Below are 144179 nucleotides of genomic sequence, written 5' to 3' on the forward strand. Positions count from 1 at the left end.
GCTGCTTGATTGCCTAGGCATCTACTTCAAAGAGGCATTCATTTCAAAGATGGCTGTCTCATAATAAACACATTTCTGACTACTCATCACCCCTGTGTTCACAGCAGCATTATTTGCATTAACCAAGATCTGGCAACAACCCACCTGTAGATGAGTGGATAAAAAAGCTGTGGTGCATTTACAGAATGGAATACTGGGTGGCTGTCTGAAAGAAGGAAATCTTTTTTAAAAAATATTTATTTATTTATCTTTAGAGGGGAAGGAGAGGGGGAGAGAAACATCAATGTATGGTTGCCTCTTGTGCATCCCCTGCTGGGGACTGGCCTGCAGGGAACTGGCTTGTAACCCAGGCATGTGCCCTGACTGGGAATTGAACCAGGATCCTCTGGTTCGCAGACCTGTGCTCAACCCACTGAGCTACACCAGCCAGGGTTCTAGAAGAAGGAAATCTTAGTTTAGCTACAGGAAGGATGGAATCGGAGATTATTATAGTAAGTGAAATAAGCAAGTCAGTGAAAGACAAATGCCGTATTCATTCAGCTTCTTTATTTGACTGCCTTTTTTAAGTGCTACCCAAAAATGTGGTTGATTTCTATCGATATTTTACTCATGTTAACTTGAAGATTTGCAGATAAAGAACCACCACATAATATGCATCAAGTTCTCACAAGATTTGGTCTACAGTTGACTAATCCAGACCTGCTCTATGAAACATTCATTGCTGTGTCTTTTCTTAAAATTTTAAGAAATTGTTCTTCATACAGAAAATAGCTTCAAAATTAAGAATATTTTTAAGAACTTTTAAAAAACTTCATGCATAACAGGCCAAAAAACTTCATGATTTGCCAACTGATAATTGCAATCAATAAACCTATGATTAACTATAAAACTCTAGAGCAGCATTTGAGGTAATGAATAAAAACCATAGGACATTAGCACAATGAGGTTCAATTTTCAAGGAACAGTACAGCATACTGCGTGTGTATTACAGATTCTTAGAAACTATAATAGTGGACACAACTGTATCAATGATCATTTATCTTATGAGTGACAGTGACAGAAGTAACTGGGGGCTCCTTAATGTTTTCCAGAATTTGATAAATGTCTGAATTTACAATATTCATTTCCTCTGTAATTGTAAATATTGATATTTTAATTATATCCTTTATCGTTGTTTATAATATCCTGCTAAACCTGCTTGGCCTGCTCTTCTATTTGTTCCCGAAGGTCTTTCCCTTTATTGTTTAAGTTTAGTAGCTTGCCATGGACCCTGGTAGCTTCACTATATGACTTTTAAATGACGTTATCTTTAGCATGAGGGCTAACTGAATTTTTTTAAGAGGAGTTAAACCTTAGAATTTCTTCTTTTTTTCACATCTATTTTATTTATTTATTTTCAGAGAGAGGGGAAAGTAGAGCAAAAGAGAGGAAGAGAAACATCAATGTGTGGTTGCCTCTCACAGGGGAACCTGGCCTGCAACCAAGACCTGTGTCCTGACTGGAAATCAAACCTGTTACCCTTTGACTCACTGGCTAGCACTCACTCTACTGAGCCATACCAACCAGGGCTAAATCTTAGAATTTCAATAACAACAACAAACCTGTAAAGATAATATGATTCAGATCTTTTAAATTGTCCTTCTTAGATATTTAGGGTTTTCCAATATTAGAGCTGAGGGACATTCTTCAAGAAACAGAAATAAATACAAATTAAGGAGCTAAGACTATGCCTCTCTCCTACCACCAGAACTCAAACACATGCTTTATTAGGAGTATTTTCATATATGTGATTTTGATAACAATCTGTAGATATAACAATTTCTTTCGTCCAATAATTTCTGCTTTTCTGCATTAATATTAATACTATGAATAACATGGAGCCCTTGCTCAGTATTTGGCACTGTATTTAAGTTCTTTACATCTATGATGTCATTTCATCTGGCCTCAGAATAATCTTATGAGTAGTTTATTATCCTCAATTTTAAAATTGAGAAAATAAAGATCCAGCAGCGTATGATGATTATTTATGACAGAACACTTTCATTTCATTGAACTTCTGGTTATGCAGGGTTATTTTTACATTTTTTACCATTAGCAACAATGTGTTATACAGATAATCCCAGAAAATAGTCTACAAAGATAACTGCTTATCTTACATTATCAATAATGTTCAGATCTCATCATCTGTGCAAATTAACTAAAAACAAAACTCTTTAAACAAAGTTAGTGATCTTTAAAATGACCATAAAGTTTAATTTGTCAAAAATTGAATACTTGGTTAAGGAGAGAATCAGGAAGGTTTAAGGAGTGGAAGATTTGGGTGTTCTTCCCCCCCCTCCCAAGAAAAAAAAGAAAAGGGCTTTTGACCTTTCTATTGAAAAATTGAGTAGTTTCACTGAGATGATGTCTCCCTCCTTTCTACTCCTCCCATTCTAACTTTTGCTCTATTACTTTTTTTTAGTTTTTTAGTTTTGTTTTTTATTATTACCTCTCCTTTCCCCCCTCTTGTTTTCTTCTGATCCTTTTTACATTGTTTAGTTTTGTTTTTCTTACTTTCTCCCTCCTCTTGATTTTTTAATGGTATTGGGCAGGAGATAGGGAAAATGATGAAACATATCTATGTCCAGAATCTGAAGGATCAGAGTTGCCTCCCCCAGCAGAGGTCTTAATTCTTGGTTGCTAGCATTAAAGTATCAGCAGAGGGCTCTGTGCTATGACGGCTTAGCTAGAGGCGTATTTGTCTAAAACAATAAAAAACCTTGGAGGAGGGGCTACAATTCTGGAATGAGAATAAAGGCTGATTCTTTCTTTGCCTTTCATTTATTCAGTCAACAGATATGTTAAGAGGTACAAGGTGAATACACCACATATATCCTCATGATGACTATATCGTATTATTACTTAAGCAACTAGCTAATGTTTTTTTAGTGTGTGTGTGTGCTCACATGAGACATTAGATGTGTTGTTGTTAGCTTACTGTTATCTACATCTTTACATATATTCTCGAATGCTACATATCCATTGTGTTATTTCAGATACCTGCAAAAACAGTGCATATTAATAGAAAGTTGTTTTTTGTTCTTTGACTTATTTTGTCATAAACCTGCATTTTTCAAAACTGCATGCACATGAGATATGACAAGTCCAAACTGAGATGTGCTATAAAAATGCTAGTTTTCAAAGACAATAAAAATACATACCATAAAATAACTCATTTATATGTTTTTTAATTTAAAATATTTTATTGTTCAATAAGAGTTGTCTGTATTTTCTCCTCACCCCTCCCCCAACCCCCTTCCTCCCTTGCTTCCACTCTCCCACCTGGTTTTGTCCATGTGTCCTTTATTATAGTTCCTGAAAACACTTCTCTCCACAGTCCCCTCCCCCTCCCCTCTGGCTATTGTTAGATTGTTCCTAATTTCAATGACTCTGGTTATATATTTTTTTGCTTTTCTATTTTGTTGATTATGTTCCAGTTAAAGGGAAGATCATATGGTATTTATCCCTCACTGCCTGGCTTATTTCACTTAGTATAATGCTCTCCAGTTCCATCCATGCTGTTGCAAAGGGTAGAAGCTCCTTCTTTCTCTCTGCTGTATAGTATTCCATTGTGTGAATGTACCATAGTTTTTCTATCTACTCATTTTCTGATGGGCATTTAAGTTACTTTCAGCACTTGGCTATTGTAAATTCTGCTTCTATGAACAATAGGATGCATAGGTTCTTTTGGATTGGTGTTTCGAGGCTCTTAGTGTATAATCACAGCAGTGGAATTACTGAGTCAAAAAGCAGTGACATTTTTAGTTTTCTGAGGAAATTCCGTACTATTTTCCACAGAGGCTGCCCCAGTTTGCATTCCCACCAACAGTGCATTAGGGTTCCCTTCTCTCTGCATCCCCTCCAACACTTGTTTTTTGATTTGTTTATGTTGGCCATTCTGATCCATGTGAGGTTGTATCTCACTGTGGTTTTAACTTGCATCTATCTGATGGGTAGTGATGCTGAACATATTTTCATGTGTCTCTGGGCCCTCTGTGTTTCCTCCTTGGAAAGGTGTAATTTATATTTTTATATTGATATTTTAATATAATGTTTGGGATATAAATATTTTTGTGTGTATATATACATAATATGTATGTATAATATGCATAATATCCATAATATCATGGATATTATGTATATATTATACAGAATATATATATCATTTGTAATTACATATTTCACATATAACTGCATGTGTAAAATATGTCATAATAATTTCACCTGTGTCTCTTTAATTGTTCTTAACATGGTTACCAGAAAATTCAAAATGTATCTCACATTATACTTCTTTTTACAGCAGTGCTCTAAGAAAAGCTGTATTACCTTTTTTGTTTATTTGTTTCAAGATCTCTGTAGTAAAACACTATCCTCGAATCTATTTTTGAGTATGTAAAAATTCTTTTTTGCATAGAAAATTGGCAAATAAACATTAAGGTCTAAGCACGTCTGCATTTATGTATGTGCTCGAATGATACCGGTAGATTAGATGAGCACAATTGCCTTTATGGAAACGGTACTGCAATTATTCAAGTAGCAAGCTTACTGAAGTGAATGGGGATCTAAATCTCATTATACATTCTGCAGCTTGTCATTTAAGGACATGATATGTACAAGCCTATAGTTCCCCAGGGCCCATCTTCAGTTTTTCATCTAAGATAATCCAATTTACTCCAGACCCATTTAATTCATTTTTTGTTCTTTTTTGACAACTTTCAATGGCAATTTGCCAGACTCTGCTTACACTTGTTTTTCTTCAACTTGTTATTGAGCAAGAACAAATGATGTAAGAATACAAGTGAATAGAAATAATTTCCTGGCATCTCACTAGGTCCTCAAGGATGCAGAGTGGAAACCAGCCAAGTACTGAGGGCCACATCAGTATTCAAAGTCTCAGAGGTCTTCCTACAGATACATGAGGCAACCCCATAGCAACTTATTTCCAAGTTCTGTTCCTACTATATTTCTACTACTGAATTGGTTCCGCAATTCAGAAAAAAATGCTCACAGGCTCCCAGCAGATACAAAACCCTCTCTTACAGAAATATGGTAGAGGAAAAACTGCAATTACAGAATACACAAAAATCTGGGCTCAGTTTCCAAATTAGCCACATTTGTTCAGTGTAAGATTAGATTTTTTAGGGCATTGTAGCATTTGCAGATTGGCTCTTTTCACTAAGTTACATGCATTAAGTTCTCTTTTTGTAGCTTTATAGCTCATTTCCTTTTGTCACTGAATAACACTCATTTAATTGATATATCACAGTTTATCCATTCACTTATTGAGGGATATCTTGGTTTCTTCCTGTTTAGGGGAAGTTATGAATAAAACTGCTACAAAACATTCGCAAATAGTCTTTTCTGTGGATATACACTTCAACTTCTTTGACTAAATACCTAAGAGATCATTTTGAATCATAAGCTAAGAATATGTTTAGCTAAAGCTGCCAAACTGAATTCCAAAGTGGCTGTATCATTTTGAATTTCCACTAGGAAAGAGTGGGAGTCCTTGTCGCCCCACATCCTTGCCTGCATGTGGGACGTCTGAGCATCCACACACGTGCGCACCGGCCATCTCTATATCATAGTAGATTATGCTTATGTTTGGATCTTTTTAAACTTTTTAATTGGGTTGTTTGTTTTTGCATTGTTGAATATTAAGCACTGTTTTTATATTTTGGAAACAAGTTTTTTTAATCAAATATATGTTTTATATATATATTTCCATTCCGTGGCTTATCTTTTCATTTTCCTGTCAGTTATTCCCACAGCAAAAGTTTTTCATTTTAATAAAATCTACCTTAATTTTTTCATTAACCTTGCTTTTGGTGTTTTATCAAAAAACTCATTACTAAATCTTAGTTCACCTAGATTTTCATTTCTTCTTTTAGAAGTATTATAGTTTTTATTTTACATTTATGGCTATGATCCATTATTAATTGATTTTTATAATGGTTGCAATGTCTGTACCAAGAGTTTTTTTCTTTTTGACCTATAGATCATTAATTGTTCCATCACCACTGAAAAGAATATCTTTTGTCCAATGATTGCCTTTGCTCCCCATGTCAAAAATGGTTGATGTTATTGTTGTGTGTCTATTTCTGGACTCCTTATTCTGTTCCATTGTTATATGCGTCTATTCTTTCATCAACAGAATGCTGTCTTGATTACTGTAGCTTTATAGTAAACTTTCAAGTTGGTTAGTTTGGTACTGTTATTCTTCCATCTTTATTCTTCTTGAATGTTCTTTGTTATTTTGTTGTTTCTTTGTTTTATTTTTGTCTTTCCATAAAATTTCAAAATCTGTTTCTTCATATACACCAAATAGCTTACCAAGATTTTGATTGCAATTGTTTTCAATCTACTGATCTTTAGGGTGAGATTAACATTTTTACACTTTTGAGTCTCCCAAGCAATTTACATAGAATATGCCCATATGTCTTCAATGATTTAAATAATTTGTCTCTTTCATTCTATTTTTTTTACATATATATCTTGCACACGTACTACTTGTTTAAACCCAAATTACTTCATATTTTGGTGGCATTGTAAATGATATTTTGTTTTTAATTTAATTGTTCTATGTTTTTAATTTGATTTTTGGTAGATAGAAACCCAAATAACTTTAGTGTATTGACATTGTATCTAGTAACTTAATATAACTGCTTATTAGTTACTGAAATTTTTTGTTTATTCTTTGGCGTTTTCTCCATAGACATGTCACCTATGAACCAAGCCAGTTTAATTTTTCCTTCCCAAATGTTAACTTTTAATTTTTTTCTTGTTGTATTGTACTACATAGGTTGTTTAACATAATATTAGATAGGAATGGTGACACAGTTCATTCTAGCTCTATATCTGATATTATAAAGATAATATACAGGTTCTTATACTAAGTATGATGTTAGTTGTAAGTTATATGTAGGTATTCTTTTTTTAATTTGTATTTAGTTATTTTTCAAATACAGTTTTCTGTTTATTTCTCCCATCCCAGCCCACCCCTCCCCCATGCACCCCACCTCCCTCCCATTTCCACCCCCCCTTAGTTATCGTCCCTGTGTCCTTTATACTTATTCCTCTAATTCCCTCCCATTTTTCCCCTTAAATTACCTCCCCTCTCCCCTCTGGTCGCTGTCCCCTTGTTCTCTATTTCAGTGTATTTGTTTTTATTTTGCTTGCTTGTCTGTTATTTAGCTTCCTGTTAAAGGTGAGATCATACGGTATTTTTCTTTCAACCCCTGGCTTATTTCACTCAGCATAATGCTTTCCAGTTCCATCCATGTTGTTGCAAAGGGTAGTAGCTCCTTCTTTCTCTCTGCTGCATAGAATTCCATTGTGTATATGTACCACAATTTTTTGATCCATTCATTTACTGACGGGCACCTAGGTTGTTTCCAGCTCTTGGCTATTGTAAATTGTGCTGCTATGAACATTGTGGTGCATAGGTTCTTTGAAAATGATGTTTGGGGGTTCTTAGGATATAATCCTAGCAGTGGAATTGCTAGATCAAAAGGCAGGTCCATTTTTATTTTTCTGAGGAAATTCTATACTGTTTTCCATAATGGTTGTACCAGTCTGCAATCCCACCAACAGTGAACTAAGGTCCCCTTTTCCCCACAACCTCTCCAACATTTGTTGTTGGTTGCTTTATTTATGATAGCCATTTTGACTGGTGTAAAGTGGTATCTCATTGTGGTTTTAATTTGCATCTCTCTGATAGATAGCGATATTGAGCATTTCTTCATGTGTCTCTGGATCTTCTGTATGTCCTCCTTGGAGAAGTGTCTGTTCAAGTCCTTTTCCCATTTTTTAATTGGGCTGGTTGTCTTCTTAGAGTGGAGTCGTGTAAGTTCTTTGTATATTTTGGAGATTAAACCTTTGTCTGAGGTATCATTGGCAAATATGTTTTCCCATACAGTTGGTTGTCTTTTTAATTTAATACTGTTTTCTTTAGCCACGCAGAAGCTTTTTATTTTGATGAGATCCCATTTGTTTATTCTTTCCTTTATATTCCTTGCTCTAGGGGACATATCAGTAAAAATGTTGCTACTTGAAATATCTGAGATTTTACTGCCAATGTTCTCCTCTAGGACTTTAATGGTGTCACGGCTTATATTTAAGTCTTTTATACACCTTGAATTTATTTTGGTGTATGGTGTAAGTCGGTGCTCAAGTTTCATTTTTTTGAACATAGCTGTCCAGTTCTCCCAACACCGTTTGTTGAAGGGACTATCTTTACTCCATTTTATGTTACTGTCCCCTTTGTGGAATATTAATTGACTGTAGAGGGTTGGGTTGATTTCTGGGCTCTCTGTTCTGCTCCATTGGTCTATGTGCCTGTTTTTATGCCAGTACCAGGCTGTTTTGATAACAGTGGCCTTGTAATACAATTTGATATCAGGTATTGTGATTCCTCCTACTTTGTTCTTCTTTCTCAACATAGCAACTGCTATTCGGGGTTGTTTATGGTTCCATATAACTTTTTAAGTGTTTGTTCAATGTCTGTGAAATATGCCATTGGCACTTTAATAGGTATTGCATTGAATCTGTAAATTGCTTTGGGTAGTATGGACATTTTGATGATGTTAATTCTTCCAATCCATGAACAAGGTATATGTTTCCATTTGATTGTGTCTTTCTTGATTTCTTTCTTCAGGGCTGTGTAGTTTTCTGCATACAGGTCTTTTACCTCCTTAGTTAGGTTTATTCCCAGATATTTTATTTTTGTTTTTGCTATATTGAATGGGATTTTTTCCTTGATTTCTGCTTCTGCTGATTCATTGTTGGTATACAAAAATGCCTTTGATTTCTGGATATTGACTTTGTAACCCGCTGTTTTGCCAAACTCATTAATTAGTTCAAGCAGTTTTGGGGTAGAGTCTATAGGATTTTCCATGTACACTATCATGTCATCTGCAAACAATGACAGTTTTGTTTCCTCCTTTCCTATTTGGATGCCTTTTATTTCCTTTTCTTGCCTGATCACTGTGGCTAAAACTTCCAATAGTATATGAAGTGGTGAAAGCAGACATCCTTGTCTTGTTCCTTATCTTAGTGGAAAAGATTTTAGTTTTTGCCCATTGAGTATGATGTTGGCTGTAGGTGTCTCATATATGGTCTTTATTATATTGAGGAATGTTCCCTCTATTCCCACTTTGCTGAGTGTTTTTATCATAAATGGGTGTTGTACCTTATCAAAAGCTTTTTCCGCATCTATTGATATGATCATATGGCTTTTGTCTTTGCTTTTGTTTATGTGATGTATTACATTTACTGATTTGCAAATATTGAACCATCCTTGCCTCCCTGGTATAAATCCCACTTGGTCATGGTGTATGATCTTTTTGATATATTGTTGGATGCTATTTGCCAATATATTGTTGAGGATTTTAGCATCGATGTTCATCAGCAATGTTGGCCTGAAGTTTTCTTTCTTTGTTGTGTCTCTATCTGGTTTTGGAATTAGAATGATGCTGGCTTCATAAAAAGAATTTGGGAGTTTTCCATCCTTCTGTATTTTTTGGAATAGTCTGTGGAGAATAGGGGTTAGCTCTTCCTTAAATGCTTTGTAGAATTCTCCTGTGAAACCATCTGGTCCAGGGCTTTTGTGTGATGGGAGTTTTTTGATTACTGCTTCAATTTCTTTTGCTGCTATTGGTGTGTTCAGATTTTCTCCTTCTTTTTTATTGAGTTTTGGAAGATTATATTTTTTCTAGAAATGTGTCCATTTCCCCTAGGTTTTCAGATTTTTTGGCATACAGTTCTTCATAGTAATTACTTATAATCCCTTCTATTTCTGTGGTATCAGTTGTAATCTCTCCTCTTTCATTTCTGATTGTGTTTATTTGTGTCCTCTCTCTTCTTTTCTTGATGAGCCTACTTAAAGGCTTGTCTATTTAGTTTATCTTTTCAAAGAACCAACTCCTGGATTCACTGATCCTTAGAATTGTGCTTTTAGTTTCTATGTCATTTAATTCTGCTCTGATCTTGGTTGTTTCCTTCCTTATGCTTGCTCTGGGCTGTCTTTGTTGTTGTTCCTCGAGTTCTTGAAGGCATAGGGTAAGGTTGTTTGTTTGAAATGTTTCTATCTTCTTTAGGAAGGCCTGTATTGCTATCAACTTCCCTCTCAGGGCTGCCTTGGCTGTGTCCCATAAGTTTTGGGTTGTTGTGAGATCATTTTCATTTGTTTCCAGAAACCTTTTGATTTCTTCCCTAATTTCATTCTTGACCCATTCGTTGTTTAATAGCATACCATTACGTCTCCATGATTTGGGGTGCTTTGGGTTTTTTTCCTTTGGGGTTGGTTTCCAATTTCAGTCCCTTGTGGTCAGAGAAGATGCTTGGTATGATTTCAATTTTCTTGAATTTTTTGAGGCTCGTTTTGTGTCGTATCATGTCTATCTTTGAAAATGTTCCACGTGCATTTTAAAAGAGTGTGTACTTAGCTTCTTTGGGATGAAGGGCTCTATATATATCAGTTAAGTCCATTTCATCTAGGGTGTTGTTTAATGCCGCAGTATCTTTGTTGATATTTTGTTTGGAAGATCTGTCCATTTTTGACAGTGGGGTGTTAAAATCCCCTACTATAATTGTGTTGCTGTCAATATCTTTCTTGAAGTCCTCTAAGATTTTCTTGATATATTTGGGTGCCCCTATGTTTGGTGCATATATATTTATGATGTTAATGTCTTCTTGGTGGATTCTTCCCTTGAGTAATATGAAGTGACTGACCTTCTGGGTCTCTAATTATGGCCCTTTTTTTGAAGTCTGTTTTGTCTGATATGAGAATTGCTACCCCAGCTTTTTTTCTTGTCCATTTGCTTGGAAAATTTGTTTCCAGCCTTTCACTTTTAGTCTGTGATGGTCTTTTGTCCTGAGGTGGGTCTCTTGTAGGCAGCATATGTGTGAGTCATGCTTTCTTATCCATTCAGCTATTCTGTGTCTTTTGATTGGAGCATTTAATCTATTTATGTTTGAGGTTATTATTGATAGGTACTTATTCATTGCCATTTTTGTACCTGTGTTTCTCTCTGTCTCCCTCTTTTCCTTTCTTTCCTTAAAGCAGTCCTCGTAGTATTTCTTGCAGAGCTGGTTTGGTGGAGGCATATTCTTTTAACCTTCTTTTGTCTTGGAAACTCTTTATTTGGCCTTCTATCTTGATTGAGAGCCTTGCTGGGTAAAGTGGGCTTGGTTGTAGGCTTCTGGTTCTCATTACTTGGAATATTTCTTGCCATTCTCTTCTTGCTTGAAGTGTTTCCATTGAGAAGTCAGTAGCTAACCTTATTGGGGTTCCCTTGTAAGTTACTTATTTCTCCTCCCTTGCTGCCTTTAAGATTCTCTCTTTGTCTTGGAATTTTGCCATTTTAATGATAATGTGCCTTGAAGTGGGCCTCCTTGGGTTCCTCTTGATTGGGACTCTGTGATTCCTGGCTTTGTGTGACTTTTTCTCTCATCAGATTAGGGAAATTTTCTCTCATTACTCTTTCAAATAGGTTTTCTATCCCTTGTTCTTCTTCTTCTCCTTCTGGTATTCCTATTACTCGGATATTATTACATTTCATATGGTTTTGCATTTCTCTTAATCCCTACTCATTCTTTCTGAGCCTCTTTTCATTTTCTTGCTCTTTCTGTGAGATGCTTTCTACTTTGTCCTCCAACTCGCTAATCCGATCCACTGCCTCATCTATTTTACTTTTGAAACTTTCTACTGTGTTCTTCAATTCAGAATTGTATTCTTAAATTCCTCTTGTCCTTTGCTGATATTTTCTATTTCCTTTTTCATGCTGATGTAGTTTGAAGAGAGATCATTGAAGCTCCCCTGTAGTTTCTGGTAGCTCATTATGAGCTCTTTGAACTTCGTAATAACCAGTGCTTTGAATTCACTATCTGATAGTTGATTAGCCTCTATTTCATCTAACATCATTTCTGAAATCTCTGCTTTTTCTTTCGTTTGGGGATTGTTTCTTTGTCTTCCCATTGTTTGAGACTCTTCTCATTAGTCTCAGCTTCTAAAATTGATCTGCTCTGACTCCCTGGGTTTATGGTGTGAACTTCTGTGGTATAATACCTATGAATTTCAGTGGTGCAGACTCCTTCAGGTATCTTGATGTTCTCCGTCTCCACTTACTCCTGCGCTGGTCCTCGTGCTGGTCCCTGAGCTGGTTGTCTACCACTGCTGAGTGTCCCAGCTCCTGTAGCTGACTCCCCAGCACCGAGGCCCGTCGCTATGGCAGAGGCACAGGGGCTGCGAGTGTCCGGCTGCTGCTGTCTGGTGTTTCAGCATCGGTCACAATCTCTGGTCTTTTAATTTCATAAATGCTGGGTAACTGATGGTTTATTGCGCTGTTTCTCTATAGATCTGCCAGGATTTTCACCCACAAGTACAGGAGCTAGAATCCACTTGGTCCTACTCCGTCGCCATCTTCCCCCATATTTCTGAAGCCATCATTGTTTACACGTGCATTCCAGCCCGCTCTCCATCGCTGCCAGGTTACATCGACGTGTATGGTTCTTTGGTGGCCCTATGGCCACACCACTGTTGGGAAGGACTCATATTCGCAGCCATGATTACTTCTGGCTCAAGAACAGATCATCAGTTTATTGTCAAAGGATGTGGCAGAGCTAGATGGAAGAGATGAGAGGGCCAGGTGTGGGAACAGGGCACAGAGCTCCCAGGCAAGCTGCACGCTGAACCACTCACCCAAAACCTCCACGTGTTCACCAACTATATGTAGGTATACAAGTGTGAAAGTTTCCCTCTATTCCTAACTTGATGAAAGTTTTTTTTATCATGAATAGGTTTTGAATTTTTCAAATGTAGAATGTAATGTATAGATCTGTCAGAAAAATTTGTGTATATCTCCACATAATTTAGTTCAATGTTAACTCCACTATTCATGCGGTTGAACCATTTATATAGCAAATGTAAGACTAAAAAACAAATAAAGACCCTACAACAAAAATTACTTGAGAAATTTTTAATTTTTCTAACTACATTAATTCATGCTTTACTCAGCTACCCATTAATACAGACTATTTTAGCCTATTGGTTATTCTAATTATAGTTTATGGGTTCTAATGTAAATGTTTAACATTCCTAGCCTAACCTTCTGAGAAGTATGTTTGAATGAAGTTTTTTCACTTAAAAATATTTAAATTAATTTTATTTAACTACACTTAGTGGATTAGCATTGGTTAATAGCATTATATAAGTCTCAGGTATACAATTCTATAACATGTCATCTGTATATCCTGTTGTGTGCTTACCACCCAGTCTTGTTTCCTTCCAGCACCATACATTTGATGCCCTTCAACTTCATTTTTTCTTCACTCTCCTTCCCTTCTGGTAACCACCACACTGTTGTCTGTGTCCATGAGTTTGCTTGTTTTCTTTGCTCATTTGTTGCTTTCCATTTTATATCATATATGGTAGAATTATATGATTCTTGTCCTTTCCCATCTGAATTATTTTACTTAACATGACACTCTCAGGATCCAGTCATGCTATCACAGATGTCAGCATTTCATCATTCTTATGGCTGAGTAGTATTCCATTGTATATATGCACCACATCTGCTTTATCTAACTATCTATGAGAAGCCATTTAGGTTGTTTCCCTGTCTTGGCTATTGTGAATAATGCTTCAATTAACTTAGGGTATACATATCTTTACAAATAAGTGGTTTCAAATTTTGAGGGCTGATATCAAAAAGATGAATTCCTGAGTCATAAGGTAGCTTTATTCTTATTTTTTTAGAAAACTCCTATTATTCTCTATAGCTGCTGCACTGATTTATATTCCCACCAGGACTGTATGAACATTCTCTTTTCTCCACATCATCTCCAACACTTATTATTTCTTTTTTTATTGCTTTCCAAGTTTTGTCAGGACACCTAGCATAAGTTTATGGAAGAAGGAGCAGTAGGAAGACTAACTTAATATTCTTGTGTTTGAATATCTAGATCTTGTTCTATAGTTGCACCTCCCATACAACCCTTGAAAATGTTTTCATACACTCTGAAGAAAAATATCTGTAGGTGTCCAAATTAGATAAATAGATGATAGATAGATAGATGATAGAAAGATAGACAGATAGAAAGATAGACAGATAGATAGATTTATAGATATATCCTGTTTTGCCAAGTGTTATTTTACTCAGATCTCTTTACCTAGTTAACTCCTATTCATCCGGGCAGACCTGGCAAGAAAGATTTAAATATCTCATAGGCATTGCCATGTATTCCAAAACCATCCTGGTCTACCCTTCTAACTCTGACAGCCACCTCATTACTCCAACTTATGTTTGCACGTCTCTCTAATCTATTTCATGAGTTTGAAATATTTGCTTATACTTTCATTTTGAACTCATTTTCACCAAAGTAAAGGCTTCTTAATGACAACATTAAAAATTACTGTCACTAAATAGGTGCTTAATTTTTTGAAGCATAATACCTTTTCTATTCATTCATAATCACATCTTTGATAATTTCATTTGTCATGTTTCTACACTGAACCAGTATTACTTCTCTATAGTCTTCTATTGTTATATAAGTATTAAATGTTTAGATTTTTATGTAACTAGAATGAAAGCTCTTGAAGTCAGAAGTTCAACTCCTATATTGCCTTTTTCCCCAACATGAGCAATATTAAACACACAGATGTTCAGTAAATAATAATGAGAAAACTTTTAATTATTCTTGTATAAAATTGGTTTAATTTTTAATTTATTTTATTTTTAAAAAGGTTTATTCTTTTTTAAAATTAGATTTTACTTATTTTTTTAGAGAGGGGAAAGGAGAGAGAAAAAAAAAGGGACAGAAAGATCAATGTGTGGTTGCCTCTCACACATCCCCTACTAAGGACGTAGCCCACAACCCAGGCATACGTCCTACACTGGGAATCAAATCAGCAAGCCTTTGATTCATAGGCCAGCACTCGATCACTTAGATACACAAGCCAGAGCAGGTTTAATTTTTTTGAAAAATCACTTATTACATGGTAAAAATGAAAGTCAACTGTGTATGTAATCCATAACATGATCCAAACATAAATTTTTGTTTGTTCTAAATCCCATGGTTTAGTTTCCTCTCTGGTAGCAAGGTAAAGGAACAGGTTGATAAAAGGAGTTAAGCAGATATGGTAAATTAAAATATTATTTTTCTCTCACTACTTCCTTGTTAAAGAACTATATTCCACAGCCTTGCAATGTGACTTTGTAGTACTTCCTACAAGAGAAGGATATATTTCCCCACTGAATTTTTGTCAGACTCACACCTATCTGAGGTCAATCCTTCAACCTGATTAATAGAGATTTTATCCATTTTTACCAACTAGACATACATCAATTTAATCTTCCTGTTCCCCTCTCAAAGGCATGCTTGGGTGATTTTTTTCCTCCATCTTCTTGATTGTGTGTGTTGCTCTATGTTTGATCATTCTAAGCAATATACAAACACTAAAACTCACAACAATAATTTGAAAAATATCAAAAGACATTTAAAAGTTTTCAATTATCAATTTACAAAAAAAGAGCATTTAAATTCTTGGCTAAAACTATATGAAAAGGCAATTAATTCCTCTAGTAGGTAGAAATAACACATTAAGCCCACAGTTACACACCCCCAATCAGCGTGGCAAACATAAATGCATGTCAAGGGTTTATTATCAGGTGACAAAATAAGTCACAGCCTGAATGAACTTGTGGGAATGGAAACTGGTAAAATTATTTTGGAGATTACTTGCATAATTTGTAAAAGATCTATATATTTCTCTGATATGATGTGACAATGAGAATCTGTTTAAGGGCAGGAAGGGTGTAAAAGAAAATTAGATGTAGGGAATAAATAAAGTATAAAATATGAGAAAGGTCTTGTAAAAATTGGTACAGCGTCTCATGAATGAAAGAGCATGCATGATAAACTAAACTATGCTCAATGGATATCTATTCAAAACCAATCTCATTAGTTTTACATGCTATTTTAACTTCAGCTGTACTCTGGCTTTTCAGGACAACCTGACACAGTTAGGTTGCAGTTTTTGCACAAATGCAGCTTTTGCACAAATCCTCAATAGCAAAAGTTCACATTTGATTATATATACAAAGAATGACATCTTAAAACCTTCTAAGAAATTATATAAAGAGAATACATAAAAATTCAGTACTCCTTACTCTCACTGCAATGACAAATACACACAAAACTTCAAATTGCACAATAATTTATTTTCTGATTTGTAGAAAGAGAAAGGGAAATTGAGTTTGCACTGCTAGAATGTAAACATCTACTATTTTTAACAGTTTTAACCCTAACTCTTATAAGCATGCCTGACATTTAGCAGATTCTCCATCACTTGTTGGGTTAATCAACAGTCATAAGCAGATATATCCACTCCTCCCACACTGGTGCATTTTGCTCACCTATTTAAGATCTTATTCTCTCTACTCAGTACTTCACAAATAATAAACATAAATCCTAATGCTCGATGATCCCTTCCTTTCCGTGCCTTTGCTAAGTTACCAATTAATGGAGCTTAACAGATGCAGATGCTTTTCCTTCCTGTCCCTGGGCTGATGGATGTGACCTTCGTAACATACTAGAAACCTTTGGATGCAATGGGTAGAGTCAGCATTTTGTTTTCTGTCTTAAGCCCATTCTCTAACAAGAATGAAGTGAGACCTCAAGCCTGAACTGAGTGGGTCCCCATTCCCTTTTTTCTCCAAAGTGTATGAAGTCAGTGTGACAAGATTTCTGTAATAGCGTACTGATTTTGCACTTATTTCATCCTGAATTTGTTAGGAAGTATAACAACCTGCTAAACTCTTATCACCCTTTTCTCCATGGTTGTGATGACCCTACTCACTATCACTTCAGCCGGACTTGATCTCGCCATTCTCTCATTGTACTTCGAGACGCCTATGTGGGTGCCAGCACCTAGACCAGTGCCCTTAGACATTTAGTGGGTGTATATCAGACCAAACCTTATTTCACATCTGTAGGTGCAGTGTTTTGGTTCTTTGTCCTATCAGTTTCTCAAATCTTGGTCATGTCAATTACCAAGTCACTTTCCACTTCTCGCAAGCCTAACTCCCATACTGCTTTGTGGTTAGGCATCTGTATGCAAGGATGATAAATTGTGTAAATGTGTTAGCTAAAGTTTTCTTTTCAATTATCAAAGAGGAGCAACCCCAACAGATTTCTTCTTGTTAATTTAAATAGAACTTATGCCAATGAATATGTTTATGCCTTGATTTATAATTTTAATGTGCAGTATTTTTCCCTCTAATTACAAATATTACTATCTCTAGTATCTGAAGGAGAATTTACAGTAATAAAACGTTTTTATTGTGTAAAATATGTCAATATTAACAATATATTTATCTTTCCTTACTTTTTTCGTATATTTATTAAACATTTAAATATGATTTTGAAATTTCCTCACTGCATAAATCTGACAGTAATTAAACTTATCACATGATTGTTCAATATACATTAGTTACAAATTATGGAGTGATAGCAACGATGAAAATATAGTAATAATAATAGGCTTTAATATTAAATATTATATCTTAGGATCAACAAAAAGTGTTGTTGGGCATATTTTAATTTCTCTTACAATAGAGAGTAACACCATCCACCACTATGGATTGAGAATTAAATTTGGTACTTAGCAATTAAAATTTGCTAAGTGTTCAGCACATGTTATATATGATTATCAATATATACTATGCTGCTATATAATGACTAAGAGAAAATATTCAGCATAGTTTTATATTGAATTTGATAGCAAAAGAAGTGTAATGCAGTGGTAACTGTATTCTTTCGGGAATTACATTTTTTATCGTAGTTGATGAGAATATTTTCAGCTTCTTGTGAGTTTTCCTTGAAGCTGTCTGATCTAAACAGTTCTTTTCATCAGGGAAGACACTAATCAGGGCTTTACAATTGACATTTCAGAACAAGAGCTCATTCTGGCATGTCCTGTTGTGGACATTACCACCGGTCATGAACACAATGCCCATCACATCATGCTGTGGAGGAAAATAACATGACACATCATTTCCCATGTTGGATAGGTTAATACAGTTTGCCCTTTTTCTCAAAACCAAGGTCAGCATTTTCAGTTAATCACGACAGATTTTGCTGTAGTGATTGTTTTTCTTTAAATTAGAAAGCTGTAAGTAGTCTCTTTTGTACTGATTAGAGTTGCATAGCTTTTGGTTTTTGTATGAAAATTCAAGCTGGAAGGCTCATTGTATACATTCTTTTCATGTATTGATGTGCATTATAAATTATTCTGCCAGCATGTTATCTAATAAATTAAACTTTTTGCTGTTTAAATAGTACTTTCTATCTCAAGATTGAAAATTGTTTCTTAGGTAACTCAGGGGAAGTTGAAGAAAGTGTATGAAATAGTACACCCAATAGTTATGAATAATTACACTTCAAAAATACATAGATGATTTTTGAATTCCATTTTTGATTAAAAAAAGTTAAATGAGAATTCAACAGTTTATTTTGAATGGTTTTAGTTTTACTTCACTGGAACTAGATCTGTATATTAAGTAGGAGTGCATGGTGAATTTAGAAGAGATTCTTGTGTTCATATCCCAAGTATTTTTTAAGTAATCTTTTATTTTTTTTAACTTTTATTTACTTTATTTTTTTAATTTTTATTTATTTATTTTTTTGGCTTTTGAATTTTATGTATTTATTTTTATTGATTATGCCATTACATTTGTTCTATTACCCCCCATCCATTCCCCTCCACCCTGCACACCCCTCCCCCAGCATTCCCCCCCTTTAGTTCATGAACACGTGTCTCAAGTTCTTTAGATACTGTATTTCCCCTACTATTCTTACCCTCCACCTATCTATTTTCTATCTACTGTCTATGCTACTTATTTTCTGTACCTTCTCACCCCTTCTCCTTCTCCTACTCCCCTGTTGCTAATCCTCCACGTGATCTTCATTTCTATGGTTCACTCCTGATCTAGCTGTCCTCTTAATTTGCTTTTGTTTCAGGTGTGGTTGTTGATAACTGTGAGTTTGCTGTCCTTTCACTGTTCATCTTTTTTATCTTCTTTTTCTTAGGTAAGTCCCTTTAACATTTCATATAGTAAGGGCTTGGTGATGATGAACTCCTTGAACTTGATCTTATCTGAGAAGCACTTTATCTGTCCTTCCATTCTAAATGAAAACTTTGCTGGATAGAGTAATCTTGGTTGTAGGTCTTTGGTTTTCATGACTTGGAATGCCTCTTTCTAGCCCCTTCTTGCCTGTGAGGTCTCTTTTGAGAAATGCGCTGACAGTCTGATGGTAACTCCTTTGTAGGTGACTGTCCCCTTATCTCTTGCTGCTTCTAGGATTCTCTCCTTCATTTTAATCTTGGCTAATGTAATGATGATGTGCCTTGGTGTGTTCCTTCTTGGGTCCAAGTTCTTTGGGACTCTCTGAGCTTCCTGGATTTCCTGGAAGTCTATTTCCTTTGCCAGAACGGGGAAGTTCTCTTTTATTATTTGTTCAAATAAGGTTTCCACTTGTGACTGTTCCTCTTCCCCTTCTGGTACCCCTATAATTTGGGTGTTGGAATGTTTAAAGATGTCCTGGAGGTTCCTAAGGCTCTCCTCATTTTTTTGAATTCTTGTTTCTTCATTCTTTTCTGTTTGGTCATTTTTTCCTTCCTTCTGGTTTACTCCCTTGATTTGAGTCCCAGTTTCTTTTCCATTACTATTGGTTTCTTTTGCATTACCAGTCATTTCAATTAGTTTAGCCTTCATATGTTCCTCTAATTTGTGACTAAAATGAACCAGTTCTGTGAGCATCCTGATCACCAGTGTTTTGAATTGTGCATCTGAAAGTTTGGCTATTTCTTCATCACTTAGATTTATTGGCTCTGGGGCTCTGAGTTGTTCTTGAGCCATGTTTTTATCTGTTTGTGCCTGTTATGTTTGAGGAGAGGAGCCTTAGTTGTTTACCAGGACGGGGCCACCCAGGTTGCTGGTTTGTGACTCTGTATGTGGGGGCGGGGTCAGAGAGGGAACAATGGCGGTCCTCTCAGCTCGCTCAGTCAGTCCCACCTCACCCCTGCCTGTTTATCTGAGCGGAAATGTGAGAGCCCACTGCCCTGAGCCTTAAGGTCTCAATGCTCGCCTCTTCACTGGTTTATCTGCACGCGAATGCTTGACCGACTGCAGACAGCCAGCTGCGCCTCTTCCCTGTGTCCGTGCCTCTTCCCTGTATCTGCCTGTAGCTAGCCCACACCTGAGATCCGCACCTTTGGCTGCTTGCGCACCACCCAGTCGGGGATCTTTTTGGCCAACCCGCTCCGCTGCTGGTTTCGCCCCTCTCACTGGTTTAGCTGAGCATTTCGTTGTTTTCAGACTCTGATTGTCGATTTTCTGTGTGGTTTGGTTGCGTTTATTATTGTTAAAACTTTGTTGTTTTTATATTTGGTTGCGCGGGGACACCAGGTGTTTCTACCTAGGCCTCCATCTTGGCGGAAGTCCTCCAATCCCAAGTATTTGATGAGATTCTTGCTCTTATACATTCATTTAAATCATTGCAGACATGCAAATTCTTAGAAATTGTATATTTAGACAATTAGAGAGAGCTCTGAATTGGGAACTTAAATGCATTTTACCTTATATACTAATATACAGTAATCTAAATTTGTGGAACTGCATAGTTCACTACTCAAAAAGAGTTAAATATTTTTAGTTAATATCCACAGTGATAACAACTTATAAAACAAAGCATACATCTCTAAAAATAATTACATTTTATGATTAATTTAGACCGTGAGACAGCATGACATACTGCCACGGACTATGGGCTCTGATGTCACATGATCCACGTCAGAATTCTAATTTGCTGTTGAATGTTATATAACTTCCCCAGGAAGGAAGGTATAGATTCCATGTATCTAAAGTAATAGTAATAGCACCCAATCGGATGTGCTGTTGTGGGGACTAAGTGTGTTATAGGTAAAACACAAGGAAGAATGATAATATGCAATAAATACAAAATTATTCTTAATATAAAATTTTAATATGAAGAAAACTAGGGTAAATATTTGCAACAAATATGATAATATTTCATTATACTAATTTTCCATAAGTCTATGAAAATAACTAATTAAAATTGATTAATAGAAAAAAGACCTAAATTGATTATCTAAAAAGGAGCACATATTATTTATAGAAAAAGGTACTTCACTGGTAAGCAAGGAAATATATATTTAAAAAATAATAAATTAATATTTCACATTAGCATAAATATGGGGAAATATAAGAATATTGTGCCAGAAATTTATATGTAAAGGATATTTTTGCATAATGTTAGTAGAGGTATAAATTTATATAAGCATTTTAAAAATGAATTTGGCAATAATTATAATATCCATTAAAATGACATTATTTGGCCTGAAATTATATTTTCTAATTTTGCTTTTAGGTTACAAAATCTTTAGGCAAAATTATAGTATACCATGATCTGTTATATTAAATTTTTCAAAACAGTACAAAAGTAAGAAAGTAACTGTGAAATATGTTAACTTAATGTAACATATACAATGCTTATGGTAAACATTTAATTTAAAAAAGAATTAAATGTAGACTATTAATGTGATATAATAGCAATTATGTAAAGAAGCCAATAAAGTACACATAGATATAAGGTTGAAATAAATGCATCAAAACATAAAGGTTACTGTAAATAAAAAATAAAAATGTGTACATTATTTAAATTATTCTGAATGTTTTATGTTTTATATATTGAGAATGTATTATTCATAAAATGTAAACCAAACAGTTTTAGGAAGAAAAATAACTTGTAAACACTTAAAATATTGTCAAATTAAAAAATAATTGTCTGAGACTTCTGGCCACGATGGAGGCATAGGTGGAAATACTGTACCTCCTCACACAACCAAATTTAAGGACAACAAAGATTTAGAAACAAAAACACAACCAGAACAGACAGAAAATTGAAGTTTTCTGAAGTCCGACAGCAGTGAACCATTCTTCCAGAGCAGTAAGAGGGGCGAAGTCAGCAGCCTGTGGAGAGGGGTCCCAGCAGGAATAGGCGATGGTTAGCAGAACCCAGTGTGGGGAGGAAATAGACATGCAAGGCAGTTGGCTGACCACAGACACACATTTGTGCTCAAACAAACCAGGCAAAAAAAAGGGCAGTGAGACAGACTGCACAACCCAGGGCCCCAGCGACAGGAAATAAAGCCTAAAAGCACTGATTGAAAAAAACTTTGGGGGTGGGTTGAGATGCTGGGAGAGACTCCCAGCCTCACAGGAGAAGTTGTTGAAGAGACCCACAGGGTTCTATAAGGTACACAAGCCTGCACATCCTGGAACCAGCACCAGAAGGACCCAATTTTCCCTGTGGGAAGTGGCAGAGGGGACTGAAATCTGAGAGAGACCAGAACAAGTGCCATTGCTCCCTCTCAGATCCTGCCCCCACATACAGCTTCCCAACTCAGCCACATGGGTAGCCTTGTCCTGGTGAACATCTAAGGTTCTGCCACTCAGACATAACAGGCACAACCTGACCAAAACATTACGGCTCAAACAGAACAGATCAAAGCCCCAGAGCCAATACTTCTAAGCGACGAAGAGATAGCCAACCTAACAGATGCACAGTTCAAAACACTGGTGATCAGGATGCTCACAGAACTGGTTGATATTGGTCACAAATTAGATGAACAAATGAAGGGCTACACTAAGTGAAATGAAGAAAAATGCACAGGGAACCAATAGTGATGGAAAAGAAACTGGGACTCAAATCAATGGAGTGGACCAAAAGGAGGAAAGAAACAACCAAACAGAAAAGGATGAAGAAACAAGAATTCAAAACAATGAGGAGAGGCTTAGGAACCTGCAAGACATCCTTAAACATTCCAACATCCAAATTATAGAGGTAGCAGAAGGGGAAGAAGAACAGCAACAAGTGGAAAACTTATTTGAACAAATAATAAAGGAGAATTTCCCCAATCTGGCAAAGGAAATAGACTTCCAGGAAATCCAGGAAGCTCAGAGAGTCCCAAAGAACTTGGACCCAAAAAGGAACACACCAAGGCACATCATCATTATATTAGTTAGCCAAGATTAAAATGAAGAAGGCAATCCTAGAAGCAGCAAGAGATAAGGGGACAGTCACCTACAAAGGAGTTACCATCAGACTGTCAGCTGATTTCTCCAAAGAGACCTTACAGGCAAGAAGGGGCTGGAAAGAAGTATTCCAAGTCATGAAATGCAAGGACCTACATCCAAGATTGCTCCATCCAGTAAAGCTTTCATTTAGAATGGAAGGGCAGATAAAGTGCTTCTCAGATAAGGTCAAGTTCAAGGAGTTGATCATCACCAAGCCCTTATTATATAAAACGTTAAAGGGACTTACCTGAGAAAAAGATTAAAAATGTGAACAATGAAAAGACAGCAAACTCACAGTTATTACCACCCACACCTAAAACAAAAGCAAACTAAGTGGACAGCTAGCTCAGGAGCGGAACCATAGAAATGAAGATTTTATTGAGGTTTAACAACAGGGGAGTGGGAGGAGGAGAAGCAGGGAGAAGGTACTGAGAATAAGTAGCATAGATGGTGGGGAGAAAATAGAGAGCGGGAGGGCAAGTGTGGAAAGTGTGGAAAATAGACAGGGGGAGGGCAAGTGGGGAGGGCAAAAGCACTTATGACACATGGACATGAGCTAAAGGGGGGAAATGTGGGGGGAGTGGTGTGCAGGGTGGAGGGGAATGAAGGGGGAAATGGGACAACTGTAATAACATAATCAAGAAAATGTATTTTAAAAAGAATAATTATCTGACTTTGTTAGAATAACTAATAACATTGTAAGTTGCCAAAGTAAGGGTCTTTCATTCTTCCTTTTTTATACATCTTCATTTCCTAGTTTCTGGGAAGGTAAAAGTATCGCTTATGACCCCAGCAGATAATTTTGATTTGAGATTAAAGACTAAAAGTTAATTATAGGAATAGAAAGTTATTTGACATTTTTGGGGGAATGGGATATATGGATGCACCCCATGTATAACAGAACAGGGTGATTCAAATCTCGGTGTCATCAGGTATCTTGTCCTAATGAACATCTGTCACAACAATGCACAAAAATCTAGTTTGAGATGTTTTTTGATGCTACAGCCATAAACTGACAAGTTAAAAATTATACAGAAATTGAATGGCTTATTTCAGTATGGGTAGTTTATTGAAATTGCTAGATCACTCCTTGATTTACCAAATTCCTTTGTTTCTATGAAATAGAGAAATTAGCTGTCATGTCATTAGAAAATAAATTATCTAATGCTAAAACATGTGTTAAAAACAATGTAACATATGTAAAGAATGCTATGTTCTTATAGATCGTAACTGATATTATGTGATACAGTTGTTAGGATTCATTACTGCTTTAAATAAGTCTTCTATGGGGGAAAATCTGATTAGCAAACATTGATTAGTCTATATTTATTTAAACTCAACTGAATATGATTTTTTCCTATTTTTAAAAAACAGTGCAAATTGTTCTGTTCCTCGTGATTTAATCAATACAGAAACCATTGTGAAAGTTTAGGACCTTGAAATATGAACATGTAGATCTACCTTGCAAAACGTGTAGGTAGAAGACAATTGTTCCAGGTAGCTTGACATGGTATTTCAAGAATAAATTAGTCTTCTTCTAAATGGCCCCCACGCAGTTTCTGGCAAGAGAAAAATATAAACAATAATATCAAAATTCACTGATGTGGAATGAGGAAATGATATCTGAATTGCTGAAAAATCAAAATTAATTGGAAAATCATTTAAAGACAGCTTCTACAAAGCACATAAAATATGACATCCTTTTAAATTATGCTGTGATATAGGATAGTTTATCTGGTTCATAATTATTAGATTAAACAATCAATTTATGGAAAAGTAAGGGCCAGGTTCTGTGTTTTATTTATGTTTTCATATTGGATGGCTAACCCAGGGCCTATGATATACAAGGGACCATAATGTAAGTTTTATGAAGTTATAAATGGCTGAATGAATGACTGAATCAATGAGACTGAGGAGTTTATTTTGATTCAATAAAGTATCTCGCACATTAATTTCCCCCATAATATTATTTTTACATAAAGATAAGCTGTGGCCCCATATATTGACTTGTTGAGAAAATTAGATGGGGCTATATCTTAGTAAAAATTAATACTGGAAGAAGGTACATTCAAAAGAATTTCTGCTGAGTGAAATAAGCCAGGTGTTGAAAGACAAATACCATATGATCTCTCCTTTAACGGGAAGCTAAACAACAAAACAAACAAGCAAGGAAAATAAAAACAAAGACACTGAAATAGAGAACAGGGGGACAGTGACCAGAGGGAAGAGGGAAGGGAATTTCAGGGGAAAAATGGGAGGGATTTAGAGGAACTAGTATAAAGGACACATGAACAACAACTAAGGGGGGTGGAAATGGGAGGGAGGTGGGGAGCACAGGGGCTGGGAAGGGAGTAAAAGGCAGAAAACTATACTTGAAAATAATTAAATAAAAAAAGAATTTCTGGAACACTGGTTCTGTTTTTTAACACAACCGTTTTTTTCTATTAAAATCTTATATAAAAATTACTTAACTACAGTAACCCTTTAATAGAACATTTATTCAAAGAATCACTTGATTTATTCAAAATTGTCAACAAAGGCCATGGTGAAAAGAAAAGCAAAGTAAGGGCTTTTCGATTGCAGTGGAAAAGGAGGGAAGAGCTTGCTATTTTATGTAGGTTAAGAAAGGTCTCCTTGATAGGGTGATATCTGAACAGAGACCTGAAGACCAAGAAGAGACTCTTCCTAAAGACACCATGAGTAGGGCTTTTCAGACAGAAGGAACAGCAAGTACACGGTGTGGCCTGGAGTGTGGACGATGCGTGTGAGCACCCTGCCAGTAAACTAGGGTGACTGAGATGGGAGAAATGGGTCTGCACAGTAATGCCAGGTCAGTTATGGAAACTTCTAGGCCATTTTAGGGGTTGTGGACTTTTACTTGAAAGAAATAATAAGCCATTAAAATATTTCAGTCAAAGGATCTGAATTAATCTGATTTCCATACATTTCAAAAGAATCTACTAACTGTGATGTGGTGAGTAGAGGAAGCAAATGAAGAAAGAGTCTTTCCAATCCAGAAAATATATGATGGGGCTTGTTCTCATGTTAAGATTTTGGGAAGTACTCCGCAGTAGCCATAAACTTGGTATTAGGAACAGCCAATGAGATTTGTGCTTCTGTTAGAAGTAGGAGTCAGGGATAACCATTCCTGAGGTGCTTAGCCTGAGCAACTATCTTAAAAGATAAAATTGTTTTTTTTATTAAGTTGGGAAAGACTGACAGAGGAGCCTTGGCTTTTCGCCTCTTAATACCTTCAGTGTCTTTGCACTTTTGCTTCCTTGCTGCCCACCAGGCCCAATAACCTCATATTCCTTTGTCCAAAGGGCACTTGTTCTTGCAGGCTCAGTCCCTTCTCTGAGCAAGGACCATCTCTCTTCTTCCTCTTGTCCCACAGGGCTAGATTTATCAAGACTGGCCGAAGTGAGAGGTAACTAATCAGACAGAACTGGGGTTCTGACAGAGAGACCTCTGGAATTAGACTGGAAAAGGCTCAAAACTTTGGCCTTAGTTTACTACTGCTTAATATTCAGAAAATAACTAGCTCTTGTTTTCTTAATTTCCCAGTAGGGCTTAGTGATACTCTTTAGCTACCTGTTAATGTTGTAAAGATCAAATGAAAGGTTTCCAGCTCAGAGTGTTTAAAATTAAACAGACACAATTCTCTCTTTTTTCCCCAGAAATTATTATCCTTGGTAGAAGACTATCCACAAGAATAACTGCCTTTGGGTCAGGAAGCCGTTTCTCATTTCTAATCAGCTGTATCTGAGAGGTGCAGGGTGTGGTGGGTACCATGATCGACGTCTCTAGTGTAAATGTGGCAGGGGAGTTCTGCATTCATTACCATTTAGACAATAGAGGAATGTGTTTCAAAACATTTTTCTGTCTGCTCTAAACAGTCAGACTTCAATAAACCATCAGAACCATCACATGCTCTGTAGAGAAGGGAGGAACTTGAATGATACATCACTGAAAGTGAAAACAAGAAAAAACCCAAACTGTGGAATTTAGGGAATAAATTATAAGCCATATTGATTGTTAATAAACCTTTAATTCAAAAACTTTGTTGAATCCTACTTGTAGAGGTCATCATAATGCACTACCCACATGTTCTGCTGTGGGAAGCATAAACCCCTAGCTGCTGCCTCTCTGCCCAGAGTGCAATGTTTTTGCTGGGGATTCAGTCCTCGGTTGATTTTAGTCAATCATCAGGCATTGTGAGGGCCCTAGTTCAGGCCTCTTCTTTGGGAACCTGGAACTCCTTCACCAGGTCAGTGAGCTTGAGGACTTCCCATTAGCCTGGTCCAACCACTTCTGGAGCTGAGCTGCAGTCCAAGAGCCCTCCTACCCAATTCTTCCTCTTGTTCCAGTCCCTTCACAGGTGTCAGACACGCTTTAGGATCTGAGGCTCTCCCTGTCTTCTCTAACATCCTCCTCTGCCATCCCCCCAGTAAACCTCTTGCATATGTAATACCCGGTCAATTTTCTCCTTCTTGAAGAACCCAAGAACCCCACCATGCTTTTACGGGTGCCACTCCCCACTCCACTGTGCATTCACCAAATAGGGAGTTTCATTAGTGGGTGAGCTCTGGTATTTACTTCAAACAGGCTACATTAAAAAGATAGATACACTATTTTTATAGTTTAGTACCCAGTAATAGAAACAAAAAATTTTGACCCTCTGATGAGATGAGGTCATTTTGTTACTGTCAACCACATCAACTATACTTTGCTTGGTGGTTCTTAATTTCCAACTCTTTCTACACTAATATTTAAAACTAACAGATATCCTGCCGTGTCTGGAAGAAGTTTCCGAAACAGAAATGGGTAACAGTTTTTTATGTATTGGGAGTACTTTTCATTCAGATTTTCAAAGTCAGGTTCAAACTACCTGGACTGTATCCAATTGCACTGGAACTGGAAAATGTAAAACTCTAGTGGTTTATTTAATGTGATCACACATAGTAGATGGATAGTGGCCTGTTTAACTCTACCTGCATGCTTTTTCCCAGTTTCTATGAAAAAACTCAGTATATTTTTTAGCATTACTAGTATAGTCGGTTTTTACAAAACAGATAAAACAAAAACTCTTTAAAATTTAAAAATAGTTAATATAACCTTGAGAAAATAAATGCCCATTGAAATTCAGTGAATAGCCCTGGCTGGTGTAGCTCAGTGGATTGAGCATGGGCCTGTGAAGCAAGGGGTCGCTGGTTCAACGCCCAGTCAGGGCACATGCCTGGGTTACAGGCCAGGTCCCCAGTAGGGGACACATGAGAGGCAACCACACATTGATGTTTCTCTCCCACTCTTTTTCCTTCCCTTCCCCTCTCTCTAAAAATAAATAAATAAATAATAAAAAAAAGAATTCAGCTAATATTTAGAAATATTTTTATATTGAGAAAAGCTGAAAAAATAATAATGAGTGGAAAAGTTGATGGAGGCAACAGGAGAAAAGTGGCGTCCAGTCCAATGTATTTGTTGGCTTGCTGGCTGGCTTGTTTGTGGTGGCTTATGACACTAACAACCATTACCAAAGTAGTCATAGTTAGATTGCAATCAGTTTGAATAGGTGTTAAAACAAAAGCAAGATTTCCCAAATACTTTGTGATTATCACAAGTTGATTATTTCTATTGTTTACATTTTATTAGAAAAATTTTACTTTGTTTTTACCCTTTTTAGTCTCATTTTATTAGTTGGTGCTCTCTTCAATCTTGAGGACAATTTGGCTTCAATTTATTACTTTGTTAATATGTGTTTAAAATGACAGTATGTTTATGTGTGTGGTATTTCAATCATTTAGAAAGAAAATATCGTTCTAAAACAGTATGATTTGGGAAAATGTCCATGATGCATATGTTATTTCACATAGAGAACCACAGCTCCAAATATTGCTGTGACTTAATTGTTCATTTATTTTGCTTTTTTTAAGGGAGGTAACCACATTTCTTATTCTCATTCATATCTAACTGTGAAAAAAGTAAACACACATTCACACACACACACACACACACACACACACACAGTATAATTAAGCCAATCTAAATTCAAGTCTTACCCAGCTATTTATCAACAGCATGCCCTGAAGAAAAACTCTAGTACCCAAGCTTTTAGTTCTTTATTTTAAAGTAACTGCCTCATAGGACTGCAGGAATTGAATGAAATGTTAGATCAAGCACTGTCACTGTTTAAGCACATGCTGACAATGAATTTTCTTCGCTGACATGGCTCCATTTCCTAACTTTGTGCCTATCCCTAGCCAGGAATCTTTCAAAGAGCAGAACTGAAGCCTTCTGAAATAATTGAAAGTGATTTTCAACCTGACAGTGATTAAAAAGTGTTCCATAAAATTTTCTTGTGGAAAGTAAGATTATAGAGGATGATTATGTACAATTAGAATATTCAACTTGACAGTAATTTTTCTAAATTTCAAAAATACTATTTATGAAAATCCTTAGAACATATTTCTTCATTACTTTAATTGGTTTGAAGTTTCTTTAATAATGTTAAAACTCCCTGAAAGAAATAATTTGTGAGTTCTCAAACTGTTATTTTCCTTGAGATATTAAAAACATATTTATGTATGAGCTCATTTATTTCTAAAAGTTCTTGGTCTAACAATATGTTTTAAATTGCTTTAAATATGTATGATTTATCATACCTGCAGCCTGTGGAAATGGAAATCTGCCTTTGAGAGAAACCTCTGTGAACCTCCATCTTTATGATCTCTAAGTATTGCTGATCACAGCCCCGCTGCATTACCATTTCAAAATCTCGGCGATAAGTAGCTGGCAATATTCTTTGTCAGCCACAGGGCTATGGTTGCTGAATTTTATTTGCTAGAATTTTATGTAAAAATGTATGGCCTACACATCATTAAAATGTATTGCCTAGATCTATGCAACAGGTCCATAGTTTTATTTGTTCTGCTTTTTCTAATTTATTCCTTGAAATGTAAGATGATTTTTTTAAATTTCTCTGTCTCCAGTGTCCTTCCCCTCAATTTTTATTGTTGTTGTTATAATAGTTAAAATGTTTATGTCAATCTTGGATATTCTACCTTGCTTTGTTGCTATCGTATAAATGTACAAAGTATTCTCAAATGTCCCAAATCTATCTCTATTCCATGTTTTATTTTCATTACATTTCTAACTTGGTTACACATTATTTTTTTATTCTCACTTGTTTCACTAGTGATTTTTCTCTTTTACTTTATAATTGCTTGTTTGTATTTCCCAATTCAACTTATGTCATGTCAATCAATTTACATATTTCTATGTGTTATTTTTGTTTTCTGTTTTTTACACATTTGTTGTATTATTTGTTTAATTTTTAATTCATTCCATTTTATTCTTTTTAGTTAATGATGATAGCATTAAATCATGCCCATTTGTCTGATTAAATATATATTGTCCCATACTTAAAAAAACAAATTTGTACCATTATTTTATTGTAATTATGGTATAATTACAACTTTTCACTCTTTTGAACCACTATTTCAATGATTCTCTTAAATTATAGCTATTAATTCCTCTTGTGTGATAGCTACTTTAGCCCCTGACTTTCTGAAGTTTAAAACAAAGAACCAGATAATCAATCAAATGAGCAAGCAAGCAGGCAATATCTGTCCATATATCTACAGAAGTTACTGATTGTAATAAATGCTACAAAGTGAGTATATGGAACTTAGTTCAGAGACGCAGAATGGAGAATAACTGCAGAGGTCCCACATGTAGAGCATAGTCAGAGGATGCCTCCTTTAGATTACAATTATGCTTATATCTAAGATATAATAAAGGATAAATGAGGCAAACTGTAGGGGAAAGACTGATGTACGTGGCTCTGATAAGTTATGCCAAGGGTCTTGGTTGTGAATACTCCAGTGTCTTTGAAATGGCAACAGACAAGAGTGTAAATGTTTCAAGGCCTAATATTGCAGGGCTTTCTAGGAAATGAATAACTGAATTAATTGATATTAAGAAACAAACAAATCTCAAACTGCTATGTGGAGAATGGATTGCAGTGAACAAGGATGGGTGTAGAAAGAGTATTGATTTAATTTACAAGTTCAAGAGAAATAATCAAGATGGTATTCTCTAGCTCAGAGTTAGAAATAAATCCTGAAGGTAGAAACAACAGGTACACAGTAAGTATGTGTTTCTCTGAAATATTAAAACAAATAATAATTTAAATACCTTCCTGGACTACATATTTCTTCATTTGCTACCCTGTCTATGAACCAACCACTCTTGAGTTGGCTGCTTTAGAAATTATATTTTAGATAACTTACTGGGCCTAGAAGACGTTTATATTAAGGGATATATATATACATATATATATATATATATATATATATATATATATATATATAGTGTGTGTGTGTGTGTCACTCACATTTATTCAGAAAAATTGAAGGTGTGATATAATATAAATATATAGGTTAGAGCATTATTATCACTATAGAATCTGGGGTTTCATCAGTCAGAGTTTCTTAACTTCTAAAAATGAAAAGTGGCAGCAGTTACTATTACTGCTTAAAGTATCCCAAAAGTTACCACATGAAACAACAAAGTTAATATGTTCACTGTGTTTGTAGATTAAGAACCTCAAAGGGATGAGAAGGTTGAGTGTATGATGACAAAATGAAATTTGACTTTGTGTGGTGGGCACACATTGCAATGCACAAATGATGTATTATAGAATTGTATACTTGATATATATAATTTTATTAACCAGTGTCACCCCAATAAATTAAATTTTAAAAAGAATTGGAAGAAGGTCAAAATCACACTGTAAAAAGAACATGTGTGTTGGGAAATGTCACATTCATTTCTGGAAAGCACAATCTACTATGTCCTGGTTCAGTAGAAGTATGATTTGATTCCCATACTTTCTTTCAAAGAGCCAGTCATATCATTATTCCATCGAATCTATCACTTTAAATGTTATTTTAATTTTCATCTTGGTAGTTTAAAGAAAGCAGGTCATGGTTGAAAACTACACCATTTAAAGACCATTAAGAAACATGCATTTTTGCAGAATAGTAGAAAAAGCATTTCAGCTTATTAGCTTTTCCTATGATTAATCACAAAATGAATCGGCTTTACAGTAGGCAGTCAACATGGCTCAGTAAGCTAATCAATGAACTAAGGCTTGAGCATATGCTACACATTCTACTCCCCTAAGATATTTTAAGCTCACCAAAATAGATCAAAGCAGATGCACATCCAATATTTTTAATGCAACACTAAGATTCATAACAGAAATACAGTTTTGCAAACCTTTTGGGATTCTTACAATATATTCACATGTGTTCTTGAATGTGTATGTTCCTCTCTGTTCAACTAACCCATCAGGTCATATTGAACACTAGCTCTGTAATAACTGAGGAAATCTGTACTACAATGGCCTCTTCATAATTCTGTATTATTGGCAACAGTTAAGAAGGTGATAGGAAAATTGAATTAGGACTTCCATGTAGATTGATACCAATGTATTCTTCTTCTGCCATATGCTCAGTACCACAGAATATGAAGTAGAAGGGTTATGAGGTTCATATTCACCTAGACATGTGTGTCTGTCATTAATAATTTGTTGCAGGAATGTCACTGTGCTAAGTGTTTTCCTCCCTTTGTTTTATTTAATGCTTTATATAAGCCTACGATGCAGTGTCTTAAAGAATAGAGTGGTTTTTTATAAATTTATAAATACCAGAAATTTGGGGGTCTAAGGCTTATATGGGAATTTGGCAATGCTTTGATGATTCCAATTCTTTCCATACATTGAATTTTTTAAAATTTGTTTTAATCCTCACCCAAGGACATTCTTTTATTGCTTTTAGAGAGATGGGAAAAGAGAGAGGAAGGGAGAGAGAGAGAAATATCAATGCAAAAGACAATCATCAATTAGTTGCCTCCTGTTCACACCAGAACCAAACCTGCAACCCAGGTATTTGCCCTGACTGGGAAGTAAACAGGAACCCAGTAAACTGAGCCACACCAGCCAGGTGTCTACACATTGACTCTTGCACTTCCAGGTCTTGTATCTGAATTCCAGAAAGACAGGGAAGGCCCGAAGCTGACAGGTTTAAAGACCTATTGCCCATACCAGCCTAGTATATTTCTGAAGAAGGAAAAGAAAAGCTCCCTAGAAAAAACACCCACACACTTCCTTACATCTGAATACTGAGAATTGCATCACATGGTTTCCCTTAAGGTATAAGAAAGATCTGGAAGACAAGTATTTACATTCTCCTTCTGCTTCTAAGAAGAGAAAGGCCAGGGAGAAGAAAGGTTTTAATACATACAATCATCCATTTCCATGTCTGCTGAGCATACTAGAGTCAGTGCATTTATTGTCATCCAGATTTACAGTTGAGATAAATACAGCTTTTGAAGGAGATGAAGTAGATTTCTCAGTGCCATATGGAGCTGAGCAAAAAACTGGGCATCTGAATTCAGAGTCACATTTTCAACTCTATACAATGCTGCCTCCTGTTACAGCCCTAGATCAAAAAGTCATTATTTCAAGAAATCTCCCTTGCATAAGCATTTTCCTTCACATAAATATCAGAGGCATATATAAATAACTTTGGAGCATTTACAAGATGCTACGTGTTTTTATAGAAGTTATCTTTGTTAAACCCCTTGAAGTATATGTTAGTCCCAAATTTTAGATGAAAAAAAACACTGAGTCTTTTAAATTGAAGTAATTTATCTATGGCCACACAAAATGAGAGCTAAGATTTTATTCCAATTCTGCATAATTTAAAAACTGTTTCTTGTTTTTGCCATACAAGACTGGTAATTTTCCTATATATAATAAAGGGATTTCTCATCCCACCCTTTTATATCCAGTCTGCAAAGAAGATGGCAGAAGTAATTACCATTGATCCTTGATCAACCTGAGGGCTAGAGGTGCCAACCACTACACAGCCAAAATCTGTATCTAACTTGGACTTCCCCAAAATGCAACCTTTCTTGGTATCCATGAGGGATTTGTTCCAGGACCCTCATGTGTACCCAAATCTGCAGATGCTCAAGTCCTTTATATAAAACAGCATAGAAAAATATGTACAGTTTGCCCACCAAATCTGCAAATTTTAACCTCAGGTTGAGAGTACAGCATTTTAGGTCTGTGGTTGGTTGGATCTGCAGATGCAAAATTTGGGAATAGAGAGGGCCATCTGTACATTTACTGAAAAAAAATTGCATACTGCAAACTGTGCAGTTCAAACTCATGTTATCTGAAGGTCAACTGTAGATATAGATATAGATGATATAGATATAGGTATAGATATATATTTAATTGTGGTGAAAAAACACATAAGATATATTTTACCATCTTTCCCATTTTTACATGTATAGTTACATTGTGTTAAATATATTTATTTTATAGTGCAATAGATGTCTAAACATTTTTCATCTTGCAGCATTCAAAACTGTATAGCCATTAAGCAACTCCCCATTTTCTTCTTTTCTCGGCACTAATAATTTCCTTGGTACTAATATTTTCCTTTTTGTTTCTGTGAATGAGACTACACTCAGAACCTCATATAAGTGGAATCTACAGTGCTTGTCTTTTTAAGACTGACTTATTTTATTTAACACATTGTAATCTAGGTTTATCCGTGCTGTAGCATGTAACAGAATACTTTCTTTTTTATAGCTGAATAATAGTCGATTGTACGTATGAGGTCTGTCTGGAAAAAAGTTCAACCATAAAGAGAACAGCTGTTGTGACATAAATACAACTTGGCAGCCAAGGAGAGTGGACTGGAATGTGTATGTATGAACAATGACCACTTCAATGTGCTAGTCATTGGGGGGCAGTAGACAACCTTGAGTGAGCATGTGTACTGTGTGGCAATCACATCAAAAAATGAGTGAGCAAGTAGAACAACAGATCTGCATCAAATTTGGGGTTAAGCTTGAACATTCCTCCCTGGAGACTATTTGGATGATTCAGAAGACCGCAGCTATTGACAGCTGGTGATTGGGAGGTTCATCACAACAACATGCCCACTCATGCATTAAATCAGGTGCAGAGATTTTTGGTGAAACATCAAATCATGCAGGAGACTCACTGCACTAAAGCTCAGATTTGGCACCCTGTGACTTCTAGCTTTTTATAAAACTAAAACCACCTTTGAAAAGGAAGAGATTTCAGACCATTGATGAGATTCAGGAAAATATTATGGGAATGCTAATGGCAATTGGGAAAACTATGTGAGGTCCCAAGGGACCTATTTAGAAGAGGACTGAGGCATCACTATACTCTGTGCAATGTCTCTAGTGTCTTCTTTTATAAATGTCTATTTTTCATGTTACATGGATGGAAACTTTCTGGACAGACCTCATTGTATATACTGTGTTTTCTTTATCCGTTCATTTATCAATGATCATTGGGGTGGTTCCATCATGTAGCTATAAGAAATGTGGATGTGCAAATATACCTTTGAGCTCCTGCTTTCTAACTCTTGGATATATATATAGGATTGCCGGATCACTGCAGAAGTCATTTTAACTAATAAAATAATTTAAGGCATGTAGATTCCATTTGGAGATTGACCTTTTTTTATCCCCATGTCATTCCTATAGTCTCAAGCTAGGACAATTAAGCTGCAGCCTTTGACTTTCCAATTATGCAGATTAATATAAATAATCTTGTCTCTTCCATTTGTCAGACCCATAATATAATCTCCCATTTGAATCCCATTATGGACATGCACATTCTGGGGGCACTATCCTCCAACTTCAGTGACTACAAAATTACATTCACGGTAATACGTTAGGGCTTATGCTGTGTCTGTGGATCCTGGACTCATAGAGAAGCAGTTGTGTAGAGTTATCTAGAGAACAGGCCTTCAAGCTGGCACACCTGGGATCCATCCCCTTGTACCAGTCACTTCTTATGTGTTCTTGGGCAAGAATCTCAACTGCTCTGTAGCTCAACTTCTCTTTGTTTAAATTGGGGATAAAAATACTAGCTAATACTTTGGAATGCTGTGAGGATTAAGCCCGTTATTGTGACTAGAGCTCTAAGTACATAGCACTGCCATAATTATTTTTCTTAAATTTATTTTAGTGTTCATTGCCCTCTCATTTTTTTTTCATTTTCTGCACAGGTCCTCACAGAAAAAAAAACATAGTTCTTCTTTCCACATAGCTCAGTGTGTCACCTGAAACTTCTTTAGTATTAAAGTTATTTGTTGAAGGTGATTAAATTAGTAACGAGATAATTTGTGGAACATTTGTACCATAAATGTTCAATTGCCGACCAGTCAATACTATTAACGCCTTTCAAAGTTTCACCCTCAAGCGTGATTTAATTTTTGTAAATAATTCTGAGCACATGGTAAAAACTCAGTATTCACTATTTTACTCTAATTTAGAACAATTACTGAAGTCAGAAACTACCTCATATCCATTGCTGTAATCCTATCAAGAAAGAAAGAACTAGGAAGACCCATGTTACTTGGTGTAGATTCTCTTCCTTCACTAAATTCTCAGGAAAAACAATCTTGTTTTCTTCTTCTTTGTACTCTATTGTACAAAGAAATACTCTATTGTACATAGAGTACAAAGAAAAAGAAAAAAAGAATTATACTAACAGGTACTATGGCGATAATCATCATTTTTAAAAAATCTAATAAATTATCCTTTGGCTCTTAAAATAAACATATACCTAGAAATTTACTACATAAATGTGTCAAAGTTTTATGTGCCAGTATCAGAAAAAAATGGAGCAAGAGAAAGAGAAACTTCTTTGATGCAGAGATAAAACCTGCAGAGGCTTCCTGGCTTAGTCGTAGCTATTAACCCTGCAATGAGAGGTACGGAGCTCAGAGTTGCCAGGGGCTGCCTCCAGCTCTTGCTTTCTGGGTAAGCAGAAAGTAAATATGGGCTCACGAAGTGCATTAAATTTAATCAATCTGAATTTCCTGGTATTATCCTCAAACATTTTTCTGGGTATTTTTGTTTCCTTCCAGATCTTGCCACCCTTCTTCTTTCTGCTCTGTGTCCCAGAAAAACTGATCTGTATGGATTATATCAAAGGTCCCCTTGCTCTCTGCCTTCCAGGTAGAGTTTAACAGTGGGTGGCACTAGCAGAAGAGCAGAGGAAAGAAGGCAAGCAGTGCCACTGATGTATTTATTCCACAGGTTGCCTCCAGCAGTGTTGTAACAAGCTATGTGTCCTTCAACTGAAGGTCACAGTGCCTGCCAAATTTCCTTTGACCCACAGCTATTTTTTATTTTTATTTTTATTATTATTTTTTAAAATATTTTATTTATTTATCTTTAGAGGGGAAGGAAAGGAGAGAGGGAGAGAAACATCAATGTATGGTTGCCTTTTGTGCGTCCCCTGCTGGGAACTGGCCTGCAGGGGACTGGTCTGCAACCCAGGCATGTGCCCTGACTGGGAATCGAACCGCGATTGTCTGGTTCGCAGGCCCGTGCTCAACCACAGCTATTTTTTAAAAATTTTATTGTTGACACACTATTACAGATGCCCCCCATTTCCCACTCTTTGCTCCTCCCAGCCCCTGCCATCCTCCTTCTCAGCTCTCAGGCCGTTCTCTCACTTTGTTGTCTGTGCCCATGAGCTATATACCTATTCCTTGGCTAATCTCGTCCAGTCTCCCCCTGCCCCGCCCCCACCCTTTCCTCTCTGAAATCTATCAGTCTGTTCCACCTACCCAAGCCTTTGGTTCTATTTTTTATGCCTACCTCTAACCACTATCTCCTGATTCGCCCCTCTACTATTAGTTCCTACTTCTGGAATTTGTTTCAGCATTCTAAAAAATATTTGGAAGATTTTCTAACTCTTTCCCACACTTTTATAAAATGTCCTCCAATTAAACCCTTCTCAAACTACACAATTTGAATATTTAATTCTTCTCCTCCTGAGACCATGACTGAGAATCACCGAAAACACTTTATGGTGAGAATGTATTTTCTCACCTTCATTAGTCATCCAGGAGGAGACAAAGTCAGGAAAGATGGGAGGGATTAGTTGTGCTGTAGAAATGCTTCAAACACTTCATAGTATACCTTGAAACCAAAGCTGATATTATAAACACAGAATTTATAAACAAAGAAGCTTGAACTTGGGATGTGGTGTGTTGTGTAACTCACCCATGCTCTCTGGCCCACTGGTTTTTTTGTTTGTTTGTTTGTTTGTTAAGTGGAGTTACTTACTATTTGTCTCTCCTATGCCTTAGGCTGTGCTATTTGTCAACTGCGATCATTAACACAAAGTTCTTGTATAGTTAAACGACATGCTAACTATTAAAGGTAATGCTAAGTGAGTTTTCATTGTTTCAAAAATGTTCATTATTAAAGTAATCTAAAAAGTCAGAAGGAAGAATTGAATTCTTAGCACAGTAATTTGAAGGTTAAAAACTTTTAAGAATCAAAAATTAAAAACCTAAAACTTAGCATGAATATAAGAAAATTCATTGTATTAGTGTACTTGAGTCAGTATTCGGAGATCAGATTTATGGCAAATGTGGAGTGTATTATTTCAAAAGCTACTTGTTTCATAGTGCTATCTTAAAGAAGTTTTCCTATTTTAGAGTGTGAAATTCTTGATAAATTCCATTTTTGTGACTATTTGAAATGTAAATTTTAATAATTAAAGTGCACATCTTGAGATGCAGAAGAAAAACACGTGAGTAATATGCAAGGTGAATTAAATATTTATTTTAACGAAATTCTTCAGGAAGACCTGCTTGGATTTTAGCACTGTGAAAAATGTTGAAGGCAAGATTTTATACTGAAACAAAAAAGTTTAATGAGGTAGTGTACTTTAGGCTGTCCAAAGTGGGAAAATATTAAAATATTTTAATATTTGCACTGACTACTTTTTACTTTATGTGTAAATTTTAGCAGTAACAGCAATCTTCTCTCTGGTTTATTTTATTTTTTTTTAAATTTTATTGTTGTTCAGTTACAGTTGTCCCATCTTTTTCCCCACTGCTCTCCCCTACCCCACCCTGCACCTCCACAGTCAATCCCCCCACATTGTCCATGCCCATGAGTCCTCTATTCATGTTCTTTTTTCCCCTTTTATTTTTTTAAAATATATTTTATTGATTATGCCATTACAGTTGTTCTATTCCCCCCTTCATTCCCTTCCACCCTGCATACCCCCTCCCCCACCATTCCCTCCCTTTAGTTTATGTCTCATCCCCCCCCCCCTTTTAGAACATGTCTCAAGTTCTTTGGATTCTATATTTCCCCTACTATTCTTGCCCTCCCCCTGTCTATTTTCTACCTACCGTCTATGCTACTTATTTTCTGTACCTTCTCCCCTCTTCTCCTCCTCCCACTCCCCTGTTGCTAACCCTCCATGTGATCTTCATTTCTATGCTTCTGCTGCTGATATTCATGTTCTTTTGTTTGCTCCTTCCCCTTCTTTCTCCCACCATCCCCCTCACCCTCCCCTCTGCTCACTGTCAGTTCTCTATTTCCAATAGTTTAGTCTAAATAACAAAAATTATGAAGAAGAATGTATGTTCATTCTCAAAACAGATTTTCCATAACTGTTTTACAGATCCTCAAAAGTGAAATAGTGTTGATCAATATCTCTCTGAGAGGAGCTGAGACTGTATAAAATACAGTGGAGAACAATTACTCACTCACAGTATTTCACATAAAATTCTTGCTACCCAAGATACTTTCTTTTAAAATTAAAATTTTAAAAATTTAAAAAAATGTCCTTTAAAAATGTGGCATCCTCTTAAATACCACAGTTAAGTTATCTCAGTACAGGTGTTTGTGAACTTTTTCTTCGAAGTGCCAGATAATAAATATTTGGGCATGATTTCTGTTCCACCTGCTCAGTTCTACTGCTGGGATGGAGAAGCAGCCATGGACATATGCAAGTGAATGGGTGTGACTGTTGTCTGATAGCCATTGCGGGGGCCATCATTTGTCACCTCTCTTTCTAAAAAGTAAATACTTTTCCTGCCCTGCTTACTTTGCTTAGCATGCCATATTCTCAGGATCCATCCATGTCATTGCAAATGGCAGTATTTTATCTTTCCTTTTCTGTTTTTTTACATGGATGACAATGTCTTAATTCTACAGTCACAGTACATTGATACTGCCTGAGAACATAATTCCATTATTTTCTCCTTGAACTGTGTCCAGGCTCTGCCTTATTATGTTACAGCTTCCAAGTGTTAATGCTGAAAAATTTGATGTTGTCCTCTATTTTTGTCCTTTCCATGAAACCTTTTATTTTCTTCTCATGAAGTTTATAGACTCTTCCATGGTCTTCAGTGTAGACTTTTAATAATGATGTGCCTAGGCGTGAGAATATGTTCATCCACTGCACTGAGCTCTCCAGGGTCCTTGCAAATAAAAAGTCATCACACAGTTCTTGAAAATACTCTTTGATCATTTATTTGATGATTTTTCTCCTCTCTATTTTATCTTTCTGAAATTCCTATTATTTATGTGGTTAAATAGCATTCCATTGTATATATGTACCATATCTTCTTTATCCAATTGTCTATTAAAACAACTTTGATAAATTGTTTCTCTGTCTTAGATATCATGAATAATGATGCAGTGATCATAGGGGTGCAATGATCTTTGTGAATAAATGTTTTCCAAATATTTAGATGGATACCGACAGGAAGGTTTCTGGGTCTTTAATTTTTTGTGGAGCCTTCATAGTGTTTCCATAGTGGCTGTACCAGTTCCTATTCCCACCAGCAGTGAATGTGGGTTCCTTTTTCTCCACAAATCCAACACTTGTCATTGCCTGACTGGTTGATAACAGCCATTCCACCAGGTGTGAGGTGGTGTGATATCATCCATATGTGGGATATAAAACTAAAAGCAACAAGTTAATAAGTAAGAAAAGCAAACAAAACTCATAGACATAGACAAGAATATGGTGGTTACCAGAGGGGAGGCAGGTAAGATGTTGGCAAAGAGTAAAGAAGGTCAAGTTCATGGTGGTGGAAGATTTGACTTTAGGTGGTGAGCATAAAGTACCATATACAAATGATGTATCATAGCTTTGTACACTTGAAGCCTAAATATTCTTGTTAACCAATGTCTTATGATTAAGTTTAATTTTAAAAAGTCATTACTGTATTATAATTGATTGAAGAGGAGGGCTAATTTTTCAGAAACCCTTTAAGTACATGTTTAAAATGTTCCAGCTAAATGAAGTTTACATTGGAAGTAAGGAGATAGCAAAGATAATGCTCTTACTGAATAATGTAGTGTTTTTATGCTTTAAACACAATTGACTGGTTGTTTAGTTAGGTCTAAGCTACTCTTTCGTGAAGGAAACCTGTTCTAGTGTTGGGATATGAAGAATTACTCTGTCATTATTCAAGTTTCAAGTCATTGAAAGATAATGATCTCTACAAATAGAGGTATCTAAATTTAACTTCCAGTTACAGGTATATTAGCTTAGAGAATATGTGTAATATACTGAGCCTTGGTTTTTCCATCTCCTTTGCTTTGATGATAAAATTATTAACATATGCTGCATTTAAAGTTCCAGACACATTGTGGGTGCATTAGAAACATTAAATTCCCTTCCCCCTCCCCGTTTTCTTTAACTTTCTGTAAAAACAATATTGGATTTGAAGAAAGAATCACAATTGTTTAAGTACTGTGCTTTGGTGGCAGAGGAGAAAGAACTAAAAGGACGAGGCAGGAAATAACTTTTTTCTGAGTTTTTGGATTTTAATTTATTTTCAGTAACTTTGTTCAAATGAAATACAATATTTTTATAACCCAGGGTATTTTGGAATGGCCTGAGTGTTAATGCTAGCTAATAGTATTGCCTTTGTTGGCTCACCTGGGGAAGAGTATCTGGCAGTCCAGTTTAGGATAAAATCAGAGTTTGTTAGAATAATCTAGAAAGGCAGTCTTTGCAGTAAAAATCATGCATAAGCATTAACTATCTTTACCTAATTTTACAGAATTTAATTTATTTTTCAGAGTTCTCTAATAAACTGCAAATTTATTTTCATATTTAAATAATGTAAAATAACATTGATTAGAAATTTCATGCTAAGGTTATGATTACACACTCAAAGAATAAAGGAACATATCTGTATGAAATGATTAAAAAACCATTTCAAGAGAGTATAACCCTTTATTTCATAATAAGGTACTGAGTTTATTTTGCATTTAAAATCATGAAATTACGGAATACTTCGAAAATTTGAGCAACTCACAAAATTCCTCCAGATTGACAAGGCAGAAGCAAACCACAGAGGCCATTATAATCACAAGCCATTAAACTTTATTGTATGAACCCACTACATACACTAAATTGATGCAAACAACTGATGACAGTAATTTATGAAGACCCGACCTATTTCCATTTAGGTGAACCATGTCATAAAAGTGTGTTGATTAGCTGTTTCTGCTCAGCTGCACTGTATTAACACAGGCTCTTCTTATTTATTTATAGACACAAAGATTCAAGGTACATTTCATTGTCCAATAATAAAAAATAATGTATTTATTTTGCAACAAATATTGTAGAAATTGTTTGAGAATCAGAAATCAACTTCCAGAATTTGTCTGGTTCTATAACCTCCCATTTCTATTCAAAGTTCCCTTCCTTTCCTTTCTTTGTCCAAATGCATCCCCCCTCAGTTAGAAAGAATAAAAAGTTATTTGATAAGAAAGCCCCCTTTAGTAAGTAACATACTCATTTAAAAAATAATAACCTGGACAGAACTCTTGTGATTTTTACTTCAGGATATTATTCTTTTTCTTCCCCTCTAATGTGGGAAAGGCAAAGATCCATAGGAAAAAAATAAGCATTTGTTTCAAAATGCTCAAAGGAATAGCAGAAAAGTTAGTAATCACTCCAAATTTCTTTGTCATGTTCTAATGTCTATGTACACATAAATATGTACTATTGATACAGGACCGTGTCTCCCATCACACACTCCATGTCACTCAGTAAATGTTTTCTATTCATCACAGTTTCATGTATGTCACTTGTACTTTCTTATTCAGGGGTCTCTTTTCTTCTTCTCTGTTGACCTTCGATCACCAGAGTACTGACCTCCGTTCTCTCTCATCTCCTGTATTATAATAGTCTCTTAACTGGATTTTCTTACTACAAACATCACACATTAATAAGATGAAACTTATTACACATTAATAAGATGCAGCATTAAAAATGGCTCTATTGTTGCCCTGGCTGGTGTAGCTCCGTGGATTGAGCCCGGGCCTGCAAACCAGAGTATCGCGGTTTGATTCCCAGTCAGGGCACATGCCTCGGTTGCAGGCCAGTTTCCAAAGGGGGACACGCGAGAGCCAACCATGCATTGTTTCTCTCCCTCTCTCCTTCCCTTTCCCTCTAAAGACGGATGAATAAATCTTATTTAAAAAAATGGCTCTATTGTACTTAAGCATCTTCATGAACTCCTCAAAGTTATAGTTTTACCCTCCTGAAGTTCATATTCTTGCCTCAGTACCATAGGACTCAAACTATCTGTTTAGTATCATATTGGATCATCTCTACATGAATCTCGAACTTCAATTAAAATTAAATTTGTGATTGATCCCATGCTTCTGCTTCCTTATTCAAGGTATTCCCTTCGCAGCAAAGTGCGACATCTGTTAAGCTCACCTGTTGACATGTTGAATCTTAGGCTCCCATCTCTGAACAGGCGACCTCCGTGAACCTTTCCCAGCATTACCTCTCTCCCTTAAACTGTGTAACAAATCATCTCAAGGATTAGTCACTTTTTAAATGTCACTTTAAATTATGTCACTTTTAAAATGCAAACACAAAAGAGGCAGGACTGACCTTGCATCTACTAGAGCACTGTGGTCAACAGCGTTTGGTAACTCTAGTCGAAAAGATCTGTTTGTCTGTTTTGGTGTGTTTTAGTTTGCTTTTACAGACAAATAGCAAGGGTTTCTGTGACTTTAGAGTGGCCAGTCAGGGGCTTCCCTGCAGTGACAAACGATGAAGTCCAACAGACACATAATAGCAAATATGTCTGCACTTCAGATGGTGTAGCATTGAGGAGTGACAGGAACCTGATGATGTAAAGAGAAATAGCTTGATCAGAAATTATTTTCAAAATGATTTGGGTGGGACAAGTGCTAAATCATTAAACGTCTAAGAGATCACTGCAACTCCAGCACTGTGATGGTGAAATCGTCACAAATTTGGTATCCTGCTATAGGAAATTTTGCAAGTGAAAATAATCATTGGTATAGAACTTTGGTAATTTTATATGTGTGTATTTATTTATTATGTGATTATTAAATCTCCTCTTATATAATCAAAGTACATGATGCATCTTGTTACAACGTATGTCTTGGAATATAATTTTACAATTATGGGTCCCTTGATGTGAAAGTGCTATCAGCCATTTTTTGTGATGATCAATCATTGGCAAGCCTGCTGCTGCCCTCAGCAACGGCCTTGCTCATAAGCAAAACACAGCATATTTTATGACTATATATTGATTTCAGAATATGGGAACACATTAAATAAAAAGAAAACCTGCTGATTGTCCATTTATTTACACAAATTTACTGTGCTTTAACCTAGTAGTAATCAGTTTCTAATATACCTCAATATATCTGCCTTTAACTTAAAACCAATCTAATAAATTGTCTTATTCTTAAACTAAAACTTCATAGTTAAATAAATTTATTGAGGAATTGTTCCCTTTCCCTAACAAGTTTTCAGATAATCTTAAGTTTTTTTCCAGAAACTATTTGGTATTTTAGAAATTAATTTCGAATGAGCCTAAGTTTATCTATGCAACTGAAGATAAATAAGTATTATCATGCAACTGTAAATCCAAGAGAACAAAGTTGTAAGAATCATAACGTCCTTTCTCAGAACTTCTATGTCTTGGTCACTTAGAGAATGGTCTATATGAATTAACATTTTCTAAATGATTGTATATATTTTAGCAACAATTATCCTTCGCATTCTTGTACCTACTTTTTTAGATTAGTGTTAAAAACATTTAAAGCAACTAGGAAACACAAGTTCCGGAATCCAACAAATTAAAGCATAACTCACTGGAGAAAGAGAAGGATTTTTAAAAATTATTTCTCAAGATGGCAACCTTTGTTAAAGAAGAGAAGACCAGTGATTCTACTGCATTCCCTTTGAAAATAGGCTTTTCCTTATTTCTTATAAAAAGAGTCAAACTGTACTTCCATCTTTTTATTCTAATTTTTAGAAATAATATGTATATATTCAATTTCTGATCTACAAACTGCTCAAAATACCACTGACTTTGAGGCAAAGTTGTTTTGATGGTATATACAATGAATGTATATAGAAAAACATCTTTTATTTTTTATCACTTTTATTTCCACTTGTAACTATTGCCAACATTTAAAGCCAGGTCAATGGAACACCAGTGAGAAAATAAAAAATATTTACACTAAGCCCTTTTAAGTACTTTTCAAATGTAGTCATGCTTTTAGACAAACTTGAAAGCATCCCAGAATTAGCTTTGTCCCCATGATAATCAGCTGCCGATAGCTTAAAGTTACATTCCCTTTGAAAATGTAATATGGAAATAGATATAATACATTTTAGTGAAGTGTTAGATTCTTCATGGGTACTTCATTTTTCATTTATCCCAAAATTAATGCTCACCTTAAGAATATCTATTAATACTCAATGTTATAAAGTGAATGCATGGATGATTTGCAAATGAATATATTACATGGCCAAACTTTACTTTGGCTCTCCATTCAAAGAAAGCAGTGTCGGTGGATATTAGGACACTATTGTTCAACGTATGCGTAGGTTTCCAGAGGTTTACAAGCATAGTAAAAACTTCAGACATGGCTGGAGGGCACACAATGAAATACACTTAGATTTTTAAAATCTGTGCTTCAGAAACATATGTATAAGCATGCCAGACCCTCATTCATGTATTCACTACCCATGTAAACAGAGTATTGTATTAAAACTAGAGTGTTTGATGCACAGGCAATAGCTTCATCTCTGTAACATAAAATAGGCCTTTATCAAAAAAAAAATCATCCTGATAGTTGTTCTTGGCAATGGAAACAATTTTACATTTTGTGTCCAATATCACTCTGAAGATTTTCTAGAACATTAGGTGATAATGAACATATAGGTTTCTTAAAAACAATTGATATACCACAGTGGTTACAAGAATATAGTGATTTAAGCCTGTAGTTAACTCCCTCTTAACAAAGATACATCTTGGAAACTATGAAACAGGCTTTACACTGCTCCTTCTGCAACAATGTGAAGGCCCTCACACTGCTGTTCACTCAAGGTGCCCTGCACGGTACTTCACAGTTCCTTGGTGTGGCTTTGGGGCCTGCTATCTTTTCCTAGAGAAGAGGACATCATAACGATTTATGATGAAGTCGTAAAACTGACAAAGTCCAAACTTAGGAGGTAGAAAAGGCAACATATGGCAAATGCCTAAAATTCTTTCTAGAACATTTCTAGTCTGAAAAATGTTGAGAGTTCCTATTTAACTACCATACTCTCAATGTGAACTGTCACTCAGTTTCCTAGGAAATAATTCTTTAGCCATGAAGCACTACTGTTCCTCAGTTTTTGTTCACATAAGGAATGAGAGCATCTACTTTTGTAGCGCATCCACAAAAAATCAATTCTCTATTCATTTAATTTCAGTATTGGCAGAGCTAAATATTTCAGGGTTAGCTTCTTCATACTACATAAATGCAATGAAACAGAGAAGACAGTGGTTAAATATAACACTCTTATTATTTTTTAAACTTGTATTTTAAAAAGATGACATTAGTGGTTTCCATCCTAGTTCGTAAATCATCAAAAAACTACATAATCTTATTAACTAACCCATGTCACCCCAATAAATATAATTTTTAAAAAACTAAATGTAATCAGTTCTATTTAATATTGTGTCAGGAAACAGACTTGCTTAAAACACATCAAATTGGCCTCTCAACAATGTAAAAATTGGTGTTTTATTCTTTAATAAGAAATTTAAAATTATTAATTACTTTCTGGGAGTGAAAGATCTTCAAAATGAATCCCAGGATATCATGGCTTTAGGCTTTTAACTACCTGTATTCCAAACAAGGCATGTAAACAAAAAGTAAGAAAAAAATCAAATTATCAATATTTCCTAGGTAAGAATTTCTACATAAATATTAGACATTGGGTTAGGTGTGTGTGTATATATATATATATATATATATATATATATATATATATATATGTGTGTGTGTGTATGTGTATATATATACACATACACACACACAGCTATAAATACACACACATATTTATACACACACATATAGAGATTATATTTAAATAAAATATGTATTAAAATTATTCCACCTTTAAAATACAAGTCAAGAAATTTAGTTCAAAATCCTAATGTGATATAAGTAAAATAAATAAAATTCAAGTAAAAATATATAATGATAGTTATTAATTGGCTGAATTTTACAAGGAATCTCATAAATTTAAGTTAATATGCAAACTTCTACTTTACTTTCCCATGAAAGCTTTTAAATGGTTATATTATTCACATAATGTAGTCATTGGTTTAGTCATTGGTTTCTGTGGATTTTAAATTTAAACTTCATGCTACTGGAGTACAGTAGATTATATTGGATTTAGTCAAACTTCTTGTGATTTTTCTTGGTAAGTAGAACTTATAAGTAAAGATACCCAACCCAATAAACCAGATTGAACAGAGCAAAAGCTGTTGGGAAAAATATTCGTGAGTAGGAATCAATTTTGGCAATGCGTATGTGAATCCTCCCTTCCCGCCATGACCCTGTTTTGCAGTCCTCAAAGCAGCAGAAGAAGCTGGCACAGTCTTTGCCCTCCAAACACTGGTACCCGTAGTCATCTTCTCCTTGTGGCAGAGAGATGCTGTTCATTGGGATCAGAGTGGATCCAGGGTGGAGTCCAGGGGATATCTGAGTGAAACAGTCAATGAAAAAGATAAAACAGCATTAAAACAGAAAAAGATCAGTCTGTTGCCACAAGACTAGCTCCAAAAAAATTCAGTAAGAATAATCTTAGTTTCCCAAAATCAAAGTGGTATTCCAACCTAATGTGATTTTACTTTATAATTTACTTTGTATATTAACAGTATTATTTTACATTTCAAAGATCATGCAGAGAAAAACACCCCTCAAAAATGAAATGTGTTACATTTTTAGAATATGATCCATCAAAATATTAACCACAACTCTAATTCTAAAAGAAAATGAAATGCATATTTTTATATTTGCCATAAATGTTCATTTATTATTACGTCACATTATGTAACTTTTTCATTTAACTAATAATGACAAAAATAGCAAAGGTGACATTGACAATTCAGCAAGTCTTGAAAAGCTGAAAATGAATTTAAAAAATGGTATCATGGAAGTTGTAGTGGATAAGATCAAAGCACCACATTTGGGAGAAAGACTGGGCATGAATGAGTTAATAACTTAGGTTTCCAAACAATTGGAGTTCAAAATTTTGTCTTATTCTACCAATGTAGCTATCTTCAAAGCTAAAGTTATACTAGCACCTAATTTTTTTGATGGCTGTGATGAGTATATTTCATAACTTATATTAAATGATTGGTGCTTCCTCTTGCCCAGTAAAATAGCTACCATTATTCTCAAGATTATTTGGGACACATATCAATTTAACTTTTTATGATAACAGGTTCTGTATAATACTTAAATAATACAAATATTTTTTTTAATATGGGAAGGAGGTAGGGGAGAGTAAAGGTTAAAGGGAGCTAAATACATGGTGACAGATGATAATTAGACTTTGAGTGGTAGACACAGAATGCAATATACAAATAATGTGTCATAAAAATCTACACCTGAAACCAATATAATCTTATTAACTGATGTTATATCAATAGATTCAATTATTCACTTGGAGATAGATAGATGGATAATCTATATATATCCAGAAGGTATCCAGCCATGCAATTTCAAAAAGAGAAACATTTTATTGAAAAAGATACAAAACACAAGAAACCTTGTACCTAGGACAATGACGCCTCAGACCTCTACAAAGTTGGCACCTTCGAACCTCACACAGTTCTCCCATTGCCATCAGCTTCCCCCTTGTATTTTCCTTAATCTAATTGATGATCTGAAATCTCTTTCTTTTCAGAAGTGATTTTAGTTTTAGGAAAGACCAGAAGTTGCAGGATACCAAATCTGGGCTCTGTTGGAGTGATTTGATGTTTTGCCAAAAAACTCTGCATGAGAAGTGAAGCGTGAGTGGATATGTTGTCACGATGAGGCTGCCAATCACCAGTTGCCCATAGCTGTGGTCTTCTGAATCATCCAAATAGTTTATATAGAGGAACGTTTAAGCTTAACACAAAATTTGATGCAGATCTGTTGTTAATTCATTATTCAATTCAATCATTTTGAATGCAACAGCCACACAGTACACATGCTCTCTCAATGGCGTCTATCACCCCCACTAACTGGTACAGTGAAGTCGTCATTGTTCATGCATTTGCATTCCAGTGCACTCTCCTTGGTTGCCAGGTTACATCAATGCCTTGTAAACCACTCTTGATATAGTAACAATGGCTGGATTTTTTCTAGACAGATTATATATATGTATAAAATACATATATTTTATAACATTTTTATGATGTCTGGGTTTTTATTGCTTTTTTGTTACTTGTTTTAATACATAGTTTATAACCACTTTTGATATATCCTCTTTAAAAATCAAAATGAGCAACGACAACAGCAATAAATATTAGCTGTTGCCAGCTGAATATATAGGGGTGATGGACTATATATAGTCCCTGTATGTGCACATATAATATATATGTATATAATTATGTAGATATTCATACATACAATATGTACATATGTAAACAGCATACAAATATGTGTATATGTATATATGTGTGTTTACACATCTACATATATAATATATACACATATGTATACGTATATACACTTAATTAGGCAAGTTCAGAATTCTATGGAGCACTAAAGCAATCACTTTGGAGTCAGAAAGGTTTGGGCAGAAATTCTAGTTCTGCACAATAGAGCTGAATGACCTTGAACAGGAAATGCGACTGTCTGCCCTATGCTGTATAATCACAATAACGATACACAGATGTACTGGGTGCTTAAATGAGACAATGCACGTAAAGCACCAAGCAAAATATTTGAAACATAGGAAGTATTCAGCTGCCAACAGCTAATACTTATTGCCGTTGTCATAGCTTGTTTTGATTCCTAAAAAGGATGTATCGAAAGTGGCTATAAACTATGTGTTAAAACAAGTAACAAAAAAAGCAATAAAAACCCAGACATCATCAAAAATGTTATCAAAAATAATTAGTGAGCCCTTAAATTAAATGGCCCATACAATATGAATGAAGATGGCAGTTTATTAACTCTTATCCTTCAGTATTTCTGCATATTTCACAGTTAAGATGTGACTTTACAGCTTATTATAATTACTGGTTATGTCTAAAGAGCAAACACAATGCAGACATCATAAAAGTTGTTTTAACCTGATCTAAATTCTTTCTAATAATCATGTTTATTATTTTTAAATCTTAAATTTAAAATAAATATATCACCAAGCTATGAATTAATTATGGTATGGAAAACTAAAAATTAAAAATCAAGGATTCTTAATATTTAGATATATTTAACTCTATTTTATTTCAAAAGAGGAACACAGAATCCAAAACAGAAAATATTAAAAATTTGATATATGCAAAAAGAAGCAATCACATTTTGTGATATTTAAAAAAGTAAATGCATTACACATGTCATAGTATCCTTATTAGAAAGAAAATGTGCAGCCCAAAGATAAGGAGAAATGCCCTAAACCTAAATAAATTCATGAATCTACTCTCTTAGATGTTATGAAAAGCAGGGGCAGTAGATTATTAAATGTTAATGACAGATATTTTCAGGTTGGCACTAGGGGATACTTGACCAGACTCCTAAATTTTACTGGAACACTAAAATTCTGTGCAAAAATTAGACAAATTGGTATTCATTTTCTCGTCACTTGATACTCCACTAGCATAGTTAAAATGCTAGTCAGAGTGGAAGTGATTAAAATACAAGTTTGGCATTTGGCAATGTTAAAGCTATATGGTATAAAACAGATTCCATATATCACTCAGAACTACCATAGTGGAAACACAGCATGTCTGTCAGCAGATAACAATTGTCTGTAGTGGGAGGATAAAAAACTAAAGGGCACAGAAATGGAGAAAGACTGCAAGTGGGTCATTTAAGAAAACAGACTCATCTTTGTGGTCAAAATCAGGCAGAGTGCCAATGGCCACTGACCACTTTCCAGTCTCCTGCTGCCCCCTCCCAAAACATCAAAAATTCAGAAATTATTCTTTCACGAATGATGAATGTGAAAAATATACTTTATAAGTGCTGAGAAAAAAGTCAAAGACCTGACACAGTATCAATAAAAGAAAATATTTTGACTGACAAGATTTACCCAGAAACCACCAGAAGATTAATCTGAGAATATAAATATACTAAACCTTATTTATCTGAAGTAAAACTGTATTACCCACCTTGTAACTTTTCAAGTAAAGATCTTTTGCCCCTTCCCAAATAACAAGCACTGGAAAACTAAATCAGTTTAAGTGTTATACAAAAAACTGAATAGAATTTTCTTTTTCTTCAAGCGATAAAGCTTTTAGAACATACCATTTTTAGTACTTCAAAAAAACCACTAAGAATATAGCTGAACTTAATATTCTAAAAAAATTGATTATATTCTCCTTATTATATATGCATATGTATCTGGTTTTATATTAAATTATAAATTACATTTATTAATATATTTAAATATACAAGACATTTGAGGTGTTAAGAAACATTAATATCAATGAATATTAGGTAGTAAATAAAACATTTATGTACAAATTATATTTATATATGTGTTTATAAAATATAACTGCTATCATCACTAATTATATGCTATTAAATATTACTAATGTGATAGAAAACATTATTAGGTCGTGTTATTGATATTATGTAATACTGACTAATATTACTATTATTAAACTTCCCATTTCAAAAGTTGCACATGAAAATGCCAACCTAAGCATAGGTTTTCTCCACTCCACTTTTGCGAAGTCTGTCAGAAATTCAAATTAGAAAGTGCACATCATTGTTAAAAACATATAAAGCTGAGTCTTCATGATGATGAGGTACCCATCAGCATGTCAGAATTTCAGATGAATTTGTAAAAGACAAAGAACAGATGGGAATAGGCCAATGCATAAAAGAGACCACAGGAAACCACCCTTCAGAGGAGCCTCAGGAAGTAGGAACACGAGTGTGGGAGTCGTTCTTCCCATCAGAGCTTCCCACTCTAAGGTAGGAAGGAATAGAAATGATAACCAGAAGGGGAAACGAGACATTAAGTGTTTTAAATGTCCATCTACAGAGCAGCTGCACCTGTTTGAACTACTGCTCTTCAACTGGGCATGCAGAGAAGTAGTGGTTCCGACACTTTGGTGTTTGCTTCTGTAACATCTAAAAATAATAAATAAATAATTTCATGCTACCCTAGCAAGGATTAGGGCTCCTGTAATGTCCTAGTAATATCCTCGTCATTCTGGAGGGTGCATGTGTGTATGTTTGGAAGCAATCAGATGCCGTGTTTCCCAGACACATGTGAAAGTGAAAACTGACAGCTGCAAACTTAACAGTTACATTCAAATACACAGGTCTAGTGGAGAGAAATTGCTAGGAAATTTCAAGGTAAATCAACGATACAAAAGAAAAAAATAATGATGAACCACTAGAATGACTAATTCTAATAGTTCAAGAAATATAAGAGAAATTCATAATTAGATTACTCAGAAAGACTTGAGATACTTTGTCCATTTAAGTTAAAAAGGAGGGAAAACAAAAAAAAAGGACAGCTCTCAGAAATTCAAGTTACTGTAATTTAAAAATCTAGAGCTTTGTAAAACACCATCTTGAGGAAATTGACCAAAATATATATACAAAAATAAAATATCTCAATAAAATATATGATAGAAAGAAAATCTGGGATACATAGATAATTAACCTAAAATCCATATAAAAATAGTTTTGGAGGGGCTAATATAAACGAGTTGCAATAAAGGATAAAAAAATTCTCAGATAAAAAATAAAAATATTAAGCAACAAGGAAATGAATGAGGTCAATTAATTTTTACACTGTTGAGAAACAGATGATAATGAAAATTTCAAGTAAGAAAATAAAAGACTACATGAGATAAAGAAATAATAATTATATTGGCATTATAATTAATAATAATAATAAGTGTTCTTGATGATTTAAAGAGAGGTGAAGGCAGAGGGAGAAAGAGAGAAATGATGATTTGTTGTTCTACTTATTTATGCACTTATTAGTCGATTTTTGTATGTGCCCTGACCAGGGATCTAACTTACAATCTAAACACATCTGAAGGACTCTCTAACAAACTGAGGTTCTGGGTCAGGGCAGAGTTAGTCATGACAATGATTAACAAGTAGAGATTTAAGTGTGTTATTTAAAAATTTTACACTAACCAATCTAATAATTATGAATGGTAAGGTAAAACATTGAAGGAGAAAATAGGAAGAAGACAGGAGAAATTTATAGTTTTCTGTCCTTTATACCTAAGAGTTATAACTTCTTTGAAATATGCTACTATAAGAATTAGAAATATAATGGAAATAATCAGAGGAATTAAATAAAGACATGTTTAAAATGTGGTTACTTCTGAGAGTTGGGAACAAGGGTAAAGGGCAGAGAATTTTATTCTTAATTTGCACATTTTACGTTGTTTAATTTATTCATGGGTTTCAACCATGCGCATGTAGTACTTTTAATATTAGATTTTTTTAAAGGAGATTTTTACCCCTGATTGTTCTGGTTCTTTTCTTCTCTGATAATCTATGGTGGTTTCACTTCAAAGAGATATAGGAAGAAGTGTTATTTGGAAATCAAGATAGAAAAAGAGCTATTATAGGTAATATCCATACACCTGCAGAGCATTATATGAAGTTATCAAAACTGATATTAAATGTTACTTCATGTGTTGGAAATATCCCACTTCCACTGACCCTTTACAATTATTTAAATAACCTTCTTGCTGTATTTCACGTATCACTTAGATTAAAGTGCTGTATTTGGACTCCACGTAGATTAAAGGAAAATTATTTTTGATAACATTTTTGATGATGTCTGGGTTTTTATTGCTTTTTTGTTATTTATTTTAACATATAGTTTATAGCCACTTTTAATATATTCTTTTTAGGAATCAAAACAAACAATGACAACAGCAATAAGTATTAGCTGTTGACAGCTGAATATAAAAAGACCCTTCCTGCGAGCTTTGCCCAATACCATTCAGGAAAGAAGGTTCATAGTTCATGAAACTGTATATTTATACAGATTTTCATTATTTTAAAACTCTGAAGGAAGGAAGAATGTTTATTCATATAACTATGCACTGATCAAAACTAAGGTTTTTTTCCTGTGGGGTAGGAAATGGGGGCAAACACACACACAAAGCAAAACAACTGTCCCACATTTATCTCCACTCTAATAACCTAGGTCCAGCTCCCCATAATATATTATATCTTGAACTAGTGTGGCCTTTAAATTTACCTCCCTGCCTCTTTTGCCATTCAAGTCTGTGTTCTATGCTATTTCTAATTATCTTCCAGAAACATAGATACAAATATGCTATCTTACTTAGAAACATTCATGGCTTACCAGAGCTGGCAGGAAAAATAAATTTTCTTATTATGGTCCAGGAGACTTTCCACAACTTGACATAAACCACTTTTTTCCCATCAAACCAGCTCGTTTTCTTTTCTAAGATTCCCATTTTCTAGACCAGCACGAATACAACTGTCAGTCACAAAAGAAATGTTCTTTATCTGCATCACCCAAAATGGTAGCCACTACTCACTTGAAGTGTGACAAACACTATTAAGGTATTGAATTTCATATTTCGATTAATTTTGATTAATTTAAATCAACCTAGCCATATATGGCTAGTGGCTACTCTTTTGGGCAACGCAACTTGGGGCATACATCAGTCTACTTTTTATTTTTCATATGTGAGGTTCAAATTGGTTCAAATGGTTCCCTTTGTCCTAAATGTTCTTTCTTTTTTAATATATTTATTGATTATGCCATTACAGTTGTTCTATTTCCCCTTTTCATTCCCCTCCACCCTGCACATCCCCTTTAGTTTATGACCACATGTCTCAAGTTCTTTAGATTTTATATTTCCCATACTAATCTTACCCTCCCCCTATCTATTTTCTACCTACCATCTATACTACTTATTTTCTGTACCTTCTCCCCTCTTCTCCTTCTCCCACTCCCCTGTTGCTAACCTTCCATGTGATCTTCATTTCTATGGTTCTGCTCCTGATCTAGCTGTCCTCTTAGTTTGCTTTTGCTTTAGGTGTGGTTGTTAATAATTGTGAGTTTGCTGTCCTTTCACTGTTCATCTTTTTTATCTTCTTTTTCTTAGGTAAGTCCCTTTAACATTTCATATAATGAGGGCTTGGTGATGATGAACTCCTTGAATTTGATCTTATCTGAGAAGCACTTCACCTGTCTTTCCATTCTAAATGAAAGCTTTGCTGGATAGATCAATCTTGGATGTAGGCCTTTGGAGTTCATGACTTGGAATACTTCTTTCCAGCCCCTTCTTGCCTGTAAGGTCTCTTTTGAAAACTCTGCTGACAGTCTGATGGGAACTCCTTTGTAGGTAAAAGGAAAAAAATGACCAAACAGAAAAGGATGAAGAAACAAGAATTCAAAAAAATGAGGAGAGGCTTAGGAACTTTCAGGACATCTTTAAATGTTCCAACATCCGAATTATAGGGGTACCAGAGGGGAAGAGGAACAGACACGAGTGAAAAACTTATTTGAATCAATAATAAAGGAAAATTTCCCCAATCTGGCAAAGGAAATAGACTTCCAGGAAATCCAGGAAGCTCAGAGAGTCCCAAAGAAGTTGGACCCAAGAAGGAACACACCAAGGCACATCATAATTATATTAGCCAAGATTAAAATGAAGGAGAGAATTCTAGAAGCAGCAAGAGATAAGGGGACAGTCACCTAAATGTTCTTTCTAATTTGCTCTCCTGTGAACCACAACTCACTCTTCATTGAAGTACTTCAACAGTATCATACTTTCTCCGGAACCTTCTCTGTCAAGTTGCCATCGGGAGCATGTTTACGACTCTTCGAGTGAATCATTAGACTTGAATGGAAGGAAACCACTCCATTCCACTGCGGCTCTTCTCAGCACCGCACACTTGTTTGGTTGGTGTGCCACTGTGTTGGAGCATGAACTCCAGATATTCCAATATGAACATCTTCTTTAAAAGTATCTTTTACTTATAGACAGCGTAGAAAATACTTTGCTTTTGAAAAAGTATTTGAAATTAGTCATCTAATTGCTAATTGCCTTGTAGTTTCTGTGTTTACCTTGTACTTCTACATTGGACTGTTACTTGTATTGCACTTTATTATCTTGCATTTACATGCCTAATGTATTTTGCTATAACTAGACTTAAAGATCCCTAAAACAGAGAAGACATTCTATTGTTTTTCTCTACAAAGTATCTTGATCCTGGTTGATGAAATAAATCTCCATCACTTTACATTTTAATCAAATTGAGAGATTACTAATAAATTCTATGCTTAAATGTGAATATCAGAAGACTGGTGTGGGTAATACAGTTTCTTGATGTTTCTAATTGTCTATAGGCTGAATATTCTAGTTTTATATGAACTACTCTTCAGTTGATAGGTTTACTACTACTACACTTCTGTGACCTTCAGTTATTTTAAAAGTGTTTTTAATTATAATCCAACATAGTTAACTTCTTAATTTTTTAATAGATATTGACATAAACATACCTAAATCATATCCTTAATGAGCAGAAATAAAAACAAAAAATAATAGCAAGTGGACATCTCTATACTTCATAAGTGCTCTCATATTGATTTACTTGATTAGCAATAATATATGAATAAACGGGGAAGGAAGTCAGATTTGATTACTATCCCAGTTTTTCACTCAAAGTGTCATTTATTATTGAAAGAGATCATAAATTACATAACTAAATGGAAAGAAAAAAACTATAAACTTTAATTTTAGGGAATGGTTTTAAAGAAAATAGTGTTTATTCAGTAATACATTAAGTTTAACTTTTGAATTTGAAATTTAGCACCCTGAACTCTCATTTTATTTTCATTTCTTCTTTTCACCTTTAGTATTCTGTTTCCTGAGCTTATGGTAAATTTTAAATGCTCAACATGAAGATTTTTTTCTTAAATAAATATTCTAATACAGTGCCTAGAACATGTGTCCTTAATAAATACTTGGTAAATGAATAAATAAACATTATAATTTTAAAGTTTGCACTCCACTTTTTAGCTTTTTGAGAAAATGTCACATGCAGCGTGATTGAGAACGAGTGATCTGGAGTCAAAGTGATTTAGCTGCAGCCACTCATGGGTTGAGTATCCTTCGATGTTATAATATTAGTAACTACATTTATACTCTTAGAATGAAATTGCAAAATCCACATGCAGTTGTACACTGCCTGGCTTTCGTTCACAATTTTCATAAGCAAAATTTTCAAGGTAGTAACTGAACATAGCTGTGGAGGAGGAAATGATGAAGTGGAAAATCCAGAGATGCGCTTGGCTTAGATTAGAAGAAAATGGAAGAAAACCTGCATTTCTCTTTACCTAAAATTTAGTAAGTCAGCATTAAAATTGATGTCATTGCCTTTTGGTGGTTTTTCCTTTCAGGGGTTATAATATGTTTATGCATAAGTTAAAACAATGCGAACTTGAGAAATTCCCAGGTTAATTCTACAAGGTGAACTTCCAGTTCAAGGTGAATTGGAAGTTCTCAATGACAGTTCTCAATGTCAGTAGTGTGCTCTGCTTTCTTGGGATACTGTAGGAATCTGAAAGCAAATTCACAAAGATTTGTTTTCTGGAGTATAATATGAGAAGCAAAATATAATTTACAAGTATGGTGAATTTCATAACAAAACTAATCAAAATGGGGGAGAGAAAAAAGCATTGAACCCTAGAATTTACAAGGTTAGGAGATAATATAGAAAACTATGCCTCATTACATAATATCTAAGGTAGGCTCACAAGCTTGCCTCCCTTGCACAGCTATTTTATACAGTTTTCATTTATTTGGGTACTTTGGAACAAATCCACTTTGAAAACATTTTCCGGAGTCAGCATGAAACACTTTTTTAAATTAATGTTGGAAAATTGAATGTTTACTTTCTGAGTTCTCCGAGGAAAGGAAATATAGACAAAGGATTGCAAACTTGAGCCCTGGCACTAAAAAATATCCTGGTTTGAGTCTTAGATCCTTCAGTTCCTCGGGCTGTCCTTGTGCAAATCACTGAACTCGTACTCATATGCGCACAGACAAAACCACACATGCAAAATACTTAGAGGCAAGCCTGGGATTATCACCATTACATATTACTTTAAGGTTGTGTAATTACCATTATAACAAGAAATTATAGTCAGAAATCCAATCCTTGAATATCTTAGAATCAGTTCTAATATATCAACTCGATGTGATGTAAGACTGACACATGATTGGGAAGAGGGAGAAAAAGAGTATATTTAATACAGATACCAGGAAAGAACTGCACAGCTCTGACTTTCAGACACAGCTGAATACTAACATTAAAGAGGAATCTTTGTCTCTAACAGGTAAATTAATGTGTGGACCACCAGTTGCTTAAATTCCAGTTACTCACATAAACATAGAATATCTTTATAGAATGATCTCAAATAATGTTTTAGTTATAAGAACCCATGACTTGGGGAAAATTCACGGCATCCAAAACCAGTCTTGACAAAGGCAATCCAAGAGACTTTCCTAAGGGAAAATACAAATACATTTTCCTTGGTGGGCAATGCTAGGTACTCCAGTTTTATTTTCACTTTATTTATTTTTTTTGTCAGGGTACCTCAAGCACCCATGTTAGTGGATGTAAGTATAACACGAGTATTCAAACCAGTATCTCTAATAGAAAAGTTGCTATTTATAAGATAGATTTTTCACATACCGAGGCCTTGCTTTTTATCTTTCTGTCTCTAGCCGTCTTTACTTTTTTGTTGCTGGTAAAATAATGCAAAGTGCCGTATTCCATCAAGGCTGCGAAAACAAAGATGAAACACACAGAAACGAAGAGGTCCATGGCGGTCACGTAGGAAACCTTCGGTAACGACTTCCTGGCTATTGTACTCAGAGTAGTCATCGTCAGAACGGTAGTGATGCCTGGGCAGGGACGGAGACAAGGACAACGGAAGATGAGAAGGACCCAAAGAGACCATTTGTATTCCTTCATCAGATTTGGCAATATTGTAAGCAGAAATAAACAAAGGACACAAAAGGGTATGATTGCTGTAATTCACAGAAAAAATGCTGGTAACCATAGCTACATTACGTTCACTGTGTTCTCTGTGCTTCTGTGTTTTAATCATCCAAATTCTGAGGACTGCAAGGAGAGGAATGCCTGACCCCATCCCTCCTTTCCTCCACAGTGATAGACTATCCAGTGTTTAGCTGTCACGATGCTTCATGCAAACTTACCTTTGTTCCGCCCTGCACAGAGGTATTTATTTTATTTATTTGTTCTTAAAAGGGATACTTAGAGTAGTGCTGATACAGGGTGCAGCCAAGAGGGGAGCAAAAAAAAGATTTGGAATGGTGTCCAGAACTGAAGATGTATAGCGATATTGGAGAGACATATAAGATGTCCTCACCCCTTCCCCCACAGGTGTGAGTTGGGGGAAGGGACACATGGAGCAGGAACATGCAGGGCTGTTTTGTACAGCCACAACCTTGCAGCTAATCCATGGCACCGTCATTTAACATATCTATAGCCTTTGGCGGGTCACTTGGATATGTTAAATGGCTGTGGCCAGGCTTGGAGCCAGGGTGATGAAGTCAATTTCCCCCAAGATGTAACTAGGGGGCAGGTGCTCCAAGTTACAGCACCTACGTGGGAGCTTGAAGAAGATCGACTCTAGGACATGGGGCTATACCTGCCCAGACTAACGATGGCAGCCCTAACTTGTAATAATACAGAAATACTGGCAGGTGTAACTGATCGTGGGAGGAGTCGGAAATAGTGGTATAGAGGAATACTGGCATGGGGATTTAAATCCAGACACGGCAGCCATTGGGAGGAGAGCCATGCGGTTTTGGGCTAGTGAGGACCCCCTCTTGGGAAGGTGAAAGAGAGAGCCATGCAGCTTTGTCAGAATGGAGATCCCTGCAGCCAGGTGAAGAAAAAAGACACACTTTTGGTGGAGTGTGGACCCCTGCAGCTTTGGTAGAAGAGGCCCACAAGGCTTTGGGGTGCTCCCTTTGGCCACGCGGCCTGGAAAGCAGGAGAGACTTTGACTGGAAAAATGGGTACAAAGAAATCTTGCCAGTGGACCATGAGAAGGTGCCCCCATGACTTTGGATTAATTGGAGATCCTGCCTGGACAGCGACACAGCTGACAGTGCCAGTGGCCTGGAAAAACGAACGTGTGCTCTTTTCCTGATTTATGGTACCCAGAGTTAGGACAGGGGGAGAAGGGAGCAGTGTGTGTGTGTGTGTGTGTGTGTGTGTGTGTGTGTGTGTGTAGGTGTATACCCTAAAGGACTTTGATATTTTAATGAATATGTTAGGTCTGAATAGCATTAAATAAACATTTTGTTTCCTTTTCACAAATCTCTGGCATTGAGAGATATCTTTACAATTGGCGACTGGGCCCAGTAGGAGGGTCCGGAGGGTATTACTATACCAGCCTCTGGAGTCCGGGGGCCCCAGTGTATCTGTTCTGTAACAGTTTTTTTGGCATCCATGAGTGGGCCAAATATTTCACCCCCTGGACCTCTGCTCAGTAACACTGCCTTTAAGTCTTTCTTCCTTTATAATATTAGCATTATAAAGCTATATTTTCTCCTTTAAGCAATGCTTTACCTGTATCTTCCAAATATTTATATATTAAATACCTATTCAAATTTAGTTTGAAATATTTTCTGATTTCTCTTTTGAGCCAAGGGTTATTTAAAAGGCCATATTTCAATTTTGAAACACATGAAGATATTATAATCTTTATGATTTTAGTAACTTGTAATTTACTCTTATTTTTGTTAGAAAATATACCCTGGGAAATTTTAGTCTTTTAAATTTTATTGAGATATTAATCAAATTCACCAATATTTCTTTCATGGCTTTCCCTGATCAAACTTCAGCAATAATTCCCTATCACATTTGGAATAAAAACCCAAGTCCTCAAAAAGACCTACTAAAACTTACATAATTTAAGTATTGCCCACCTTTCCAATCTCGTTTTCTATCACCTGTCAGTCAACTCTAGCCACAGTTCTCTTCCTGCACTTTAAGCTCCGCCTGATAAGGAAGATCCCAGTTCAGAACCTCGTGGTTCTCCTGCGTGAGCAGTCTTTCTACCAGACACCCACCAGGTCAGCTGCCACACTTCTCCGTGTCTGCTACCTCCTCAGAGAGGTCTGGCCTGACTCCACGAGATAAAATAGCAAACACTATGTCTACCAACTCCCCTGCCATTCTGTAGCCATTTTTTGCTTTCTCTCTATACATTTATCACTCATCGACATTTTACTCAGTGCTTTTGTATTTGTTCATCACTTAAATTGCACCATAAATACATTGCCATAAACATAAAGGTTTTATAGATATTGTTCACTGTTAATATTAAAGCACCTAGAACATTGTTCCTCCCATAAAAAAGCATGTAATGAAACTTTATTAAAATATAGTGTTGATTAAATGAGTTCAGGGAATTTTATATATACATATATATGTATACTTAAAAATACTTTATATCCCAACTACATAGGACCCACAATTATAAGATATATTCTCCAAGTAGAATATTACTTATCTTTACAATTGATTTCCTAATACTAAAAACATTAATTCATGCAAAAATAAATCTACAATTGGCTATTCTTTTTATAACACTCTGGCATATGATTTTAGCCTTCATACGAACCTATTGGAAGAAATTTGTGTTCACTCAAATTCTCTTTGGAAAAAAATACTAGAATAACATTTAAAGACAAATATGTAATACTAAAGTCATGTTCAAAGTAGCATATACAGAATGTAACCAGTTATTTACCTTAACACAAAAAGTAATTTGAAATAATAGTTGTTTAAATAGGAAACAAAATTCAGGTATGAGCGCATCTTATCCACCAGCTATGTCTACATTTCTGCTTAGACTCCTGGAGGAGCTGCATTTAAAGTACAGAGCTGGGTGCCTCAGGTTTGATCTTGCCACTTTTATGTAATTTGCATTTCAGTTTTCAGTAATGTGATTCACTTCCTGCACTCTTCTTGGTAATGAATCGATTGATCAATGCATTGTCTTTGTATGTCAATACATGAATGTAAGTTATCATTTTTAAAACAAATATATAGTAATTAGAAACATTTTTATTATATGATGTGGATTATCGAAATAGATTACTACAGAAAGAGAACCAAAGTCTACTTTATCAACTATGAATTACAAATCACCTTCTAAATCAGTGCTATTCTATAAGAAACTCTCAAAATATTCACAGACTAAGCACACATTTTACAGATTACAGAAGCCTAAAGCTCCTTGTTCCTTTAGAACGGTTGACTGTTCATTAGCACTATTGTGAGAGCAAGGCACTTCACAGCCTTCTAACTACACACCAGTCAATAAATGTGGGCTATTAGGGGTTTAGCTAAAATGAAAAATAAATCTTGATGAAAAGTGATTGAAAATGTTGAAATTCAGTGATTTGGTATCACTGAATGTGTCACATATATCATGTGTCAATTTTTACTGTGTTTATGCTTTCTTTGGCCTTTATTAGTAGGAAAAAAAAGAAACCTTTTCTAAAATTTCAAGCTCTTTGCAATGCTTTTTTTGTTTGTTTTTCATATATGTATTTCAACACCATATTGAAAGAGTGTCTGTTATTTTTGCTTGATTTTTTAGTGTAGAGAAATATTTTAATATATTAAACTTTACACTTCTATCACACTAAAAATTGCAAAAGTCCCATGATACTGTAGCATGATATTATAAGTCATACCCAGTGAGGTTCTTGCAGGCACGGCATCTTTATTGATCCAAAAAGACACCCAGGAAAGAACAACCGTCAGAATACATGGAATGTAGGTCTGAATGGTGAAATACCCCATTCGTCTGCTCAGGTCAAAGAAAATAGTCATGATAACATAATCCCCTAAAAGAAAAAAAAAGGTTTATTTTGGCTTTAAAAATATGTGAAAGTATGCATTCCAACCCACAGATTTAAATGCCAAAGCTATATCACTATTTTTTTTGTTTCCTTCTTACCAGAGATTGTGTGGCAAATTTCAGTTGAGTTCCGCAACCCTACAAATGCAAACTGATACAATCTCCAATATTTAGGATCAGCCACTTCTACAGAAGGCTTTTTCCATTTATACTCAATTTCATTTTTAGGGTATCCATCTAGATAATAAATCAAAATAAAATATATATTTTAGCAAAATCAAAATCTTTTACTCTTGTAATATCAACATTATCTAAATACAAATTTTTAAATTCCTCCTCATATTTGTATTATAGTATATATCAAAAGTGGAAAATACTGCATAAAATTCCTCTGTATATTTTAAAAAATAATCATATAATCAAGATATAGAACCTTGCTAGCATCCTGGAACCCTCATGCATACTTCATTATTTTCTCTCCCAACTAGAGGAAACCACTAACCTGATTTCAGTGATAATTCTTCACTTGATTTTTATAATAGATTTTTATATGCATTTGTTAAAAATGTAGCTTAATTTAGTTTCATTGAACTCTGCTTGATGGATGCGCTAATGAATACATTATTTTGTATTTTCCTTCTTTTAATATATTTATGCAGTGAATTTTTATACATTAATTTGAGTCATGCAACCGTACTTATTTGTTTATTGTTTCTAATAGTTCTTTTGGTGGATTCTCTAGGGTTTTCTATATATCGAATCATGTCATCTGCAAAAAGTGACACTTTTAATTCTTCATTCCCAATTTGGATGCTTTTTATTGCTTTCTCTTGCCTGATTGCTCTGGCTAAAGCTTCCAGATCTATGTTCAATAAGAGTGGTAAAGTAGACATCCTAGTCTTGTTCCTGATTTTAAAGCAAAATATTTTAGTTTCTCACTATTATGTATAATGTTAGCTGAAGGTTTGTCATACACGGCTTTCTTATGTTGAGATAATTCTTTCTATACCCATTTTACTGAGTGCTTTATTTACTTGATAAGATTATCTTTATCATTTGTTTTATTAATATAGTGCATTACATTGATTGATTTGCCTGTGTTGACCCATCCTTGTGCCCCTAGAATGAACCCACTTGATTGTGATGAATTATTTGCTTAATTTTGTTGAGGCTAGTCATGTGACCCAACAACATACGGCCTATCCTTGAGAATGTTTGATGAGCATGTATAATTTGCTGTTCTGAGATGAAAGGCTCTGTAAATGTCAATTATGTCCATTTGATCTAATGTGTCATTTGGGGTTGCTATTTCTATATTGATTTTCTATTTGGATGATAGAGCTGTCAATGGAGTATTTAGGCCCCCAGCTGTGATTGTGTTTTTGCCCATTTTCCCTTTGGTACTATTAGTAGTTGCCTCATACATTTTGGTGCTCCGAGATTGGGTGCATATATATTGAAAAGCGTTATGTCTGCTTGATGTAGTATCACTTTTGTCATTAAAAAATGTCCATCTTTATCCCTTGTTACCTTTGTTATCTTAAAATCTATTTTGTCAAATATAAGCATGGCTACCCTTTCTTTTCTATGGATGTTATTTGATTTGAGAATTATTTTCTAACCTTTCTCTTTGAGTCTTTGTCTTTGCCACTTTGATATGTCTCCTAAAGGCAGCACATGGCTGGCTTTTGTTTTTTGTATCCAGTCTGCTGCTCTGTGCATCTCCATTTACATTTAAGTTGATTATTGATGGATGAGGATTTTCTGTAACCATTGTATCTTTTGTCATTTGGTAGCTCTCAGCCTCCATTGGTTCTTCTTTTTTGTCTTTGTGCTGTTGTTTTTGCTTGGTAGTATTGCACACTTTTTTCATTTCCTTTTTAAGTTATTTGTCTTAGTTTTGGAGTTTTTTGTGTGATTACATTTAGCTTTATGAAAAAGAAATTTTCATGTATACAGTAGTCATTTTTCTTTTAATGAATCTGATCCCCATCCTCTTTTGCAAATTCAGAAATGCAACCCCTCCTTTTAATGCTTTGGTTAATGAAGGATGTGAAGGATTCAAATCCCAATGACATTAAAGAAAAATAACAAAAAAACTCATCAGATTTGTGTGAAACTATAAAAGACCTTAAATATCCAAAGCACTACTGAGAAAAAAAAGAACAAAGCTGGTGGTTTCACATTAAATGACTTCAACTATACTACAGAGCAACAATTAAAAACACAGCATGGAACTGGCAGAAAAACAGTTATACAGACCAATGGAACAGAATTGAGAGCTCAGAAATGAAACCATGTATATACAGGCAAATAACTTTTGACCAAAATATCAAAAACAAGCAATGGAGAAATCAAAACCTCTTCAATAAACGGTGCTGGGAAAATTGGAAACCCACATGCATAAGAGTTAAACTAGGCTACTATTTATTCCCATGCACAAAAATTAATTCAAAATTGTTCAAAGACCTAAATATAAGATCTGAAACAATAAATTACGTCAAAGGAAATATAGGTAGTAGACTCAGGGACCTTGGTCTTAGAGACGATTTTATAAATTTTACCCCAAAAGCTAGTGAAGTAAAAGCAAAAATAAATGAATGGGACTGTATCAAACTAAAATGCTTCTGCACAGCAAGAGAAATTTCAATAAAACAAAGCAGCAACTGATCAAATTGGAGATGATATTTGCAACCAACAGCTCTGACACGAAGTTAATATGCAAAATATAAAAAGAACTTAAAGAACTCAATAACAAACAAATAAATAATATAATTGAAAATATGGAGAGGATCTGAACAGACATTTCTCCAAATAAGACAAAAATAGCCAACATATAACAAAGATGCTCAATATCACTAGTTATTAGGGAAATACAAATCTGCAATAAGATACCACTGGTTAGAATGGCTATTATCAAAAAGTCAAGTACTAGAGAAGTTGTGGAGAAAAGGGCACTCTCATTCACTGTTGGTGGCAATGTAAACTGGTGCAGGCACTATGGAAAACAGTATGGTGGTTCCTCAAAAATTCAAGAATAGGGTTACCATGTGACATAAAAATCCATCCTGGGTGTCTACCCTAAAACTTGAAAACATATATCTGTAAAGATATATGCACCCTTATGTTCATTACAGCATGATTCACAATGGCCAAGACATAGAAACAACCATAGTGTCTTCAGATAGATAACTAGATAAAGAAGATGTGGCATACACACACACACACACACACACACACACACACACACACACACACACACACACACAATGGGATATACTACTAGGCAATAAGAAAAGATGAAATACTGTCATTCACAATAACATGGATGGACCTTGAGAATATTATGCGAAGCAAAATAACTCAGTGCATAAAAGCTTGTGATTTCACTCATATATGGGACATAAAACTGAAACTCATAGACATAGACAACAGTATGGCGGTAACCAGGGAGAAGGGTGTGGGAGATAGTTGAGGGTAAAGGGAGACAAATATATGGTAACAGAAGATGATCCGATTTCTGCTGGTGGGCACACAATGAAGTAAAAAGATCAAGTAGCATAAAAAATCTTCCCTTGAAACCTATATAATGTTATTAACCAATGTCACCCCCCAAACTTTAGAAAAATAAAATTTTAAAAATAAAAATAGAAATACAAGAAAAATTAATATATTCATATCACCCATGCTGTAGCTATAATAAATGCTTACATTGTAAAAATGTACTAAACATTTCTATTTTATTATTGCACAGTTGTAATGATTTGTTTTCTATTAATAACCTTGCTGCTAGTAACATGATTGTACATCCATAACAAAACACAAATATAAACCGCTTTCTCTGAGATATAAAGGTTTTTCTAGACAGTATCCAGCATGTAATATTAAAAATAGGATATTTTTGAAGGAGACACAAGGAACATTGTACATAAAAAAATGATGCCTCAGTTCCTCTTCAAAGTAGGCACCTTGGGACCTTACGAAGTTCTCCCATCCCTGTCAGTTGCCCATCTTTGTTAATTGGAGCCCATACATGTCCAGCATTCTCAGGTGTTCTACTTACTGCAGGCCTTCCAGAATACAGATCACCTTTAACAGATGATCGGCCATCTTTGAAGCATCTGTGCCAGAATTTATTTGTGCTTCACTCATTGCATGGTCCCTGAAAACCTTCTGAATCGCCTAACTAGTTTCCGCAGAGGAATGTTCAAGCTTAATGCAAAATTCGATGTAGAATTATTGCTCTAGTAGTTCATGCATTTTGAATGTGAGAGCCACACAGTACACATGCTCACTCAAATAGCATGCACCACCTCCCACTGATTAGTACAGCAAAGTTGTCATTGTTCATGCAGATGCATTCCAGTCTACTCTCCTGAGCTGCCAGGTTACATTGATGTCATACAAACTATTCTCATTATATTAACAGTGGCTGGATTTTTTTTTCTAGACAGACCTCAAGTACCTACATAGAGACTAGTCGGATCATGGGTTAAATATAATTTCCACTTTATGAGACAATGCCAATCTATTTTCCATAAAAAATATATTACTCTATTCTTTCACTCGCCGGAGTGTGAAAGTATAAGTGCATCCACATTCTCATTAAATTGATATGGAAAAGTGTTCTTTATTTTTACTGATTTTTAGACTGTATTTTATTCCATGTTTTCCTATTATTAATGAAACCTAGCAAGTTTTAAATATTTTATTAGATTCTTAAGTTTCTTTGTAGAATTGCTTGTTCAATTTACCATTGCTTTTTTGAGATTTCCCTTTTTTATTTTTTGTCTGAATTCTTTACATATTCTGGATACTAACCTTTTGTTAGTTATTACCATTGAAAATGCCTTTGCCTATTTTTAGCTGTCTAGAATTCATTCTTTCACAAAGGATATGTTTTTATTTCTGCAACATTCTGGAAAATTCACAAGGACATTTTTGGACCAATAAATTGAATGAAAATTGGCTTGCAAATTCTTGTGAGGTCAGCTTATTACTAAGATCTCTCAATGAGTTATTTCACCATGGTATACTGATTGCAGAAGCAACTTTCTTTTTAGACTTCAGTGGTTGTGGAGGGGGATGGTAGAGGAAGCCTCATGTTACACTGTGCCCAGCCATTTGTAAACAAAACGTATGTGGAGATTTTATTCTATTAGATTTCCAATGTACAAGGCTGTCAAAATCAAAGTTCAAATTCATCTTGTTTGACAAATGTCATCAGGTCAAAATGGCTCCAGACTTTCTTATCTTTCTGGCCTCAATTTCTTACATGGATTTTTGTGGGCAACATTTTCTTTCTAGTAATTGCTAATACACTTTTCAAAAGATTTAAAAATATACAGCTTTAAGTTTGTTTCAACCAAAGGGTTGGTCTATCATATTAGAGAAACAGAATCCACTGTCAAGTTCATAATTTTCTGAACCAAATTCATGATTTGTACCAGGAACCCCTCATCGGCCATGCAATGAAAAAGCCATTACCTCTCGGCAGACCTGTTTAATGTTTTCTCTTCCCCTTTTTCATCTTCTCTCATAAGTACTTTAGAGCTTTACCTGCTGTCCCTATTTTTATTCCAGTTTATTATCCTATAGAGACAATACAGTGCAGTCATAGTGCACAGAAGTGTGGGCACAAAGAAAATCAGTGAGGCAGTTATGTAAATACTCTAAATCGCAGGCTAATAACTTTTAAAACAGGAGCTGTAGTGAAATCTCCCAAATATATTTGTTGTGAAATGTTAATGCAGAAAGCTTACTTCTCTCCTATAGCCATTATAGACTGCCTGGAAAGAAAACATGATTATGTTTATGCCGGTGGTGCCCAGCTGCATTAGGGATAAATCTTAATTCCCAATAACAGAAACCAAAATATCAGAAAAGTAATTTAGATATGGTAATACAGTCGAACACAATAATTGCTGTAATTTCCAATATGTGCATATCAACTATTCCTTGAGTGTTTTTTATGGACCAAGTCTTTGCTATGATTTCACTGTTATTAATTGAGAAGTTAATAACAAGATGATGAGTTAAAAAGGACATTTTAGTAAGACAAAAATTATGAAGGAAAGTCATGAAAATCATTACCCAAATCAAGAAGTTATTAAGGATTTCGTAAGTGAAGAAGTGCAATATAATATTTATAAATTCATACATTCTATTATAAACATATTCTAGAATATGCTATATTAAAATCAAAATTCAAAAGAAAGAAAATAGAATTATACAATTCACAGGTACAGGCAATAACAATTTTAAAGTTCATTTTATATGTTTATAACACTTGCTTAGTTACATATTATCTAGAACAGCTTTTTCATAAGAATATATGTGAGGATAAATATGTTAGTACATATTAAATAAAATTGACAATATAAAAAGATTCTAATTATTTTCTTGGCACAAAATATTAGATTTTATACATATTATTTAGCTCTAATCTATAATCATTTCTCTCTGTTTCATTCCTTCTTTTTCTAAAAATTTTTTATTGTTGACACTATTGCAGATGTTCCCATTTCCCCCCCCACCTTTGCCCACCTCCACCCAGCACCCCCGACCCCTCGGCACCACACTGCTATGTCTATGGTTTACCCATATGTGTTCTTTGGCTAATCCCTCCACTTTTTTCCATTGAGTGCCCCTTTCCTCCTCCCTTCAAACAGCTGTCTGTCTGTTCCATTTGACCTTGGCTCTGTTTCTATTTTATTCATCAGTTTATTGTGGTCATTAGATTCCACATACGAGATCAGATGGCATTTGTCATTCTTTCTTTTGAAGAAAGAATGATACATTCTTTTTTTCATTTCTTATTTTGAAGAAATAAGAAAACTTATTTCTACCTAGCATTTCCAACTCCTTAAAGACCTTGCAAATGTTTGCTATTCATGTAGTAAATACTCTTCAACAAGCCAATCTGTGAAACATCTTTTAAAATCCAGTGTAACACAGTTAATTCATGCCTGAGGAAGATTAATGAAATTTGAGTTATTTTTTTATTCATGGTAATGCAATTACATTTTAACACAAATCTTATTTTAAGTACTTCTTTATTTAAAGAAAATATAAGAAGGACACTTGGATAAAGCTAAAATTTACAAAGAATGATACAATAAAATATATATATTCACTAAGTATTTATTGTCATTTTCGATTTAAGTATAAGAAACAAATGCCATGGTAATTATTTTATCTAGGGGAGCTGAACATAATCAACACTTCTGAAGATTGCATGATTTAATTTTTAACATTTTAAAATAAACAGGTTCTAAGCCTAAAATTCTTGACTTTATCATGTATTTCATCACTTACAGCTTGAAAATTCCAGTGGGCAGGAGTGTTCATCCATAGGGAAGTTATGAAGCTGAAGATAACATTCTGCATTAATTGTCAACCTATTTAGATGGAAAAATGGATATTAAAAATGAGAAATAATTTTAAGCACTAACAGTATTTCTTTACCTTTCAAACATTGTTTTGGTCTACAATAATGGACTTTGATATGTTAGAAAATAATAATTCTAAACTCTCAAAGTTTTAAGTGGTCACATTATAACATTCATAAATAAGTCAGAAAGTCCTAATGTTTTGCTCTGTAGTGAACTAAACCATCTCTGTATACATTTACTATAATCTCTTCTTACACTTGAACATTTGTACTTCAGGAGACCAACACATGTATGTGGGCTCCTGTGGGCTTGCACGTACACACACACACACACACACATGATTAGCAGAGTGTGAACCATTAAGCATGGTAATTTTTATTTTAATTTATCATGATCATCTTTCTATTATGGGTTCTTCATAATAGGCAAGTATGTTCAAGGCAATAATTACATTTGAATTTTACATATCAATATTCATTTAATCCTTTATTAAGGATGTTTTACAACCTCACTGAAAATCAGTGTTACACTGAGAAGTGTTTCTAAAATGTTGCAAAATAGAAGATTTTAGTGTATGAGAGTGGCTCCGTGTTCCCTTGCAACCTTAAAAAATGGAAATGCACGAGTTGATCAAACATTAGTATGGGAATTAAGCTTGAACACTGACACATGTTCAAGAGCATTACCGTAGAGTGTACAGAACTCGCCCATCGTTCCAAATTCGAAGCAGACGGTTGGGAGTTGTTATCCAATGAGCATCAGATTTTCTTGAGTTTCTGAAGAAAGTGTCAGGAATCCAGATTTTTCCAACCATATTACTATTAAGCATAAGCACTTTCATGGTACTGTTGAATTTTAAACGACTGTCAAACCAGGTTTGGGCAAAAATTATGTCAATCGTGTATTCCTAAAAGATAAAAAGAAGAGTAATGACATAAAATAGTAAGGCCACTCTTTTAAATGTTTTCTTTAGACACTTGAATCTGTTATTTAAAAATCCTGTAAGTTGATAGCACTTAAAATCAACACTTAAAATCTAAAACTTTTAAAAAAATTGTTTCTGTAAGTCATGTAAAGATAATACAAGATTTTAAATAATTACCACTGCTAGTGTGACTTTGTATTTTTTGGAAATTTTACTCAAGAATTTATAATATGTATAACATAGTCATTAAGCACAAAAGCAAATTATCTTAATGTTAACAATTATATTACTATTTTGATAGTCACATGGTGCTTAAATCACAGAAAAAATTACCAAATAAAAAATTCAGCTGTAAATATTCACCAAGTTTTCTATTATGATTATTTAGATTACTATTTTCAAATGTTTTAAAGCAAATGCACGTGCACATACCCTATTCTTGGGCAGCTTCCCAATAGTTATCTTCCATGCCTCTCCTAACCTCCTACTTCTCAAGCCAAATGCCTTTTCCTTAGGGTAAATTATGCTTTATCTAAGCACCAGCTTCAATGCAGATGAATGATTAAACACTCAGAGTCTAATAGTGTAATCTGTGTTAATAACATGGTTTCTGGTTTTAATACTAAGTGCAGACAGAAAGAAGTCTCATTCTTTTGATGAGTAGACCATTCATAGATATGGTAGATCTCAGGAAGAGTATTTAATTAACATAATATGCCAGAATTTGGTATGTTGTGCCAGTACTTTGGTATGTAATAAAACAACAGAAACTGCTTAAAATAAAGGAAAAGGCATACTATGTGCCAGGATTTGGGCTAGGCAAAGATCTAACATTGGCTGATAGAGGGAATTTCATGCTATTGGTAGGTAATACTTAGCTGCAGTACTCCAAACCAATAGGGCATTAAAAGTGGGATTTGAGAACTAACGTGTCTAGGTATGGGATTTAGCAAGCATCTCTGAAACTCACTTAGCAACAACGGACAGGCTCTTCTTTAAAATGCCTGTTTATCTCAGTGCTAATCACTGTTGAAGGAGTTATGACTTCCAAAGGGTCAAACTCTCCCTTGGGGAAATGCGAAATATTTTTCTACTCAAAATTATTCCCTCAAATTAGGATCAAAAAGAGAAAGACATCTTGATAATCTGTCTTCCCAAATCCTTAACAGATGTTAATAATTCCATACTCTTTTAAATTGCTAATCCTTAACAAGTGTCTCACAGAGATAAGAAGGTCATGCAAGTTTGTTCCATTTTATACGTAATTGAAAAATCAAATTTTGTTCTCTCACTTGAATTAGTGTCATTCCAGAAAATGATCAAATTGTGTTCTTGTACTTCATGTTCTTATGTAGAGGTTATAATAACGTGCATAATAAATAAACAAGAGAAACATAAAAGAAACTTTCATTTACCCAGAACAAGTACAGAAGCTTCTAGGTAAATAACCTTATTTAAAGATAAGAAATAGTGCTTTATACATTTGAGATCCAATGTATAGTATGAGACTTACTTTGTCTCCTTGAAATTCAGATGAGAAAACATCATTAGTGAACAAAGATGAACTGAGTGAGCTTGATTTCTCCTTTTTTAAGATTTTTTTTGTTTATTTTTAGCGGAAAGGGGAGGGAGAAAGAGAGGAAGAGAAAGATCAATGTTCAGTTGCATCTTGTGTGCCCTTGCTGGGGACCTGGCCTATAACCTAGGCCTGTGTCCTGACTGAGAATTGAACTTGTGATGATTTGATTCCTAGGCAGGCACTCAATCCACTCAGCTGCACCAGCCAGGGCTTGATTTCTAACTCTATTAAATAAAACCATAATAAAGGAAGTTTATGTAGTGTAGTTTTCCTATTACACTGCCAACTTTCCAATTGTGCTGTGTGTCTCACATTTAACTAGCTAATTCAATGTTACTGCTTCTCAAGTAATAGAAGAAACTTCACATAAGATGCAGACCTGCCTAAATAATTATTGTAGGGGCATAATTTCATCATGAAATCTGGTTGATCATGGTCTCGTCTTTTCACCTGGACATTAATCTCTCCCTGAACTATCTATTCACATGGCCAAATATCATAGTGGGCCAAATAATGGTTAGCTACAAATCAAATCTAAAGGTTACAGGCATGTTGAGAAAAGGGACAGTGTAGTTTGCAGGGCAGGATGAAGAACCAAGGAAAAGTTGACATTTCAGTAGAGTAAAAGACAGTCTGGAGGAAAAAAATCCCCCCTCTCTCCAGGTATTCAGTCTTTTCTCTTAAAGCTATTATCTGATTGGATAATGTCCACCTACCTCATGAGAGGTCATTTGGTTTACCCCAAGTCTACTGATTTAAATTTTAATCATATGTACAAAATGCCTTTACAGCAACATATAGATTTGTGTTTAACAAATATCAGAGTACCATCGATTAGACAAGTTTACATATAAAATAAACCTTTGCAGAGCTGTAACAGTAGGAATGAACATTCATAGATTCAGAAAGACTTTGCAAAACTTATGCATGTTTCATTGCTAGACAAGTTTAAATGAATACTTGCTGTCTGAAGTAACATATACACCTAGTTCATGCTTCCTGTGTGAGTAGATAATCTTTTCACTTTGTCCTCTTTCTGCTCATTCTATCTCTTCATGAAGTTCGCTCCATATTTTTCAACTGAGTAAATGGAATATATTGTAAGTGATTTACCAGTAAGTTCTTGTCTATTTTTCATTCTTTAAACTCCAAACTTGATCTGAATGAACTCTCTCAAAGTTTAAACTTAGGGTGGATTTAGTTAGGTAGAGTTAAGTCAGTTGGATACAAGACCAATTTTGAGAATGGAGGAGCGACAAAAAACTCAGTTGTTAATTCTTTCCTGCCTTCACCATTCCACTGAATTTCATCCAACACAGATAACCAGTACCACCTAACTGCCAACACCACTGGGCCCCATTTAATTCACTTTTCACTGGACTCTCAAGTACACTGAAAATTAATTATTAATTATTCCTTCTTTATGAAAGAAGGAACAATAATTTCTCAGATTACACAGTATCATCTTCTCCTGGTTTTTCTCTTACCCTTTGACTTTTCTGAGTATGTCTGTTTTCTGCACCTCTTTCTTACATCTGTATTCTATATGCCCTCATTTTCACATGTGGTCCTTAGGTCTGTATTCTACTTCATCTGCATTTTCTTGTGGATCATTTCATATATTATTGAGGTTTTTAAATATATAAACAGTTTAATTTTAATTTTATTTTTCCATTACAATTTAGTTCCCTTATATCCCCTCCCTCCAGCAATCACCACACTGTTGTCCACGTCCACGAGTCCTTTTTCCTTTATGCTCAGTCCCTCCACCCCCTAAACTCACTGGCCCCAGCTTTCACCCTACTCTCCATCTATGAATCTGTCCCCATTTTCCTTGTCAGTTCAGTTTGTTCTTTAAATTCCACATATGAGTGAAATCATATGGTGTTTGTCTCTTCCTGATTGGCCTATTTCACTTAGGATATGTTCTCCTTTTGCCTGTCCTTCTTCTGCTCCTCATTTACATCTATGTCCAGTCATAACTTCTTCCTTGACCAGAGGCTTAAACTCTAAATTATTGCTGGACAGCTCTTCCTGAATGTTCCATTAGTCTTTGGGGCACAGGGCTGCATTTCCTATTTCAATTAATAACTCTACCACATGCAAAATCTTCTCATTTTTATACCTTGGTGTCAGTCTATGCACAACCAATGAAACTCTAAATTCTAAAGAATTCACTCATCTAGTATTTCTTAAATATACTACTGTCTTCTCCACCTCAACTGCTATTGTATTAGGTAAATCCTTCAAGACACAATGTTCAGAGTAATGCAACTGGTCTTCCTAATGCTGGCTTGGCCTCTTACATCCATCTTCTATACTCTTTGAAGAATGATCTATTAAAAATATAAGTCTGCCTATAACATGCTCCTGATGAAAAGCTCCCAGGCATTTAACTTATTCAAGGGGATGTAACTCATATAATACATAAACTTCCTATTATGGCTTACATAATAAGGCCCTTAAACACTATCTAAGTTTGATTCTTCATTGTGCATTTCTGTTCCAGTGTTATCAAGCTGCAGTTTTTTCCTCTATGACTCTGAGCATGCTCCTTCCTTTACAAGCAAGTCCTTTTCATTCTCTGTCTACTACCAGCTCAGTCCTTCTTGTTATCTTCTGAATTTCTTCAGGGTTCCACTCTTGATGGATCATATAAGGTTTTATTGCCTAGCATAGTTCCTACCAAATACAGCACATTGGAGTAAAAGGCTACACATTCTTAGATATGTGTAACTCCAGTTCCTAATACCTGACATATAGTAGCTGGACACTTTGTCTCAACTCATTCAGAATTAGCTATCAGAAGTGACACATTCATTATTGAGGTATATACTCAGAACATTTATGCCAGAGTTTTGTCTTTTAATTTTGATTACTCACCATATTTATGGGATCAACTGGTCCAATGCTGTTCACATAAACATCGGTTTCGATTACTGTTGGCCTCACTGCAAAACGCCAAACAAATAATGGTCAAAGATATGACCAGGGGTTGCACTCAACAGAACTTTGTTTCCAGATAACCTAAAGGAGTAACAATATTTACTTTTAGGGTGTCCAATCTGTAGCCCACGGGCCATATACAGCTCCGGATGGCTATGAATGTGGCCCAACACAAAACTATAAATTTACTTAAAACATTATGAGATTCTTTTTGTGATTACATGTAACAATGTATGTACTGTGTGGCCCAAGACAATTCTTCTTCTTCCAGTATGACACAGAAACACCCAAAGTTTGGACACCCCTGAATCCTCATTAGAAAATGAAGAAATGAAAGGTTACAAAATATGAACACATTTTCCATTTATAAATTGATTACACAATAACACTTCCGACTGAAAACATTTCATTACACAAGCTAAGAAATGTTTTAAAAGTACCTAAATCATGCATGAAAACTAAATAATTTAGTTAAGTAAAAATTACAGATAATTTGCTCTGCAATAGTCATAGGATGCTAGAATTTGAATGGAGTTTAGAGCCTATTATTTTTACTCCCCTTGTCTCTCCCTCGTTAACAGTATTCCTGTAGGTTGTTTATAGGTGGCTCCAAAGTAAGGTGGATTTTTACCTAATTCTCATGGAATATAAGGTATGGGCATCACTATGAATTGTATGTTTTGTACCTATCATTAGTGTTTCCCAGTAAGTCTTTGAAGGGTACATGCATCATTTTTATATTCTAACAAAATGTTAGCACAGGTCAGCATTTTAAATATTTATCAAATGATATGATTAACAAATGTCTACAGTCATGCCATATTTGTAATTAGGCTTTTAACTTTTGCCAGGTATTTTTAGTTCCTGTAATGAGAAAAAAAAAAAAAAAAAATTATTTGAAAATCAAAATAATGATAAATTATAATTAATAATTATAATAATAATAATTATAATGATAATTATACTCATAAGATTTGTTGCTTGTATGAAAAACATGTTTACATAGTTTCTTTTATTTCTCTTCCCCACCAAATAAGATATAAATGGTTTATTTATTGATTATTCAAATACTTGTTGAGAAATGTGTCTAAAAGTGTCACAAAGTAGATAAGAAGAAAGTCATTCCAAGACAAAAATCTATTATATGTATCACAGAGTTTTATAGAGATAATGCGAATGATATAAATCAGAAAAAAATAATTTGTAGGGTAAAAAGTCCTAAAGTAGTATGTTTTCAGAAATATTTACTTAGTTCTCTTGTGTAAGCTTTATCTGATTTCCCTTCCTGGCAAGATGTTTATCACTCTTGCAATTCAGATGCCAAGCTCTGCCTGGCAGGACACACCTCCTCCTCTAACACCCAGCTGGGGCTGCCTGTCTGAGTCTCTCTCAGTACCTTCCATTCTCTCAGGGCTCCCTGGCTAGCAGGCTCCTGTGGAAAATTCGAAGCATTTTTAAAAGCAATTCCTATATAATTTCATAATATTATTGTATCTTACCCTTTGCAACGAAGAAAAAACAACACTTAGAAATACACACATAACATTTAAATAATTTGCTTTTTTCAAAAAAAGGATTTATCACATGACATATATTTCTTAGCTAGAAAAATAAATGCTTCCTAGAAATAGTTTTGATGTGAAAATTTCAGGTTTTAGACCTATACATAACAATGTGATTTGATTTTTCTAGCCAATAATTAGATTTCTTAAATCAAAGTGGGTCATGTGATTTATATAAGGTTTATAAATTAACTTAGGCTGATAACTTCTGCATTGCTTTAACCACTTGCCATTTATTTTGACCAACTATGAGATGTAGCCAATAAATATAATATAATTAAGATAATTATAGCTAGATTACAGAATGGTTTGTAGGAAGGCCAACTTATAACTGGGCAGGGATCTAAGTATATTTATGACCACTTACATCCAAGTCAGTGCAACACACCAGTCATACCTAATTAGATATTTTCAGTTCACTTAATAAATCAACAAACACTATCTGTTCTTTAGTTCATGCTACTGAGGACAAAACACTTCTATGCCAAGAAGTTAATGATTCCGGAGGACATTTTTATAGGTAGGACATACCGTTGACATTTATAGCACAAAGTTTTAGAAGTAAGTGACCTATCCTGGTTTTCTTATGTCCACATTTAGGGCATGAGCCACCCAGAGGGGTTTCATGATCAGCCTAAATCATCTACAATGGGACCAGTGAAGACTCACATCAACCAGTCCAGTGTAGAATGTTGCAATAGAAAGAATACATTATGCTGAGTGAAATAAGCCAGGTGTTGAAAGACCAATACCATATGATCTCACCTTTAACAGGAAGCTAAACAACAAAACAGACAAGCAAGCAAAATAAAAACAAATACACTGAAATATAGAACAGGGGGACAGTGACCAGAGGGGAGAGGGGAGGGAATTTAAGGGGAAAAAATGGGACGGATTTAGAGGAACAAGTATAAAGGACACAGGGACAACAACTAAGGGGGGTGGAAATGGGCGGGAGGTGGGGTGCATGGGGGAGGGGTGGGCTGGGATGGGAGAAATAAACAGAAAACTGTACTTGAAAAATAACTAAATAATTTTTTTAAAAGAAAGAATATATTAAAATAAATATATGTACATATATTTGCAAAGTATAAGTATTTTTTCAATAAAACATAATTTTATTTTAATTTTTAATGTTAATTGGTGTTAGTATTATTATTTCCTAACACATGTGCAAAGGTCCAGGAACTAATACATTGAGGAAAATATTTTATGTAGTTACTATTGTTTCTCCTATGGTACCCACACAATGAGGTACTGAATGCACCTAAAAACAGTGGAAATCACAGCAAACAGGATTTGAAGTGACAGCATCCCCTTTTCAAAGAGTAACTTACAGACTCACATTGTATTTTTTATTTTATTGTTTTTCATTACCATTTAGTCCCCTGAGAACCCCCTAACCTCGCCAGCCCTGCAATTCCCTCACCGCTGTCCATGTCCATGAGTCCTTTTTCCACTTTGCTCAGTTCCTCCACATCCAACCTGCTCCACACACCTTAGTTGTCACCCTGCTCTCTATCTATGAGCAAACTATAAATATTTTAAAAGTTATTTTGTATCCCATTTAAAATTTGGGGCTGCTCATATTTCATCAGTTTCTTAAACTCCAGCCCCAAAACACAAGGAAAAAAAACTGAAGGTGAATTAAAATATTTCAGATTCATTTTGAAACTATAGCTAGTTTCCAAACTAACAGGGAAGCAGGAAAAAACTGTAATTGTTACTTAACAATGACTCATTACCCTTTTATTGATTCACAGCATGAACAATCCCTGTGCATGAAATCACTTCGCGTACAGGCTTCTTGGTAATTGAGTCAGTACTGTTTCTTAGTACTATGGCTTTCTCAGTCCAGATTTTGTTCAATGGCAGGATTTTAGTAATATTTAAAAAGAAACATCATTATTTTGATTCAGAGAATTATCACTCCAGCTTCATTAAACAATTTTTCAAGTGTGAGCACAAACTATGTTTAATTCATTAACACACACAGAAATCAATTATCTCTTTGAGATAGCAGGACAGTGATTGAGAAAACAGTGCACTACCTCAGCAGATTAATCCACGGAATTCGGGTAGAAGCGACACTGGATTATTTTTGCAAGGTGTTTTTTTTTTTTGGTGCTGTGATTCTAAGTACATTGTTTAAAGTATCTCCCCAGAGTATAAGTAGTAAATTTCCAGTGAGAGTATGTAAAAGGAATAGACATTTCTTTCAAGTAACTTAAAGAAAATGCAGAGAATAGAAAGAGGAAGAAAAAACAGAAAGAAGAACACAGTGAGATCAGTGAAGTTTCCTCATTCAGTTTCCAAATAGCTAAGGCAAAAAAGAAGAGCTTACAACTCTAGAGATGGGCAATCCATTAATTAAAAGAATATAAACTAAAATAAATATTTGAAATATTTTCTCCATAATTGTTTTTAACCGTGCTTTCTTGAATGCCCTATTCCAATGACTCAAATATATCTTTAGCAGAATATATAGAGTTGTGGTCACTTTTGAATATTCAAATTATATCAAGTCAATTATAAACTCTAATCTTAGACAATATGTTTAACAGTCTTTTCTTATTACCCCAGAAGAAACAGAAAAAGGAAAATTAACAGCCCCACTGATCCAGATATTATAGTTATAACACATAGACTTTGAGAGAACTATGACTAATGTGTTTCTTATTTTTCAACAGAATGCAGGGGTTCTCAACCCAATAATGTCATATGTGTGTCCCTATACATATTTCCAGGTCTTACTAAAAAGGAAATGTCAAGTAACACTCATCATCTCCCTTGCCAGGATATATAAGGACAAATAGACACTTGGAAACATGGATGAAAAGGTACACATAAAGAAATAGGTACAAACCTAAGGTACAAACCTTAGACTATCAGTTGAGAGACTTCGAATGGCTATGCCCTACAAGAAAGAAAATTTTTACCAAAAAAGTAATAATAATAAACCAGTTTAGGCCAAATGAAGGTGATCTTCCTTTTTCAACCTGACTACAAGAAGAAAAATAAATCATCTCTAGTGACAAATAAATCATGTAAATCTTCATTATTTTTAATATACTCTACTAGGATTCAATAAAAAAGTTAACAGATATTAAAAGAAACATTGGGAAATCACCTTAAGTCAAGATATAAAATAAAAATGTTTTTAAAAGTCACACAAAGATCTCATGTAGTCCTCAGACAAAGACTCTAAAATAACTACTGTTAATATATATAAGAAAATAGATATAAAGGTGGTAAATGATAAACCACTTGAAGCCAATTTAAATATCTGGTGCAAATATTACAAGAGAGAATTGTTAAACTAGAAAACAGGTCAGTAATAAAGAACAGATTGAAACACAAAGACAAATAATGGAAATTGAATGAAAGTGTGTGAGAAATACAGAACACAGGGAAAATGTCAACTGTATCTGTAATTGAAGTCACAGAGAAATTAACAATGAAAAATGACTGAGTAAATACCAGCCAAGAGTTTTTCAAAGACAATGAAAGTTTCTGATACACAGATTGAAGAAAACTTGTGAACACCCTAAAGATATACCACAAATGAAACAAAAATATTGGGACATTACATAAAATCAAAGAAAACTAAAGACAAAGAAAATATAAAAACAATCAGAGATAAATGGTATTTTACTTTTAAGATAGCATTATCATTTATGAATAGTGAATTTTCAACCAAAATAATAAAAAGAAGAAGAAAATCAAGTTATGCTTATAACTGGCGGAATGAAAATAACAGCCATGCTGAGTTTTCATATACATTAAACATATGATTCAAAAATGAATGCAATTCAAAAGCATTTTCATGTAAAAACTAAAATAATTTGTTGCTATGCAACCTGAACCAAAAGAAATACTGTTAAGAATATGTTTCTAAATTTTAAAAAAGCAGTATTAAAGAAAATAATACTAGATAAGGTGATTTCTTGGTAAGAGCTAACTGTTTTTAAACTTTAAAATATAATAATATTGTCTTTCCACATTTTAAAATCTAGAATAAAAATACATAATATAATAGCAAAAAAAGATTAGATTTTATGTAGTATGTGGCATGTGATGTCCTTGAACTGTGATAAAGTTACTGATTTATCATTAAACCTAAACAAGTAAAAATGCATACTGTAGCTACTAAAAATAAGAAATAGTTATATACTTAATAACACAAAGTTAAAACTATAATTATTATACAAAGCGAAAAGAATAATAAAGTTGTAAAATGTGTATAGAACAGATTACACAAGTTAGAAAAAGAGAAAACAAATGTAAAACCAGTAGATTTAAAATAATATGTAAAATAATTATCTTAATTATATTTGCAGCAATCACTTCATTTAAAATAAAAATATTGTAGATAATAATAATAATGGGGAAAATACAAAGCTACTATCCAACAGAAAGTTTATAGCAATCCTAAATCTGTACCTACCTAAAACAGTCACAATATATATTAAGCAAAAACTAACTGGACTTTCAAAAAATAGATAAATCAATGGTTGCATTAAATATTTTTAATATACCTCTCTCAGGAGATATATAGATTTTTGAGCAATAAGAATTGAACAATATTTTTAAAAAAAAACTAGAAACAAGTATATTCTCTAAGCAAAATGGAATTAAGCTAAGTATCAATGACAAAAATGTATCTAGAACAAAGCCTAACATTTCTTAATTAAGAATTATTCATTTATCTAGTTCAGGCATCCAGGATATTACAAAGACATAAATTGTGAAATGCTAAAGCAATGATTAGAAGACATTTATTTTATTCGTTTCTCAATATTTCTTAAAAAAATCTACAGAACAACAACAAGGGAAAAACAGAAGTGCACAAAAACTGTAGCCTTAGCATAATTTGAATATAAAGAGTGCAAAAATTTCAAAATTATTGTAAAATCAACAACAAACAGCAAATCCTAGCAATAAATCTCTCAGACTCTTCCTCATCTCTGTCCTGCAAGACTTTGTGCTGAGCAAAGCTGACTAAGGTAAACTGTCTGGAAGAGAGAAGATGGGGACTAGTTACCTAAGATAGATCTAAAAGGACAAAGACAGTAAGTGCTGTAAGTTTGAAAACATTCTAAAATGTCATCTGCAATCCACAACATACATGATGGGAAAGAGCAGTCTTTAACACAAACAGTTTGGGGCAGAGAAATATGTAAGAGACAGAGAGAGAGAGAGAGAGAGAGAGAGAGAGAAATGGGCTTTAGAAATTGAATGGTAAAGAGGTAAAAAAAGAAGGGCAATTTTATGCTCCTATAAGAAATGAGAACCAATAAATAAAAACCATACAATTCTTTGTTCAACACAACGCATATATGCAAGCCACCCACAAAAATAAATTTATTTAAATTATCTGAGATGTGCTATAATGACATACAGAGATGTCAATAAAGTAAGAATCTTGCAAAATACTCATAAGACCACAAAAGAAGTAAGAAAAAAAGAAAAGAAGATATCCATACAATAATGTTGGAGAAATAAGAAATAAGATACAATACCAACCAACTGTGGAAAACCCTCTCAAAAAATATGAAGCAGAAAACAAAACTGTCAGACAATACTTCAAACATTTAAATGTAGTCAAACAACCATTTGGGAATTAGAAAAATACCATTGAATCAGAAATTTGGAAACTACCATGTTTTTCGGACTATAAGATGCACAGTTTCCCCCAACTTGGGAGGAAATGGGGTGTGTGTCTTATAGTCCGCATGTAGGTTACCTGGCTCGCTGTGGAGGGGGAGAAGCCTATGTATTTATGTTCTTAAATATTTTACCACACTTTTTTGCTTCAATTTTTCTTCCTATTTTCCTCCTCTAAAATCTAGGTGCATCTTATGGTCCAGTGGGTAAAAAAAAAGCATCCTTCCCAAAGATACACACACCAAAAAAAAAGAATAAATGAATGAAATTAGGGAAGAAATGGGGAAAAAATTGTAAGATGACCAAGAATAAATACCCTAAAAATGAATAATAAGCAGAGGGGAAATCAAGAGATATAAATGAGATGAAGAGAGAATCCACAGAGAAAGTTTGGCAGATAGAAGGCAGGCAAATTATGCTTAGCCTTCTTAATTGAAACCCATGAAAAAGAAAAGCAAAACGATGGAAGAGAAACAATATCCAACACTATAATGCAAATAAATAAGTAAATATAAAAATAAATTTTTCCAGGATGAAAGAAAACTTGAAATTTTGTTTTTAAAAGGCATGTTAGTTACCCGGAAGAAAAGTCCCCCCAAATAAACAGCTCTAAGACATAGCCTAGTTAAAGTATTCAATTCAAACAAGAAGAAAATTCCAAAGGACTTACTGGGGGCAGGGGAAGATGAAATAATGATGAGGGCCAAAGAATTGGACGGGTGTCAAATTTCTCAAAAAGACACAAAAAGGTAGTCAACTTTGAAATAGCCTAATAAGAAAACAGTGAAAGAAGCCAGACCAAGGATTTTACATCCAGCCAATCTGTCTTTCAAGCAGCAAGTCAGTTAAAAAATGCTCTCAGCAGATGAAAACATTGTAAAAAGCCTACCAGCGTACAATGACAAAGAAAATATCCAGAAACAAGGACTAATGGTAAGCATATTAACACATATTGAGGGCATAGTAGATACTAAAATAACGATTGAGATAGGTTATGAAACCAATTTACAACTATTATTTGTCCTTGCAGAGCAGAAAATGCTCTAACTGAAAATAATCTAGTAAAGAAGAGAAAATACAGAAAAAAGTCCACTGTTAGTATGGACAGTAACTGTGAGCTAACAACTAACAACTTATCTTCAAAAGAGCAAAATATTTTTAAGAAAACACTCAGGTTATTAAGAAAGTTAAATATACAAAGGTAAACAAGTCAAAAACCATAAAACTTCTAAAATACTGAAATAAAAATTATCAATTAGTGTTCAAGGAACCCACACCTCATATAGAAATATAGCACTTGTAATTAAATATTGTGACAGAATTGAGAACAAAAACTTCTATCAGTCATTTCAATGGAGGGAATGACTTATTTATTAAAAGAAAAAGATATTTCATTTTGGATCACAAAGCAGGACCTAATGATATGCTTCACACAAGGGTAACAGCTAAAACAGTGATTCATGAAGGCAAAAATTAATGAGAAGTACAAGAAACTATCAGGCTAATGGAAACAACAAGAAAGTCTGGGTAACTATCTTGAATTCAGTAGAGTATAATGTTAAGTCAAAAAGCTTTAATTGTGACAAATTAAGTCTCTTTCTTAATGCTAATGTCACAAGCCATTATGAAGATACAACACAAAGTAGTTAACCAAATAACAACACAGCTATTTTTATGAGGCAAAATGTACAGAAAAGGAAAAGAAACATAAATAGTAACATGCCAAAAATTAAAAGTAAAAGAAAATCATTAAATCCCAGGCTCAAAAACTAGAAAAGGAACAAAAAATTAAAACAAAATAAAATACAAGGAGTGTTATAAAAATAAAGTGCAAACTTTGAAATAGTTAATAGGACAACTAGTAATTGGGAATCCTAGGTTTTGAGGGGATTTAACACACAAAAAACACACTATTCTTAATTTTGTTGATTAAAACAGGGGATAATAAAATAGGAGAAACAAAAGGGATATAAATATTGAAATAATAACTCATTTTTAAAAGTCCTAAGAGGCTCCTTTGAAGACTTCTTTGCAGATAACCTTGAAAACTTTGATGAAAAGGTTTTATTTTCCTAGGGAAATACAGATTACCAAATTTGCCCTACCAGAATAGAAAATATTAACAAACTGGTCTTTATAAGAAAGTAAAATGATTATTCCTAAAAAGGATAAGACCTGAGTGGTTTCACAATGAAATTCCACAGGGCCTCCAAAAGCCAGGTGTTGCTAATGCCCAGTAAATTGCTGGACCTTTGAGAATAAACTGAAACTCCCTTTCATGAAACGAACATAAAAATGATACCTAAAAATGATGAAGACAGTACTCAAAAATAAAATGCAACATGAATATTACTCAGGAATACCAATGTAAAATACTAAATAATATGTCAGCAAACAGAATCCAACACTTCATTAACTATATAATATATGATGACCAAGTGGGTTTATTCAGATATGTACATTGATTTAGTTCATAGTATACACTATATTAATATTTCTAAGGGTGAAAAACTTATAATTATTTTTAGAAATGCTGAAAAGGACTTTGATAAATTTCAATACCAATTCCTGATTAAAAAATAAAGTCAAGAAAATCAAAAGATAATTTCTTAATGTGAATATACATATAAAAAACACTAGTCATTTCTAAGGTCTGCAACAATGCAAAGTTACCCACTACCATCATTATTATTCATATATATTAGTGAGTGCTATTAGATGAGAAACATCAATGATTTGCACATGAATTGGCAAAGAAAAAATAAAATCATTTCTTTGCATATAGAATAATAGCATATATTGAAAACTCTGATATTCAATGCTTAAATTAACAATAAAAATCAGTAAGGTACTAGAAAGATAATAGGACATAAAATGAGCATTTATAAATTTATAACATTCATAAACAAAATATAATTAAGTTTTTATCTCAGATAATAGAAGCAAAGATTGATTTTTTTAAAATAAATAATGCTCAGTCAACCAAAAAGCCATTAGAAAAAGATAAAATCTAAGAAATTAGATTTATACTTCATACCATACAATAAACACATGGATCAGGGAATTAAATATAAAAAAAATAAAGCAATACAAGTACTAAAAGTAAACATGGACTGATTCCACTCTAAACCAGTAACATTCAAACCAGAGTGTATTGAAAATAATGTAACCACACTGAAATAAACAGGGATGAAAAGAACTTGCAATCGAAGTAACTTTGAGGATCAATATTTTGACTGCACACTGTAAAGCTAAAATCAAAAATAATTATACATTATTTTATTCAAGTTAAATTGTTATCATAGACATGTTAAAATTCTAAAACTATGTATTTATTATAATTGAACAAATAAGAAAATATTCTATAGATATTCTACAGAGTCAGATGTCTCCTTTTCTTTTTTCTTTTTTAAAAATTATAATTCAATTACAGCTGTCCCATTTTTCTCCCATTACTCTCCCCTGCCCTACCAACCCCCGATCTCCCACATTCAATCCCCCCCAGTTGTCTTTGTCCATGGGTTCTTTATTCATGTTCCTTGTTGACCCTTTAGGTATCTCACTGTTGGAAAAAGAAGTTAAAAATAAGGGGGAAAGCTAGACTGAACCCTGCAGTGTTTAGATTGGAATCAGAGATCTCAGTATAAATTCATAGTTTATAATACATAGATATAGAAATGTAGATGTCTGTGAATGTGTGTGTACCACATACATTTTCTACTTCTGCCCACTGAGAGAATCAAGAAGCAGGGCACCCTATATTAATGAATATACCTAGTGCCCAGATCACAGTTTCTAAATAGCTTTTTACAAAAAAAGAACCAGGCCACTTTGGAGAAATGGTTAATTGCATTGTGAGATTAAAATTAGTGTGGAATATCTTATGTGCTAGACAGAAAGGATATGCTAACAATATGATGGGAACATGTGAAAGAAAGTAGAGTAGAATGTTTTGTTTCTGTATTTCCACCATACACAAAAGTAAACTTAAGATGGATAAAACACTTAAATATAAGTCACAACACCATCAAAGTCCTAGAGGAGAACACACGCAGGGAGATTTGAGATATTCTGAGCAGTAATATTTTCATCAATATGTCCCCTAGATCAAGGAACATAAAGTATAGAATAAATGAATGGCACTTCATCAAAATAAAAAGCTTCTGCATGGCTAAAGAAAACATCATCAAAATGAGAAGGGGACCAATCGTATGGGAAAATATATTTGCTAATTATACCTCAGACAAGGGTTGGATCTCCACAATGTATAAAGAACTCACAGGCCTCTACTTCAAGAAGACAAAAAAAAAATTAAGAAATGGGCAAAGGATCTTAACAGACACCCCTCCAAGGAGGACATACAGAGGATCCAGAGACATATGAAAAGATGCTCAGCATCACTACTGATCAGAAAGATGCAAATTAAAACCACAATGAGATACCACTTCACACCAGTGAGAATGGCCATCATAACCAAATAAACAAGTGCTGGTGAAGTTGTGGAGAAAAGAGGACCCTGGTACACTGTTGGTGGGAATGCAGACTGGTGCAGCCACTTGGAAAACAGTATGAAATTTCCTCAGAAAACCAAAAATGGAACTGCCTTTAAACCAGCAATTCCACTGCTAGGAGTATATCCTTAGAATACTGAAACACCAAGTCAAAAGAACCTATGCACCCCATGTTCACAGCAGCACAATTTACCATAGCCAAGTGCTGGAAGCAACCTAAGTGCCTACTGGTAAATGAGTGGATCAAAAAACTGGTACGTTTATGCAATGGAATACTACACAGCAGAAAGAAAGAAGGAGCTCCTACTTTTTGGAAAGCAGGGTTGGAACTGGAAAGCATTATGCAAAGTGAAATAAGCCAGGCAGTAAAAGACAAATGCCATATAATCTCCCCTGTAAATGGAACCTAATCAACAAAACAAACAAGCAAGCAAAATAGAACTGGAGACATTGAAATAATGAAAAAACTGACAGTAAACAGAGGCGAGGGGAGAAGGGGATAATAGGAAAAAGGGAAGGGGTCATCAAGGAACATATATAAAGGACATATGGGCAAAGCCAAAGGCAGGTAGGAACAGGGTGGGAGGGAGGGATTCATGGGGCAGGAGGGAGTCATGGGGGAAAATGAAGACAACTGTACTTGAACAACAATAAAAAAAGAAAAAAATTAAAAATAATTTAAAATGCATTGATATTTGAATCAAAGCTCTAGATATGTAGAATTCAATCTGATAAAATATATTTAATACTATTTAACACTTCTTCAAAGGAAATACCAATAAAAATAAATATATACTTTGAGCAATATATGATGCTCATGAATTTGGTATGATAAAAATTCTATAGGTAAATATTTCAATTTCCCTATAATTGGCCATATATATAATGCAATCTCAATAAAATCTTTGCTGATTTATATTTTCTGTTTCGAAGATTCATGGAAAAGACTTAGAAGTTTATTATATTATAAAATGTGTATATAAATGCAAAGGACCAAAGATAACAATCTTAACAAAGAAGAACAAAGTGATATTACCTACTCTAAATATGCTATCCATGTTTATAATTCTACATTAATTAAAATAGTGTATCACTGGTTCAAAATTAGAATGCCTACTTACTTTTCGAATATTTACTCATGAAATATCTCTCAACTTCTCTGACAGTTTCATCAAAACTTTGCTGTCTCATCCTTCTTTGTAGCAGTTGTAAAATAATTACATCAGAAATGTTTATATGCCTATTTGTTCATCAGACTGTGAACCCCTCAAACTAGCGCCATTCCAGTCACTACCTGTTAAACCCAGCAGTCTGACAAACCATCAGCCACTCAAGGAATATGTAATCTGTAATTAAAATAACATCAGTAAATATGGTTTTCATAGTCCCCTGCATCTCAGAAAAAGTAAAACTTACCTCCTATATCGGGGCGAAGTTTATTGTCATAGCCTTGAAGCAATGAATTGAGAATTTGTGTTACATCTCCTTCATGAATCTTTGGTGCCAAAACCCAAGTTTTGTTGACTGTTAAATCCTCATCATCTTCATCATCTGCTTTATCAACAACACTAAATAATTCCAAAAATAAAAAAGGATGATAGAAATTTCAACCAAATTGTGTATTTCAAAAAACATAGTTTAAGATTATTATAATTTTGTTAGGGAATAGTAAGAGGGGGAAGAACATCTGAAATATTTTCATTGGAAGTATTTTATATCTAGTAACAGTAGTGACTTCACTGTATGAACCATCATACTAATAACAACACTCAAGAGTTTAGAATCTGTTACCAAAATATAGCACATAATATTAAAATAATAAAATGAATAGTGGTCACCCCCTCAATGGTAGCTAAAGGCGATGGAGATTACGCACTGAAAATGGCCCCAGATTTGTGCAGCGCGCAATCTGGACAACCACGGGTGGTCCACCACCGCAGAAAATAAACCCGCCACACTCAAAAATTAAAATAAAAATATAAATTAGTACAGAGGGAGTTGATTATCATAGTCAAATGTATAAAATGCATGTAAACAGAAGAAGATTTAAGGAAAGATGAGTGAAGAAAGAGTTGAAATAAAAGGAAATAAATATTAAACACATAATACTTATGTGTTATGCCTTTCTCCATTGAAGTTGGAAGAACCCAGGCATCTTATTCCAAAACATCACCAAAGACTGTCTTATTATCAAATCAACACTGTGTACCTCACCCTCCATATATATTTGGGGTCAGAGCTGAAGTAAAAAGAAATTAAGTATTGAACTATTGAACACATCTATGACTTTCTTCTTTTAAGGCACAAGAACTCAGACATCTTATTTTAAAGCATCACCAATGATTGTCTTATCATCAAATCAAGGATGTGACTCACCCTCCACATGTATTTGTTGGCATGACTTTCAAACTGTAGGACTAGAGTAGAATTTAAGGATCAGATAAGCCACTGTCTTTATGCTACAAAGGAAAAAACTGAAGACAGTAGGGAACTAACCAAGCACAACCCTGTTTATTAGCAAAACTGGGAATCAAGCTCTAACTCTCCAGTTAATATTTTCAACTACACCTGTGGGTTTACCAAACATAAAAATTCAGCTTACTTCTGAATCGTGATTAAAAATACAGTAATATAGAAATTCATCTGCAATTCATCAAAAGTAACAGACTATTCTTAATTGACAACAATCAACTTTATACCACACAAGAGATAGCAGACATACCCAAAATATCCAAATCAATAAAGTTATTGGTGAAAATGAAAAATGTGTTTTTTATTTTATGGAAAAAATATGGACTTTTTGACCAACCCAGTATTTACATATACTGTATTTTAAAGATTGGCTTCTCTCCAGTAATGAATACACAAGTTTACATTCTTTATTTAATCTTTCTACACTATCCACTCAGGTCTATTTTCTTTGGACCTAAACATCTTATCTAATTCATCTCCCATTTAGCATTTGACATATAGAATCACCTAAATTTAAGGCAAATATATAACAATGATTTTATATATGTATATACTGAAAAAATGATTACCAGAATGTTATATCCACCCTATTTATCCTTAATGAGTATAAATCAACATTATAAAACTTAACCTTTTCAGTATTTGCTACCTCATTTCATCTCCACAATAATTCTGTGGATAGGTATTATCAACAGATAATAGAGTGTATTTTATTTTCCATTCTCCTCTCCTGCCTGTCAGAAAATTATGCTTTTCATTCCACTCACTTCTAACTTAGACATATGACTTGAAATGCTCCTTCCTGAGAGGATTATACATCCCTGTCCCACTGAACTCTGCATGGCCCTGTGATTTGCTTTGACTAATGGAAAATATGGGATGCATGTCACTACCGAGATGAAGTTTTAATGTCAGTGCGTGGTTCATCCTGTAGCTTGAGACCTTCTGTCAGAAGACCAGCCATACTCCAACAGAAGCTGCTCCCTTACCTCACTTCCAGAGGGAACATAACATGGACAGACACATTACAACATGCAGTCTGAGCAAGAAATAAACAGCGTCGTAAGCCACTAAGATTTAAGGCTATTTTATTAGCACAGTGTACAATTTTTATTTCTATGTAAAATACTAGGGTGCACTTAGTAAACAGAATTTTAATGAAGAGCTCATTTATATTAATTGTTGTGCATATTTAACTTCAAAAAGTATATACTACTGGTACAGTTGTATGATTTCTTTTACATATTTGTATTTTTCTATAATAGTAACATCCTTGGATTCCAAAATCCACATGTTCATAGTGATTTATATTCCCTTTTTCCAGCTAGGTCAGAGGTAATGAAAATTGACCTCAGTGATATTACAAAGCTATCTTTCCTCATTGTTGGCAAAAACAGAGAAAATGTATCTTAAAGTAAACTTTTCCATATCTTCCTTCCAAGCTTTTAATATTATCTTCAAACTATTCATTAATTACCTTGAATATCATATTGGTATTATTTTAGTTATTAAAATTACTTCTCAGAATTTTAAAAATAGTTCATATTTTTAAATGAAATAGTTCATGTGGGAAAGACATATCCCACATCTCAATGTCTTTCATAGGCTGAAAGATTTTTGTAACATTTACTTATGTTGAGTGAGTGAATGTTTTTTGGGGGAAAAGAATTATGATTTTTCATAACACTATGAGAATGTCTAGACTCATGCTTAAGGACCCATTTTCAATAATTTGAATATACATACTTTCATCATTAGTGTTACTACATTAGACTCTTGAACGTGTGCCCTTACCGTTTATTTTAAAGACTGACGTTTTATCGTTATTCCCACCGAGTGCCTATAATGCACCATCAAGTGCCTCCCCTGTTTCGGGACCTTTGTGCTAAGTTCCTCCCACAGGCTCTATCATTTAATCCAAGTAATTCTTTCAAATAAATAGTAAAACTCCTATTTTATAGATAAAAATAACTTTACAGAATTCCCAGGACATACACTATTAAATCATATAGCCAGGATTTAAGACAATATTGATTTACTTTGAGGACTTGCTTTGCTCTTCCTTTTGAATTTTCCACACCTCATCTTATCTTTATTAAACAAAGAAGGGTGGTTGGATTTAGAGTTTTTCTAACTCATAAATACAGGCAAAAAGTCTGGTAAGTACTTTGAAATGCATTGGCACTGTGCAGGGGTAGGATACTTTGTCTCTACCTTGGAGTTCTGAGTGGTTAAAATAATAATCTCCAGGAATCACACACACTCTCCCCTTTGATGAGAAAGATTTTCTAATGTGCATGTTCAATATTCAATGTAATACTTTAATGCATTTATGGAGAAAATACTATGTACTACATATGTGCTAAGTGCTAAAATACAGAGATAAATAAAATTATATGATCTTATTTTCTCACAAAGAAGAAAACTAATCAAATGATACAAAAAACTGTCATAAAGATGTTTATCACAGTATTACCTATGGTAACCAGATTTCAAAGTCATAGTAATAGCTTGTTTAAGTAAACTATGATATATTCATATGATGCAATGGATACATGCATTCAGTTGATGATGATGAAGCATCAAATGTAAAATTATCTTCATAATTTACTGTTATATAAAATAATATACAACAGTTTAGTTTTACTAAAACTGATGCAAAAACTGACCTAAGATTCCAGGGAAAACAGAATAATAAATATACTAAGTGTGCTACAATAGCGGAGATATACAAAATTTATTTTTCTGTATATTCACAGTATACTATAACCTTTCTGTATCATTTGGTAATGTAAATGCACAACAATGACTTAATTTGACATTAATGTCTATTTTTCCCTTTATACCATGAGACAGTGCTCTGAAATGAATTTCTAATCATTAAAATAAATACATAAATAAATAAATAAAGCAAGCCTCTATAGAGAGAAGCAGAGTTTTATAACTTACCAAGCAATCGATAGCAGCAGTCCTGGAAGTTAGCAACTCGATCCTCCTGCCTGCGTGGGACAGGGCTGACTGCCAGCCCCGTCACCAGCTCTCTGGAGCAGCCCTGAGTTTGCACCAAACCCATAGCAAGTCACCCAATGCATGTAAGCAATTTTTTTATACACAGGGTAAACATTCATCAAGTTTTACCCAGGATGGCCTGGTTTACACCTGTTTTCCTGGAGCAAATATTAATGGCACCCTCCTTCACTGCTGGCAAAGTGACTTAATTTGGATGATAAATTATATAGATACCCTGAATATAGTTACTATAAAGGTAACAATGAATGTCCTGGTTCTGACATCTGGGGAAGACTCCTCTATTAATCTGCTCAGAGAAAGCAGATGAAACTCCAAAGCTGGTTCTTATCAGTTATCTGTAGTTCATGAAGAGGTAAACTGTGTTTATTAATACACATCAGGTTCTATAAGCAGAGTAGGTAAGTGACAAGTTCCAGAAAAGGAATATATACCTGTTACATTGTTTCTCTGCAGAACATACCCTGATGTCAAACCCTGTAAACACTAGCCTTCAAAGAGTATATACTTTGTATATATATAGTATATACTTACAGCTATTATACTATAGCTGATTTTAGACCTGGAAGTCAGAGAAACTAAAAGTAAAATAAGAAATTTAAGAAAAACACAAATTTTGTTATCTGCTTTTTGCCTTTATATTGTAGTTGCTGAATTCCTTTTTATGAAAACTTCCTTCTAGGGTTGCAACTCGGAATCTTTTTATTACTCATAAAACTTGGTAGGTGAGTAAAATAAGTGGAAAAAGCAACAGAGTTAAGAGAATAGGGGACCCATCAGTTAACACACAGAGGAACACCTGGAAATTGAGGAGGGAAAAGACAGCCAATCCAGGAAAAGTGAGAAGCAGTTCTCTGCAATGTGTTTCCAATCTGTTCAGTGCATACCTGTTCCAGGATGGTGATCACATTGCATCTCGACTGACTGCCTTATTTATTTACAGCCCTCTATAAGCTCCTTGAAGCCAGTCAATGTTTTATCATTGTCACCTAGACCAGAGTCTGACAAATAGCAGGTATACAATAAAAAAATAAGCCCTGAATAAGTGAATACATGAAAATAATATTGAAGCTCACCTTGCTGTTTACAGTTAAAATGATAGTAAATAAAAAATAAAAACTATTATTAGTAGCTTTAGTATGAGTCCCTTAGTAAGAAAATTAAATTATTGTAGCTTACTTAATATAATAGTTTTTAAAACACAGTTTACTGATGATGCTACTGTGTTTTAAAAACCACAGAGCGATGAAAGATGGTGAAGGGTTTAACCAAAGAACATGTATGAACAAGGCATGGACATAGACAATAATATGGGAATTAGCTGTGGGAGGGGTAAGGGTGGGGATTGCTAGAGGTGAGGAGAGGAAGAAAATGCAGCAACAATTGTAACAGCATAAAAAAACAAAATCAAAATACAAATACCATATGATGTCACCTATAATAGGAACCCAAAGAACAAAACAAACAAATGAGCAAAATAGCATCAGAGGCATAGAAACAAGGAACAGACAGGGACAGGGAGGGGTTGAGAGGGGGTAAGGGAGGAAAGACAGGGAAGGATCTCGTTAAGAATAAGTATAAATGACCCACAGACATGACAACAGAGTGAGGATTGACTATGGGGGGTGGGGCAGGGGAAAGGAAGGTGGCAAAATTGGGACAACTATAAAAGAACGACAATAAAAAGAATTGTTATTAAGGATAAGGTAGAAACAAATACACATTCTTTAGCCACCTACGCAGGGCATTAAGTTAGTTTGTAGAACATATATGTCTGAGCAAAACAAATGTAATCCAGCAAAAGAGCTACTTGGTGCTGGTCAATATGGTTATGTTATGGAACAAGTAATTCGTAACTCAAGACAGTTATTACATATTTTGGAAAGGTATTCTGATAATTAAATACATCTAGGATTACTGATACATGAATGATGCCCTTGTACGCAAGCAATTTACAAATTGTGCAGACATAAGTAATGGCTCTAGAACTGTGCCCAGAGATTTAAGTCTTTGGCCAGTGCCCTTGATTCTGGAAGACTTGAAGCTACTGGGAGAACCAAATCACATCCTGATCACTGTTAAAATATTTATATTAAACCCACAGTAAAGAGAAAACCACAGGCTCAAAATGGCATCATTGTGCTAAAGCCCATTTTATCAAACCTAGGTATAATCCCTGGACTAATGCTATTTCAACCTTTTCCTGAAATATAATCTTAATCAACCAGTCTGAATTTTCTAGTCAACACCAATGAGGCAATCTGCCAAGTGGCCCCTTATCATCCCCACAAGAAAGTAGAGGCAATCTACAGGATAAAACCTCTATGTTCTCCACGCCACAAAAAACATGCCTTGGTCTACAAATAAAACTCTCTTTTCTTTATACTTGTTCTTGCAAACCCTTCATCCTTTTCCCCTGAAATTCCCTCCCCTCTCCCCTCTGGTCACTGTCAGACTGTTCTCAACTTCAGTGTCTTTGATTATATTTTGCTTGTTTGTTTGTTTTGTTCATTAGGTTCCTGTTAAAAGTGAGATTATATGTGTTGGGCTAGGGTGGGAGGGAGGCAGAAAAAAGTACTTGAACAACAGTAAAAAAATACTCTTTTCTTGTGTTAATACTTCCCTAGTCCCACTCTTCTTTCTACAAAAATCTTCCATTTTGTACAGCCCTTCAGAGCAACTTTCTAGTTACTAGATGGGATGCTGCCCAATAGATAAATTGATTAATAGAGCCAATTACACCTTCAAAATTACTCCACTGTTTTTAATACCCATCATATTTTAATCATGAGCTTTCTGATCTGCTCAGTCAGCTACAAATTGGAACTCATGGTCCAGGTTAACTTTACTTCTATATATCTACTGCCTAGACCAATCTCGACTACTGTTGCTCATATATTTGTTACTTAATATATTTGTCTAAAAATAAAGAGAAGTGTTAAATCTTTATAGACACTGTACCTGGGAGGAAAGGATGGACAATTATTACTGTATCTGGGCTCATTAAAGTCCAGAAGTTCACCATTAATTGTAATTCTTTAGCCTTTAATAGTATGGTACAGTTTTAATGTCATATGTTAGATGACCAGAGTAAAGAATCTTTGAGAAGATATAGGTAATTGTTTTCAAAAGGCCTACCAAATTTTGAGTCCATGCCTTGGGTCACATAATAGCAGTGGTACCACTTTATCTCCCTATTATTCACTAACAGTGACTCAAACTTACCCCAAGAAAGCTGAGAAAATTCAAACTTTTCCCAGAGTTGCCTCCTGGGTATCTCCACTATAGCTTATGGAGAATTCTGAGTAGAAATTATGTCATTTTATTGTCTTGTTTACATCAATAAACATAACTTCTGGAGTTTATGTTCACTGGGAGCAGGGACCCTGAACCCTTTGTCCTGTGCATCTAGCAGATACACTGTCATATATGTTTTATATACATTGCACAGACACTATCAGGGCAAGCATTTCATACCACTATTTCTCCAGGTCTCAGATGTCTACATAACACCTAGTAGCCACTAAATGAATGCTGATGCTCAATAAATGTTTCCTGAATGAATCAATAGCTGTATTTCCTGAAACACAGGGCTTCAGCTGGAGAAACTATTTGAGTACTAATAGAATTAGGTTCTGGGGTATTTCAAAATAGGAAAATACCATGTATTGTCATTGGCATCCCACAGAGTGCAAGAACAGGCTTCTGCTTGAATAAGCCTGGTGACAAGGCATCCCTCATTTTGTCACAGACCATTTGCATTAGAAGAAAAACCCCTCTGGTCGCTGTCCCCTTGTTCTCTATTTCAGTGTCTTTGTTTTTTTTTCTGCTTGCTTGTTTGTTTTGTTGAGGGGAGAGGGAAGGGAATTTAAGGGGAAAAGGGGGAGGGATTTGGAGGAACAAATAGGAGGGACACAGGGACGAAAACTAAGGGGGTGGAAATGGGAGGGAGGTGGGGAGCACGGGGCGGGGGAGGCTGGGATGGGAGAAATAGACAAAAAACTGTACTTGAAAAATAACTAAATAAATTTTTCAAAAAAGAAGAAGAAAAACCCCTTCACATAGTTTTTGCTAATTGGCTCTGGTTCATCTCTTTCCCATGGACATAATAAATTCAACTATGGTTTTACGTAGCACCTTTAAAAGTAAATATCCATTTGATTCCTCAGTGAAACATAAATTCCAAAATTCTTGCTTTTAACACTTTATCTTATGGTGATCTTCAGAGATCAAGTATGCCAGTTTGTTAGTTTTTACCAAAATAAGTATTCTTGTACTATATATATTTCAGATCACGTGAAAGGTACACACTAGGTTTTTACACTTACTGTCCTTCTATCCGCTGCACTCCCCTCCCTCCCTTTCCCCTCTGTCTGTCCTCCCTTCCTTCCTGCTTCCTTCACCCATAGTCATGTTATTGGGTTTGGCTTACATTTGTGATCTCAGAGGTGTGGTGGTTTACAATGCACACTCTGGCCCTGGAACTAGAATCCACTGCTGGATTCGGCACTTACCAGCAAGATGATCTTTAGTAAATTCCTAAAAATCACGATGCTCCAGTCTCCCCAGTTGTAACATGGGTAGAGCAATAGTATTTAGGCTTTATCTCCCTTTGTATTTGCTTTGTGACATTACTAGGTATAACGTCTAGGCTGGACAGTTGATTTTAGAATTTAGGGGACATTTTGCCCATAGTCTTCTGGCAGCACTGCGAGACATCTCAATACTCTATCCTTCTTTTTTCTTGATTGAGATCTATTCCATCAGCTTCCCTATCCTTAAAACTTTAGATTCTTCTGTTTACCTTTGAAGTTCTAAAGGTATATGTCCTTATTTTAACTATAAGATGCTTTATTTTGATTACCATATAAATTAAGGTCTTTGCAGTGAGTTAAGCTCCAGGTATACAGTACTCATGTCTAAACCATTCAACACCATAAACCTAGCATTTGAAGGCATTCAATAAATGTTTGTTGTAAAAGAATAATCAATCTCAAATCCAAAAGATATTAATGCACAAGAATCCAATGACTTTGCTTTATTGTCCTTAAAACCATTGTAAAGAGGATAAATAATGTTAGAATCAATGTAATTCCACAGAGTATCTGCTATTATGTCTTTTTAGTTACAAGTTTCAGTACTACATTTTTCCCATAAATGTTTTTATCTTGATCTTGAAATAATATGGAAAGATACATATCATTTTTATTTTTCACAAATGGAAATTCTCTGCCTCAAAAACTTGCCTGGTAGAAAATGGTAGAGCTGAAACCAGAAGTTACATCTGATGATAAAATCTGGGATTCTCTACTGGTGCCATTCATACATGTGAATTATTCTCCTGAGGTCAATATATTCAGTTTGTGCTCACTTGTCCCCATTACCCTGCAGCAGTGATATATCATACATTGATAATATTCAGTAATGTGTTCAATTTTCCACCCTGTTATTTCTCCTCTCCTTTGGGACTACATCTTCATTGTTATTTTCTTAGCCACATTTCAACCATCTTAATATAAATATGTAATATTAAATTAGCCATTCATTGTTTGAATGAAATGTCAAACATTTTCTTTCATTGCTTAGTTAAAAGCCTGTGCCTCAAGGTAAATTATAACATTTTAATACAGGTATACCTAAAAGACTATATACACAAGGGATTTGTGAATTATAGCATTTGAATTACCTTTAAAATCATTTTCTCTCAGCTTTTTTGAATATTTAATTATCATATAACATCATATTTAGCTATTTTGCCCTCATGTTTGCATGGTAATCATTAGTATATATTAGAAAATTAAGCAAAAGCCTAAATGACTAAAACAAAAACCATTCATTCACAACTCCCTCAACAAAATATATTGCTGAAATTACTTGAAATTATATACTTTATGAAGCAAGTGTATTTGGATATTTTTATTTGGGCAATCGAATGTTGTATATTACCAATTCATAAAATTGTTTTAAAAATCAAATTATTTTTCTTGATCTCTTTCAAAATATACCTTCTTCGCCAAAATTTATTATAAATCACTTTTTGGAAAAGCTAAAATATCAAAACAATTTTCAACTCTTTTAGAACACTGATTAAAATTTATTTTTTCCCAACATTACAAATAAGTCAAATCAAGCTTAAGAGATTGTAAGTAACTTGTCAAGATGCCATAGAGGCTTGTGGAGAACAAAACACAGAAGCTATGACCTCGCATTAGTTACAACAATGAGATCAGTCTTCGTAGCCCAGCAATACAAAAATCAATATTCTGTCTCTCCTTTGTGCTCTTGATGGAAACTAATGAGGAAACAAGCTCTTGTCTCTGCTGAGATATCAGAAATAAGAGTTTCCAATTTGATGAATCTCAAAATAGATGACTTTGATGATTTACTTTAGAAACAAGCATAAGACAACACAATTCTTATAAACAACCATCTATGGTTTTGAAAAGGTTCCTCAAAAGAAGAAGAAGGGAAGAAATAGAAATATAGCTGATTTATATGTTTACATCCATCATTTCCACTAAATATTTTTTAAAGTTCACCAAAATACTGTAACTACCTTTAAAAAGTGAAGAAATACATTCTCATAATTGAGGACCTAAGAGTTCATTATAATGACAACATACAGTTTTATTGTTTAGGTCTTGATCCACTGTCTAGAATGAATAGTACAGATTGTCTATAGTACTATGATAAAAGGAATTACTTGTTGATTTGAACTGCACACCTCTTCTGTCTCACTTCTTCATACAAATGGTACAGAAAGTACATGGAATTTCCAGTTAGACCTTCCTTCTTGAAAACTACTAAGAAAAGTCACTGAAACAATTGTTGAGTTATTTGATGTTTCAGTTCCGATCTTGCACACATTGCATGTGAAGAGTTGAAGCAGTCATTGATGACCTACTACTGCCTTTAATTTCCATGATGAAGAAACCTTTCAGGGGTCAGGACTCTTGACACCCAAAGTCATCTTCAGACTGCCAGAACCCACCTCTGTCCACTGCAACAGATGACTTTTTAAATTCTGAGCAGCTTGAAGAGCTTTCTAGAACCAGTCGTGACAATCATAATGCAAGTATTGTCAAAAACAAAAGATACTGTTTAAAACAAAACAACTCTCTGCGTCCTTTAGTAAGCAACTTGTCTGTTAGCTTGCAAAGGAAACTTGCACTTATAATAATAAGAGAGAATACAGGTTATTTCAGAAAACCACTGGCTAAATGTGCTTTTATTTATGAGAACACTGATTCATTTCTAATATTTTGAAGATGCCTGAGAACACTGATACATATTTTCAAAATCCCTTCTATAATTTTTCCATAATATAGTCAAAGAAACAACTTATATACAATTAACCAAGTAGTATGTTTGTGCCCAGAACATTTAAGTTTCTATAGAAAAAGGTAAATAAACTAAAACTGTAATACTTTAAAAAAAACATTAGATGTCAAACATTTTCTGTCACTTCTAATATTACTCAGCATATTTTAATTCATTCTCTATTTTCAGAGAGAAAATGTGGTTGTTTTATCTGTTGGTATTAATGAAAATATTCACTCAATATATACTAAATGAATCATAATAATAACTCATTTTAACAATGATGCAAGTAGTTATAAAGGTATGCTTCCATCTGCATAGCAATTGCATTTTACTCTTGAATTCTAAGCAGAAAAACATTATACAATAATATCACTTTAAATGTATATTTAATATAACAGTTATACAATATTAGTAGTATGTCTAAGACCTTTACAGTGTCTATGTCTTAATCAACATATTTTAACTTTGTTCATCAGCAAATCATATAGCCAGATGCAATACCTGAGCAACTTATTTTTTAACATGATTTAAAAGTTTTATTGAAAGGTACTACAACCCAAGCAGGCCAAGTCTTGTTCCTGTTAAATTGGGAGCTTGGAGTTGGAGGCTTGGGGTTGGTAACCCCCCCTCTCTCTCACACACACACACACACACACACACACACACACACACAAATATGCACACACAGAGAGCCAAGACAACATTTATATCACCATACAATTTTTACCAATTTTTATTTTTAGGCAGGCAATGAAAATAAAAATCATTGAAATTTGGCTTAATAAAATACACATTGTTATTTCTAACACAAATATAACATATGATCCCAATAGATTTTAGCTATAGTTATAATTTTTCTTGACATGAAACTTTTTTTCCAGAAAAGCAAAAAAAAAAAAGAAGGGGGAGGGGTAAGGAAAACAACATTAGCATTAGAAAAGCATCATACATACCATGATATGAAACTTATTAGTTTCTAAAATAACTTTTTCTTTAAAATGAAGAATCATCAGGAAGTTCATCAATGGCATTCATTTACTAAACTTAGTATCAAAACCATTTCTACTCTTCCTCCCCAGTAAGAGCCTGGACTAGTTTTGACTGTGTTTCAAGTCAAAACAACCGGACTACCCTCCAATGCTTCACACATAGGTTCATTGCATTCTATCTGAAAATGAGTAAACTTAATCAGAAAAGAAAATGATGGTAAAATATCACAAGTGAACCTGGGGGGATGAAAACTGCTTAACTCCGAATGATTTTTGAAGGAAAGAGAAATGAAGGGGAGGGGGCAGATGTCAAAGAGTAGTGTCCAGTCCGTGCATTCACTCACCAGTTTCCCAGGTGCAGGGTGAGTAACAAGAACATGAGCCGCACCCCTCTACTTTGACTCCACAGGAGGAAAGGGGAGAAGAGAAGAGCTTTCCGAGGACCCATCGGGATCGCTTTTTCTGCCCAAGTCTCCAAGCCGGGACTTTTCCTCCCACCTCAGCCGCAGCCGCAGCCCGGTGTGTGAGTACCAGAGTGTGGGAAGGCGATACACCTCCCGCCCAGGTGGGATGCGACTCCCCGCGGAATTGAGCAGGGGAGCCAATCGGACCGGGCGGATGCTGGCATAAATTATCGGGAAAAAACATATGGGCCAATCAATGGCCCCAAGGGGCGGGTCTCCCCCTACTAGAAATCAAGCCCAGTAGGGAAAAGGGCTCGGTCTTTCTAAAAGAAAAACAAACGTCTTCTCCCTCGGAGCCTCTGGGAAACGTTTGGGTGGCCTTGACAGATTCCCTCCTTAGGGAATAGAGGTCTCCCTCTTCCTCCCGGCCTTCTCTCCTGCCCGACTCTATTTTGGGGCCTCTGCCTCCTTCATCTCCCGCGTTTGGATTCTGAATTCGTCTTCAGAGACTCGTGGGAAGATTGCAGTGCCCAATTGGTTTTCCCCAGGCTCTCAAAGGTTTTGTTAATTTTGTTAATTATCATTCGTTCTGAGTGTGAGGAGGTGTCTCATTTCTCTTTGCAGCCCCGGAACCTGGCACAACGCCGGGAAAAAATGGTTCTTAGAAGATAGATGGTGAATATATAACCGAATGAATGAATTGGGAGTGCTCAGTGCATTCCTATAATCGCGTTTCCGATCTCCCTTTCCCTGTCTTTATGGGTGAGATGATTTGCAGTCTCCGATCTCCGGGTACCAGAAGATGATACTAAAGAATAATGTCAGGCAAGAACTGTCTCATTTCACAAACCAATAAAAATCCAATTTTAAAAATGCCTTATGAGCCATAGGAGTTGTAGACCGAGCACACTGGTAATTCCTGTTCTTTTCTCCCTCCCCGATTGTCTGTGCGTTTGTTGAGCTCCAGTGTTTGGTACCTAACTTCAGAGGCTCTGCTTTGAGTTTGCAGCAGAGCTCAACAGTTGCCATGGCAACCAGAAAGCCTCTGGCAGCTCGAACAACTGTGCAGGCAAAGACAGTGATGGTGGTGGAAACGGGCTAGCTCTGCTGAGCCATCTTCTGCCTTTATGCCTTCCCAAGTCGCCGCTTCCCACCGATGACGCCTAGGGTTGGGGTCTTCGGGGCTCTCATTAATCACCCGCAACCACGTGTAATGGGCCAGATTCAAGGGTGAACTGCAATTTACCGCGTAGTTAACTGAGAGCATTTATCTCCCTGCAAACTGTTCAAGGCAGAAGTAATAGTGTTTGTGCAAGAAGGTAAGGTAACTAACTGTTGCTATCCTACCTTCTGAAATCACTCACAGGGACTGGACGGTGGTTACAAGGTTACAGATATTTTCTTGCCCAGAATAACAGATGGTGCAATGTTGGGCTTTTCTTCCCTCTCTGCATCTTTTTTAGTCTACTCTGAAAATAGGTATTGACCCCCTTGTTATTCTTCTACTAAACGTTAATTAGGTAGCATTATTCTCTTCCACAAAACATGTTAGTCAAGGTAGCTAATACCAGATAATTTATATAACAATAAAGGTCCATTATAATTGATTTTGAGGTGAATAAATTTAGTTAAAAGTTGATGTCAATATAAATCTGGGTAGTTTTTTTTCTAATTTTTTCTGCTTCAATTAAGAATGCGATTTGGATAACTATTTAACTGTTTCATTGGTTGGACACACTAATTCACTAATCTGATTAGCCAGTGAACTAGGAATTAATTCACTAGAAGTATGAAGTGAATAGTAAATACTTATCTAGTTACCCTTTGCATTTTGGTAAAGTTAGGTAAGATTTCTTATATATTGTGGGGAATATGATTCTGTTCAGTGTTATACAATAGTAGTTGATGGTTCTCATACCAAAAAATACTAAGATTTTGCCCTTATTGTTTTCATATGTAACTGAAAGATACTGAAAACAGTTAAGGGGAATTAATGGAAAGGAAAGGTGAAAGATATACCACCTTGGGTAGTTACATGTTGCCTGTTTATTCTTGTAAACCAGCTACTTTGAATCTTTTCATCTCACAACGCACATAAATTAATTACTAAATTGTGTGGCACACCAAAAGATATATTTCGTGCTGATTGGACAAAAAATAGATATGTTTTGAGTCATTCACACCAGATGGCTATTGTTGTGTTGACTGTTATCATTGTTTATTTTGACAATCTAAGAGAAAAAAAGCCAATGCCCTGTCTCAATAGTCAAATATTATGTGTTTGACAAATATTAAAAATGTTTGTGGCACGCCAGTTAAAAATTGCTGTAAATGATGAGGAACTGGAGTAATTTTCATACTGGAAAATTCCCTGCTTTTTAAAAAAATCTAGGGTTTTTTTGCCAATTTTATGAAGTATTTTCAAATTTATTTCATTTCTTTCTTTCAAGCACTTTTATTCTGCCATCATAGTTAATTATAATTCCTTGCAAACTGTGTAAAAGGGATCGGAGCCCTCAGGAACCTGAAGAAGGAATGATGATTTGCTATATCACACATGTACTTGACCTTGACAGCCTATCTCATTTGATTTAATAAACCAGCTGTGTGAGAGTGGGGGGAAGAAGGGTGACATATGAGTTCTGGAAAAAGCCAAGAAGGTAGTCAGCACAGCAAACAAACCATAGTGTCTCATAGAGGAACACTCATAGGAAAAGAGTTCTGGTGCTTCACACTGTCCAGCTTTAGACGGCCAGAAGTTGCTTATCAAGAAGGGACTGGAGAAAGCTCCCTCTGTTTCACTGTGGCAGTGGATTCCAACTACAGGCAATTTGACAACATTTATCAACATCAAAAGAAACTTTCAGTTGTCACACTTTGGGGGGTGGGCTAATCTACTGGCATCTAGGGAGGGGTCCAGATTATCAAATGCAATTGACAGCTGTCCCACAAGAAAAATTATAGGGTTCAAACTGTCAATAGTACCAGGGTTGGGAAGCCTTGCAATTAAATGGGTAGCCATATTCGGATGTAGCTAAGGATTTCCTTATATTGTCATTGACTGTTAACCTCCTCCATCCTTTGACAGGCTGAGCCATAACCATCATCCACCAGTGTTATATCTAGCTGTAATGATTATCAACTCATAGTGTACAGCAATATTCTTTTTTTCTTTAACCTTTACTCAGGTGTCACCTTAAAACAAAATGCTGGGGGTACCCTACTAAAAATTCAAAGTTGGGGACTTCTCTCCAGATCTAACAGATTAGAATTTTTAGCAAGAATTTCTGCTGATTATCATCCTCAGAAAGTTTGAGAACTATTGTCTTATACTCATCTCATACAATGACCAGGGAGACTGTGACCTGATTATGAACGTGCTGTCCTGGCCCCAGCGAACTTGGATTTTGACATGATTCATCAGTCCATCGTTAATTTATTCATTCAGAATATTAACGAAGAAAACCTGGTGTCAGACAATATGCCTGACATTAGAAACATAATAATGAAAAGATTCACCACTTTGTTCCTCAGTGTCTTGATCTATAAAAAGAATGAGAATTGTATTTAGTTTCTAGAGTTGTTTTAAGAATTAACCGGATAATACACGGAGATCACTTAAAACAGACATGTGTAATAGAAAATTACTCAAAAAGTGTTAGTTACCATTGTTATTAACTCATTCAGAGGACGTTTCTAATATAATTTATTCACCCTAACCCTTAGTACAGTACCTGGAGCAGAATAGTAACTTCTAGAATGTACAGTCTTATAGGAGGATGCAGGGAATTAGGGGACACTGGTGTTCTCATCCCCACTCAACATTATCCTGATCACGTTGACCTCAGAGCAAAGGACATTTGAGCCGTGTTCTTACTCTCCCAGTGCTCCTTTCTTCCCAAGGCCACAAACTCCATCCTTCAGTCAAACCGACAACTGCAGGTTCCTAAACTCATCTCCTACTATAACACTGCATTGTCTTGTGCCTCTGCTCCCTCAGCTTAGCAAGTCCTTACTGCTTCTCCATCTACTTCAAGCCTCTTCTTTCTTCCTGATTAAGCTTAGGGTAACTTTATTTTTTCCCCAAAAGACTTTTATTGATTACTCACTGCATGCTGGTTGTGATATAGGTCTATCTTACCATAATAATTTATTGTGTTCATTATGTGTCACCAGGCATTATTCTTAATCTTTCCAAATCATAGATGCGTATAGTCCTCTATCCACTTAGAACTACCACTTCGTATTTACATTATAGGACATACCAGCATTTTTGGAAACTGCCTGTATTTCTACTCAAACTCTCAGTTCTGTGTTTTTAAATTTTATATACTAAAAATTTATAGTTTTTAATAGACCTGGTATATATAGATAATATGTATATAGACATATATACACATATGTATATAGATAATATTATAGTACATGTATATTATACCTTTAATATTATTATAGTTCATGTATATTTGATAGTATGTATGTATTTGACTAATACCTTTCTCTTCCTAGAACACAACATCATGAAGGCAGGGATTTCATTTGAATCTGTCACCCCTTTTGTCCAAAGCAGTTTCTAGCAAGTAATGGTCACTCCATAAATATTTGTAGAATATATAAGTACTCACTGTATAATTGAATAAATAAATACATGAATGGATTTAATCTTTTTATATATTTTTGTAGCCATTAAAGGGTCTTTTTCAACAATATAGGTTTCAAGTGCCTATCTCTAAATAAACAAAATTTAGATCCTGTTGCTTGACTTATTCTTTTCCATCAGGCCATAGAAATTAATTATTTGTCCTATTTTCAGGTTGTCATGATCAAAATTAACAAACATAGGCACCTCAGTTTGTGAAATCAAATTATTACTTACTTTAAACAGAAGAAAGGGCCAGAACAAAAAGATTTCAAGACTGAAGGATCATGCCCACTCTTTTTCATCAGTCTCCTTAATCTTGTACTTGGCCTCTAGAGCGTAGCCAAGAGAGAGGGTACAGAAACTGGGCCTTGGTGGTAAGTAGCAATGGATCAATCTCTAGCTTCTAACCTTAAGTCCATTCTTTTTGTTTGTTTGTTTCTGTGTTACAATTTATGAATATGACTCTTTGCCACTTGTTATGGCACTCTTTCTTGTATCTCCTGCATTTCCCATTCTAGCTGATTTTTCCACCAACATGCAATTGTGCTCATGTATAACATTAAAATATACATATATTTTATGTATATGTTACCCCCTGTCTTCTTTGCCTATTATTCACTCCTATTAATAAATTAATAACCACCCCCCTACTTGTTTAACCTCCAATCATGCATCAAACTTTGTGGTCTGACTTGTGCTCCCATAACACTAATGCCTCCACATTGCCAAATCCAGTAGAAATGTCTCATACTGTGCATGATCTCTCATCTTCATTTAATCTACTTGACCACCTCCTCTTTCTCAAAACACCCCTGAAGGTTATGATACCATGCTTTCCTGGATTTCCTCATGCATCTTTAGCAAACTCTTTTTAGGCCTCTCTTCAAGCTTGCTCTACCTGACTCCAACATTTTGGCATTTCTCAAATATCAATTCTACTTCTTTTCTTTTTATATCACACTTTCACATTGTATGACTTCATCTATTTCCCAAGCTATATATATTGTTTTAAAAACTGAAATATAGTCCCTCAAATAGTAGTGTCAGTTCAGGATTTTCTCTTGGGCTTCATATACATATTGAGAGAGAGAAAGACAGAGAGAGAGAGAGATAAAATACAGCCAGCTAGTCAAACCAGAACCTTAGAATTTTACTAAATATGTATGTGTTACCTAGTCTATCATGAACTCCTTTCAATATTTTCAAATCTTATCTCCAATATACCCAATGTAAACAGATCTCAGTGATCATGGACTCATAAATAAGATGGCCTGGGTCCAACATCAGGATGCTTTACTAATAACTATGTAAGGATAAGAAGCTTACTTTGCAATACCTTAATTCCCATATGGTCACTGGAAATTAAATTAGTTGATTTATATAAAGCTCTTAGTATGGTCCTCACACATAGTAAATTATTTAGTTAACACTATTAAATGATACTAATGTTATTACCATTATCCAACTTTCTACCTCTATTGCCAATTAATCAAAACAGCCATCATTTCTTACTTGGGTTACTATAACACCTTTCAATTTCAATGTTGCCTACCTCTAGTAAAATCTTTATATGAATATTACAATGGTCTTTTTTAAAGTGGAAATCTGTTTATGTTTTGCTTAAGCCATTCAGTGATTTTCTATTTATTTAGGACAAAAGTGTAACATTATCATGGACTTTGACACGCCCCACCTTCTGGCCCCTGTCCCACCCTCAACCCTGCTCCACCTTTCAGCTCTTTCTTTCCCTAGATGTATTTCAACCACAGTAACCTTCATTCAGTTCTTTCATGGCTGTGACTCATTGGTACAGGTTTTTCAGATGGTCTCCCTGTACCTAGATCACTCCGTCTCACCCTTCATCTTTGATTTGGCTACATGCATGTCCCCTTTTAGTCTCAGCTTCAATGACACATTTTCAAAGAAGCCCCAATTCCCCTGATCCAGTTAAGTACTTAATTATGTCATTTAACAGCACTCAGTATTTTGTTTTCCTTTCTGACAAGTGCTATGTTTTATAAATCACTCATTTGCTTAATTCAAGAAATAGTCACTGACTACTGGGGTTTCAGGTACTCTCTTATATATTAAAGATAAACCATAATAAAACAGAAACTTGCATTCTATTGACCTTTCTATAATATAAATTATACATATTTTCATTCTTGAAAACAAATTTTTAAAATCTGTTTAATGTTGTCTTTTATCTAAACTGTGAGTCCTTGGTAATGATAGATTTTATCTTTTTTCTTTTTCTATACTATACCTAATGTCTGGTATACTATCATATCATAACCATTTGTTGAATGAATAAAATAATGAACTAAAATATTCCTACATTTACTACCTCTATAACTTGAAGCATTATCCTTCATTTCTGTAAGCTTACATTTATTATCTATAAAACTATAGGATATTAATATAAAAGTTGATGAGTTAAAATAATATTATTAGATAATATGAAAATGCTTACCACATAATAGCCTTCAATAGTTGGCAAGAATTTGAAATTAGGTGGGTAAATGCTTGTAAGCTTATGAATCATATAATTAAGTTATACTTGAAAAAGGAAGGAATGTAGAGTCAAGCAACATAAATTTAAATCCTTTCTACAGTAATTATTTTTGTGATCTTTGGCAAACCAAAACATCTATCTGAACCTCAAATTTCTCAATTATAAAATGGAGATGACAATTATTTCTACCCAAATGGGCATGAATAGCAAATGAAATAGCCTTAGTATAACTCTTTGTAAACTATTAAATGATGCAGACATGTTATTTATTTTAATGTTATTATTTTTAATGATCAAAATGATAATAATTAAAGAAGACATGACAAAGATACAAAATATCAAGAGCTGACAATTATAATACAGTTCTCTAATTATTATCTTAATTGATTTAAATATCTTAACTTATTAAAAAACTACAACAATCCTGTGAAGCAGTTTCTATTATAATCCTTTATAGATGAGAAAAGTAAAGAGCAAAGATTTAGTAACATGCCTTGATCATACAGCAAGTATGTGGCAGAGCTGAGGTTTCAGTCTAGGGAATGAGGTTTCACTTCAGAGCCCATGTTATGAATTGCTGTATGATGTTGTCTTTTGGATAACAGATGAATCATAATTTCTGCTTTAAAGGAAATTGTTGATGTTTCTTCCAAAGACAACTTTCTCCTCTCAGGTTAAACAACACTGATATTTCAGTGACTACATACCAGAGCATTATTGTCCTGAAGACCTTCCATATTTTATCTTAAAGGGCTATCCCATAAAAATGTCAAAGGTGGGAAAGAATGTTTGAAAAATTACCCTTAAGCAGCCATGTTTCAAAGAATGTAGTCCTGTTTAGGATATGAGACATTTACAGGAAAGAGGTATAGCACTTGAAAATTTATCAAAGCCTGACATTTCATAAAAACACTAAAGGTCTTCATGAAGCTTTATTATATCAATTACTCATTTGCCTCATATATAGCCTAATATATTTTATTCTAAAATGTCTTGCTAGCAGGATTGTTGTTGAAATAGTAGCTCCCCTGGGACATGTTTGTGTGGCCCCGATCCAGGATGTAACTCCATACTCATCCAGTTCATAACCCACGTGGGGTCTATTTATGTGGATTTGACTCACAGCTAATGGATAATGTGGTTCCTGTGGCCATTAAAGTCCAGAGAGAGAGAGAGACCCTCCTATTTCCATTTTTCCATCTTCATTGGTCTCACTGTGGATCTTAGTATAATGAAAAATGCAAGAACTATTTGTAAATACTGGGACACCATTTATAATCCTCTGGTATCCTCTTAACCAAATGAGGAACAGCCATGTTCACCAAGAGTGGTTTTTGTTGATATAGATATGGGGATTTTTTTATTGGAGTGAATTCTAAGTATGTTGAATTATAGTCTAAGGATTATAATGCTTTATTATCCAAATGTGTTAAAATGACTAAGCAAAGATTCTGGATTCCATATATTTAATCAAGGAGCTAAAAGTATTTGCTTTAATGGTTAATCAAATGTTTACCCATGCTAACAAATAATAAAGAAAAACACCTGTGATACTGAAAAGTAGGTACCCGAAGTTTTAAGAAGAAATGGATGTTAGCATGGATCTGTTCTTTCTATTCACCAACTCCAATCTATGTCTCTAAGTTTGTCCAAGTTCACTCTCATCAGGAAGCCCAACAGCCAGGAAGAGCCCCAGGGAGGCACTTGTAAGTGTGGAAAACCATGGGAGATGCTGCCATCAAAATGGATTCCCCAAATTCAAAAAGGTAAAGAGGTTTCAGGGATTCTGGATGGATGTCTGTGGGCATGGGAACATCCCAGGATGGCAGAGACCATGTGGCAGCCTTTTACCATCAGAGTTAAGATGGGCATGGCTATGGAAACAGGCAGCAGAGGCCACTTAAACAGGCAGCAGACATTGAATATGGTTGCAGTACTAAGGAAGTAAGTTAAACAAGAAAGTTAATTCAGTATTTGGGATTATTTTCCAAGGGTGATTTATTTGAATTCTGTATTTTACTCTTCAGCTGATTTGTAAAGAAAATTTTCTTAACCTAATGAAATTATTGTCACAGTCATGAATTAATGAGTTTTCAATTGTATAGTAAACATTTCCTGTTAAAAGTATCTTTAAAATATTAATGAAAAATAATTTTAAATTGTTGTATCAGCTTTATTAGTGTTGTAAAACTGTAAGTTGTGTTTTACTTGATAATGTCTTTGTATTCTTGGTTTCTATGTGACCATACATGTTTAGTTTCTCTCTAAAAATATTCAAGGTCTGTCCATATAGTATCCATCCATATATGAGAAACAGAGACATTTATTGAAGAAGATACGAGACACAAGAAACATTGCACATTGGACAATGACACCTTATCCCCCTTCGAAGTAGGTACCATGTGACCTCACACAGTTCCAATCACCATCAGTTGCCCCAGTGTATTTTCCTGAATCTCACTGAAGGTCTAAAATCTCTTCCCCTACAAAGGTGATTTTAGTTTCGGGAAGCCAGAGCTATCAGGGTGTGAAATCTGGGCTGTAGCAGGGCTGAGTCACCTGGATGATTTGATGTTTTGTCAAAAAACTGCATGAGATGTGATACATGAGCAGGTGCAACAGTGATGAAGCTGCCAATCACCAGTTGCCCATAGCTATGGCCTTCGGAACCATCTGAATAGTTTCTGTGGAGGAAAGTTCAAGCTTAACCCCTAGATTCATTGCTCTACTTGCTCCATCATTTTGAATGTGATGGCCACACAGTACACATGCTCACTCAGTGGCATCTTCTGTCCCCACTGACCTGTACAGTAAAGTCATCATTGTTCACTCATGCACATTCCAGTCTTCTCTTTAGCTGCCAGGTTACATCAATGTCACACAAACCCTTCTCATTATATTAACAATGGCTGGACTTTTTCCAGACAGGCTTCACAGTTGTTTAACTTTTATGGAAAGAACATAAACATTCTTCTGAAGTTATTCACTGATAAGAAAATATAATAGTATATCTGTTGTATATTTCATATGTACAATGTAAAATTAACATAGGTTTTATACTTTACACTGTGAATTAAAAATACTTCTGAAACACCAGTTAAAAAGAACCTATGCATCCCAATGTTCATAGCAATGTTATTTATAATAGCAAAGTCCTGGAAACAGCCTAAGTACCCATCAGTAAATGAATGGATTGAAGAAAATGGTGGTACATGTACACAATGAAACACTATGCAGTGGAAAGAAAAAAGGAACTCCTACCCCTCATGACAGCATAGGTAGAACTGGAGAGTATAGTGCTGAGTGAAATAAGCCAGATGGTGACAGACAAATACCATATGATCTCACCTGTAAGTAGAACCTAATGAACAAAACCAAAAAATGAGCAAAATAGAACCAGAGACACGGAAATAAAGAACAAACTGACAGTGACCAGAGGGGAAGGAGGAGAGTGATAATAGAGGAATGAAGGGGAAGGGTCTAGTGAAGAAGCATGTATAAAGGACCCATAGTAATAAACAACATGGTGGGGACTGACTAAGGGAGCTGGTAGGGAGGGACAGTGCAGAAAAGAGCAACGGGAAGACACAGGCCAACTGTAATGGAACAATAAATAAATAAATAAATAAATAAATAAATAAATAAATGCGCTTGTTTTGACTAAGTTTTATGTATTTCTTTTGTGTTTACATATTCATCGAGAGCACACTGGTGTACAAGATTAAACCAAACACGTTTTTGGTTTTGATGGAGGCTATTTATGTAGTAAGCAGAAGACAGCAATCCGATTAATAATACTGTAAGATTCTTGAGTGCTTAACTTGTAGAAGGTGCTGTTCTACAAGAAGAGTTTTAAAGATTGCTGAAGATGTTAAATAAAAAATTTAGGAACAGACTCAAACCTAGGCCCTTTGGGGCTGACACTCTAAACTTCTGCCATAGTCAGGAAATTGAAGGATCAGAAAGTCACCACTTCTAATTCCTAGCTCAACAAGCACATTGGCCTGCAGTTATAACCAGGAATGAGTAATTCCTCTCCAGGATGTTGGATTCAGGTCCATGTCACTAATCTTTCAGCAGCCAAAACAAACAAATAAACAAACAAAAACTATTTTTTAAGGTTTTTTTGAAGAAATTTTATACTGTTTTCAATTATGGTCAAGGACTAGATGAGAATGGTGCTATTATTCAAAACTATACTAGAAATATTTTATTAGCTTTTTTAGAATAGTTTAAAGTTCACAGCAAAATTATAGAAAACCTAAAAAATTTTATAAGAAATACACATTATATCTGTTGCAAAAGAGGAATTATAACTGTCACTAAATGCACCATATCAACAAATGCATAAACTTTTTAAAAGCAAGGACTATTTTGTCTTCAGAAACTTGAAATTGTATTGCACATAATAGGTACTTAATCAGCTGCTATCTCAAAAGAAACCTTATAGGCAAAAAGGTGCTGGAAAGAAGTATTCAAAGTCATGGAAGGCAAGGACCTACATCCAAGATTATTCTATCCAGCAAAGCTATCATTTAGAAAGGAAAGTCAGATAAAGTGCTTCCCAGATAACCTAAAGTTAAAGGAGTTCATCATCACCACACTGTTATATAAAATGTTAAATGGACTTATCTATGAAAAAGATCAAAACTATGAACAGTAAAATGACAACAAACTCACAACTATCAACAACTGAACCTAAAAATTTAAAACAAAAACAAACTAAGCAAACAACTAGATCAAGAACAGAATCTCAAAAGTGGAGATCACATGGAGGGCTATGAGTGAGGAGGAAGAAAGTGGAAAATGAGGAAACAGGTACAGAGAATAAGTGTAATTGTACACACAACATGGACAAGGGGAATTAAGAACAGTATGGGAAATGGAGAAGCCAAAGAACTTATATGTGCAGCCCACAGATAGGAACTAAAAAGGGGGGATGTTAGAGGGAAGTGGAGTCCGGGGGGGGAGGGGAGAAAGAAATAGGACAGTTATAAACATAGTCAATAAAATATAGTTTAAAAATTAGCCAAATAACAATGATATATGTTAATAATTTTTCTATTTAACCTTGATAAATTTAATTTTATAAAGCTACAAATTTGTGGAAAATGGAGGAATAAAACTTATAAATGTGTAGGTAGGGTCCATATAAAGACAACCATTGACACTAGTAATGTGTAATACAATTGGAAATATTGTATTTCATATTCTGGAATAGGAAATATTTGTAAAATAAGGATATACATATTTCTAAAACTGTATTTAATATTCTGGAATAGGAAATATTTGTAAAATAAGGATATACATATTTCTAAAACTGTTAAACTTCAGACAAACTAAAAAACAAATAAACTATAAGAAAATCTTGATATATATGAAATGCATTAGAGAGTGCATAAAGAGTTCAATATTTTTTAAATGTGGCAATTGATAGGGATAATTCACCAAGTAGCCTATCAGTATACAGATACACTCTCAAATTAAAAGATAGAAACTAAAAGGGACACATTTACACTTATTATTTAGAATATTTATTAAGTTTTGAGGAACCAACACTCACAGACCCATCTAGCATGGTTACTTTATTAGTGACAAATGAATGTGGCAGAGTTTGTCAGACTTTGGGTATTTCCATACAAGGGCCACTTTTATTTTGGGAAAATTTATAATATGGAAATAAGTCAAAGCTCAATCAGGTTTCCTGTTACTTTCTGTCACTTATATGTGTCAATTAGCATAGTCATAATTCACAATGATTAACCACTTATTCCTAGGTATTAAGAATATAATGCAACATAGGTGTCTGGTTTTATTTTTTTTTATATGAAACTACTAGTAATCATTTTAATGCGCAACTGTCACTATGCTTTTAAATACACATAAATGTCATTTATACACAAAACAACTTTCCCCCCAAATAACAATATGTTACTCATAAGAGGCTATATGTCACTACAGAAACAAACGACAACAGAATTGGGTGGATGCACTGCTCACGTATGTTCCATGAACCACAGAGGTCAGCAGAGGAGTTCTGCTCATTGTAGTCATTTAGAGTCTCAGAAGGACAGCCTCCACTTCGATATACCTACTCCAGGTTCCTGTAGCAGGAGGAGTGAACTGCGATTAACCATGTGCTGAATTTTGAAGCTTCCATTGAGAAAAACACATGTTCGATTAGCCAAAGTGAGGCACATAGCCACATCAAACTTGGAAGAAAAACTAAATATGTATGAAAAACCTTAAAGAGCACCACAAGGATATGGGAAATATTTCCCTAACTTGGTCTGAAAATGTTTGTGTATGAGAGTGGCTAAAAATATTTAGCCATGACAAATCACTTCTATAAACATATTTGAAGCATTGTATTACATTTTTAAAAACATGAAATTTCTGCCCTGGCTGGTGTAGCTCAGTGGATTGAGCGCGGGCCTGTGAACCACACGATCGCCGTTCGATTCCCAGTCAGGGCACATGCCTGGGTTGCAGGCTGGTTCCCTGCAGGCCATTTCCCAGCAGGGGACGCAGGAAAGGCAACCATACATTGATGTTTCTCTCCCTCTCTCCTTCCCTCCCCCTCTAAAGATAAATAAATAAAATGTTTTAAAAAAAAACAACAACATGAAATTTCTATATTTGCTGTCTACTGGTATTAGAGGAAACAGTTTGTAGTCATTCTGAGCAAGATACTTTATCTAATGGATCTGTCTCTCTTCTAAAAATCTGTAATATTTTCAATATTAGAAAAATAAAGATGAACTAGATTCCACTTTCTGACCTAGTATTTAGCAAAAAAGACCATAACCCTCTTTCCAAATGAACAGAAATGGCAGTGAAGTACTTGAATTATTTGTAAAAAATAAGTTCTGAAAATGATATAGATGTTTCAATATGCCTTGCCAAGTAAACCTAAAGTATAAAATGTCAAGATGCCCATGTTTGACAATAAAATCTTCTATGTGACTTGATAAATACTTCCCCCAAGCATAGCTGAATTTTCGTCATCATTTTTATTCATGCAGTTAACCACCATTTTTATACTGGCCTCATTTTCTCAACAACCTAACACTCGCTCCATTTCTGAAATAATTTTATTTAGTGTCTGTGGGGAAAGGTTATCGCAATCAAAATGAATATATTACTTTAAATTTTATATCTCCTTCACTCTCTGATTCACTGCATCTACCTTTTAAGCTCCTGTCCTTCAGACATCCGTGACACATATTCAAATAATGTGGAAAATATATTACATTGTAATTTGTGTGAAATATAAGAAACAACAAGGTATCTTTATGGGAATGAATAAAAGTTCTGAGCAAGTAAATTGACTATAATTTTTGAGATACAAAAATATTTTTCTGAGTCATTGGGAAAAAACAGACAAATCAATTACCATTTTATATATATATGTGTGTGTGTGTATATATATATGGAAGAGCAGGGAAGAGAGGGAAGGAGAAGGAAAATACAGAGATAGAAGGGAAAGAGAAAGGGGAGGGAGATAAGAAGTTTTGCAGCTTAAGTCACCTTATGACCTGATAGTATTATACACTTCAAGATTCTATTTAATCTCCATGTTAAATATAAGACCTTTCATAAGAGCAAAAGAGATTTGCATCTATCGAGCATCTCCTGTCTTTCACACAGGATGGTAGGCGTACGGACAAGCAGGTGATAAGTATGTGATAGACATATAGACAGACGCATGCATGTGTTCACACATATTTACATATAATATGCATCTATAAATACATAAGTGTGTGTTTGAGGTGAGGTGCTTTCTAGCTCTGATTTCTCATTTATAAAAAAAACAAACTAATATCCACCTCACTGACTTATTATAAAGATTAAAGAAGGTAATTATTTAAAAAACATGTAAGTAGTCTCCTCCTTCCTCTTTTTCCAATGTCCCATTTTATGGCCACACTTACCTCATTTGTTTAACATTTTATTGTATTTTTTTAGCACATGCCATTTTCCAGGTTGTGCAGGCACTGGGATTCCCTGTGTGACAAAACATGTGTAAAGGAACTACCCTGTTGGAACTTATATTCTAGTGGCTCAGTCGCACTTAAAAAAAAATGAAACAATTGCTAGTGAAACTTCGATTTCATGGCCAATACCCCACACTTTCGATAACTAATTTTTTGAAGGTAATGTCTACATAAATACTTCCTCTGTTGTTTCAATTAAATAATTATTTTGTTTACCTTCTCCCTTTCAGAATTTTATAAATATACCCTCATTTTAATACTGAGTCATGCTCAAACAAATAATGAAAAATATAGACAAAAATGTCTTATATTTAATCTAGGGTTTTCTCCTATCTGTAGCTCAATACAACCAGTTTGGAGGTAAGGGGGGTTGTTAGTGGTTTCATATGGACGTGAACTCTGGCTTACTGTGATTGTTTTTACATGCAAAAAGCCAACATTATGCCTAAGAGTCATACAGCAAAACACAATTCTTTGTTGTCCTTGCAAAAATAATTTTCCAACATACCACAAAAATTCTTATTTTCAAAACATAATTTTGAAGTAATGAACCAGAGACCTGTAATTCCAGAACAAATGTCTGGTGACAGAAGCTATAACAAGGTCCAGTGTTCAGCTCCTGTATTTGTTACTTTTTTATCTCTAACTCAAATGTCTCGTGTCAGTATTGTGCACACTGCTGTGCTTCGAATAGGAGGAGACTGGAACTATAGGCAGGGGTTGTAGAAGCCAGCAACGTAGAGGATCGTTTGATGATGTAGATCTACTCATATTTTCCTCTTTTTTAATGGCAGTAAAGTTTAGTAGCCTAGCTCTCCATATTAAATATTGCTTAGTGAATCTTAATTTGACCTCTTTTCAGGCCAGTGGTGTGAATTTTAAAATCTCAAAATATTGTTAATGGCTATGGATAATGTTCCAGTCTTTAGCCCTGTTGTTAATGATGTAGACATTTATTGTGACCTGACCTGGATTTTTTATAGCCACCTATTTAAATGGAAACTACTTTTTATTTCCTCTCTTGTTATCATCGTAAGAGGCAGATTTAGCAGTATAATTTTCAGATAAGGAAGTTGATGTTTATTTATAGAACCAGATCATAAAATAACTGTGGTTAGCTAAAAATTAAATTTGAAGATAATCGTAGGTTATGGGACCTTCATCAAGAAGTACAGATTAAGAATTTATTCTTCTCAAGCACAGTTCACTTGTCCTTTGGATTTCTCAGTTACAAATGAAAAGCAATTATTATTCATTAATCTCTAGGAGATCTATTAATTACCTCTGACTCTTACTAATCTCCTCTCCTATCATTCCTTGTCTCTAGGAAATCATCTCGTTTCTGATTCAAACTCATCTACGGGTTCAGGTTTTCCTGTGTTGCTCCCTAGCTCTCCCTCTTCGGAGCTGTTTCTCTTGGTGGAGCTAACACCTTTTCTTCCTTCAACCCTCAGCTCAAATGATTTCTTCTCTAAACATTATATCCAGAATGCTCAGGCATTTCCCAACCCACCCACAGCACCCTATTAGAGTATAAATCTCTCTAAAGTGAATCACATGTCAATACTTTTGTTTCAACCACTGTATTATAAGTGACTCAAAGGCAGATTCGGTGTCTCATTCATTGTTGCAATCCTAGCATCAAATGCCATGCCCAGCAAGACATTACAAAGTGTTAAGAGCTACTGGTTTTGTATAGGGATATTCTACCCAATAGATTTATTCAGATAGTCTGCAATAAACAACTGAATACCTACCAGGTGTCAGGTGCTATGTTCAATGAAAGAGCGCGTGCTCTACGGGCAAATAAAACAGTTCAAAAGCGTTGTGATGGGTAAACTCAAGGCACAGTTGTAGCACATAAGAAATATTCCTCATCCTAATACCCTCTAGGTCTGTCCATGCTGTTGCAAAGGGGTGAAATTTCAGTACTTTTATGGTTGAGTAATATCCCATCGTACATACATACTACAACTTTTTTATCTACTCATTTGTTAATGGGCACTTGGGTATTATGCTTAGTAGAATAAGTCAGTCAGAGAAAGACAAATACCATACAATTTCATTTAATGTGGAATCTGAAGAACAAAATAAATGAGCAAACAAAATTGAAATAGGCTCACAGATACAGAGATGAGACTTGTGTTTGCGAGAGGGGAGGGTGGTGGGGGGCTGGTAAAAAAGGTGAGTGGATTAAGAAGTACAAATTGGAAGGTACAAAATAGTCAGAGATGTTAAGTACAGCATTGAGAATATAGTCATTAATATTCTAATAACTATGGGTGGTGCCAGGTGAGTAGAGGCAATATTAGAGGAACACTTGGAGAGTGTGTGATTGTCCAATCCTTATGCTGTATTCCTGAAGCTAATACAAAGGAATATTGAATGTAAACTGTAATTAAAAAATAAAATAAAAATATGTAAGAATAAAGAACAAGTAAATATTTTTTAAAAGAAAGAAGAAATATTCTTTAATCAATTCTGGAATTCAGGGAAGGGTTCGACACAAAGGTGATATTGCTGCTAAGGTTAAAGTGTAAATGCATCCGTGATCTCTTTTCTGAGGTCCTGGAGCCAGATGTGCTTTCGACTTCAGAATTTTTCACCTTACAGAGAGGTAATATATGGTACATATGTAGAGTGTTATGTAACATTCCTAATGGGGTTTAGAGCAAAACTCCAGTATTTAAAACAATTGTTGTAGTCTTTGTCCAACTGGCTTAAACAATTATTTCCTTTTCAGTTTTTTGAAGTATATTTTATTGATTATGTTATTATAGTTGTCCCATTTTTCCCCTTCTTTCTCCCTCTCTACCCTGCACTCCCCTCCATCCAGCATTCCCTCCCCCTTAGTTCGTGTTCATGGGTCGAACATGTAAGTTCTTTGGCTTCTCCATTTCCTATGCTATTCTTACCCTCCCTCTGTCTATTTTGTTTCTATCATTTATGCTACTTATTTCCTTTATCTTTGCCCCCATTCTTCCTCTCTCCTTCCCCACTGATAACCCTCCATGTGATCCCCATTTCTGTGATTCTGCTCTTGCTCTAGTTGTTTGCTTAGTTTGTTTCTGTTTTTATTTTTTAAGTTCGTGTTGATAGTTGTGAGTTTGTTGTCATTTTATTGTTCATAATTTTGATCTTCTTCTTCTTAAAATAGTCCATTTAACATTTTATATTATTTCAACAGGGAAATGTAAATACTAACTTTAGTTAGCAAATAATGTAACCATATTATTTTACTTCAAGTTGGAACTTGTATCTGAATAAGCACAAGTCAGGGTAAGTCTGATTTTCTTGCCAAATAAATTCTAAAACTCGTTTTTTCCCCCACAGCTTTTTGCATTTTGTAATTTTAAAAAAGGGCTAATTTGGACCTAAAATAAAAGCAAACAGTTACTGGAGACTTTCTTTTTGCCAAGCACCATTGCTTTACATGTTTGTGATGAAACCATTATCACAGCCCTAAAATGGGTACACTACTTTAAAAAGAATAGAGATCAAGATCATAGAGAGACTCAAAGTCACACTGTCCAGTGATTTAATCAAATTTGAAAAAAGAAGGTTGGGTGCCAGACTCCTTGTGGTTAAGCATACGCAGAAATACCTGCCCATAAGTTACATAAATGAAGGGAGTTGATTGTGGGCAGCAGGTGAGAAAGGAAAGAAGAGAGTGTGGGGCAAATCATGTTCCAAAATGGTATATCTTTGATATAGGCCTTAGAAGGCAAGACACAGAATTAGTATCTTATAAGATTATGTGTCATCAAATAAATGAAAGGACAAAGGTGTACTAGCAGATAACATTCAGGAAAACTAAGAACTCTGTTCTGCACATTTTAAGTTGAGGAGCCTATGAGTTATTTGGAGAACATGCACTTACACATTTGGATAAGTGTGTGTAGTTTGGGAGGGGTGCATGGTGGATTTGCAGATAGGTGGCTACTAACAAAAGAATAGTAATTAAGCCTTGTGGATGAATTATTCCTGGGATAAATATGTTTAGAAAAAATTAATAATAAGCAAAGACAATAAGGAAAAGTAAACAAAATTATCTAAAGGCAGATAAGAAAGCAAGGAATACTAAAGGAGTCTAAGAATAGTACAAGGAGAGGCAGATAACAAATGCTGTGATGTTCTAGGGTCCAGGAAAACATAACAGAGTATAATGAATAGAGGATTTCATTTAATAAATATTAAATAAAATACCAAGCACAGGAGGTACTAACTATATCCTCATTCTTAACAAGAAAACTTTCATCAATAAAAAATAAAAATAACCTAGAGGCTAAGTAGAAGATACTACCAAAACATAATGAAACAAAAATGATATAATTAGGCTAAAAGAACAGTGGAACATACACACACAAACACTTCTACTTTTTAGCAGAAAGTAATACTATATTGGGATTGTGAAGTATTCTAAAACTGAGTTAGTTGATGAATGCACAATATGCTAAAAAATAATAATTATTGAATTTTACACTTGAAATTTGTGACTTTATATAAAATATAAAATATACCTTACTAAAAGTATAAAATACTAATATTATGGTAAAGTATAACATAACTAATAGAATTAATATTATATGAATAACATCTAACTCAAGAAATTATAAAATAGCAAAAAAAACTGAAATAAAAAATATATAAGGGCATAAATTAAGCCATGAGATGAAACAAAGTCAGTAGACACAAGTAACCTTTCCTTCTGTGTTTTTTATTCTTTATGAAAGAGATGTTTCTTTCATGAATAATAGAGAATAGGTTAGTATAAAAAGAAAAAACTTAAGTTGATAAAATTAAAAAAGGACCAAATTCACAGAAATAAAAAATAGTTTATTTGAATTATATAAAAATGGTTTGCTCAGATTTACTTTTAAATATTTGAAAACCTAGTTTAAAAAGAAAAAAGATTATAAAAATACGATTTCTAACTCTAACCCTAAAAGTTAAATTAAAAAATTTGCACAGACCAGTTGTCCTGAATACAACAGAAAATCTAACCTCGAGAAAACTCCAGATCTCACCACTCAAAGTGCATCCTGAGGATCAGCTGCGGCAGCAGCACAGAAGAGCTAGTAGGAAACGCACTTACTGAATCTACTTACTGACTCAGTCTGTGTTTTCACTAATTTCCAGTGACTCATATTTAATGTGAACTTCAATACATATGACCCTAGAATTGAAAAAAATTCACAGGTTAACTCTATCAAATATTCTAGGAACAGAATACTAGGAACAAATATTCCTAGAACAGAATTCTAGGAACAGAACAGTATTTTAGGGCATAAGGAGATAAGAACAGTCCCTAGATTATGGAATTATATGGAACGTTAAATGAAAAGCAGTATAACATCTATGTGAAAATGTCTCAAAACTGGACAAAAAAGGTAGCCTAATCCTTTCTACACATCCTGATGCAAAAGCACAATATCCTATTCATAGATTGCAGCAACACTTCAAAAATAATGTAATATGAAAAAATGAAGTTTAATAATATTGTAAATGTTCACTGTAATAATGTTATAAAACATATAATCAACTTCACAGAATTTTTAAGTGTCATGATAAAATGCAATATCGAATTCTGCTTTAAAGAAGTACTTATTAAAATAGGTCACATAATTATTTCATCTTGAAATATATGAATTTCAATTTTATTCCTAGAATAATGCTTTATACTAGGTGACAAATAATAGACATGGTAAAATAATAAATTGAGAATGCGCACTATATGGTGTATTATATTTATTGATCTCCAAATATGTATCATGCTTGCATCCCTGGGATGGGTCCCACTTGGTCATGGTGTATGATCTTTTTAATGTACTGCTGCATCCGGTTGGCCAATATTTTGTTGAGGATTTTAGCATGTATGTTAATCAGTAACATTGGCCTATAGTTTTCTTTCTTTCTTGTGTCTTTATCCTTTTTGGGGGGGTTAGGATGATACTGGCCTCAGAAAAAGAGTTTGGGAGACTTCTCTCTTCTTGGATTTCTTTGAAATAGTTTGAGAAGGATAGGGTTTAGCTCTTTCTTAAATGCTTTGTGAAATTCTTCTGTGAAACCATCCAGTCCAGGGCTTTTGTGTGCTGGGAGTTTTTAGATTACTGTTTCAATTTCACTAGCTGTTATTGGTCTGTTCAGGCTTTCTGCTTCTTCCTTTTGGAAGATTATATGATTTTAGAAATTTGTCCATTTCACCCAGGTTTTCAAATTTCTTGTCATATCATTGTTTGTAGTGATTTCTTACAATTCTTTGTATTTCTGTGGTATTAGTTGTAATTGCTCCTCTTTCATTTCTGATTTTATTTAATTTGGTTCTCTCTCTCTCTCTCTCTCTCTCTTTCTCTCTCTGTGATGAGTCTGGTTAAAGGTTTGTCGATTTTGTTTATCTTTGCAAAGAACAAGCTCCTGGTTTCACTGATCCTTTGAATTACTCTTTTAGTCTCTATGTCATTTAATTCTGCTCTGATCTTGATTATTCCCTTCCTTCTACTTTCTTTGGACTTGGTTGTTGTTCCTCCAGTTCTTGCAGATGCAGGGTTAGGCTATTTATTCAAAATGTTTCTATCTTTTTTTAGGTAGATCCATATTGCTATGAACTTCCTTCTCAAGACTGCCTTCACTGTGTCCCATAGGCTTGGATTGGAAGAATTAACATCAGCAAAATATCCATACTACCCAAAGCAATTTATGGATTCAATGCTACATTTATTAAAATACCAATGACATATTTCAAAGATATAAAACAAACATTTCAAAAATTTATATGGAACCATAAATGACCCCAAATGGCCTCAGCAACTTTGAGAAAGAACAAAGTCAGAAGGACAACAATGCCTGATATCAAACTGTATTATAAGGTCACTGTAATCAAAATAAGTCTGGTACTGGCATAAGAACAGACATATAGATCAATGCAACAGAATAGAGATCTCAGAAATAAATCAATAATCACCAAAGTGGGCAGAGGCATAAAAAAGAGTATAAGTAGTGTCTTCACCAAATGGTGTTGGATGATCTGGACAGCTACATGTAAAAAAATTAAACTTGACCACCAATTTATACCTTACACAAAAATAAACTCGAGATAGATAAAAGACTTAAATATAAATTGTGACACCATAAAAGCCATAGAGGATAACATAAGCAGGAAAATCTCAGATATTCCACACATCAATATTTTCACCAATATGTCCCCTAGAGCAAAGGAAAGAATAAACAAAGGTATTTCATCAAAATGAAAACCTTCTGCACAGCTAAAGAAAACATCAGCAAAATGAAAAGGGAACAAACCATATGGAAAGATATATTTGCCAATGATACCTCAGATGAGGATTTGATCTCCAAAATATATGAAGAACTCATATGACTCTACTCCAGGAAGACAAACAACCCAATTAAGAAATGGGCAAAGGACCTGAACAGACACTTCTCCAAGGAGGACATACAAAGGGCCCAGGGACATATGAAGGGATGCTCAGCATCACTAGCCAATAGAGAGATGGAAATTAAAACTACAATGAGATACCACCTTACCTCAGTCAGAATGGCCATCATAAGCAAATCAATAAAAAATAAATGCTGGCGAGCTTGTGGAGAAAAGGGAGCCAACAGTGCGCTGTCGGTGGGAACAAAGGCTGGTGTAGCCACTGTGGAAAACATTGTGGAATTTCCTCAGAAAACTAAAGATGGAACTGCCTTTTGAACCAACAGTTCCACTGCTCAGTGTACCTTAGACATACTGAAACACCAAAAGAACTTATGCACCCCAATGTCCATAGCAGCACAATTTACAATAACTAAGTTTTGGAAGCAACCTAAGTGCCCATCAGTAAATGAGCAGATCAAAAAACTGTGGTATATTTACATGATGGAATACTATGCAACAGAAAGAAAGAAGGAGCTCCTACCCTTCACAACAGCATGGATGGAACTGGGGAGTATTATGCTGAGTGAAGTAAGCCCAGTGGTGAAAGATCAGTATCATATGATCTCAGCAATAGGTGAAATACATTGTAGTTTTTACTAAAGAAAACTGTTTCTGAAATATATATGGGAAATAAGCATTTGGATATGTCCAAGAATATATTAAATAAAATAAAAGAATTAAGTGTATACTATTTTTCAGAGAAATTAAATACATGTTGAAAGGCCATAGAAATAAAATGAATTTTACTTTGGTGCAGAAATCAATGCACAAACCCATGTAAGAAAACTGAGGGTTTTTTACCAAGTGAATGAAGTACTAATATTTATTATATGAATAAATAAAGAAATTTATAATAAGTGTGTAAAAAATTAAAATTATAAAAATTAGTTAAAATCAGTGTGTAAAAAATGGATTATTCCATATTATAACACTGAGACAGCTCACAAGATCTCTAAGTAATATCAGTAACAAGAAAAGTTCAGATATATTTCAAAGAATTAATGCAAAAATACAAAAAAAAGAAAACAAAGAAAGAAGGATGTACAACTTCAAGATCACTTAAGAAAAATAACCACTATCATATAGTATATTAGAATGGGGAAAGCTTTAGTCCATAAGGAACACACTCCCAAATAAAGATTGCTAAAATTGAGTTTACCTAAAAATGGAAAATATTTATAAAAAAACTATTATAAGCAAACACAAATGCAAATATCATACTGAGGAATTTATGGTAAGCTGAATTCTAAGACTGCCTGCAAGATTCCCACCCCTTGATAGCCACTCATTTGTACCATCCCTTCTCCTTAAGTGGAATCTGTGACTTAAGAAATGAAATCTATGACTTGCTTCTAACCAATAGGACACGGCAAACTGATTTTACTGATGTAATTAAGGTCCCTAGAGTGTTAAATTTCAGCTAATCAAAAGAGTGATTAATCTGTCCCTATCTAAAAGATGAGCTGTTATAAAATAGGCCCAGACTTTCCCTTTAAGAAGAGACAGAAAGAAGTGTAGTTTCTCCAATTGCCTTAAAGAATTAAGCTCTCACATTTTTGAGAGGACATGCAAAAGGGTTACCTGGCTTGGGACTGTAGGCAGCCCCCCCCCCAGGGCCTGAAATTGACATTGAAGCTTTGGGCTATAATTTTAAACCTTTTTAACCTATTTGAAATGTTTATCAATGCATTTATTACTTTCATAACAGAATTTAAGAAAATATGAATGAAGAAGAAAGCAAGTAAAGTCAGAGCATATGAACAACAGTGGGAAGAAACTATTTTTTAAAAATAAGATATTACATAAGGAAATAACTAGATAGAAATGAGATGTTGACTGTTTTTTAATAATGAGTTATTTAAATGCTAATAGAAAATATACAGCAATAAAGAAAGAGTGTTTGAACATAAAAGTAGAAAATGGTAGAACAAGAGCCCCAATAATGAAGAAAGTAGTGGATGTGAAAAGATGCTTCATCATTTATCAGTCAATCTTACTGCTCATGAAACCTGCATAAACTGGACCTATGGTACACTGAATCATTGAAAGAGCATCTTAATCTTTTTCAAAATTTTACTGTATACCTTTTTTCCTTATCAGCTTTGTCATTTCCACCCAGAAATCATAGCACTGAATCAGAAAGTAGTCTAGAGTAGTCCATGTAGTCCCTTGGCATTTCATTTTGTGTTGAAGAAGGAGGCAAAGAAAGACCGGACTTAGGCACAGTGATTCTCAAGAGAAAAGACAGGTCAGAGAGCAAAGCACAGAACACAGTTGTGGGGAAGTGCCCAGCAAGACAGAAGGTATTTGAAAGAGCTGTCACATTTACAATCCCATTGTATCCTTAAACACACCTGTGAGACAAGAAAGCAAGGCCTTATTATTTTTATGTTTCAAAGGAATACCCAAAGTACTGAAAGGTAAGCACCCTTGCTACATTGAGATTTCTGCACATATTTTGGTGGTATTTACCTACAATACCATGTGAAAACTAGAGGCTACAATATTTTTTTCTGATGATCAAAATAGCTTTTGATTGTTTTTGAGAGCATGAAGAGTTTTATACTCTCTAAACTTTTATTGCTCTTACCATTCAGCACAGTTTTGTATTCTGATCCAAAAATCTGTCGACAGTAACTTGGAGAAGAAGAAATTACAGATGATCTTTGTTTTCCTCATTTCTTTTACATTTTCTACAATAAGCATGCATGAGATTTACAATTCTCAAACTATAGCTTTATATATTTCAAAATTTCTTTTAATGCATATTTAGTAACTCCTGACTAGAAAATCATGGTTAATCTACCCTTACAAAAATACAATGCGCACACATTTTTGTAAACAAAAGGACAGTACATTTGTACTGAAGACTAGAGTAAACATCTAAAATGAGATAGGGAGTCCCTCAGAGTGTACTGGTTAAAACCACAGGCTCTGCTCCCTGAGTGCTTATGTCCCACCTAAGCTGTGTGACGTAATCACACTCAATAAATATTCACTATGGTGGCAATTAGACAAAATGACTAAGGTGAGCAAATCTTATCAGTAAAGCATGTGGTGAAAAACTACTCTCATTATTATTGGAGTAAAGGCCTGTACAGTACTCAGACTTTTTAATTTCTTTCTTTCTCCTCATCCAAGGATATTTTCTCATTGCTGATTTAGACAGAGAAGAAGGGAGAGAGAAAGTTTGTTGTGAGAGAGAAACATCAATCTGTCACCGCCCACATGCGCCCCATCACGGATTGCATTTGCCAGGACCAGGGATTGAACATGCAACCTACGTATGTGCCTAGACTGGGACTCCAACCCACAACCTTTCAGTTCCTGGAAAATGTTTCCACTGGCTGAGATACACTGGCCAGTGCAGTACTCCATCTTTTTAAAATTCAGTGTTTTTATATATAAATTAGGGTATGAAATTTTGTGTACAAAGTTCACTGAACCAATACTGATTGTTATTTATTATTAATGATATTATTGCTAGCTATAAATTATTAATTAGCATTGTTATTTTAATAATTATAAAACCTAATTATTCTATGTGGCATAATGAATTTCATTAATAATTATTTATTATTTTTATATTATAATATATTTTGTACGTTGACTAGTTGACAGTCTGAACCAACATTAACAAAACAACTCTGAGATGTCAGAGCTATAATTATAATTCTACCAGGGTCAGATTTTAAAAATATCAGAGAAAGGGCAATTTTTTTGGTAAGCCACCATAAAATGATGGTAATTACCTTTAATAAGAAGATTCACATTCCTTCACCAAAAGATATTTCAGGGAAAATTTGCAATTCATTGATCAATCTCAGTACTACCCTAGCAGGGGTGTCCAACCCATGGCCCAGGATGGCTATGAATGCAGCCCAACAGAAAATCATAAATTTACTTAAAACCTTTTTTTTTTGCTTATCAGCTTTCACTAGTGTTTGCATATTTAATGTGTGACCCAAGACAGCTCTTCTTCCAGCGTGGCTCAGAAAGGCCAAAAGGTTGGACACCCCTGTGTCTAAGGGCTGATATCAGCTTCTCTGACCTGCGTGTTACCACCCACTGTTTCCTTCAGCAGATATTGACAGTCCGCTCAGCATATGGCAAACGCTGTTCTTGGTTTTGGAAACACATCAATCACGAACAAGACAGACAAGTTCACTTTCCTTGTCATGCTCAGAATGCAGGAGGAATATAAGAAACAAAAATGTAAATAAGATCATTTCATACCATTTAAATACCATGAATAAAACAAAACAGTAATTTGCTAGACAGTGACTGGGTAGAGTTGAAAGACAGAATATTACACAGGATAATCAAGAAAGACTTCTCTAATGGGATGACACTGAAAGTGAGATCTGAATAACAAAATGGACAAATGTGTGAAAACACCAAAGAGAAGAACATCAAACACAGAAGGAAATACCATGAGCTACAGTATAGTGAGGGAGCCTGAGGGGGATGTGAGGTAAGATTGTAGCGTAAACAGTAACCAGACTCTGTACAGTCTTGGAGAACTGATCACACCTGAAGGTAAACTCTCCTTTATTTCTGAACAGCTAGGGGAACAGTTTGCCTATCAGTGGGAGTGACCAGTACCTGGGGAACTCAATGTTGGCTGCAACCCAGGGTGCTATAGCGAGGGGACCTCCTCAGATCCAGTACAACTGCATGAATTGACTTGAATTGCCGACTTCGCTTCTTTACTGCTCCTGTTACTGGTTTAATGATGTCAGGTATTTGCTTTGCTCACACTTTGTCCTAAGCAAAACACATTATCTTAAAAGTCAATAAATAATAAGTAAATAATTATCCTCTTACACTGTGTGTGTGAATGTTTTAATAGGCTAAGAAGCTCATGATTATATGATGATATTTAAAAATGTCTTATACTGCATCCTTCCATGTTAGCAGTTAAAGATATTTTAACACATCCTAAATCTTAAATTTCTTTGAGAAAAAATAGATTTATGTGAAAGGCCCCAAGAATAACTAGAAGCATAGGATACCATTTTCTCCTTCTCTCACTTCTGCTCCATTCAGATGCATCATTCAAAAGGATCGCTCAGTGTCATAGCACTAAAGCAAGGACCATTCCCTGAAATGTGAAGGAAAAGGAGATAAGAGTAGACTGGCTTTTTCCTTCCACACAATGTTCCCAGTCTTCCAAGGCAAAAGTCTTTACAGGAAAGAGCATCCTCACCCACAAGGCTTTTGCTAGCAATGGACGCTGTTGATGTGACTTATTTGGACCATGTTTGGGCTGCTGCTAATCTCTCATTTCATTGGCTTGTTATGTGTGGGTAAGTTTTCTTTCTCTAGTGACAGTCAGAGTAGGAGCTAACCCTCTTCTAGTTTTTACCCCTGACGATATAAACTATAATATGAGATCAACCACTAGCTTTGGTTACTGGCAAAACTAGTAACCAAACTCTTTTACTCCTCTTGCCATGCATACCAGAGATTATATGTCCTCACTTACCTTACAGATAGATGTGGCAATTTATGTATTGCTAATCAGTGGAACATTAAGCAAAGAAATTATCTATCCATTTCTGAACTGACCAATTAATATCCCTTATATGCAATGCACAACATTGTTGTTTCAATTTCAGATTGGTGAGGACAAGCATTGTAAACCTAAAAGCCACATATCCCAAATGATGGAGTCACATGTGAAGAATCCTGGATCCCAAGTCAACTCATAGAGAGTCGTTAAAGATCGGGAAACCCTGTATTGGAACTGCATGTAAGAAATAAATTTCTCTTGTGTTTGAGTCATTGTGTAACGCATTAATTTTGTTATTGTTCCCTAAAGAAAGCAACAAGTATTTTAATTCAGAAAAAGAAGATATGAAATTAACTCTTTTCTGTAGCATCAAATAAAGTAGTATAAACAAAATCAGAAAGTAGCTTTATGAAACTCTGAAACAGCTAAGCTTTCAGCGCACAATTGTTCAATGGAAGTCTTTCCCTAGGAAAAATACATCTTCACACTTGCTTGTGGGGTCAGTACATGGCCCTTCCCCCTGCCATGACTGAGGGCTAGTCAGAGGGTCTCTGGCCTGAAGGGACTGCGTATTGTTCAGGGAATGCATTGTAACTTCCTCCTTATCTCCTTTTGGGATCGACTTCTTGCCCTGTGAGTGCTTCTTGGCCTTTTTCATCTGCATACACACACTGATGTAATGTAGCTCTGGGCTGCACTTAGGTTTGTGCAACCTGGACTGTGCTGCCTTTGTCTGGGACCCTGTATAATGAGCCCCATAGAGGGGGAGGTGCGGTCTCTCTCAAACCAACCCGCTGCCATCAGTGCACTCCCCTAAAACGGGGGCAATAAATGGCATGTCCACGTCAGTTAGTCCACTGGGTATTTTTTTTTCAGAATATCATGAGCACTTAAGCAACTCCCTGGTTTGGGACTCTTGTGTTACATTGCTGAAAAGCCACCTTATAATTATCAGGACATTTGTCAGAAAGATTTAATAAGAAGAGATACTATTGGATTACCAGAAAGGAAAAAATAAAGCAACATATTAATAAGATTTTTCACTAAATAAGGCAAATATATTTATATAAGAAATGTATGTTTTTTTAAAGAACTTCTGAACTCTTCGGACCACAACTATACATATGGGAAAATATGAGAAAATTAAAGCATTGTTTATCTGTGACTATATTCAATGAAAACCATGGCATTTGATATTACAGATAGATTTTGCAAAGGCTATTTTTGGAAAGTTATGAAACACATATTTTATGAGTACTCTTAATAATGATTAAAGAGTTCATATATGAGGTTTGTCCAGAAAAAGGGCAGCCATTATAAATATGAGAATAGTTTCCAGAATATCGATGTAACCTGGCAGCCAAGGAGAGTGAACTGGAATGCACATGAGTGGACAATGACAAACAACTTCACTGTACTAGTCAGGGGGGATGGTAGACACCACTGAGTGAGCATGTGTACTGTGTGGCAGTTGCATTTAAAATGACTGAATGAATAGAACAATGAATCTGCATCCAATTTTTCATTAAACTTGAACATTCCACTGTGGAAACTATTCAGATGATTCAGAAGGCTGCAGCTATTGGCTCTGGTGATTGGCAGCTTTATCAGGACAATGTTCCTGCTCATTCATTACATCTCGTGCAGAGTTTTGGGGTTTTGGGGTTTTTTTTTGGCAAAACATCAAATCACCCAGGTGGCTTAGACCCCCAAGAGCCCAGATTTGGCAGCCTATGACTGAAATCACCATTGAAAGGGGACAGATTTCATACTGTATATGGGATTCAAGAAAATACTATGAGGGCAGCTGATGACAATTGGGAGAACTGTGTGAGGTCCCAAAATACCTACTTTGAAGGAGACCGAGGTGTCATTTTTCTATGTAAAATATTTCTTGAATCTTGTATCTTCTTCAATAATTGTCTCTATTTTTCATATTACATGGCTGTATACCTTCTGGACAGACTTCATATAATTTAAATATATGTAGTACAAACAAGTTTATTACAAATAGTGAAATGAAACTTGACAAATTAATATTTTCAGCATGTGAGGATTCTATTGTACAGTCTTCTATTTCAAACTTTTAATACAAAACTATAAAAAATTCTCTAAGGTATTGAACTTAGAACTTGCTTGACTGGTAAAGGGTTTATTCTGACATCTTATTCAGAGATGCTATATTATCCATAATATGTGTGCAATTAGTTTTCTTTGCCCTGAGGAGTTGTAAAAAATCTAAGATGACGCATCATGATTAAAGAGCAATTGAACAGTTAAATCATTAAATACATGTGACAAGGAATAAGACTACTTGTCTATATTACCCAGGCTATTCTTTGGCTGGCTGCCAATGATGTTCAATCAGATGGAGACTTCTGACAAGACACACTGCTTCTGAATTAGAAGGTCCATATCACAGCTCCCAATGGAAATACAAATATCATTTAAGATGATTTGAGTCTTCCAGTGTGCTGACATTACTTTTCCTGTATAATTCAAATAAAATTAATATCTCTTCATCACTCACTTATACACCCAAGGCTTCTCTTTTATTTTCAAAAGACTGGTTCCTGGTGGAAGCTGAGAAGAGGAACTATTTTTCTTCTCAGCACTTCTAGCCCCACTTGTGTCTCATTTTAGGCCAGTCTGGACTTATCACAGTACATTTTCAACAAAAGTACATTTAACTTAAAAGAAAATAACACCCTCTGTTAGTGCCACAAGTAGATTACATCAGTTCTATTTTTCTTTTTCTTTTTTTGCTTCCTTTCTCCATTGCATTGCTTCTTTATAATTCTCATATTTTTTAAATTTGTAATATACTTTAAATTCTGCCCTAAATATATTTATTGCTTTCTTTAAGACTTGTCTTCCAACTCCAGGACTGATGGACAGCTGTAGGGTTCAGTTCTATGTAAACTTCGAAGGCCCAGGAACTCCTAGAATTGTTTTCAAAACATTGTGGTAAATATATTATAACAGAAACTCATGATCCTGAAATTATGTACTGGTATTGAATCTCAGCTTTGCTATTTATTAGCTGGATGAACTTTGACAGATTATTTGAACTCTCTCCCTTACTTGAGAAATAGAAATAATAGTAGGACCTGTTACACAGGGTTGACGTAAGTTGATGCATATAAGGCACTTAGTTCTTGGCACATAATAAGGATCATGTAGGCACTGATTCTTCATATTACAATGATTATAAAATGCTTGTGAAATACCAAGTATAAACATCATCTGTGACATTCAAAACTAAGAGAAAATTGGAGTAATGTGGTCCTGGAACCAGGATGGTTTTGACTCCTGCCTCTGCCCTTTAATAGCCTGTTATTCAAGCTATTATGCAAGCCTTCCAGGCCTCTTTTACCTAAACTGTGTGACTGACAAAGTTACTTTTAAGTATTGTTCCAGGGACTTAATTGTGTAATTAGAAGCTGGCTTCCAGAGAATACAAACAAAATCCCCAATAAGTATGAGTTTCCTGTACTTACTTCATTTGCTTTGATACCTGAGTTGGACTTTTTTTAAGCCTATACTTACTTGACAAGGGTAAAATAAGGAATGTTCAAGGTTTTAGTAGTTTAGAGGTAGAGAGACAAAATGAGTCATCACACCTAAACCTGACACATTTTAGTCTATACTCCTGTTCAACAAACCAGCAGAAAAGCTTAAAGTAGGGGATCTTTAAAAGACTGAAATTTCTTACACAAATAAAACATGTCACGTTTTATTCCCCACAGTTTCTCTATCCCAGCATGATTTATTTTTACACTCCAACAAAAAGATGAATGTATCACAGAATGGTAAGTGCTATAAACATCATGAGATTAGGTTAAAATAAAATTTGAGCAATACCTTTGTAATAATATAACAGAACCACTAGGTCCTATTGCTCTGGGTTCTGTTACTTTGGGTTCTGTTGCCCACTACCAATAAGAACCATGACTTCCAATGCTAGAGTCTCATGAAAAGGAAAAGAACTATTTATTCAAAAGTTATACAGGCTTAAAATAATGGTGGAATTCCGCAGTTAAATTCCACGCCCTTTAGAAACAAAAACCACCCACAAACACACAGTCTTGCCTCCCCTTGCCGAACAAGGCCAGTCATAGATACCATCTCCCAGGAAAAGAAGCCTGTAGTTTAGTTGGGCAGATTCTTGTCTGTATTCAAGCTTCTTCCAATTGTCTGTGCGCAACTAGGCTCTTGCTCTAAATCCCGAACTGCATCCTGGTGTGGTGGGCCAGTGTGGGAGGGGGCAGAGGGGCAGCTTGGAAGAGGTGGATCCTGCATCCTTTCAAACCACATGGCCAGCACAGCAGGGCTGCCCCACACCTGAGTATAAATCTTGGTGTGCATCTTCCTCTGTAACCCCATTTCCAACTCCTCCCACACTAGGTTTACATCTGTTTTTCCCCATATCTCCTGTCCTTCTCAGCTTCATTGTTAGTCTGGGCAGGCATGGTATTGTGATTCAGGAGCTGCCTCCAAGACTCTCTCACCAGGGCAGCAAACACCTCCAAGCCAAATTGACTCAGAGCCACACCCATCTCCCTGGCTCCAGTGTGGCAGGCCCAGCTACTTCACATTACTGAAACACTGACCAGGTCCTTTACATTTGCAGAGTGCTTCTCAATGGCCATGCTCCACTTCTTTCTCCAGCCAGGTTCGTGTTGGCAGAACTTCTCCATTTTTCAGGACCCCAATATTCCCTGTTACAAGCACATGGATTAATCTTTTTATTTCAGAAAATACAGTTGAAAATATCTTTTAACCTCCAAATTATTTTTTTTGCTGATAGGTTCATAAAATATACGATCTGGAGAGAGCAAAGAAATGATGAAAATCTCAAGAACAATTTACTTGTTTTACAATAAAGCTGATGACTTTTAAAAAGTAAATTGCTAGAAATTTCATGCATATAGTGATTTATTAGTTATCTATACTAAAGGAAGAAAGGGTTAATGATATTACATTATATCTAAGAACTTCTTATGAATATTAATTTTTGCAAAATTATTAAGAGAATAACCAGTATCCACAAATATACATTGTTGTTTGGTAATACAACAAAATCAGACAGTTATTTCAAAAATTACAAATGAATCGATAAATGAACAAATGAATACAACCTATAAACCAAAACATGATTTTTCCTTTAATTTGTAAAATTATAGCTAGTATCATCTTGAAAAAACAGGCAAGAAAAGCAGAAAGAGCTTTTGGGCTCTCAGGTTTCTAAAGACTTTTAATAATGAGGAATCATTACATGTATAATACATCAATACTTTATATCAATTTTCCTTGAAGTATTTACTACTAAATATAATTGTTTTGTAGCTATCTGGAGATTGAAACACAAATGAAGTCAAAATATAGGAATTCGAGTGTCTAATGTAGCAGCAACCCGAATCAGTTTGTAATTCAGGGTAAAGGGACCCTTGTGTTCTAAAATCAATCTAGAGCTTGCTTCTTTAGTGTCAAACCTAACATATAAATTCCACTTTCTATCAGTCTTCCTGAGACTAGCAAAATGGTTGTTTTTAAATAGTATACTCTGGAACCAGTCCATCCACTTAGGGGAAAATGCCCACTGGAGAATGCTGAGGAAGTAGAATAACTCTAATATTCCAAGATTTCCCTACTGACAGAACATGTGTAAAAGACATAATGACCCTCTTGTCTTTTTGGAGGCATTTATATTTACGTCCTTTTTCTAAATGACAATGTCCCTCCCTGTTAGGTCATAAGAATTTACTTCACTCTCTCAGACACAATTTCTTCTGTTGCCACCCACTTCCATTGCTTCAGAAAACAGTGACTTTATGATTATTTACAAATTTCTGTCTCTAACTCAGATCACTGTACGTTCGGTCAATCCTCAGGGACCTTAAACTAAATAAAACCAAAACTTACTATTATCTCTTTCCAACCTACTAAATATGTGTCTACGTATGATATCTATTTTGGTTAGTATTGCCATATTTATTATCCATTCAGTGTGTGAAGCCAGAAAGATGGAACTAATCTTCCATCCTGTTTCTCCCTTTACAACCTATATCTAATCAATCACTGGGATTTGTGCATTCACCCACATAACGGGCTCTTCAATCTATTTGTGCCCACATTCCCATCATCTACTTGAGGAAACATCATTTCTTGCTAGGTTCACTACAACTGTCTCCTGTGTGATGTCTCTCTGTTCAGCCTCCCAGCCCCTTTTTCCCATTGTTTGTCCCCAGTATAGCCAGCGTGATTCTAAAATGAAAATGCTGACATATTATTTCCATGCATAAACCTTTCTTGTCTCCTTATAGTACATAGAATAAATCCACACTTCTAATTCCACACATAGAATAAATGAAATCCTAAGACACTTTATAATTTGACACTTCCTTACCTCTTCGTAATTTCCTATCACATTATCAGTTTATATTCCAGTTACATGGTACTCTTTTATTTCTTTAAATGCATGTGCTTTACATACCATCTTTCTGAAACATCCTCTTCTCCCCTATGTAAATCTTACATATTATTCAGTTCTTAGCCTAAATGTCCTTTTCTCTAGGAACTTTCCTGAACATTATTTTCCACTGAACAACCGAAAGTCAGAGTGAGGAAGGCAGGGTGGGTAAGTACAATACGTAATCTGCTCTTTGGGATTATTATTATGAAAAGGCAATTAAAATGAATGCCTAAACTTACTGTTATTTTAATGTAGCTGAAGAGTAGTAAAATCTTTCTACAACTTATAGTACTTGTAATCAATAGGATGATTGTACTGGAAAAAAATCACCATTTTCCTAACACACCAGATAATGGTGGTCTTATAATTATTTAAAGTAAATTATAAATCACTGAGACTGAATGAAGGAGGAAAGTGAAAAAATATAGGCAAATAAATTTCTATCAGATGGGTTAAGCTAAGGGGTTTAGCAGAGGGGTTGATATTTACTAGCTCTATGAATGTGGAAAGTAACTTAAATTGTTTGAGTTTCAGTGTCTGCTTGGGAAAAAGTGACAAAAATAGTATCTATCTCATGGGACTACTTTTATAATAAAGTAAATTAATATAAAAGCAGTTTATATTATAGTATCTGATAAATTATTTATGGAATGATAGTAATCATTCAATAAATGTTAGTAATAGAAGTAATATTGGTAGTTGTTTTAAGAAAGGTAAATTTCTATAAATAAGAGTCATTAGAACATTCAATATCTTTTATAAATTAAGAAAAACCAGCATCTCTGGACAAATATTTCCTTAAGCAAAATGAACTATTGTATAAGTAATCTGTTTTACAAGGATCTTTAACATTAAACAGGAGACCGATTCTCGTTGAATAATTTTTATTTCTACAAATACAAAATGGCCAAAGAAAGATATTTAAGATATCATCATTAAAGCCAGAAGTTTTTCTTTCTTGCACTATAATAATAAAATCAGCAGACTCTCCATTGTACTTTCACAATAGTATCCCTCCTATTGGCTAGGCCCTTAGTTGGCCAGAATAATAGCTACATTTTTCAGCCTCTGTGGCAACTAGTTTTACTGAACTTTAAGTTCTGAATAATAAGATGAAAGCAAAATCTTCCTTATAAGACAGGTGGCACATGCCATGTGTCCTTTTTTTCTTTGTCCTTTATTCTTCCTGTTGGCTGAATACAACCATAATGGCTGGAGATAAAAGAGCCATCTGAAACCATGAAGTGCTCTGGGAACAGGAGGTGATGGAATAGTGAACTCCCATAGACCTGGAGCAAAGCCCTCCTATGGGCCATGACTGCCTACCTTCAGACCTAAAATAAAAGTGAATTAAGGTATTTCTGTCTTGCTTAAGCCACTGCCATTTTAAGTCACTGTAAACTTGAATCAAAACTTACATTTAATTAATAGAGGTTGAAATTTGTGGGAGGAAAAGACTTTTACAAGAGTCTTATGTTGCTTTAATTAAAATTAAGGTGACTTATCAATTGAGAATTAATTAAGGAGTTGAGATGAAGTTGGAGTTTTGGTCAGAGATGAGAAATACGATGATCTTTTCAGAAAGTAAGAGAATTATGGAGCAAGCTAGTTTTGACAGAGAATTCTAAGTCACCCTGGTAGTGGAAACAGTGATTTAAAATGGAATCAGTTTGACAAGTAGTACAGCTTTTCTCTATCAGAGTTCAGATGTCCAGGTTGAAGCACAGAGAAGGAAGATAATTTACAGACAGCAAGATATGGGTTTCTCCAAAATAATATTTGGAATAGAAAGTGTGGCAGAAGTCAAGGGTGTTCGCAAGAGATTTATTACAATAAATGAAGCAGAGGACCTAAATTACTCTAAAAGGAAAGACAAGTAAGAATAGAGGGAATGATGAGGACAGTAACTGGCAAGTGGAAGGCAACATGAAGTTCTAGAATTTTACAGATCATTAGTGAGGGTCATGGAGAATTTGAAAGTGTTTCCTGAGAGTGGAATGATTGAATTCAAGATTTTCTAAATTCTCTCCAAGATTTTTTTCTCTTCCTGTCTTTGGTAAAAACAAAGCTAGACAAAATGTTGGGACATATTGACTTGTGTATATACAAATAAAAGCAACACTGTTTAATGAGAAAATTTTAAACCTTTAAAAAAAGAAATAAAATGATTTTTAGAGACATGTTCTCAGTGGCTTTTCATAAGGTCTTCTTAAGATATAGAATCACTATTTTACTAACAATCAGGCTAGTAATTATTATAAACGCATACAAGGCTAATACAAACACAGGCATTCTTTATTCTCCAGACTCATTATGTGTACTCACAAGCCCAATGAAATTGAATAGATTCTTTTTAGAGATGCTTGTGGGAGAAATTTTATCCCTTGCTATCTAAATTCTTACTCCCAGATCTCTTTTTTTTAATTTAAAATAGGGAGTCACACATATCTTTATAGTAAGGGAATAAATTTAGGTGTGCCTTTTACATTTTTTTAACCTTCAATCCAAATAGTTTTTATTCCAAACATATTGAACTATATTTTAATAAACCTTGGTAAAAGATGTTAGTATTGTTATCCACATTTTTTCTTCACAACTCCATTGAATCTGTCTCACTTTTTCATAATATCCTGCTTGGATTTGGTCTCAAGATTTTTTTGCCTCCTTAGAAGTTTTTAAGCCATTTCATTTTGATTCTTCATTTGGCTATTTTTTAAAAGGAAATCTTGACAAAAATACAAAAATACATAGAAACTCTATGTTTCTGAAAACAGATTGTTTTCATGTAAAATGGCTTATAAGATTTCAAGCAGCCGCCTATGTCAGAAGTCATTTTCAAAGGGGGTGTTTAATGTGCAGAGAGGGTCAGGCTTGAGGGAGACTGCTGCTATTAATGGGCGTCTACATCTCTTTTGTATTTCCCAGGTGGTGTTCATTAGCATTGCCAAGTGATTTAAATTGGATAGGTTATGAGCATAATTTCACTCGGTTGAAAGTCAGCAGACAAAGGAAGTTCATAATTCTAATATATGATTATGGGAGTTAATTTTATTCCTAGTGGAATATAGGGTTCTTGAAACAGGCATACACTTTAACCTTCTTGTTATATCCATTAAAGAGAGAAGTAGAAAAAATATTACATCTGTATAACGTATAGATCATGAAGAATTATAGGCTTTGGGAATTTATTAAAGGCATGATTTAAAGAAAGCTGCAGAAATCACAGTCATCCATAGGCTATTAGCTTCAGACACATTGAACAGAACCTGAAAGATAGACTGTAGTCAGACAGAAAATGAATATTCTCTACTTCAGTATAATCATTCTATTCTCTCTGAACATGACTTCTTTAACTTAAGTTCTAATGAGCCTAAAGAAAAAATGAACTCTGAGAAAATATGAAAAATAATTCACAGACAAGGCTACAGGTGAAACTGTATCTTAAAGGCTGAAAGCATCTTCAGTGAGCAAAAATAGAAGGAGGGTAGAGCATGTGCCAGGGAAATGGGAAACATACAATGCCATGAAGAAAGCATAGACACGATCCATTTGGAGATCAGGAAATACCCACTGCACATAGAGGAAAAAGTAAGTCCTCCCAGAAAACGGCAAAGAAAAATGGCAATGTAATAAGGTCTATACTTTAGGATATGGACTTATTAATAAAGGCTTTTATGTTTAGTTTGAATTTTATCCTGAAAAAAAATGGTTAGCTCTTAAGCAGTACCCTGACCTGGTTAGACAAGATTTTAGACAGAATCCACTTCTGGGGAGAAGAAGGGTCAGTACCAGAGACACAGTGAACAGGACTTGCAAGATGCCAAGGGAAGGAGACAGACATGCAGTGAAGGCAATGACGTTAGGAGTGAAGAAAGGGAAAGAACCTAAGGGACACTTCAAAGAAAGAAGCAACAATTTGTTTTTCAGCTGGACATAGAGTGTTTGTTGTTGACGAAAATTGATGGGGGATTGAAAATAAGAGTGGAAGAAACTAGAGACCACTGTAAGCACTCTCTTTTGACTAGTCATGGGGCTGTGGCCCCCTAGGTGGTCAGTACCTGTGATATCCTTCCGCGTGGCTGTTTCTTCCACCCAGGTATTTGTAGGGTGGTATGAGAATTTTCATGCATGTGAAGGTGGTAATATAGATCTTTCCACAACAACTTTCAGATGTCATCCTCTTTGAAATGGCTTTTTAACAGTAAACAAAAAAAAAAAGCAGACAATACAATTAATTGGGCAGACAAAGTCAATACAAAATCACTTCACTTCATTTACTGAAGATCTCTGGCAGTCAGTCCTATGCTGCTTAGGCTAATTTACTTTGTTAAGTTGAAACATTGGCTATAAATATAGAGCTCTTCTACATAATATATGATTTCCCCTCAACTCCACCATTACTATTTATTAACACAAACTATTTCTAAGGCACTCACTTAGATATAAAATGCTAGGAATTGGTCACATAGGTTGCGCAGACCACATCTTCCAGAGACAATCAAGGTAAAAAAACATAAAAAATAATAACCTTCTGAAATGCTTCACCTCAGTAAGTTCTATATCATCAACTGCACTTTACTGGAGACTGCCTTGGAAATGGGTATTTTTTGGTTGATTTATAAATAAGTGGCCTCATGTAATCTCTATTAAAGTTTATTAACCTGAAATAAGAATACTAGTACAATTATTGTCAACATCTTCCCCAAACCACAGATGAATTCATTGTGTCATGATTTTTTTCATCCATCCCACAAAGTCTGGAAATTACCGCAATGAGAGTGCTACAGAGTTATTCAAATATTCTTTGAGGAGGACATGTTTAATGGGTGAATCACATGCTTCAAGGGAACCACAAAAGGTCTTATATGAAAGTCATTTCTTTGTGAGCAATTAGTCTCTGAAGCTTAAGAATTATGTTTATTTTGTACCATAGATTTTTGCTTATTTATGCTGTAAGATGACATTAATCAATACAAATCACAGTTAGATCATCACATTTGCATTTTTCTCAGGTTTTCTTGACCTCTATGTATCTGTGCAATTAACTCTTTAGTCTACTAAAAAAATAGTTTTAAGAGGAAAACATTTAAGTTATATTTCTATATTTTAATACAGCTTCCAATATGCAGCTAAATCACTTTGCCCCACTGAACATGAGCAAGTTGTCCAACCTTTATCAAATATGCAGATGCAGCAAAGATTCTACCTTACTCAGGGCGTGAAACCTCAGTAAAATTCAGGATATTTTATATATCAAAATTATTCAATAGAAGATCTAGTACAATTTGTGGTTGTAAGAATCTAGGATAATAAGTGTGGCTGAGTTTTACCTTGCAGTATTTATCTAAGTGTTTTCTGCATATCCCTTCTCTCAAGCATTTTTACCTTATCCCGTTTACATATTACTGAGCTTTAGATAGTCACTTCATTAGCAATCACGAAGACTACACATGGACAAAAATATCATCATGCATGTAAACAAGCAACATGTTTCACCCTGAAGAAATAAGCCAGTGCTGCATAATAGTAAACTGGGGCTCACGTTCCCTTCTTTTCCTCTTCTTGGTTGTGTGGTACTGGACAAGTTACTTCACTCTGCCTCAGATCTTCAACCTGTAAAATGGGCATAGTATTAGTACCTGGCTCATATTTTCTATGACAATTAAATGAGTGGATTTATGAAAAATTCTTTGTGCAGTGCATGCCAAATTAACCTAGCTTAATCAATAAAAGTTGTTATTGATAATATTTGAATGATAGCAAAAGGAAGATAAACTGGAATAACTTGATAAAGCCGTGGTTAAATCTGGATTCTGGTAGAATATATGGAGAGGCTGACAAAAGTGAAGACGTCTCCATCAAGGGTACCTGAGAGCAGAATGGGAACCTGACTCAGGGCCATGTTGTTTGATAAATCAATTCCCAAACCAGAGTCCAGATATCAGAGTCTGTTGACAGCCAGCCATCTGACAAATTATCTTGCAAGATATATGGTCCTGTTAAGAATGTTCACAGAGACATTTGGTTTCTGTCAAAAGGTCCTTGATATCAGTTCTTGATTATTCGGTCCTGTCCACATCTCCATGGAGACTTTGGCTGATGACAAAAGGTTCCTATATTTCATCCACTGAGGCAAAAAGGCTTACTATTAGCAATAAAGCATCAAGGTAATTATTGTACCAGTAAAACATGATAGTATTTTTATGTACCAATCTATTTCCTCATGAACATTCTAGTCAGGGCCAAATCTCAAGGATGTTTGGAGGTGGATCAATGTCTTTGTGGATATTTTTTTGGACTGGGCCCAAAATTTGCTGATCAATGTGAAATATATTCCCAAACACGTCCAAATGTGGTGATGCAGTACCTGGTAGAGGACCATGGCACACAGGTCAGCTTCATCCTGTGACCCAGGTAGGACTGGAAATGAGCAGATAGGCATTTCCCTGAGAGAAAGGTCAGCCGGAAGCACATCACCTCCGTCGGACATGGTTCTGATTGCAGGGTCTGATGCACTTCTCCACTTTGTATTGTAAAAACCAGCACAGTGATACAAACGTAAAAAAAGGAAAACACTTCAAATGAGCACAATAGAAAATGTCTAACAGTTAATCCATTGCTAGCCTCCATAAGGCACTTTCCAAGGATGATGGAACTTTATATAGAAATAAAATATGGACCAGTTATGGAAGCTTGTCAAGAAAAAGTAGAAGGAAGATCATTCTTTCTTGTTCCCTGATATTGTTTCTGAATAAGAAATAGAAGGCTAATACTAGTATTATCACTTTTGGATAGCAACTCCCAGAAAGTTGATTAGGAACTGGGATATGGAAATAACTCTTATACATTGCATCCTAAAAAGTTTAATTCCTAAAACTTAAGTGTTGTGGATGAAGAGAGAAAGACTTGTAACAGTGCCTTCTGGTGATTGGATTTACAGTAATAAAAACCACAAGATCACCAACAATTTGTAATATTCATTGAGCAATCATTATGTACTGGACACTATATGTTATCTAATTCAGGGAGTATATGATAATGAATGTAAACTACATTAAATGCACTGAGGAAATATAAGGATTGATTGTATTGTGCTTAATTGAAGCAATCAGATATTACATGGTAAAAAATAAATGTATGACATATTTCTTCCTAATATAGTACTATGGAGGTAAGGGGATCTCCAACAGTCTTTTGTGTATAAAGGACTCTCAAAATTCCACCTGCATTTTTCACAATTAACCTATAGCCGATATCTGATTCAGAA

The 144179-nt window shown here is 34.8% G+C and overlaps 1 protein-coding gene across 1 annotated transcript; it reads right to left on the bottom strand.

Moving 5' to 3' along the window:
* Positions 1–47864: 47864 nt before the first annotated feature.
* Positions 47865–102377, bottom strand: GABRG1 (gamma-aminobutyric acid type A receptor subunit gamma1). The gene is made up of 9 exons (XM_037151869.2): positions 102274–102377; positions 89535–89686; positions 76316–76383; positions 71615–71835; positions 70852–70934; positions 63634–63771; positions 63368–63520; positions 59319–59530; positions 47865–48134 (listed from the first exon to the last, which is right to left on the bottom strand). Exons 1-9 carry the CDS (start codon positions 102375–102377, stop codon positions 47865–47867), a joined length of 1401 nt encoding a protein of 466 aa, XP_037007764.1.
* Positions 102378–144179: the final 41802 nt, after the last annotated feature.

The sequence above is a fragment of the Artibeus jamaicensis genome, unplaced genomic scaffold (assembly GCF_021234435.1).
Source record: "Artibeus jamaicensis isolate MK-2021 breed Jamaican fruit bat unplaced genomic scaffold, CSHL_Jam_final contig_889, whole genome shotgun sequence".
NCBI lineage: Eukaryota > Metazoa > Chordata > Mammalia > Chiroptera > Phyllostomidae > Artibeus > Artibeus jamaicensis.

Bases quoted from the DNA above. Each gene is read 5' to 3' on its own strand.
- GABRG1 (XM_037151869.2), bottom strand. From the start codon at position 102,377: ATGGGTCCTCGGAAAGCTCTTCTCTTCTCCCCTTTCCTCCTGTGGAGT. The intron at 89,687-102,273 runs GTGAGTGAATGC...GGAATTATTTAG, and splicing joins ACCCTGCACCTGGGAAACTG to TGTTGTTGATAAAGCAGATG. The intron at 59,531-63,367 runs GTATGACTTATA...GTCCCTGCCCAG, and splicing joins GCCTGCAAGAACCTCACTGG to GCATCACTACCGTTCTGACG.